Source organism: Chaetodon trifascialis, chromosome 5 (assembly GCF_039877785.1).
Source record: "Chaetodon trifascialis isolate fChaTrf1 chromosome 5, fChaTrf1.hap1, whole genome shotgun sequence".
Classification (NCBI taxonomy): domain Eukaryota; kingdom Metazoa; phylum Chordata; class Actinopteri; order Chaetodontiformes; family Chaetodontidae; genus Chaetodon; species Chaetodon trifascialis.
Genome location: NC_092060.1, coordinates 23,376,829 through 23,513,599, shown reverse-complemented (window position 1 = coordinate 23,513,599; position 136,771 = coordinate 23,376,829). Strand labels below are relative to the sequence as shown.

At 41.6% G+C, this 136,771-nt stretch overlaps 17 protein-coding genes, 1 non-coding gene and 1 pseudogene across 22 annotated transcripts in view; 16 read left to right on the top strand and 3 right to left on the bottom strand.

Moving 5' to 3' along the window:
• Positions 1-1,021, top strand: part of LOC139330966 (uncharacterized) — a 1,681-nt gene extending 660 nt beyond the window's left edge. Inside the window, exons 3-6 of the mRNA XM_070962199.1 lie at positions 17-376; positions 489-641; positions 784-809; positions 902-1,021. Of these exons, the coding sequence (XP_070818300.1) occupies positions 17-376; positions 489-641; positions 784-809; positions 902-1,021 (659 nt within the window). The remainder of the gene's footprint in view (positions 1-16; positions 377-488; positions 642-783; positions 810-901) is intronic.
• A 3,789-nt stretch (positions 1,022-4,810) lies between these two features.
• LOC139330965 (uncharacterized) lies at positions 4,811-6,549 on the top strand. The gene is made up of 6 exons (XM_070962198.1): positions 4,811-4,853; positions 4,996-5,325; positions 5,488-5,851; positions 6,014-6,129; positions 6,280-6,338; positions 6,415-6,549. The coding sequence occupies exons 1-6, from the start codon at positions 4,811-4,813 to the stop codon at positions 6,547-6,549; spliced, it is 1,047 nt and encodes a 348-aa protein (XP_070818299.1).
• Positions 6,550-9,908: 3,359 nt separating this feature from the next.
• On the top strand, positions 9,909-11,647 carry LOC139330964 (signal-regulatory protein beta-2-like). Its single transcript, XM_070962197.1, has 6 exons — positions 9,909-9,951; positions 10,094-10,423; positions 10,586-10,949; positions 11,112-11,227; positions 11,378-11,436; positions 11,513-11,647. The coding sequence occupies exons 1-6, from the start codon at positions 9,909-9,911 to the stop codon at positions 11,645-11,647; spliced, it is 1,047 nt and encodes a 348-aa protein (XP_070818298.1).
• A 3,373-nt stretch (positions 11,648-15,020) lies between these two features.
• LOC139330963 (signal-regulatory protein beta-2-like) lies at positions 15,021-16,779 on the top strand. Its single transcript, XM_070962196.1, has 6 exons — positions 15,021-15,063; positions 15,206-15,535; positions 15,710-16,073; positions 16,236-16,351; positions 16,500-16,558; positions 16,657-16,779. The coding sequence occupies exons 1-6, from the start codon at positions 15,021-15,023 to the stop codon at positions 16,777-16,779; spliced, it is 1,035 nt and encodes a 344-aa protein (XP_070818297.1).
• A 3,049-nt stretch (positions 16,780-19,828) lies between these two features.
• LOC139330962 (uncharacterized) lies at positions 19,829-23,269 on the top strand. The gene is made up of 5 exons (XM_070962195.1): positions 19,829-19,868; positions 22,157-22,498; positions 22,595-22,729; positions 22,820-22,872; positions 22,976-23,269. The coding sequence occupies exons 1-5, from the start codon at positions 19,829-19,831 to the stop codon at positions 23,108-23,110; spliced, it is 705 nt and encodes a 234-aa protein (XP_070818296.1). The 3' UTR covers positions 23,111-23,269.
• A 3,887-nt stretch (positions 23,270-27,156) lies between these two features.
• LOC139331540 (uncharacterized) lies at positions 27,157-28,981 on the top strand. Its single transcript, XM_070963044.1, has 6 exons — positions 27,157-27,199; positions 27,344-27,673; positions 27,947-28,288; positions 28,374-28,496; positions 28,700-28,761; positions 28,859-28,981. Exons 1-6 carry the CDS (start codon positions 27,157-27,159, stop codon positions 28,979-28,981), a joined length of 1,023 nt encoding a protein of 340 aa, XP_070819145.1.
• Positions 28,982-30,062: 1,081 nt separating this feature from the next.
• Positions 30,063-35,469, bottom strand: LOC139330961 (immunoglobulin kappa light chain-like). Its single transcript, XM_070962194.1, has 5 exons — positions 35,413-35,469; positions 34,863-35,201; positions 34,428-34,766; positions 32,843-32,953; positions 30,063-30,070 (listed from the first exon to the last, which is right to left on the bottom strand). Exons 1-5 carry the CDS (start codon positions 35,459-35,461, stop codon positions 30,063-30,065), a joined length of 846 nt encoding a protein of 281 aa, XP_070818295.1. The 5' UTR covers positions 35,462-35,469.
• A 1,700-nt stretch (positions 35,470-37,169) lies between these two features.
• On the top strand, positions 37,170-50,164 carry LOC139330960 (integrin alpha-6-like; annotated as a pseudogene).
• A 150-nt stretch (positions 50,165-50,314) lies between these two features.
• Positions 50,315-63,893, bottom strand: gpc2 (glypican 2). Of its 2 annotated transcripts, none has more exons than XM_070963296.1 (11): positions 63,326-63,893; positions 61,459-61,617; positions 60,186-60,320; positions 58,904-59,079; positions 58,692-58,772; positions 57,897-58,062; positions 57,116-57,246; positions 56,106-56,252; positions 54,978-55,114; positions 53,359-53,531; positions 50,315-53,216 (listed from the first exon to the last, which is right to left on the bottom strand). In XM_070963296.1, exons 1-11 carry the CDS (start codon positions 63,501-63,503, stop codon positions 52,939-52,941), a joined length of 1,761 nt encoding a protein of 586 aa, XP_070819397.1. In that variant the 5' UTR covers positions 63,504-63,893; the 3' UTR covers positions 50,315-52,938. The 2 variants fall into 2 exon arrangements, with proteins under 2 accessions (XP_070819397.1, XP_070819398.1); XM_070963297.1 differs by having other exon boundaries at positions 57,134-57,246; positions 63,326-63,530.
• A 2,353-nt stretch (positions 63,894-66,246) lies between these two features.
• On the top strand, positions 66,247-84,985 carry LOC139331482 (cohesin subunit SA-1-like). Its single transcript, XM_070962956.1, has 31 exons — positions 66,247-66,275; positions 66,865-66,961; positions 67,292-67,513; positions 68,403-68,499; positions 68,720-68,796; positions 69,193-69,397; positions 70,057-70,208; positions 71,019-71,216; positions 71,562-71,660; positions 72,371-72,450; positions 73,086-73,193; positions 73,307-73,403; positions 74,392-74,494; positions 74,677-74,780; positions 75,336-75,428; positions 75,552-75,644; positions 76,803-77,003; positions 77,472-77,539; positions 77,617-77,704; positions 77,967-78,047; positions 78,922-79,014; positions 79,336-79,504; positions 79,982-80,115; positions 80,549-80,650; positions 81,765-81,898; positions 82,201-82,323; positions 82,818-82,993; positions 83,196-83,391; positions 83,862-83,963; positions 84,078-84,171; positions 84,790-84,985. The coding sequence occupies exons 1-31, from the start codon at positions 66,247-66,249 to the stop codon at positions 84,838-84,840; spliced, it is 3,666 nt and encodes a 1,221-aa protein (XP_070819057.1). The 3' UTR covers positions 84,841-84,985.
• A 1,306-nt stretch (positions 84,986-86,291) lies between these two features.
• Positions 86,292-96,241, top strand: mcm7 (minichromosome maintenance complex component 7). 2 transcript variants are annotated; one of them, XM_070962549.1, is made up of 15 exons: positions 86,292-86,476; positions 88,782-88,861; positions 89,566-89,730; positions 89,929-90,053; positions 90,150-90,330; positions 91,205-91,342; positions 91,429-91,578; positions 91,734-91,848; positions 91,960-92,091; positions 92,246-92,329; positions 92,647-92,858; positions 92,970-93,235; positions 93,362-93,530; positions 94,705-94,814; positions 95,629-96,241. In XM_070962549.1, the coding sequence occupies exons 1-15, from the start codon at positions 86,446-86,448 to the stop codon at positions 95,852-95,854; spliced, it is 2,184 nt and encodes a 727-aa protein (XP_070818650.1). In that variant the 5' UTR covers positions 86,292-86,445; the 3' UTR covers positions 95,855-96,241. The 2 variants fall into 2 exon arrangements, with proteins under 2 accessions (XP_070818650.1, XP_070818651.1); XM_070962550.1 differs by lacking the exon at positions 86,292-86,476 and adding an exon at positions 88,072-88,185.
• A 1,494-nt stretch (positions 96,242-97,735) lies between these two features.
• LOC139330959 (uncharacterized) lies at positions 97,736-99,687 on the top strand. The gene is made up of 4 exons (XM_070962192.1): positions 97,736-97,790; positions 97,886-97,934; positions 98,023-98,167; positions 98,890-99,687. Exons 1-4 carry the CDS (start codon positions 97,736-97,738, stop codon positions 99,685-99,687), a joined length of 1,047 nt encoding a protein of 348 aa, XP_070818293.1.
• A 735-nt stretch (positions 99,688-100,422) lies between these two features.
• On the bottom strand, positions 100,423-106,528 carry cops6 (COP9 signalosome subunit 6). Its single transcript, XM_070962505.1, has 10 exons — positions 106,452-106,528; positions 105,352-105,477; positions 105,116-105,247; positions 104,539-104,627; positions 103,962-104,024; positions 103,817-103,864; positions 103,589-103,703; positions 103,034-103,126; positions 102,685-102,785; positions 100,423-100,874 (listed from the first exon to the last, which is right to left on the bottom strand). The coding sequence occupies exons 1-10, from the start codon at positions 106,492-106,494 to the stop codon at positions 100,734-100,736; spliced, it is 951 nt and encodes a 316-aa protein (XP_070818606.1). The 5' UTR covers positions 106,495-106,528; the 3' UTR covers positions 100,423-100,733.
• Positions 106,529-106,608: 80 nt separating this feature from the next.
• On the top strand, positions 106,609-110,360 carry LOC139331240 (F-box/LRR-repeat protein 7-like). The gene is made up of 3 exons (XM_070962636.1): positions 106,609-107,017; positions 107,155-107,230; positions 107,989-110,360. Exons 1-3 carry the CDS (start codon positions 106,917-106,919, stop codon positions 109,027-109,029), a joined length of 1,218 nt encoding a protein of 405 aa, XP_070818737.1. The 5' UTR covers positions 106,609-106,916; the 3' UTR covers positions 109,030-110,360.
• A 1,601-nt stretch (positions 110,361-111,961) lies between these two features.
• On the top strand, positions 111,962-114,330 carry LOC139331105 (aurora kinase B-like). Of its 3 annotated transcripts, none has more exons than XM_070962430.1 (5): positions 111,962-112,203; positions 112,558-112,696; positions 112,924-113,072; positions 113,222-113,396; positions 114,030-114,330. In XM_070962430.1, exons 1-5 carry the CDS (start codon positions 111,986-111,988, stop codon positions 114,201-114,203), a joined length of 855 nt encoding a protein of 284 aa, XP_070818531.1. In that variant the 5' UTR covers positions 111,962-111,985; the 3' UTR covers positions 114,204-114,330. The 3 variants fall into 3 exon arrangements, with proteins under 3 accessions (XP_070818531.1, XP_070818530.1, XP_070818529.1); XM_070962429.1 differs by having other exon boundaries at positions 112,558-112,702; positions 112,921-113,072; XM_070962428.1 differs by having other exon boundaries at positions 112,558-112,726.
• A 2,553-nt stretch (positions 114,331-116,883) lies between these two features.
• Positions 116,884-122,066, top strand: aurkb (aurora kinase B). The gene is made up of 9 exons (XM_070962427.1): positions 116,884-116,983; positions 118,335-118,373; positions 118,540-118,621; positions 118,695-118,734; positions 118,868-119,056; positions 119,455-119,593; positions 119,840-119,988; positions 121,093-121,267; positions 121,515-122,066. Exons 1-9 carry the CDS (start codon positions 116,978-116,980, stop codon positions 121,686-121,688), a joined length of 993 nt encoding a protein of 330 aa, XP_070818528.1. The 5' UTR covers positions 116,884-116,977; the 3' UTR covers positions 121,689-122,066.
• A 483-nt stretch (positions 122,067-122,549) lies between these two features.
• On the top strand, positions 122,550-122,631 carry trnal-aag (transfer RNA leucine (anticodon AAG)). Its single transcript has one exon. It is a non-coding gene; the product is annotated as a tRNA-Leu (tRNA).
• A 384-nt stretch (positions 122,632-123,015) lies between these two features.
• bod1l1 (biorientation of chromosomes in cell division 1-like 1) lies at positions 123,016-129,482 on the top strand. The gene is made up of 12 exons (XM_070962191.1): positions 123,016-123,274; positions 124,083-124,207; positions 124,358-124,548; positions 125,050-125,538; positions 125,686-125,835; positions 125,984-126,144; positions 126,292-126,388; positions 126,692-126,818; positions 127,027-127,084; positions 127,180-129,034; positions 129,125-129,195; positions 129,342-129,482. The coding sequence occupies exons 1-12, from the start codon at positions 123,158-123,160 to the stop codon at positions 129,480-129,482; spliced, it is 3,582 nt and encodes a 1,193-aa protein (XP_070818292.1). The 5' UTR covers positions 123,016-123,157.
• Positions 129,483-129,556: 74 nt separating this feature from the next.
• Positions 129,557-136,117, top strand: LOC139331415 (glutamic acid-rich protein-like). The gene is made up of 18 exons (XM_070962878.1): positions 129,557-129,666; positions 129,740-129,783; positions 129,870-129,921; positions 130,037-130,104; positions 130,209-130,290; positions 130,500-130,558; positions 130,650-130,716; positions 130,831-130,877; positions 131,090-131,270; positions 131,377-131,480; positions 131,643-131,769; positions 132,230-132,282; positions 132,385-132,469; positions 132,670-132,785; positions 132,977-133,070; positions 133,341-133,476; positions 133,844-133,915; positions 135,133-136,117. Exons 3-18 carry the CDS (start codon positions 129,906-129,908, stop codon positions 135,257-135,259), a joined length of 1,434 nt encoding a protein of 477 aa, XP_070818979.1. The 5' UTR covers positions 129,557-129,666; positions 129,740-129,783; positions 129,870-129,905; the 3' UTR covers positions 135,260-136,117.
• Positions 136,118-136,771: the final 654 nt, after the last annotated feature.

Genomic DNA, 136,771 nt, shown 5'->3' with positions numbered 1-136,771 from the left:
TGTTTGTATTTCACAGGACCAGAAACTGATATCATTGCCGTCGTTCAAGCCCCTCCATCTGATCCAGTCCGTCCAGGAGACTCAGTGTCTCTGCAGTGTTCAGTCCTCTCTGACTCTGAGAACAAAACATGTCCAGGAGGACTCGGTGTGTACTGGTTCAGAGCCGGATCACATGAATCTCATCCCAGTGTCATTTACGCTCATGGAAACAGTGGTGATGAGTGTGAGACGAGTCCTGAGGCTCGCTCTCCACAGAAATGTGTCTACAACTTCTTCAAGGAGAACATCAGCCCCTCTGATGCTGGGACTTATCACTGTGCTGTGGCCACATGTGGACAGATAATATTTGGAAATGGAATTAAAGTCGAGGTTAAAGGTAAGTGCTGAATATTTCTTTGTAATGGTTATAGTATCACAATTTTATCAAGTCAATTATCTATTACTTATATTGACTTAAGATAATTGTTTTTCTTTTCATAATGTTTCAGGTAATTCACAGAAAATTGACAAAGGTGTCTATCTGCTGTTTGCTGCTTTGGCTATAATTCCGATTCTTATAGCCTCCCTTCTTTATGTCATCAGGAAAAAATCCTGTGGTTGTTGTAAAGGTAAGAGACGTTACTCAGACAACCTATTAGACTGTTTCCCAACAGCCAAAATCACTTGATTCAGATTTTTGCCTTTTATAATTCTAACCTATAGAATTTTTCATCACACACACAGTAAAATCTTTTCCTCTTCTTTTTTTTTAATAATCCACTCTGCAACCAGATGCTGCAGCAGCCAGTGATGATCAGCAAAGTCAGCAGGTAAAGAATTCAAAGATGTCGCTAGAAAAAGTTATCAACTTGTGTTAAAATCAGCTTTCTCTCATTTTCAATTTTGCACTTTATTCCCTCAGAGAAATGAAGATTCTTTGGTTTATGCTGCACCAAACATGAGCAGGAGGAAAGCTGGCAAATCAGGGAGAAGAAGTCCAAGAAAGGAGGAGACGATCTACACTGATGTCAGGGCTTTGTGATGGATTAATAATCTAAACGCTGGATTTAAAAAGTGATCCTGTATGTATACACCACACTGGGAGGGAAATACACCACTTTGTCAGCACTTGTGCTTTCAGAAGACATAAAATATTATATAAATTGGATATTCTAAAGGACATTTTATGCATAATATTTAGAAATTTTGTCCAAACATTTTTTGAGTCCTGCTATTTCAGCATTTCACAAAAGGAAATGAATCATCATGATGCAAAAATAACACATTTAATAGTCAAATATTATTGTAACAGTCTGTAGTACTCACTTGTAGTATCACATCTTGTTAATTTTGTTTCATCCTGTGTGTAATTTATTATTAAAGTTTTCCGACATATCTGCGTATGATGCACCTACCCAAGTTGACTTTTTCGAGGCATCCAGTGTAAAAAAGTGTGAGTGACTGAATGTCTTGTTAAATGTTTGCAACGCAGTAGCAACAACTGCAGAAAACAATTCCTCAGAAGGTTGAAACAGCATAAGTTTTACATTGTTTATATTTGTTATTACTTATTGAATTTTACAAAACATGTGAACACAAAATCCAGTTTCCTGAAATCACTGTCAGTTAATCATTTTGACAGCACTTCTCTGCCACACCCCACTCCCCTGCACACCTGGGTCTCATCAGACTCATCAGCCAGGGCATTTAAGGAACAGTGTTTCACCAGCTCGGTGCCAGATTGTCTGAGCTTCATGCCTGACTCTCCAGAATTTATTTCTTGCCTGATTCCTGGTTTCGGACCCTGTTCCACCCTGATCCAATCTCCTTGCTTTTTTCCTTGGTTTGTTGCTCCTTCGGCGGGCAAGACCTTGGACCTGTAGGGCAAGAGAGATCTATTTCCTCATTCGAGGTCTGTTTCTCCTCCGCTGAAGTCTGTCAGTGATTTTAGCAGTCCAAACAGTGGACACAACACAATCATCTGTCATCTTCAGTGAGTGGCTGGTACGGCACTTGGGTCATTTGCTCGCCTGTCATACTTCTTAATGCAATCATTTTACTGAGATTTTGTCCACGTGCTACTATACAAATAAAATGAGTATGCACGAAAATCCACTCTCAACCAATGTAATACCAAAAACCAAAAAGCCTGCAAGTCATAAATACAATCTAACATGATGTCTGTGTTAGCCCAAACAACCCTGAGATTTAATACTATTTGCAGTCACTGATCATATTTGAATATATCGGTGCAATACCAAACATTCCACCACGCACAATTACAATCTGTTTGTGCTTTTGCAATATTGACTGGACACAATGATGAAGATTGGTAGACAGAATAAGGGTATAAAAAAAGGAACATTTATTTCACAAGTCTCTTAACTAAAGGCGAACTCTCGATGAGCTGGAAACACAGGAAAACACAACTGGAAGGTAGAGGCAGAGCGGGACACTGGAAATGGCTGGTAGGCAATAGAGAAAACAGAGAAAACGCTTGACACGAGAAGGATCACAACGAACTGGCAACCAGGGGTGAAGAAAGCCAGATTTCTCTACTGCTTGTCTGGAGAATGACAATGTTACCCTTGGTGGATGGTAAACTGGTGACAATGTCCAGGCCTATATGGGACCATAGTCTCCTGGGGACAGGCAGAGCGTGGAGGAGTCCAGCCAGGACTTGGTGAGAGGCTTTGCTCCGAGCACAGATGGTGCTGGCGACGACATATTCACGTGTGTCTGCCTCCAGAGAGGGCCACCAAAAGTTATGGCAAAGGAGAGAGATGATTCGGTTGGCTCCAGGGTGGTAAGCAAGGTGGGTAGCATGAGTCCATTGCAGCACCTAGGATCTGGTTGAGGCACAAAGAGTTTATTTAGAGGACCGTTACCTGTGTCTCAGGTGAATGCTGTGACGACCTGACCAGCAGTCAGAATGGTGTCATTGGGAGTTGCGTCAGGCTCAGATGGGGAGAACTGGCAGGAGAGGGCATCTGGCTCAGTGTTCTGGGATCCTGGTCTGTAAGTGAGAGTGAAATTAAATCTGCTGAAGAAAAGCGCCCACCTGGCTTGTCTAGAGTTGAGTAGACTTCGCTGACTTACAGTAATGTACGACAGGTTCTTACGATCAGTCCAGGCAAATGGCTGTTCAGCTTCCTCCAGCCAGTGTCTCCACTCCTCTAAAGCCAGTTTGACGGCCAACAGCTTCTGGTTTCTCACATCATAATTACAATCTGCAGGGGAGAGATGACAGGAGAGAAAAGCACGAGGCTGCAAGCGGTTCTCTGGACCCGTATTTTGAAACAGGACAGTCCCAACACACGTGTCTGAAGCATCCACCTCCACAATGAATTGCTTACCCAGTTCGATCAACACGAGCACCAGAGCCATGGTGAGGAGCTCCTTCAACTTACTGAAAGCCTTGCCCGCGTCAGCTGACCAGCTAAATTTCACCTTAGAAGAAGTTAGCTTCGTCAGAGGTGCAGCGATTTTACTGTAGTCCCGGATGAAGTTGTTGTGGGACAACAACTGTTGTTGTGGGACAACTGGTCAAATTTATAATCTACATCTTTCTGGTCCGACAGCACTTGTAAATGTCCTCTGCATGTCTTCAGTGAGAACAAGCAAAGCCACGAGCAACAAGCTACACTGACATATAAAGGCTGTGGTGAAAGGTGTGGTATTTAGTCAGAGCAGACCTGATGATGGGCTTTAACAGGATATATAGCAAGGGAGGAGCTACATGAGGTCTCAGCAGGCTAATTTTAGTCGAACAAGTTGAAATGTGTTCATTTTTCTTCCTGCTTAATGTGGATTCAAAAATGATGGTTTTAAAGATACGCTCTACAATCACATGCATCAGCGATGTTAAAATATCCAATCCTCATATCAGTTTGTTTTGTTTTCATTTTAATGTAGATGTATTGATTCATTCACCATTATTTTGGACACACTGCCAGTCCATCACTGCACAAGGTGATGCACAACCTCCCTCCTCGGACAGCAGCCACCAATCAAAAGGACCAAACTGCAGAAAAGTGCATTAAAAACAGTCATGACATAACATGACTGGGTAGGTGTGTCAGTGACATACTGGGAATCAAATCCAGCCTCATCCCGACTCTGGAAGTGTTTGGCCACAAAGAGACAGGATCTCAGGAAATACCAGTTTCAGGTGTAACAAAAGCAACATAAGAGTGAGGACATGTCAATCAAGTGCAGTTTGTAAACGCCCACAGAGTTCTGAAAAAATGGTCCACCATAGTTAATTTTCTATGGTTGCTGAGTGCTTTCAGGCCCTGTTTACGCCTGGCATGAACATGCATCCTGGGTGATCTGATCACAAGCGGACAACCAAGTCACACAGAGCTAGAACTGAAAGTTTGGCTGCACTTTCTCTCCCAGTCTTGTGTGACTAACACTGTAGCTTTAGCCACATGGTCTCACCTTGTGCAAGATGTCAGTCATCCATCATTTAGTAGGTCAATTGAGGATGTCATACGTGTTTCCTAAAGAGCTTCATCATATGAGTGAGTATCAGATGAAAAGTCAGATTAAGATCAAATGTCCTCTTTGGTGTTCACTTCAGCGTCAGTTATAGAAACCCACCATGAAACATGAAACAAAAGCTTGCTGTTGGTGTTGTTTCATGTGTTCACGTTGGAAAGATGGTTCACTTTATTTCCACTGTGGTGCACAGTGAAAAAACAACGTAACAAGAGGCCAATCAGATTGCTCTGAAATAGTTCCCTCCCTCTCGATACTGTTACATTAAAGTGAATCGTCTTCTAATAATATTTAATTTGACTGTAGACTCGAGCGGATGAACAAGAAAATGCTGATCGTGTTTTATTCACTGCTGATGCTCGGAGTGGGGCGTAAGTATCTGGAAACTTTTCAGATGTACTACAGATACATATTTGAAGTATTGTCATGGTGTTACAGTAATTCAGCTGAGGGCATTCATGATTCTTTCTCTGCTCACTGATCTGTGGTTCTTCATTTTGTTTTATTCTTCAGGATCCACAGATGATCAGATCTTTGAGACAAGGACTGTTGAGTCTGGACAAAATGTGACTCTGACCTGTGAACGCTCGACATCTTGGGCTTCAACGCAATTATTTTGGATCAGGCTTGTTTCTGGAAACTTGCCTGAAATCTTGGGAGGAACCTTGACTTTTGATCATGATAGTGTGATCAACACTGGTCACATCACAGCCAAACAAGAGCCTGGAAGATTTATTCTGCATATTAGTGAAACAAAGCTCAGCGATACTGGAGTTTACTACTGTTTAAAAGTAAAACAACTTCACATGGCTCTTCTGAAAGGAACATTTCTAAGGATCAAAGGTAAGCACTCTTTCTAACACCAGTTTGCATAGTTAAATGTTCCCACATGCATAAATTAATATAGTACATGTCCACAGTTTAAAGTAGTCTGTTCAGACTAACAGTTTTAACTCTTTGGTCATGAAAGTAACACATGCTTATTTTCATGTTTGTATTTCACAGGACCAGAAACTGATATCATTGCCGTCGTTCAAGCCCCTCCATCTGATCCGGTCCGTCCAGGAGACTCAGTGTCTCTGCAGTGTTCAGTCCTCTCTGACTCTGAGAACAAAACATGTCCAGGAGGACTCGGTGTGTACTGGTTCAGAGCCGGATCACATGAATCTCATCCCAGTGTCATTTACGCTCATGGAAACAGTGGTGATGAGTGTGAGACGAGTCCTGAGGCTCGCTCTCCACAGAAATGTGTCTACAACTTCTTCAAGGAGAACATCAGCCCCTCTGATGCTGGGACTTATCACTGTGCTGTGGCCACATGTGGACAGATAATATTTGGAAATGGAATTAAAGTCGAGGTTAAAGGTAAGTGCTGAACATTTCCATATAAATCTCAATCATAATAATCATTAATTTTGAATAATCTCTTAAGATGTTGCCGCAAAACACTTGTTCCTAATGCATGGTTATATCTTATCAGAGTATTTGTTAACTTTTGTCCTTTTCATGTTGTTTCAGTGCACAGCATGAGCGATTTGCAGAAGAATACAGTTCTGTTTCTGTTATGTGCAGCTTTGGCTATGAGTCTGACTGTTATCGTCTCCCTGATTTATACCATCAAGAGAAAATCTTGCGGTTGTTGCAATGGTAACAGAAGTTTCTACATCTACCAAACAGCATTTTGCAAAAATATACTTAATATTAAGTCAAGTCAGTTGCATTTATATAGCCAAATATTCTTAAATCTTAAAACAGCATTTTTAATCTTTCATTGTTGTTTTTGATTTGATAATGCAGCTGCTGTTGTTCTGGAAGCAAATGCTGCAACAGCCAGAGGTGATCAGGAAACTGAGCAGGTAAGGTTACTAAAGAAAATAATGCACTGGAAAAGTTACTGTTTTTTTAACTTTGTCATCTCATGTATTTTCTCAGAGAGATGGAGACATGTGGGTTTATTCCTCAGTCATCTTCACCATGATTACAGATGACAGTGGCACATTTAAGGATCCAAAAGCAGCAGAGAAAGCGAGGATTTACGCTGCTGTCAAGGCTTTTTGTTTGGATTAGTGAGCTAACAGGTCTGTTTGTCATCAGCTGGTGCTGTACGATCAATTTGATGTTAGTCTGCTTAGAGACAAACAGTTTTTGACACGGTGGCTATTAGGTAATGATTTACATATTATATTGTATATATTAAGATTTGACATTTGAAACACATTGAATTGAATTAGATGGATTCAGATGAATAAAATGTGTGGATGAAATTTTCCATCCATTGAATATATCTGCTTATCCTGCACTGGTCACTGCACAAATACAATCCTCTTCTATATTTGGATAAAATCCTCTTATATATCTCATAAATTAGGTGGATCAGATGTCAGAGAGGTTTACAGATGTTACATTTAGAGAGAAAGAACACTGATTTTGGATCAGAGGCCTGTATCAGAATCAGTGTCTGGTTTAGGTTTTTGTTGTTGTTTCCTGGTTGTTGTTGTTTTGTGACCACGCATACTGTTTGGGAGTATGATATGTGACTAAACGATGTCAAACTGTCAATGTCAATTAATAAAGCACACTGTGCACACTGTCCAAACAGCTGACACGATCTGTTATTGTGTCAAACAAATGTTGGTTTTACTCCAGATTTATTATCACTTGCCAGAATCACTTTAATCCCTCCAATATTTCAATATGACAATAAATATCAAGTGTTGAACCTCGTCAGTTTCACAGGGCTATCACAGACACACTGCATGTATTTCTTGTCGTATTTGTGATGACTGAAGATGAAGTTATATCTACTTTATAGTACACCTATCAGGAGATATCCCACAGTACACATACACATGATACAGAGATCCAAACAAACCAAAAACTACATCTGCATCCATTAGTGCCAAAACACTGTACATTTGATCCAGTTCATGACCCAACCGTCTGCAGTGCATTTAGCATGTGAGCAGTCTGAAGCATTTATCTGTCAAATGTTAAGTTTGTCCTCCAAACCATGCTCGTGCAAAAACATTATCAGAAAGGTCTTCAACTAAAGCCCCATTCTCAGTACCTGTGTTTAACAAGTCTAAACATCTGCTCTGACAAAGGTCTTATCATCTTTGGTTTCCTTCCACATTTTCACCATGTGTACGTCAGGACACAAAGTGTGTGTGTGTGTGTGTGTGTGTGTGTGTGTGTGTGTGTGTGTGTGTGTGTGTGTGTGTGTGTGTGTGTGTGTGTGTGTGTGTGCGAGCGAGCGAGCGAGCGAGAGAGAGAAACAAGCATACACTGCTGTGTCTCTGTCCACCACAACTTTCACACCTGCAGTCAGAGGCATGGCTAGCAAAAACACATGGGGAGCATTTTATTTTGTGGACATAATTAATCTGTCTTAAGGGAAATGTGCCGACGAGAAAATATACTCTGTGAAAAACGTTATGGGACAACTGGTCAAATTAATGAACTCCTCCATCTTTCTGGTCTCACAGCACTTTGTAAAAGTCCTTTGCATGTCTGCACTGAGACAGAGCAAAGCCACAAGCAACAAAATACACTGACTGACAAATGCTGTGGTGGGCCTTTTCTCCACCCCTTGACCAACCAAGGCTGTTTACTCAGAACAGACCTGATGATGGGCTTCAACAGGATGTGCAGGGAGGGAAGAGCTACACGAGGTCTCAGCAGCCTAATTTTAGTTGAACAAAATTAAATCTTTTTGTTCTTCTACCTGGTAAATGTACATTCAAAAATTATGTTTTTAAAGATGCAGTGATCTTAAAATATCCAATCCTCTTATCAGTTTGTTTTAGTTTTCATTTTGATGTAAATGTATTGATTCATTTACCATTATTTTGGACACATTGCCAGTCCATCACTGCACAGGGTGATGCACAAAGTGGAGCAGACTTTAGCAAGCATGTGAAACCTGTTAGCAGCTAATCGGGAAAGCTTAACATCAAAGCTCAAACTCCTGCTCTTCCTAAAAAGACCAATGAACAGTAGCACCCCCTCCTCTGACAGCAACCACCAATCAAAAGGACCAAACTGCAGAAAAGTGCCTTAAAAACAGCCATAACATGACTGGGTAGCTGTGTTTGTCAAACCAAGTTGTTGTGATATTAATAATATGAATAAAAATTATATACTGCAGTGTCCACTTGCTTTTTTAAATATGGCAAAACAGTGGTAAAACTCAGCTTCCTGAGGTTAAAACAGTGAGCAAGTTAGAAAAGCAGTGTTAAATTGACACTTTAGTTGGAAGCCAAACCACAGCAAGGCTTAAGTTTCCATGCATTATGTCTCTGAGTGTGGTGGCTGTGAATGCATGTCTGTGTCTGTTTGGGTGTGAAAGTACAAAGCAGGACAGAAGGTGCAAAGGGCTTCTGTTGTAAATGACGTCATTACTTTTCTAGTGTCTACACAAAGTGTCGCTCTGCTGCTGCCTTTCACCAGCCCTGTGAAAAGAAGTGAAGTGAGTACAGAGGATGAATAGTTTGACAGCTCCTCAGCTCTGCATGCTGTGCACTTCCTGCAATGTGATTGACAGGCAGAGTGGGCGGGTCACAAGGTCATTCTGTGATCTTGTGGAACATTTGATTATTTAAGATCTTTGTTTATCTCTGTGGTTAATGGCTGGATACATCGTTTTTATGTGCACACAAATCAAACAGATCAGTTAATTCATGTTTAACTCAAGTTCAGTTAAAAAGTTCATTGTTGTTCTTCTGTTCGTTGAGCAAATTGTATATGCTTTGATCAAATCCAATCTAACACAGAAAAATATTGAAATCCTCAATTATGTCCACAAATACAGGCAGTAAGTGGCATAAAGGACACAGGAGATGTAGAATCCAGTGTTCTGGAGCTGGACTCATACTAAGAACTTAAAATTAAGATATCTGAGACTCTGTTTCTTCAACTTTGACTATTCTTTGTAAAATCTGCCTCAGGTCTCAAGTCCTGCAACTTTTTGTTAGAGCAATGCTAAATTGCTGGTGTTCCCCTACAATCTTTACTTTTGACTTGATACCATATGTGTGTGTTCCTAAACAGCTTGATCTGAGCGAGGATCACTTGGAAAGTTGACTAAATATTGTTAAAATACAAAGGAAAATGTTTTTAATTGCATTGTTCTGGATCATGTAGTTCACATTAAGATCGAACAAATCGCCTCTTGTCTTTACTCTCAGTGTCAGTTATAAAAAACCCACCATGAAACAAAAGCTTGCTGTTGGTGTTGTTTCATGTTTTTAGGTTGAAAAGATGGTCGAGATAATTTCCACTGCGGTGCACAGTGAAAAAACAACGTAACAAGAGGCCAATCAGATTGCTCTGAAATAGTTCCCTCCCTCTCGATATGGTTACATTAAGGTGAATCGTCTTCTACTAATATTTAATTTGACTGTAGACTCGAGCGGATGAACAAGAAAATGCTGATCGTGTTTTATTCACTGCTGATGCTCGGAGTGGGGCGTAAGTATGAGTAAACGTTTCAGATGTACTACAGATACATATTTGAAGTATTGTCATGGTGTTACAGTAATTCAGCAGAGGGCATTCATGATTCTTTCTCTGCTCACTGATCTGTGGTTCTTCATTTTGTTTTATTCTTCAGGATCCACAGATGATCAGATCTTTGAGACAAGGACTGTTGATTTTGGACAAAATGTGACTCTGACCTGTGAACGCTCGACATCTTGGGTTTCAACGCAATTATTTTGGATCAGGCTTGTTTCTGGAAACTTGCCTGAAATCTTGGGAGGAACCTTTACTTTTGATCATGATAGTGTGATCAACACTGGTCACATCACAGCCAAACAAGAGCCTGGAAGATTTATTCTGCATATTAGTGAAACAAAGCTCAGCGATACTGGAGTTTACTACTGTTTAAAAGTAAAACACCTTCACATGGCTCTTCTGAAAGGAACATTTCTAAGGATCAAAGGTAAGCACTCTTTCTAACACCAGTTTGCATAGTTAAATGTTCCCACATGCATAAATTAATATAGTACATGTCCACAGTTTAAAGTAGTCTGTTCAGACTAACAGTTTTAACTCTTTGGTCATGAAAGTAACACATGCTTATTTTCATGTTTGTATTTCACAGGACCAGAACCTGATATCACTGCGGTCGTTCAAGTCCCTCCATCTGATCCGGTCCGTCCAGGAGACTCAGTGTCTCTGCAGTGTTCAGTCCTCTCTGACTCTGAGAAGAAAACATGTCCAGGAGGACTCGGTGTGTACTGGTTCAGAGCCGGATCACATGAATCTCATCCCAGTGTCATTTACGCTCATGGAAACAGTGGTGATGAGTGTGAGACGAGTCCTGAGGCTCGCTCTCCACAGAAATGTGTCTACAACTTCTTCAAGGAGAACATCAGCTCCTCTGATGCTGGGACTTATCACTGTGCTGTGGCCACATGTGGACAGATATTATTTAGAAATGGAACAAAACTCCAGGTTGAAGGTAAGTGCTGAACATTTCCATATAAATCTCAATCATAATAATCATTAATTTTGAATAATCTCTTAAGATGTTGCCGCAAAACACTTGTTCCTAATGCATGGTTATATCTTATCAGAGTATTTATTAACTTTTGTCCTTTTCATGTTGTTTCAGTGCACAGCATGAGCGATTTGCAGAAGAATACAGTTCTGTTTCTGTTATGTGCAGCTTTGGCTATGAGTCTGACTGTTATCGTCTCCCTGATTTATACCATCAAGAGAAAATCTTGCGGTTGTTGCAACGGTAACAGAAGTTTCTACATCTACCAAACAGCATTTTGCAAAAATATACTTAATATTAAGTCAAGTCAGTTGCATTTATATAGCCAAATATTCTTAAATCTTAAAACAGCATTTTTAATCTTTCATTGTTGTTTTTGATTTGATAATGCAGCTGCTGTTGTTCTGGAAGCAAATGCTGCAACAGCCAGAGGTGATCAGGAAACTGAGCAGGTAAGGTTAGTAAAGAAAATAATGCACTGGAAAAGTTACTGTTTTTTTAACTTTGTCATCTCATGTATTTTCTCAGAGAGATGGAGACATGTGGGTTTATTCCTCAGTCATCTTCACCATGATTACAGATGACAGTGGCACATTTAAGGATCCAAAAGCAGCAGAGAAAGCGAGGATTTACGCTGCTGTCAAGGCTTTTTGTTTGGATTAGTGAGCTAACAGGTCTGTTTGTCATCAGCTGGTGCTGTACGATCGATTTGATGTTAGTCTGCTTAGAGACAAACAGTTTTTGACACGGTGGCTATTAGGTAATGATTTACATATTATATTGTATATATTAAGATTTGACATTTGAAACACATTGAAGTGAAATAGATGAATTCAAATTAATAAAATGTGTGGATGAAATTTTCCATCCATTGAATATATCTGCTTATCCTGCACTGGTCACTGCACAAATACAATCCTCTTCTATATTTGGATAAAATCCTCTTATATATCTCATAAATTAGGTGGATCAGATGTCAGAGAGGTTTACAGATGTTACATTTAGAGAGAAAGAACACTGATTTTGGATCAGAGGCCTGTATCAGAATCAGTGTCTGGTTTAGGTTTTTGTTGTTGTTTCCTGGTTGTTGTTGTTTTGTGACCACGCATACTGTTTGGGAGTATGATATGTGACTAAACGATGTCAAACTGTCAATGTCAATTAATAAAGCACACTGTGCACACTGTCCAAACAGCTGACACGATCTGTTATTGTGTCAAACAAATGTTGGTTTTACTCCAGATTTATTATCACTCGCCAGAATCACTTTAATCCCTCCAATATTTCAATATGACAATAAATATCAAGTGTTGAACCTCGTCAGTTTCACAGGGCTATCACAGACACACTGCATGTATTTCTTGTCGTATTTGTGATGACTGAAGATGAAGTTATATCTACTTTGTAGTACACCTATCAGGAGATATCCCACAGTACACATACACATGATACAGAGATCCAAACAAACCAAAAACTACATCTGCATCCATTAGTGCCAAAACACTGTACATTTGATCCAGTTCATGACCCAACCGTCTGCAGTGCATTTAGCATGTGAGCAGTCTGAAGCATTTATCTGTCAAATGTTAAGTTTGTCCTCCAAACCATGCTCGTGCAAAAACATTATCAGAAAGGTCTTCAACTAAAGCCCCATTCTCAGTACCTGTGTTTAACAAGTCTAAACATCTGCTCTGACAAAGGTCTTATCATCTTTGGTTTCCTTCCACATTTTCACCATGTGTACGTCAAGACACAAAGTGTGTGTGTGTGTGTGTGTGTGTGTGTGTGTGTGTGTGTGTGTGTGTGTGTGTGTGTGTGTGTGTGTGTGTGTGTGTGTGTGTGTGTGTGTGTGCGAGCGAGCGAGCGAGCGAGCGAGAGAGAGAAACAAGCATACACTGCTGTGTCTCTGTCCACCACAACTTTCACACCTGCAGTCAGAGGCATGGCTAGCAAAAACACATGGGGAGCATTTTATTTTGTGGACATAATTAATCTGTCTTAAGGGAAATGTGCCGACGAGAAAATATACTCTGTGAAAAACGTTATGGGACAACTGGTCAAATTAATGAACTCCTCCATCTTTCTGGTCTCACAGCACTTTGTAAAAGTCCTTTGCATGTCTGCACTGAGACAGAGCAAAGCCACAAGCAACAAAATACACTGACTGACAAATGCTGTGGTGGGCCTTTTCTCCACCCCTTGACCAACCAAGGCTGTTTACTCAGAACAGACCTGATGATGGGCTTCAACAGGATATGCAGGGAGGGAAGAGCTACACGAGGTCTCAGCAGCCTAATTTTAGTTGAACAAAATTAAATCTTTTTGTTCTTCTACCTGGTAAATGTACATTCAAAAATTATGTTTTTAAAGATGCAGTGATCTTAAAATATCCAATCCTCTTATCGGTTTGTTTTAGTTTTCATTTTGATGTAAATGTATTGATTCATTTACCATTATTTTGGACACATTGCCAGTCCATCACTGCACAGGGTGATGCACAAAGTGGAGCAGACTTTAGCAAGCTTGTGAAACCTGTTAGCAGCTAATCGGGAAAGCTTAACATCAAAGCTCAAACTCCTGCTCTTCCTAAAAAGACCAATGAACAGTAGCACCCCCTCCTCTGACAGCAACCACCAATCAAAAGGACCAAACTGCAGAAAAGTGCCTTAAAAACAGCCATAACATGACTGGGTAGCTGTGTTTGTCAAACCAAGTTGTTGTGATATTAATAATATGAATAAAAATTATATACTGCAGTGTCCACTTGCTTTTTTAAATATGGCAAAACAGTGGTAAAACTCAGCTTCCTGAGGTTAAAACAGTGAGCAAGTTAGAAAAGCAGTGTTAAATTGACACTTTAGTTGGAAGCCAAACCACAGCAAGGCTTAAGTTTCCATGCATTATGTCTCTGAGTGTGGTGGCTGTGAATGCATGTCTGTGTCTGTTTGGGTGTGAAAGTACAAAGCAGGACAGAAGGTGCAAAGGGCTTCTGTTGTAAATGACGTCATTACTTTTCTAGTGTCTACACAAAGTGTCGCTCTGCTGCTGCCTTTCACCAGCCCTGTGAAAAGAAGTGAAGTGAGTACAGAGGATGAATAGTTTGACAGCTCCTCAGCTCTGCATGCTGTGCACTTCCTGCAATGTGATTGACAGGCAGAGTGGGCGGGTCACAAGGTCATTCTGTGATCTTGTGGAACATTTGATTATTTAAGATCTTTGTTTATCTCTGTGGTTAATGGCTGGATACATCGTTTTTATGTGCACACAAATCAAACAGATCAGTTAATTCATGTTTAACTCAAGTTCAGTTAAAAAGTTCATTGTTGTTCTTCTGTTCGTTGAGCAAATTGTATATGCTTTGATCAAATCCAATCTAACACAGAAAAATATTGAAATCCTCAATTATGTCCACAAATACAGGCAGTAAGTGGCATAAAGGACACAGGAGATGTAGAATCCAGTGTTCTGGAGCTGGACTCATACTAAGAACTTAAAATTAAGATATCTGAGCCTCTGTTTCTTCAACTTTGACTATTCTTTGTAAAATCTGCCTCAGGTCTCAAGTCCTGCAACTTTTTGTTAGAGCAATGCTAAATTGCTGGTGTTCCCCTACAATCTTTACTTTTGACTTGATACCATATGTGTGTGTTCCTAAACAGCTTGATCTGAGCGAGGATCACTTGAAAAGTTGACTAAATATTGTTAAAATACAAAGGAAAATGTTTTTAATTGCATTGTTCTGGATCATGTAGTTCACATTAAGATCGAACAAATCGCCTCTTGTCTTTACTCTCAGTGTCAGTTATAAAAAACCCACCATGAAACAAAAGCTTGCTGTTGGTGTTGTTTCATGTTTTTAGGTTGAAAAGATGGTCGAGATAATTTCCACTGTGGTGCACAGTGAAAAAACAACGTAACAAGAGGCCAATCAGATTGCTCTGAAATAGTTCCCTCCCTCTCGATATGGTTACATTAAGGTGAATCGTCTTCTACTAATATTTAATTTGACTGTAGACTCGAGCGGATGAACAAGAAAATGCTGATCATGTTTTATTCACTGCTGATGCTCGGAGTGGGGCGTAAGTATGTGTAAACGTTTCAGATGTACTACAGATACATATTTGAAGTATTATCATGGTGTTACAGTAATTCAGCAGAGGGCATTCATGATTCTTTCTCTGCTCACTGATCTGTGGTTCTTCATTTTGTTTTATTCTTCAGGATCCACAGATGATCACATCTTTGAGACAAGGACTGTTGATTTTGGACAAAATGTGACTCTGACCTGTGAACGCTCGACATCTTGGTCTTCAACACAATTATTTTGGATCAGGCTTGTTTCTAGAAACTTGCCTGAAATCTTGGGAGGAACTTTTACTTTTGATTATGATGGTGTGAACAAGACTGGTCACATCACAGCCAAACAAGAGCCTGGAACATTTATTTTGCATATTAGTGAAACAAAGCTCAGCGATACTGGAGTTTACTACTGTTTAAAAGTAAAACAACTTCACATGGCTCTTCTGAATGGAACATTTCTAAGGATCAAAGGTAAGCACTCTTTCTAACACCAGTTTGCATAGTTAAATGTTCCTACATGGATAAATCAATATAGAATTTGTCCACAGTTTATATTAATCTGTGTATGCATAATTAACAGTTTTGACTCTTTTATTGTCATGAAAGTGAGTAATGCATGCTTATTTTCATGTTTGTATTTCCCAGGACCAGAACCTGATATCACTGCCATCAATGGAGTCCTTCCATCTGATCCGGTCCGTCCAGGAGACTCAGTGCCTCTGCAGTGTTCAGTCCTCTCTGACTCTGAGAACAAAACATGTCCAGGAGGACTCGGTGTGTACTGGTTCAGAGCCGGATCACATGAATCTCATCCCAGTGTCATTTACGCTCATGGAAACAGTGGTGATGAGTGTGAGACGAGTCCTGAGGCTCGCTCTCCACAGAAATGTGTCTACAACTTCTTCAAGGAGAACATCAGCTCCTCTGATGCTGGGACTTATCACTGTGCTGTGGCCACATGTGGACAGATATTATTTGGAAATGGAACAAAACTGGACGTTGAAGGTAAGTGCTGAGCATTTCCATATAAATCTCAATCATAATAATCATTAATTTTGAATAATCTCTTAAGATGTTGCCGCAAAACACTTGTTCCTAATGCATCGTTATATCTTATCAGAGTATTTATTAACTTTTGTCCTTTTCATGTTGTTTCAGTGCACAGCATGAGCGATTTGCAGAAGAATACAGTTCTGTTTCTGTTATGTGCAGCTTTGGCTATGAGTCTGACTGTTATCGTCTCCCTGATTTATACCGTCAAGAGAAAATCTTGCGGTTGTTGCAACGGTAACAGAAGTTTCTACATCTACCAAACAGCATTTTGCAAAAATATACTTAATATTAAGTCAAGTCAGTTGCATTTATATAGCCAAATATTCTCAAATCTTAAAAGCATTTTTAATCTTTCATCGTTGTTTTTGATTTGATAATGCAGCTGCTGTTGTTCTGGAAGCAAATGCTGCAACAGCCAGAGGTGATCAGGAAACTGAGCAGGTAAGGTTACTAAAGAAAATAATGCACTGGAAAAGTTACTGCCATTCATAAATGTTAACATCTGCCATCTCATAACATTTTTCCATATATTCACTCAGCGAGAGAAGAACTCATTGGTTTATTCTGCACCAGCCTTCACCAAGAGGAACGCTCGCACAGCAGAGAGAAGGAATATAAAAACAGCAGATGAAGAGACAGTCTACGCTGATGTCAGGACGTGATGCGATAGGTTAACGATCGATTTGCCAGTTAAAGCTAATCTAAGTTTTTGTCTAGCACACACAGACGGAAAATTCAATTTCACATCTGATACCGATAAAAAATATGTGTTTTGTCCAATCTGTTTGCAATCATTGTACAATTTTTTTGTCCTGTGATTCTACAAAACTCAATTATACTGATGGAAAAACAGCACAGCTTTTGGTGATGTCCTTCAACATTGTTTGTCTCTTTTCTGTCTTAATTCATTTTTTTTGCATTTTGTTGCTCAAGTCTTTGTCATGTTTTGACTCAAACAGGCTTTTTGAAAGATTCGGCTCGAAAGCGATGGAAGGTTCAGGAAGTTTGCCGATTGGTCTCTTTTGTCTGATACGCAGTTTTAAAGCTCTTAACTTCCATATGTATCAATGCAATGAAAAACAATAGCGATAACAGTGTGGTATATTAATAGTATAATAATAACAGATGAAATTGTTTGTGTTGACCATCGTTTGTTTATTTTGAAAACAATAATTCAATCTTTGCTTGATGCAACCTCTATAAGAAATTGAGATTGAAGGAATATCTTTTTTTAATGTTTTAGACACAATTGACACAACTAAATGTTCAAATAGCATCATATTTTTTAAGTTGCTTTATTTTCTTATTTATTTGAATTTCTAAAACATGCTGACGTGTTACCACACTTACGTCTATCTGTCTTAATGTACTACAAATTCAATTTCTTTTTTTATTAAGACTTGAGAGTGAAGCCTTTTACTCACATTTGTCAAAACAGCAAACAAGCACTGTGAACAGAAACAGAATATACATGAATAAAAACTGACAATTCCAAAAACAAAAGGAAAATAAAAACCTCATAGGGGACCTAAATTAACTTGAGATCTGAATGTTAGATTGAAAAATAAATATCCCTGAAACCATAATTACTCTCCTCACTGTCAAGTAAGTAACAGTCTAAATTAAATTTGCAAATCAAGACAGTAATTAGTTATGGTAAAGGACAGAGATTTAATAGTGTTTTATTGTGGGTTAGTAACATTATTTACACGAAGTTGGTTTCTGTTTGGTTTGTGTTTGACTGTTAGATGCAGAGAAATACAAGAAAGTCGAGGCAGACGTGGACAGAAGAACAGACAGCCTGATAATCTCTCTACTAGAGGGATTACAATGAAATCTGGTGCAAGGTGACTTAAGAGATACATGGCAGAGGAGGCCCACGGCTTTGCTGTGGCAGTTGTTAAAGCTGAAGATTTCAGTCCTGGATGATTTGGCGACACCTGTGGTCACTGGTGGTAACAACAAGTGCAGTTTAACACTATAGGTCACAGGATTTTGGGGACCGCAAAGCAAACTGCATCACTGTCTGCCAGCTCCATACCTGCTGCCACTCTCTCCCTCATCTGCACACCTGCTCAGCCACGCCCACCTGAGCACACACCTGAGACTCATCTCCAATCAGTGCAGTACTTAAAAGGCTCTCCCACTCTTATTTGTTGCCAGATTGTTCTTCACCCTCATGCAAGAATCTCCAGCAATTGTGATGGAACTGCCTTCTCTCTATCGACCCTTCCTACTTTTGACTTCATCTGCTCCTCTGCTGTCCGGTAACTACCTCAGACTTCTGTACCTGACTGTGTTTACTGCCTTGCCCCAATTAATCTTTCTTTAGACACAAGAAATCCTTATACTATGTAAAAAAAAAATATTTACGGGCAACTATTGAAAAAAAATCAACCCCGCCATCTTCCTGGTCCCACACCACCTTGTAAAAGGCCTTCTGCATGTCTACACTGCAAACAACAAGCAAAGCCACAAGCCGCACTGACTGACAAAGGCTGCAGTGGTCCATTTCTCCACCCTTTGACAAACCATCAAGGCTGTTTACTCAGAAACAGAAACGACAGCGTGCTTTGACAGGATATGTAGAGAGGGGTTGCAAAGAGAGAAAAGATACAAGAGGTGTCAGCAGCTATTTTTAGTTGAACAAATTATTGATGTAGTTTTTCTTGCAGGTTAATGTTTTCACACAAAGTGTTTAGAAACTGTGTTTTTAAAGATCTACAAGCATATGCATTAGTGATCTTGAAATAGCACGCATGCATATCAGCATTTGAATGCAAATTTAAGGATTCATTCACCATGGATTTGCACAGGCTGCCATCACCAAGTCATGCACACTGGAACACACTTCACAAAGCGGTCAAATCTTTTGCTCATAATCTGGCAGATCTAACTTCAGATCACAGCTCAAAGTCTTGTTCTTGCCAAAAAAAGACCAGGGTGGGACCAGTGAATGATTAGCACCGCCTCCCTCTGACATCAACTACCAATCAAAAGAATCCAACTGCAGAAAAGTGTGATATAAAATCATCCAGACATAGAAAGACCTTTAATTACTCCAGCAAATTGTTGTGATATTAAGATTAATGAGAATAAATTATTTAACTTGCCTTCTAAAAAAGGCATAGCAGCAGTGAAGCCCAGTTTCCTGAGGCTAACATGCAGAGTGAGTGAGAAAAGTCCCTTTGTATTCACACTTGAGTTTGAAGCCCAACCACAGCAAGGCTTAAGTTTCCATTCATCACTTGTTTGTCAGTGGTGACTGTACATGTGTGTTTGTGTCTGTCACAAAGCAGGACAGAAAGAACATGAAAGTATTTACTGCAGGACTTTACACTGTATACTTCTTGCTTTTCTTCTGTCCGCCCTTCTCCATATTTAACTGTGTGTATTATGTGCAATGACTCATTTAAATATATTTTACGTTTTTTTTTAAACTGTCAAACCTCAAGCAGCACCTTATTTATTTCACGTCATTGACAAACCAACATGTTTTGCTTGTGGTCACCAATATGTTGGCCTGGCTGATGGCCACAAACCCCAGCATGTTGGTGAATGCCACTGCGGTTTTGATCCTTTCAGGTGCCTATTTTCTGCCCCTGTACACACTCCTTTATACTCCCTTCTTCACATCAACACAGCAGCAACAAAACAAAAACTTTAAGTTTTCCATAGGTGAATGGGCTTCTGTAATGGCCATGTGACAAAATGGCTTTCCTGTCTTTCACCCCAACTAGGAGTTTAGCAGGTATAGTGGTAGGATGGTGTACCAGCAATTCCCAACACAGTCCACCAATGGATGGGCTGACCTCCATTATACTGCAAGATTGCTCTTCCGTCTTTCTGATTTTACACCATCAGTTGATCTCATGAAAAACCTGTGTGCAAGAGAGGTCGCACGTAAAAACGAAACCTCAGAGAATCAACATCCTGCAGCTCCCCTCAGCTCTTTCTTCTCAGTGTTTTAGAGTTTGCAGCCAGCACCTTTCACCGATTTGGTCCCCCCTCCCTGCTCTCATCTGAGTCACTTCCACACAAAGCAGATCAATATTTTCAGCTGGAAGAGGAAACCACGAATCACTTTGGTGATTCAAATTATTCCTCTCAGTTCAGTTGAAAGACTATTAGTCACTGACTGTATAGCTTGTTCGCATTTTCCCTTATATTAAACAGTTGCGTCACTGTTCAAATGCATTTCAGCACATACGTCAGTAAGTGAATGCATCACCCTTCACGAGACACTTAAGTACATACAATAGTAAAGCACTGATCACACTTTAATATAAATGCTGACAGCTGTGGACTACATAGTGGAAACCTGTCCCGAGTCCATCTATGGGTTCAGACAAAATCTGGAGATAATGTTTGGGTTTGGTCACGTTGGCTGGACTGTCCTGCTTGACATGGTGATATCATCAATGGTAAGACTCCAATTTTATTCTGTTTATAACTGCTGATGACATGGTGTAGTGTGTGTGTGTGTGTGTGTGTGTGTGTGTGTGTGTGTGTGTGTGTGTGTGTGTGTGTGTTAAAACTATATACTTATTACCTATGTAAAACAATACCTTTTGACAGTCACGTACAAGGTGCCCACACATGTAATCAGGGTAAACTGACAAAGTTGTGACCATGCTACCTGTATGTGACATTAACTACGTCCGATTCGGTTAGCGTTCTCTCAGGCTTTGGTTTTGGACCGAAAAATGTCTGCCAACAAGTTCATGTTAACTTCATAAGGTGGTAACGTTTCATGTAGCATGTTATTGTTGTTTATTTGATCTTCCTCATAATCATTTCCAAACATAAACGGAGTAGTTTTAGTTGCTTAATCTTCATCATGCCTTAAGCATGTATAATCGTGGGTTTGCTGAATTGATTGACATCCAAGTCAGGACGATACCGCACCATGAATCACAAAAATTTTTAGTACCTGCCATCTATTTTAGGGTTTTTGAAGCCACAACTGCAATAAACATGGTGGAAGAGCAGTGAATGTTATTTTCTCCTAATACACAAACCTCGCAGGGTAAATGATTTCATTTAGGGTGATATCAGTTTGTGTCCTAAACAGCTGACCCTTATTAGTATCAGATGAAAAGCCACATTTAGTCAAATCAAATGCTGTCTTGTGTTTACTCTGTGTCAGTTATAGAAACCCACCATGAAACATGAAACAAAAGCTTGCTGTTCAAGCTGTTTCATGTGTTTAGGTTGGAAACATGGTTGAGATCATTTCCACTGTGGTAGTCTCGCGAAACGCCAACGTAACAAGAGGCCAATCAGATTGCTCTGAAATTGTTTCCTCCTACTTGATATGGTTATATTAAGGCGAATCGTCTTCTAATGCAGTTTCAATTACAGCAGTCGCAAGTGGAATAACCAGAAAATGCTGATTGTATTTTATTTGCTGCTGATGCTCAGAGTGGGGCGTAAGTATATGATAACGTTTCAGATTTACTCCTGATATATATTTAAAGTGTTGTCATTCTCTTAATTTAGAAGAGATTAAACATGATTCTCTCTCTGATTTTAATTTAAATTAATGTCTTTGCAGGATGCACAGGTCAGATGTTTGAGACAAAGACTGTTGGTGTTGGACATTATGTGAGAGTGACATGTAGGCACAAGACCTTTGGAGGTTTGGTTTGGATCAGACAAGTTTCTGGAAACCTTCCTGTGGTCTTACGAAGAGCATTTAGCTCTCACAGTGTTGATCCTGATGTTACAGCCACAGAGGAGCACGGAGGATTCGTTCTGCTTATAAAAAGCTTGAAGCTAAGTGATGCTGCAGTTTATTACTGTATGAAAATACAACAAATTCCAGTATTTTTGAAAGGAATAGACCTGAGAGTTGAAGGTAAATACAGCTGAAAAAGACTGATTTCTCAGATTGCTTCAAATGTTAATTCTGATTTCTTTCCTTGATTTATAAAGTTAGCACATGTTTATATAACTCATATAAATGTTAAAAAAAAAATGTAGAAATGTGTCTCTTACATGAAAATTAGTGCTTGAAATGTTTAATTTTTACAACAGGACCAGAACCTGATATCACTACTGTCCCTCCATCTGATCCAGTCACTCCAGGAGACTCGGTGGCTCCTCAGTGTCCGGCCCTCTCTGACTCTAAGAACGAAACCCGCCCAGGAGTACACACTGTGTGCTGTTTCACATCTGGATCACATCAGTCTCACACAAGTTTTACTTATGTTCAAGGAAATAGTGTTGAAGACAATGAAACGAACCCCGAAGGACTCTCAGCAAAGAAATGTACCTTCAGCTTCTTCAGGAACGTCAGCTCCTCTGATGCTGGGACTTATTTCTGTGCCGAGGCCACATGTGGAGAGATATCTTGTGGAAACACATCAAAAACAAACAGTGAAGGTACTCCATCATAGTTCTGTGTAATAAGGAAATTAGCATATTTGTGTGTTATTAACTTTAATTATTTGCTGACTTTTGTGTTGTTAGGAGTCAACCCACGGGATCCACAGGGCAATAAAATCGTCACTGTGTTATGCATCGCTTTGGCTATAAGTCTAATTGTTATAGCCTTTCTCCTTTATTCAATCAAGAAACTCAAGAAAAAATCTTGTGGTTGTTGTAGTGGTAAGCAAAATCTCTCCTACATTGATCTATCAAACAGTATTTGGCAAAACTGGATTCATATTAATGCTAAGGTTTTATTTTAAGATACAGCTGCTGTTGCTCTGGAGACAAATGCTGCAACGGTTGATCGCCAAAGTCAGAAGGTAATTTATATAAAGAAAAGATGAAGCTGGGAAAGTTATCAGTTTGTCTCTCGAATTGTGCAAATATTGTCATCTCAGAACATTTCTTTGCATATTTCCTCAGACAGATGAGGAGTCATTGGTTTATTCAACACCAACCTTCAGCAGTAGGAAATCTGGCAAAGCAGAGACGAGGGATGCAAAACCAGAGGAGGAAGAGAGTATCTACACGGAAGTCAAGGCCCTAGCTTTGGATTAACAGTTCTAACACTGGATTTTGCTGCTTGATGCTGATGTAATCTTCATGATACAAAAATAATATATTATTATTTAATAGTTAAGCTTTTGACAGCAGAAATATGCTATAGAGTTTCTAGAAATGTTTGTTTCATTGAGTTGTTATTAAAGGTGTGAAGATATTTTTGTTGTTTGTTGATCGACTTTCTCTATGACCCATGTCTACATATGTGTCAATGCTATGAAAACAGGTTTTCATGTTTGCGTCATTGTGTTATTAATGAATTATTGAACCTTACCTGCACTAACCTGGTGGCACTCCATAGGGAAAGGTCAAAAATAATAATTTTTTAAAGGTCAGCTGTTGACGTGTTCGGGCCTGCTCCTGAAATGTTATATATGGTAATGTGTGATGCAATCTGTCTGTCAGTTGGTCAGTCCACCACTTTGGTAATTAGCATATGGAAGTATGCCAACACGCGGAACGGTGCAGCAGCAGGTAGTGCGGGTGCCTCACAGGGAGAAGGTCGGTGGTTCGATCCCCGGGTCGGGCAGGGCCTTTCTGTGTGAAGTTATGCAAACTTCACACAGAAAGGCCCTGCCCGACCGTGCATGCATGGGTTCTCTCTGGGCACTCTGGCTTCCTCCCATTAGGTTAATTGGTGACTCTGAACTTGTCCTTAGGTTTGGTCCTTAGTGTGAATGGTTGTCTGTCTCTATATGTTGCCCTGCAATCGACTGACAGCTGGGATAGGCTCCAACCCCTTACCTGCACTATCTTGCAGTGTGACTGAATCTCTTCTTTGATAAATGAGTGCAAAACGGCAGAAACAATTAAAGTAACAACTCAGTAGACTCGAATGCTGAAATGTTGCACTTCTTTCTTAGTTTTAACTCATTTTGCAAATAAAAATCAATCAAATCAAATCAAACTTTATTTATATAGCACTTTTCATACATATTAAAATGCAACACAAAGTGCTTCACAGGATTTAAAAACAATATAAATCAAAATAAAGCAACAATAAAAACCCATCCCTCCCACCCTCCGTATGTACAAACACCCACCCTCAACTACATGCATACACACACGCACACACGCGCACATACACACATACACACACACACACACACACACACACACACACACACACACACATATACACATTCTTACTGCAGACGATGGCAGGGGTAACGAGACATGGCAGGGCACTAATGACTGAGGAAAAGGCCACCTTTGGGGTCATCCACACTGAGAGACATCAGGAACTGTGAGCACAGGGGGGACCCACACCCGGGCCCACCCGAGCCCGACAGACCGGTGGACCCCACACCAAGGTAGGGGGTCCCCCAACCAGCCGGGCCAAGAGGGCCCGAGGACAGCCCCCCCTGCAACAGATCAGACACATCTCTCAGTGTGGAGGACCTGCCGAGGAAACACTGGAATTAAAAAAATAAATAAGTAAAAAAATAAACATTTAAAAGAAGAAAGGTTCATAAGACAATAAGTAAAGTAGATAAAATAGAGTAAAATAATACAACATATAAAACATGAACACTGAATGAAATAAGATGAGTAAAGGAAATAAATAGTAAATAAACTATAAATGAAAGCTATAGATAAACTATAAATAAACTGAGTAAATGAAATAAATAGTAAATGTATCACCACAACAAATAAATACTGATAGAAGAGAAACTGAAACTAGCCTTGAAGTGGGGCCAGAAGTTAGGCTGACGATTTGCTGTATTTCAGTAATGTTTAGCTCAGGAAGGCATTCTGAATCAATTTGAACATGGATATTTTCACCGTTGTTTCAGTTTATGCCTCTAGACTTGTACATGATAACAAGTACAGATACTCCATAGCGGGTAATACCACAGTAGCACTGCAGCGTATGTTGGTTTTACTCATGAAGGTTGGGGCAACTCAGGACAAAGTTCAACAGATTTGAACTTTGGACACAGTGCTGCTCTGCACCATAGACAGCAGTGTAAGATTACTGCAACACAACATGTACACAGGAATGACACAGAAGCTGTTTTTTCATGGTATAGTACTCTCTAATGCCGAAAAGCGGTGAACCCAGAATCGAACCTTGTTGCACTCCATAGGGAAAGGTCAAAAAAAAATTTTTTAAAGGTCAGCTGTTGATGTGTTCGGGCCTGCTCCTAATATGTTATATATGGTAATGTATGATGCAATCTGTCTGTTAGTTAGTTGGTCAGTCCACCACTTTTGTAATTAGCATATGGAAGTATGCCAACACACCACATGGTACACCGCATTATGCTGCTTAACATCAGCATATTATAAGCTTTGTTGTCATTGTGATTGTTTTAGCATGCTGATGGTAGCATGTAGCTGAAAGCACCACCATTCCTTCAGCCTCGGAGAGCTGCTAGCATGGCTGTAGACAGAAAAGAACATCAACCAGCATCACTCCCTGTTTACTTTATAGTGTGCTACGTTTACTGTCCAGCATTTTAATTTGAGTGTCCAAATTGTATCCACTACACAGTGCCCTCAAAATCCCACAATGGAACAAAAAAAGTTGCTTTATAAAATATCAGTTCCTACATTAAGGGACTTGGATGTCTTTATGCTTGGTAGTTTTGTCTCTTTTTCCTCTGTGTGAAACACTAAAAACTGTGGCATATTTTACAAAAAGCAGCTGACCAATGTTGAAGCCTCCTCCCATTTGGTAAGATATTTGCAGAAACTTCTAGCCTTTTTGGAAGCTACTCCATCCCCCTCAAAGTCAGCCGCCGCCTTCTGTAACAAACACATCAAATAGGCAGTTATCCCCCCTGTCAACGTTACAGTGGGAGAAAAGGGCAACATACAGGAGAATGGGGGCGTTGACAGGTTTGGTCAGTGATGATGCAAAATGATGATCAGTTAGTGTCTGAAGTAGTGAACGAGTGAACGAGGGAGAGGTTTCGGACACGGCAATTGACGGGTCTGCCACCAGCAGTCAGTTTCAGGTGAACATTCTGTTGCTATAGCAACAACATAGCACTTAAACTGACATCGTTAGCTCAACCATTTTGTCAGATTTGTGGCCCGTAAATCATCTATCATCTCCTCTACCCTTGTTAGAACATATTGTAAGTACTCCTTGTAACAGCTGTTTTGTGACTGTTGATTTGGGATTTGTTAATGTAGTTTGTCTATGGTCAGTTTACTGCTGTCTAAGCTAGCCATTACACTAGCTGTCTCAGGCTAATGTGTTGCTAACACATCATCCTGCATAACTGTTGATTAACTGTTATGTCTTTAGCTCTTTCTTTCTTTCACTTTTGTGGACTCTACATGTAGGCCTGTGTGTCCTAGATTAATTACTGTGTTGTACACTTATTGATAATATTAATATTAATATTGATCTTTCTTTGTTTCCTGACATGAAGCAGAACTAATTTGACCTCTACTCTATGCTAATATAAATCCAGTTTCCGTCTAACTGTATAAACCCATTTATACAACCTCGAATGCAAAAAATGCTGAGTAAAACATATATAAAAACAGAATTTAGTAATCAACGTGTAGTAATCTCCTTTATACAGTCATGTGTTCACAAAATGATGAACCTCGCATTCCTACTATTATTCAATGGTTTTATTTGCTTATGGAATATCATTTAATGATTTGTAATCACTATCATTCAATTTCCTGACCAATAATGTCCCCACGGTTTCACAAAGGCAATCAACAATGTTTAACCTTTCTTGGACATGTGCTTACCTCGCTACATAGCTGTGCACCTCCATGCACAGTGACAGCAGATGATGGCCATTGCCTCACAAAGATGAAAAGCACTCCATAAACAAAGCAAATGCTCGTGTTGGACATCATCATTAAAATGACTGAAGGGTCTGGAGGGAATGGATAAGAATGAGGCTTCACAAAGACCAGTGTGAGGCCAGTGTGGCAGGAAATGACTTCTTGAACCTATGCTCTGTAACCAATCACATCTGTTTGACAGGGTGACATACAGTGGCCACGCCACATCACCACCTTTCCTCACTCAAACATCAGCATGTCCCTCAACAAGAGACAATGTCAAGATGATCCTGTTATGGGTTACACTGCTTGCTCTTCATCAAGGATGTAAGTACTGTGTAGTTCTGTGCAAGTATTCAGTTAGGAATGCCAACTAGATATGTGGAGATTCCTATACTGTCTTTTTGCATGGTAGATTTTCATTGTACACTAATTGTTATTTGCTCTCATATATTGCATGATTTCATTCAGATGCGCAGGTTCCAGTGTCCACAGTTCAACTTGGTGAACCTGCAACCTTCACATGCCATCTGCCTAATGCTCAGGTCAGCCGGAGAGAACTCCACTGGTACAAGCAGAGCGCAGGAGACACGCTAAAATTAATTGTGACACTGCAGAAATCTCTAACACCTTCGTACGCATCAGATTATTCTGGATCAAGATTGAAGGTGAACTTTGAAAACAATTTCAGCAACTTGACCATTCTGAAGACAATCCAAGAGGATGAGGGAACGTATCACTGTGCAGTGACGGAGTGGGCTGTGAAGACAGTATGGAGTGGGACATATTTGTTACTAAAAGGTAATGTGATGTATTTTTATTGAGTTTTAGACATGCTACACTAAAAGCGACACTTTAAGAACCCTTAACCAGGTCATCTACTGTGTTTATTTCAAAATCTATGCAACTATCTTGACCACTGACTGACTGTGTGGTCTTAATCAACTGAGAAAATAACCACATTCAACCACTTGTTGGTCACATTTGAGATATTCTTAAACTCTTTTAGACTTTTTAGACTTTCCTAATGTGCTTGGAAATCCCTTCCTTTTCACACAGTTTTGTATTATGCAGGAGACACTCAGAGGACATCAACTTTAACTGTTGTTCAGTGGACGACAGGAGCTGATCAAGTCCTTTCAAGAGACCCTGTGACTCTCCAGTGTTCAGTCTTCTCTCAGAACAAGACGTGTCCAGGAGATCACAATGTGTTCTGGTTCAGAGTGGGATCTAATAAATCTCATCCAAGCATCATCTACACTGATGAATGGAGACACGATGAATGTGACAAGGCTCAGAGAAGCTGTGTTTATCGCTTCTCTAAGCACGTCAGCTCCTCTGATGCTGGGACTTACTACTGTGCTGTGGCCACATGTGGGGAGATTTTATTTGGAGCTGGAACAAAACTGCCAATCGGTATGCTTCTGTGTTCAGTGCTGGAGGTGATATTCATTCATGTTAACGACATCATCATTGACATCATTTTCTCTTTGTTGTCTAGAGCAATCAGCAAGCTCTGTGTTTATTGCGCTGCTGATAGTGATCGTCTGCTTGGTCATTTCTTTGATTGGAAATATTGTTTTCATGTGTTACCGAACTCCAAGACCAAAAGGTGAGTTCAAAGGTAAGTGAATGAATCAATGGTCTTAATGCTCCTCTGCTTTTACTTGAAAAGGTCATCGAGAGTAGTGAGCGACAACCTCAGTCAGTAGAAGTCTGTTATTTTTCAGTCAGTATCAGTCAGTAATTAAGGATCATTTCTGATTATGGATCCTTATTGAAAAGTCAGATTAAATACTTAATATTCATGTTTTCATTTAATGTTAGGAACAAAAAGTGCCTTTTCAGGAGCAAGACATGACAGCTTAAGCCAACCAGTGCATGATATTGTAAGTATTGACACCGAATTACATTATTTGTTGTTATTTCATTAACATAATTCCCAACCACTGCGACGATGTAATGGCCCTTTTATTTGCTGCACAGACCGGAGGTGGAGATGATCTGAACTATGCTGCGTTGCATTTATCTGAAAGGAAAGCTGCAAGCGGGAGGAAAAAGAGAGAGCTGAAGGCTGACGAAAGCGTGTACGCTCAAGTTAAATGCTGAATGTGAATGTGTGGACACATATAGAGTGTGGTTTGCCCTCTACGGTGTGACATGTGATAACAGTTTACAACGGTTGTGGGTTCACTCCTGACTTTGATGAGAGAGAGGTGTTGCATCATAAAAGCCAGTATCACAGCACCCAGAGGTGCTCCTTTTGTTCCATGCTTTACCATTATGTCTATGTGTTCATTCTCTTATCTCAGAAATGTTAACCCAAGCTGGGGGTTTTTTTATAATAAAGATTAAAGCCTATAACTTTGTATTCTCTGCTTTTTCTTAGTTAAAAAATTCACTGTCTTAGAATCAAGAGATTCGGATTGTAAATGTCAGATGTTCCTGTGTGGCAGGCCTGATAGCAGGAGGTAATATGAGGGGGCATCCTCATGCAACATCATCTATACTAATACAAGTTGACATGACAAATGTGACTGTTTATTGTTTCAGTTCCTCTGATGCTCGGACTTATTACTGTGCTGTTGTCGCATGTTACAAAAACTAAAATTCTTCCATTACATTGAAAACATACTGTGTTGTCACATTTAAGATTTCAATTTATTTATGCATTTTATGTACAAGATTGGACACACTTTTTTCAATACAGGTTCCAGGGTAAATCATCCAGAGTCTGTCATTTAGCATTTTGTTAATGAACTTATGCAGCAGGAACCTACATTTAAGTCTCTTGTAGTGCTTGATGTTCCTTTGTGTATCTAATTGAACTAAAAAAAAAAAATCACACAAAACAAATTGTCATAAAATGTTGTATATCACATTATAAAGACAATATTTATTCTTCAACCAGCCACCATCACAAAACAAGTGCTTCCTGTGTCCTAATCTTTCTGATAATGCTATTAACAATAACATTATTAAAGAAATCTGTCATCTATTTTCAAAAACAGGAATCACAGCTGCATGAAAATTATCTGTACACATTAGGTGTTCATTCTTCATGGGGTCCGCACTCCATTGACAGTCTCTCCTTCCAGAGTACATGCACTCCTGTAGTGACTCCCTCTTATTCACTCATCTCTCTCTTTTTCGTGAGGGGAAAGCCAGCGCAACATAGTTCGATGCGGCTTCACCATCCTGGAAATGAATAATTGCGATTGTTAGATGTTAGAGATGTAACACTACACTTAATACTGGAATGTCGAAAGTGCCTTAAAGGATCCAAAGATTTCTGTTGAAGGAAGATAAAAACAGACAGAACGTGGCTGCCATGAATGGCCAACTCTTCCCACATCACAGTGCAAGAGCAGACGTTTGGTGTGCAGAGTGGGAATGAAAGAGTACCATCAAAATGCTCCTGAAGCTGCTATTTTAGGGTAAAACAGATGCATAATGTTGCTTTGCCTATATCTGACCAAATATTAAAGGGACAGTTCACCCCAAAATCAAAAAGACATATTTTTCCTCTTACTTGTAGTGTTATTTATCCATCTAGATTGTTTTGGTGTGAGTCTCAAATATAATAGACCTAAAAGATGCATTTGAAAAACTCAACAGCAATGTCTCTTTCCAGAGATCGTGACTTCCACAGGCCTCACTGTGAGACGTTTCATCGAGGACCTATTTTCTTTGTACCAGACTACACCTGCCAGCCGTGTCACTGCGCAGAAGGAAGCATCTACTCATGGATGAGAGGCTGAGAGAGGCTGCAGTCACACCAAAACGATGTAGATGGATAAATAGCACTACAGGTAAGAGGAAACACAATTTTACACCCCTTTCAGCTCAGAGGTCATTTAGTTATACTTCGCCCTCTGCACTAAATGCCTGTCTCTCACCAGAAGCCATCCCATCCTACTCCTTTTCAGCGGATTTCCTGCTTCTCATTAATGGGAGATGCCCAGTTTGCCTTGTTCTGTGTGTTTTCATCTTGAAAATCCACATTCATTTAGCCATCAATGGCATTTATCCAACGTGAAATAACCATGTATTATTATTCAGTTCTGGTCATTGATTAGATGACAGTCTGACTTTCTATTTACCAGGTTATTCTGTTGATCCTCCGCTGATCTGTCACGTTCACCGTGTTCTCCTTTTAATGACAGCAAGGCGTTAATGTTATTAAACATAGATAAAATATAAAATTAATGAATGATGAATAATAATAATAATACTAGACAAATTCCCCTCGGCGGGAAATTTGGAGAGTGATACAGTGCGCAAACGCCGGGCCGTGCGCATGCCTAGTGCCATCATATTAGCACAGCAACCCGATATCACAAGTCAAACCCGTTCATAGGACCCCATTTCAGCATCGGCGACAATGCTAAGCTGACATTAGCATGTCAAAAAACACATTGAAAAGGTCTGAAACACCCTTGGAATGCCTTTACCAATCATTTTAACATATGTTAGCATGTTAGCATTAGCATGCTAAATTAGCATGTCAAATAACACATTAAAAATCTCTGAACCATCATTAGAACGCCTTCAAGATTCATTTTAGCCTAAGTTAGCATATTAGCATTAGCATGCTAACATTAGCATGTTAGCACACCAACCCGACATCAACAGGTATACCTCCAGGCACCAACAAATTCATAGGACCTCATGTTAGCATTAGCATGTTAGCATTGTGGCTAATGCTAACAGGCCAACATCACTCATTACCTCACTAACATATACAACTCAGCAGTAGTAGGCTTGGCTGTGGCTGATTAGCATGTCACTACAGAGCTTAATGGAGAACTGATCATTTGACTAAGCTGCACAGCTGCAGCTAAAGCTACATATGTGTGTGTGTGTGGGAGAGGCACTCAGGCTCAGAGGTTGCCATGGCAACTTGAGATCAGGCCACCTGCGGGTCTGCGAGAGTCTGAGAAACGTCTGAATTTGGCCTCTGCGCACCCTCCGAACAAACGCTTCTCACGCCGACACCGTAACTCCTATTGCCGAAATTTCTTCACCGTGAGGGCCACAAGGCTTTGCTCTACAAGCTGATCACTTTCTTTTTTCGCTGGGCTCAAAGATACGGATTTTAGAGCGAGTTAAAAAACGGCTGGTTTCTGTCTCATCTGTTTTTCATTTGTATTGGACCTTATGGGCGAGGTCAGAGGTGCTCTCCTCGCTCAGAGGCTGAGAACTCAAGAACCGTAAGTCCTATCGCTTAGCCAGGCACATCGTGAGAATCAGCGCAAGCGGCACTACAACTCTGGAAATTTTCATACTCGTAGAGCGAAATTTGTGGTTTGGAGGAGCGTGGAAAGACGAAAGTTTCACACAATTTTCAGAGCTTCTCTCCACTCTGGCAGTTAATCCCCTCCACTCTAGCGCGAACATTCCGTGCAATACACACCCATTATAAACTCACAATTTCTCCCAAAACGCTCATGGTCATTGAACGGCGACTGCTCGAAAACTATACGACCTATCAAAACGAGACTTAATACACCCATACACGAGACTTGTGTCTACGTTTTAAAATTGGAACAGCGTCTCTACGTGAAAGTATGCCCGAGCAGTAGCCCCTTGAAAACGGGGAAGATTTTGTCACTTTTTTCGCCGTCTCCCATTTACTTTGAATGGGATTTTTTCGTGCGTTTTTCGCGTCTTACGACGCGAAAAACGCGTATTCTGTAGAGAAAAATAATAGCACACCATTCCCGATCGAGCCGCACGTTTTGATATATAATTCGCCTGGGTGCTTGCTATCGTTTATGACTAGTAGCGAACCGAAAAAAGTACGGAAGAAGAATAATAAGAAGAAGAAGAAGAAACACGCAGAAGAACAATAGTGGTTCAGTGCTTTGCACTGAACACAGAAGGGGCTTCGCCCCTTCTGTGTTCAGGGCAAAAGCACTGTATCACTAATAATAATGAATAAAACACAAACACACGCAATGAACCTACCTTTGCATTGCCCACAACCTGACTTTTGGTTTATAATCAGAGCAACAATCACAATCACACAGCAGGTCAGCAGTGTCCCAAGAACAATGGCAAGTGGACACAGTTCTTCTCCTGAAATGAGAAAAAAAAAATCCCAAAGAAACATTTAATTCATAACGAAAGTTTCATACAGACACGACTCATTAACTGTGCCTGTTTTATCTTCCACTTGTTTGCCTGACGAGACATGTTTTTAACAGGAAAAACTTGAGACTAAAGCATGTTGTTGAACCAACGCCCTGTAGATAGCAGTGTCAGTGTGTTGGTTTGTTGGTCTACCACTTTGGTCCACGCTGAAATATCTCAACAATAGTTGGATGGATTGCCGTGACGTGTTGTATCTGGGTACTATGAACGGGCTGGCTCATGAGGTACAGCAGGTCGTCCAGGAAAGGTCAAAGCTGTGTGCCTTGCATGGCTATAATTGTGTGCGTGTGTGTGAGAGAGAGATTGGTGAATTGTACAGTGCTTCATCTGCTAAGGTAGAAAAGCTAAATGAAATCCATTTATTAATTAACTTGATGACCTGACTTTTCCTCCAGATCCACCATGAGATTGACATTTTTGGCTTTGAGTGAAATGTGTACCTGCTAAACATCTGCATGCCAGTGATTGTGAGCATGTTAGCATGCTGCATTTAGCTCAAAGCATCACTGTGTGCGCAGCCTCACAGAGGTGCTAGTGTGGCTGGAGACTTATGGTCTTGTTTAGTTTCTGTTTCCAGTTACATTGTGGGGTTTTCTGTGCAGTTTGTTTTGTCCCCCACAGAGTTCAGGCACTAAAACTAAACTTACACATTTAACCTGTATGTACTCTTCATGATCACCACAGCGGTGGACTCAAAACAGCAATATTTGAAGAATTTAAAGCAATTTAATACAGAGGATCTTTGCAATGATTATCATGTTTCATGATGTGTCAGAAAGATTCAATGCTGTAGTTATTTTTAAGCTGTAATTTGTGGCATTTTTATATCGGATTGTACGCTTGTTGCATTGTAGGTGCTCCTGCTTTCAACACCTCACTGCCACAACAAAAATCATCAAATAAACTGCACAAGAGAACATGAACGGCAGAGAGTAAGGGGCCTCGATGGGGCAGAAAGCACCACAGGAAATGGTGAGAAACACACACACAGTGAAAGACTGAATAGAGGAGGCGGAGTGGAGGTAGCCAAACCCCAGTCATGAAAGGACTGCACTACAGATGCATTGTATTGGTTTACATTATGTCCACCTCATATAGCATCCAAACTGTTAAAACTAATTCAGTGGTTCCTACCCTTTGTGGCTTTTGAAACACAAAAAATAACTCACCGCCCCACATCAAAGCTTACATACAATATTTTGAACTTCAAACAGATCTAATCTGAATCCTTTTAAGAGGCCGGAAGATGTTAAACTATTGAGTATTTCACAAGAAAGAAGGCTAATTTTATAGAGCAGAAGAAAGTTTTTGCTCTCTTTCCTTTCATCAACACTCAGAAAACAACATAATAATAATCAATAAAGATGCATTTTGATTTAAATAAGACGTTAAAACGTACTTGTCTCCACTTGAGTTCCTTCACCGAACAGGATCTGTCCACATGTGACCACAGCACAGTAGTAAGTCCCAGTATCAGAGGAGTCTCGTACAGTTTGGGACAGACTGTAGACGCAGCTCCTTTCCTCTTCTTCATCACTGCTGCGAGTGTAAATGATGCTTGGATGAGATCCTCCTGATCCAGCTCTGAACCAGTACACGCTGTGTTCACCTGGACACTGGACTCTGTCTTTGTTTCTGGAGAGAAGCGAACACTGGAGAGTCATCGAGCCGCCCGGCGTGACTGACTCAGTCTCCGGACTTTGTTTCACGTAGACGGACTTCTGCTGATTTTTATGATCTGTGTGATTCATAGGAAGGCAGGAATTAGTGAGTGGATTGTTTGACTATTGATACAGACATGACAAAAACTGTCATTGAAAGGAACATACTTTACCATTCACAGCCAAAACTGTGGCGTTCATAAATTTCAGTATGTATACTGTCCCTCCTTGGCAGAAGTATGTAGCTTCATCTTCTTTGCTAACATTTTTGATGTTGAGAGCATACACAGTGTTCACGTTTGTCACTGAGAATCTTGTGTTGTTAAATTGTCCTTGAAGTGATATTTTGGAAAGAACTCCTCCTGCAACAGTTTGGACCATATATCCAAAGTTCAACTTATACCAGTAAAAGAACCCTCTGTCATCTCCAGAGATTTGACATGTCAGAGTCACGTTATCACCAAGTTCAGCCACAGTTAGAGGCATCTGGCGAGAAATGTCTGTTGTTTGAGCTGAAGAAAAGACAGAAACGATATCAGAGTTAGCAAACAACAGAAATAAGATCAATTCAAATGTGAACCACAAAGCCAGTTTGTGGTCTTTATAAATTATTTATCAAGAGCTGATATATGGCCTAATATATTTCTGCTATCTTTTTCACAAACTTTTTTTTTTTTTTTTTACAGCAGTCATCGTTTTAAAGTAGACAAAGAGTGCACTTACACAAACACAGTGTGCTGAGAAGAATCAAAGCAGCCTCGCTTCCGATCATCGTGGTACAACAACCTTCTCTTGCACAACTGATGCCTTCCCACTCAAATGGAAGATTTTGTCACAAGATGATCAACGTTTACCAAGTAGAAATCATACTGATTGGCTGAAACACAATGCACTTCCTGTTAAATTTCATAATCCGGTGACCCATTTCCAGTGAATCTGAGCTGTACAGTTCACTGCTAGCTACTGATGATTTTAAAGTAATGTTTTAACAACATTATCATGACTGAAAAACTGAATTGTATGTAGGATTTTATATATAGTGATACAGGTGCACAATAACGTATAAATACAGTTAGAACTGTACTTTAAAAGTATGTTTATGATGTCTGATTTGTGATGCTATAAGCACAGAGTGATGACTTTAATGCATTCAGACACCGGAGATGTCTGCATGAATTCATCTTTCACTATTTCACAAAGTAACAGAGGTGTGAAAGGCAGATTAAAAATCAGGATGTTTATAGTGTGGCGGATACTAGTGTTGAGGTTTTGTTTTGCGTGGGCTCAAACTGTTTTTCTCGGTCAAATGCAACGTGATGGAGCTTGGGTAGTTTGACAGACATTAACAGACATTAAGAGACTGCTCTGCTCTTCCTCAGACCTCCTCCACCTCTGAACCTTTAGCCTTAAGCTGCTCCACTCGAGTCAAAACAGGGTTATGTGGAGTATAAGTATGTCTTTGAGATGCTTAACTACTTTATGTCTGCACTCTGCAACATTTTATCTTCTCAGATTAATATTTTAGGAACAAGACGTTTGATCATTTTAAAATTATAGTGCAATGAGAAAGTACCAAAACGTATATGGAGCAGTCCAGATTAAATTGTGCTGTGTTAAGTACAACATTAAGGTATTGTACATGTTAATGCATCATCTATCATGATCCAATAATACAGCATAACACTGACAGGAGCATTTTACTTTTTATGCTGCAAGAACCTTTTCTTGCCAATTTTGTGCTTTTACCTGATTCTTACTCGAGACGTCACCCTCCTCCATGCACGTACTCAGACCAAGCTGAAGGAGCTGTATGTTTGGTGACATGATCCCTCACTGGCTTTCCACCCCCAACCAACTGTAATAATGCAATGCACGACCAGCAAGGAAGTAACACCACCAAAAACAAAAAAACACATAACTAAGGGGCGCTGGAAGTCAGCCACAGTTGAGGGTGCTGGGAGAAAGTCACACACAGTCAATAATAATACCTGGTGTTAGCGGGGTGCTGCAGCCCCCTCAGCATGCCTACTTCCCACGTCCATGCTGACAATCCATCTAGCCAGGCTTCAAGTAGTTATGCGTAATTTCAGACCAATCAGTGACTTGTGAGGGATGACTGACTGTGACAGGTGTGGTTTAGGTGTGACAGCAGTGAGACAAGCGACTGTTTGTTTGAAAAAAAACAATGGCGGCTCTTGAAGAGGTTCCTGTAGATACTGCTATGGCGTTAGTTATATCGAAACTGGAGGGCATTTCTTTACTATAGGTGGCACGGTGGGACGGTGGAAACACTGTCACCTCACAACTAGAAGGTCCCGGGTTCAATTCCCACCTGGAGCACTGAGGGCATGTCCTCCACTATGCCTTCGGTGCCTGCTGCCCCTTATCTCGAGGAAAGGGGCCTTTTTGTGTGGAGTTTGCATGTTCTCCCCGTGTTCACCTGGGGGATCCTCCATAAAATGAAACCCCCCTCTAAAAACATGCATGAAGATCACCACCTGACCAATGGTGACGACAAAGAAAACTGGGTCCCCGGGTGCTGGTCCGATGGCAGCCCACCACTCCTGGTCTGCCACAGAGGAAGGACTTACCGGGATGGGTCAAAAGCAGAGGAAAATTTTCACCAGTGCATGGCATGTGTGTGCATGTGCATGTAGTGTGTGACAAAATAAAGGGGAATGCCCCCTTCTAGAAGATTGTCTCCTAGAAGAAGAGCTGAGTCTGTCATATGGTTCATTGATCTGATTGGTTGAAGTTGGCCTGTGATAGACAGATGGTTCATCCAATCACCTGCAAAATACTTTTTTGTGCCTGCCCTTTTCCAGTTTCCACTTCTCAGATGGTTCTGTGCAAGCCTGAAATGGTCCATGTTTAACATGTTAATGACTTCTTAACTTTCATCTTTCATCTAAGCCATTGCCTTGGTGTGAATTTGGTGAAATTAAAGTAAAATGAAATGAATGAAAGTAAATGTCCTCATAATAACAGTTGCTAAAATCACTATTGTTCTGGGAACTATGTTACAGATTATCTTCCAGTATTAATCTAAGATATCTAAATAGAAGTTTGTCCCTGTAGGACTCGATCACGTTGCCCCACAGGACAGTAAAGAAAAAGATATTATAGACTAAATGTTTCTGTTGAGGCCTCAGTTCAAAGTGAGGGAGTGAAATGAACACACAGACCTCTGACACAAGTTGCACAGATTGCTAACATTGTGCTTTGATGATGAAAGCTCACTATAAACATGTCCGTTGGTGGGCTTTACCACTTCAGAGCACACATGTTGTCTTCTCATCTCAGAAACTAAGACAGAGGTGAGACATCCAAAATGATACATAAGTACAGCCGGGCTGAAGTAACACATTTCAGCATTATTTTCGGACAGAAACAAATGAGCCTTAGAAATAGTTTCTGTCGTGTAGCTACCAAAAAATAAGGCTGTTCACCTTTTCAGTTTTCGCAGCACTGTGGTGTTTGCATGTCAGTGCCTGCGAAACAACAAGCAAAACCGCATGCAGCAGCTGAGCTGTGATATAGGCTGTGGCTGTCCATTTCTCTGCTTTTGGCAGACCACCAAGAATGTTTACTCAGAATGTACATGATGACTTTGACCATCAACAGGATATGGAGCTATGGTACATTAAGCCACCGGAGGTTAAATTTAGCAAAGACAGTTAACCTGACAGTTTTGAGTTCTGCCTTCCTGGATGTGCACTAGCCTAGTTCTCAAGCCCACACAACCACACAACTGTTTTAAATAGCAGATTGTACATCATTTTATAACATTGGTGGGTATTGTTTTTGGGTTTTTTTTTAATTCTCACAAAGTTTTTCATGAGATGTTTTGAAACATTTAAAGTTTAAAATTGTCTGGCATCACTGTTTCACCAACATTTTACATGATGAGATACTGTAGCAACAACTAAACTTTATCTCACTCTGGGCTTAAACAATGCTTTTCATTGTCGAAGGCAGCATCAGGTTTAAAGACCACTAAATCTTTGTCATGTGCGGTATAGCAGATAAGGAAGGGGACAAGACCACTGATACTACTAACCAGGCTGAGTAATGGCTGGTTTCATGCCTGGTGGGTGTGGGGAGCTAAAAGAAAAACATCTTCAAATCAATCAAAGCAGACATTTGGTCAAAGTTAATATCTTTGGAAGTAAGTTTTATTGATATACAATATTTAATCCAGCCCAAGCAGGAAAATACCAAACCTGTCATGACATGACGTTCAGTACATAACCTCCCATAAAATCAAATTGTGTCATTTACACTTTACAATGTAAATATATATAACATGTTAGTTAGTGTAGTTTCAATACAAGCAATATTTGTAATAAGTGGTATAACTGCTGTTATTTTAGGTGACATTATATAATGACATATCTTACAAAATCAGTGAGGCTTGAAGGGGAATTTTTTTGTAGACAAAAAGCAGAGGTTTGAGTAAAGGTGTAGGTGAGAGCATCTGTCACAAAGGTGTAATTGACACCAGTGACTGAGTTGCACTTTCTCCGCTCTCAGCAGCTGAAGAAGAACCACAACCCCCAACTACTGCAGCAGAAACACTCATGCATACAGTAACTGTGGTGTACTGCCCAGGTGTGAACGTGTGTCTATTCCTGCAAGCTGCTGTTGTCAGAAAATTATGTTTTATTCCACTGGCCTTGTTAGAAAAGGCTTGTGTTGGCCTCCTGTACTGAAGCTAAAAAAAAAATAGCTGATGAGTACTGACGCCTCATTCTGACCGCACAACCGCACCGCTGCTGAACTTTCCATGAGTCATTGTTTGTTTGTCACTGTGCATGTGAGAGCATCAACCAGGGAATCTCATATAAATGCTTTTACCTACATTAGTTATATAAACAGTAAAACTCTGCATCAGTGACACTATGACACTCTGTTTTTGCACCTCATTCTGCCCGCTCTGCCTTTTAAACGTACATCACAGGGAGACAGGAAGTCGGACAGAGAGTGGATGCGATGCTGCTGAAAGTATGAGTCAAATTCATACCAACAACGTCTGTGTGCCTCATGAATCCACCAATTCCTCTGAACTCTCGCTGATGAAAACACTAATTCATTCGTCATTTAGTTCCATTATGAATCCCACCTGTTGTGCTGGTTGGTAATCTACAGGAATCCTTGTTCAAGTCACTTTTTAAGAGACAACACAGCCACAATACCACGACTACTACAGCTGTTACAAATACTCATACTTCAACTACAACTACAACTATGAAATAAATGAAGAATAGTAAGAATGATGTCATTGGCTGATCACCTTCAGTCTAATTAGATGGTTTCATTTTGTTCCTATTGCACTGCAGTTGTGCAGATGTGTAAGCCTGACATACAGTAGTTGAACACCGTATCATCTGGTAACATACTCTGGTGCCACCTGGTGAGACAGAACATGCTTTCAATTTACTGAAGCTTGCAGGAATGTGCCAGTGCCTTTCTGTAACAATACACAAATGATACATTAAATATAACATTTATGAAAGGTTATATTTAATACTCATATATTCAATTCAGAAATTCAAGTCATGTGTGAAAATGTTCATTTTTACTGTGTCCTCGTTTCCTTTCCTCGCTTCCTCTCCTTGTGCCTTAGTCCCTCCCACCTGAGATGTGAGCAGAGGAGGCAAAAGGCATTTAACAAAATGCAATAATGACACGTTTCCATCATTTTGGGGACATCACATAGACTTACTTACCATAACTATGACCACTGGGGCCTAACCTTTACCCTAACCTTAACCCAAGTCTTCACTTAATGATTTACGTTACAGAGAATTGTGTTTTGTCCCTATAAGGAGGACAAGTTCAGATTTATGTCCTCTCAACATGAGTAATACATGGACACACACACACACACACACACACACACACACACACACACACACACACACACACACACACACACACACACACACATTTTCTTATGGCTTAAAGTTATGAATGATTATGGGAATGGTTTCAGTAAGCAGGCTTCATTTGGCCCACCTCAGCTCCACCCACGCTCCACCTCTTTGCCCATTTTTGGATTAGCTGGAAGTTTGGTGGAGTCAGGCACTGCGAAGATGGTGATGGCCGAAGCCACTGTCACTGAGCTTCACAGTGGCTCTTTGGAAACCTCTGGGTGATGTCACAGAAACGACGTCCATTGTTTATCACCCTGTGCTTGCAATAGATCACAGTGTGCAGAATAATAAGGAAAGCTGAAGCCTTGACAGAAGAGGAAATGTAAACCTTTTAGCCTGTCGCTTAAAAGAAAATGGGGGAAACATGCTTTTACAAGGTAGCTGTCAGCTGTGAATGAGTAGCAGGGTGTTCCTGAAGAGGTCATGAGTTCCCATAAGTTTCATCCTGGTGCATGTTTGGCATTGCTTTTGTGAAAGTGACAGCACAACCTCATCTAATATTTTGAATGTTCATCGCACACTCGCAGGAGACTTTTGCTCAGAGGGTGTGTTTCACTTTTGACTCATCAAAGCAGAAATTGGTTAATATTAACCACAGTTATCAAATCATAAAGTTGAACACTGCAGTTTTATTACTATGAAGATACGTGCCACCACACCTTGTTTGTCTGTGTTGTCAGTGAGTCAGTTCGCACCTGCTAGGGCCAATCCCTTTTCTATGAGTGTTTACACATCCTCTGCAGTCTCAGAGAGCACAGGCACTGCATCAGAACGAGCAGATTACACATTTTGATCACAACAAAATCATGGCAAAGCATTGGCACGTTGCGTATCTGTGGAGCGTCTGGCATCTCCAGACTGTTTGGGTTGCAGCTTTCAATCTGGACAGCAAGAATGTCCTGCAGAGAAATGGAGCTCCAGGGAGCTTGTTTGGATTTTCTGTCGCCTTCCACCAGCAGCTGAAACCTGCCAGAAAGAACCTGTGAGTTAAAATCATAGTTGCTCAAGTTTTGCTAAGTCAAATCCAGCTCTGTGTCTTAAACTTGAGTTACTTGAGGTGTTTTTCCACAGATTGCTGGTGGGAGCTCCACGCTCAAAACGTCAGAACCAAGTGAATGTTACAGGTGTTGTCTACAAGTGTGATCTTACAACAGCATCTGATCACTGTCAACCAATTGAGTTTGATGATGAAGGTTTGTTTGCCTGCGTTATCTGAGTTTTGATGATTCATCTCTTCATGTTTAATTCAACGTTATCAGTGATAGAAGTAGATTTGTTTTCTGCTACTTCATGATTTTGCTCCACTATATTATTATGGATTATTTGGATTTACTGGTTACTTTTTCAGATTCAGATTAGATTAGTTAGAAACAGACTAAAATAAAATGCTGTGGTAAAGATTAAACCAGTGGTTCTCAGCCTTTCTGGTTGTCTGCTGTGTGTCTATTCACCAAAGAATCATTTCCTCTCTGCATTTCTGACAAGGCTTCATTTAAATAAATCTTTGAGGCCTGAAGAGTTCAAATTGTCCAACATTTCACAAAGTCAAACATTAGAAAAATGCCCAATAAATAAATGCATTTTAATTTCTATCACAGCGCTTTGTTTTATTCATCTGTACCCATCAATGATGACCCCTGAGATTTACTGTTTGACCCTTTGGATTAAACCCAACATACCAGATGGTTCGTTACACTGAACCATTTGGGAAGTCCTCCTTGCAAACTGTTTGGAAAAGGGCAGCCAAAAAATACATGGCAGGTGATTGGATGAACCATCTGTAACGTTTGGAGGGGTCCGACCCCTAGGTTGGGAACCAGTGGACTAAATTATGCAACTGTATATAAAGTAGGTGAAACAGTAAAATCCTGCTTGCATATTAATAACAATCTCACACTGTCGTGTAAGATAATACGTGTACTTTTTCTGCTAAATGTAATTACACTGACAGAGCAGTGGTCATGTTTTTTTAGAGTTCCTCGATAGTAAAGGCATAAACAACCAGTGGATGGGAGTTAGAGTGAAGAGCCAAGGTCCTGGTCAAAATGTGATGGTAAGAAAAACACTCCTCAATCAAAGAATAGGACATCAGATCAGTCAAAAATCAGTCAACAGTGACTTCATCATCCTTCCGTTGTAGACTTGTGCTCATCGATACCAGCAGTGGAGCCCGAGTCCGAGCCCTCGTATCCCTCACTTGGTGACAGGTCAGTGTTACCTCTTGGGAGATGACCTGCAGGTCGGGAAGGAAGAGAGGACGTGGAGGAGGGTAGTCTGTTAGTCTGTGACTCTGAACACCTGAACGAACGTCAAAAGGACCAGGAGTGGTTTGCATACTGCCAACAGGGTCATGGAGCATCTTTTGCAAAGGACAATAAATCTCTGTTATTTGGAGCACCAGGAGCATACCAGTGGAAAGGTACAGTTAAAGGGCAGGTGTCTCAATACTCTGACGTCTCCAGCCCTAAAGTCCACTGGTTCTTTCATTCTTAATCTTTCTAAAATTCATAAATATATACTTCCCTTTTTAAAAGGCTGAAGAAGAAAACTGTTAGTTTTCTAAAAAAAAAAAAAAAAAAAAAAAAAAAGCTACTCAAACAGGAGTAAACAGTTTCTCTATTCCTTTAATAATGTTTATTTTAACAGATAAAAACAGTGTAATTCAGATACCAAATGTATTATTTGCATTTTAAATAGTTTTGGCCCCAAAAGAATAAATGATCAAGACCCACAGTGTTGCATGACAGGGGAGAATACTGTTACTTACTCATCTGATATTCTGTGATCCCCCTGGACCAGCCTTCTGTTTCCATTCTGACGTTTTAAGAATAGCTTTGCTCAGCGACACACCTGTTAATTCCAGCTTGTTATGTGTATTATTGTGCACTTGTCAGTGAAACAGGAACCTGTTCTATTTATTCTGCACATATTCTCATGCCAAGCTTTAAAATTCTGTTTCTTATATTCTCACTCACTGTGGCTCAGGGATATCTTCTTCTCTTTCTGTGCTGTAATTTGTTTGTCTAGATGAACCATTGTACAGCTTTTTGTCCCCATGAACAAAACATTACTTTTTACAAATAGCATCTATGTGTAAAGAGGACTTTCTACAATCTAAATGCCTGACAGACCACTCAAAAACGTCAGCAGTCCTCTCAGACATCAAGCTTTTATAGCAGGTGACAAACCTTTGAACAGTTGTGTCCATTAAAATCCTGCATATTTCCGGAGATGATTCCAATGTTTAATCTTGTTTTCCACACGATGCAGCAGCATTTTTGATTCTGTTATTCTTTGTTTTCACGTGTCTTAAAGGAATCGTACGAATGGAGTTCTTGGACAACCTGCACGTCCACAGTGAATATCCTCGTGAGACTGGGAATATTGACCGGTTTAATCCGAAACTCATTCCTCTCCAGAGAAACAGCTACCTGGGTCAGTTTCCAGTCTGTTCTGAGTCAGTTGGGGCATTTCAAGTTGGGTTTCGTTTGATGTATCCAGTGATTAAGGAGGTACCTTTAGGAGGTACCCTAAAAGTCTGTCTTTATTCCTCTATAAGGAACAGCCTCCCCATAAACTGCTTCTTATTCTGTCCTGCAGGATTCTCCATTGACTCTGGTCTGGCCCTCATCAGGAAGGGAGAGCTGACCATCGTGTCAGGAGCACCCAGAGGAGGTTACAGTGGCCAGGTGGCATTTCTTAAGGCAGACCCCGTGGCAAAGAGGAATTTGTCCGTGGAGTTAGTCCTCTCTGGTCCAGGTCTGGCCTCCTCCTTTGGCTACGATGTGGCAGTGGTGGATCTCAATGGTGATGGGTACTTAAGAACTCATTGTCCTTTAAAACCTGAGCAAAGAAATCTACTCAAACACGTGATTTTATTTTTGCATCAACAGGTGGCCAGTCTTTATACTGGTCAGTCCATCAATCCTGCACTTTGGTTAAAGGTAAAATGACAGCAGTGACATTTTTATGGATGACTCCGAGGGCGTTTCCTCATGATCCATTAACTGTCTGGCCTTGTTTCAGCACCAGCATTAGGTCAAGAATTGCCCTTGACGGCTTCTTGGTTCAAAGACAAAAATTAAGGACCAGATTTCCATGAAATTTGCTGGAGATGTAATGTTCCTTAGTGGATGAATGGTAAGGTTTTGGTGACCCCATGACCTTCCATACAGCATAGCTATTTCCTGTCACTGGCCAACAAGAAATGTCCAGATCTAATGGGCAGCTCGTCATGAAATTTACTGACCGCTTTCATGTTCATCAGAGTATACACCCTTTTCCATTTTTGGATTAGCTGGTGGTTTGGTGGAGTCAGGCACTGCCAATATGGTGACAGCCGGACGGCGCTTTAGAAACCTGCGGGTGACATCACGGAGATAACGGCCGTGTTTAAACAGTCTGTGGGTATATTCATCATGATACTGCTGCCTTACTGTACTGTTTGTGTTTCTTGGTATGTGCAGGTGGGACGACCTTGCTGTCGGAGCACCAGAGTTCTTTGTTAAAGATGGTTTGGTTGGAGGAGCAGTCTACATCTACATCAACGACAAAGATAAAAACTGGGAGAAGATTGTGCCAACAGAACTTCTTGGACACAAAGACTCCATGTTTGGCCTCGCAGTGGAAAACATTGGCGACGTCAATCAAGATGGTTACGGAGGTTGTGACCTTTTAATATCAAATAGATCGTGCACTGACTGACAGAAAGTGAGACAATATACTTGGTGCAATTATGAACACTGTAAAAAATGTACTGTAGGCCTACATCTCAGCATTCCATTAATTTACGTGACAAAAACTAGATGAAGCTTTTACTTTTAACCTTTAGATTATTATTTGACATATAAGACGATCTGAACACCAGCTGTATTCACCTTTTTTATTTTACTTTTGCAAACAGATTTTAAGGACATTTGGGATAAACTGCCTTTGTCTCCGGTTGATGTTGTCACTTTGTCTTAACAGATATTGCTGTTGGGGCACCGTATGATGGTTCTGGTCGAGTGTACCTTTACTATGGCTCACCAGACGTTGTCAGCAAAAAGCCATCACAGGTGAGGTTGTGGGGCTCCTTATGAAAATCTGTGGATGGTTACTTAGTCAGCAAAAACAAGCCTTGAAATGATGGCCTCTTATTTTTACTTCTTCAGGTGCTCTCGCCAGCGTCCAAGAAAGTTACTCTGTTTGGATATTCTCTGTCTGGCAACTTGGATGTGGATAACAATCAGTACCCTGATTTGGCCGTGGGATCTCTGTCTGATTCGGTCTTTGTTTACAGGTAATTTTAAAACTATAGCACAGACACGTATGTGTTTCTATGATAATATATGTGTTTATGAAGCCTGCATGTATGTCGGTTTTGATTTTGTTTTTTGCTTGAGCATTTTCCCAATATTTACTTGCTTTTTATGTTTTTTAGATGCATGACTCTATTTTTAGAAGGGCTATATTAATTAGTGTTATTGACATTTCACACATGATATGGTGCATCAAAACCAAAACATAGTAAGTTCATTTTTTACTGTGTTTCATGTTTCTCACAAGCATCATGTCTTCTCACAACAAATCTCAAACTAGTGAATTTATTCAACCTGTCATTTTCTCTGTCACAGAGCACGGCCTGTGGTCACTGTCAGCAGCTCTCTGAAGGTAACACCACATGAAATAGACATCACAAAGGAACAATGTGATAAACGCTCATGGTAAGACGCACAAAAACACAAACGTCAACAGGAACCAGCTGCAAGCTTATTGGCTTTTGATCCAGTGTAACTTTGCACAAACTTCTGCACAGTTACTTTGCAGCTCAGGCATGCTTCACCTACACAGCCCATCCAGCATCATTCAACCCTAAACTGGGTAAGTTTGCTTACTATCAGTTCAGTACTCATCACACTAAATCTAGCCTTTTTCCCACTGTATTTAGTATTTGCTGTCGTAAGCAGTAGCACTAGACACAGTAGTAGTAATAGTAGGCACTCTAGAACAATAGCAGTAGTGGTTATCAATGGCAACAGTGGGTACAGGTATATCAGTTGATGTATTCTTATTCCTTCACAGTGCTCAACTACACCTTCCAGGCGGACGCTGAGAGGAGAAAAGCGAGGCTTCCTCCCAGAGTGAACATTCAGACTTCGTCTCAAGGAAAACTGGAGCTGCCTCGACAGAAGAGGGAAATCTGCACATACTCCAAACTCCGACTTCTGGTACTGTTTCATGGTGTCATGTCCCGAGAAGAGACCAGACTGTAAACATTAAACCAAAATAAAAACTTCCTCTTTTGCAGCGTCAAATCAAGGACAGGCTCCACAGCATCCCCGTCTCTGTCACCATGTCTCTGTGGACAAGTGCAGATCGGGCCGACATTACTCCCATCCTCAACCACTTCCAGCCAAAGAGTGCTGTCTCAGAGGTGTGAGTGTGTGTCTATATGTGTGTGTGTCTATGCATGTATATTTCTTTAAAGACGAGTCTATTTGTGTGAGAGGATATTGCAGTTTAAAAATGCAAAGAGACCATTTCTGCCCTGTTGTTTTCACAGATTATCTTTGTGAACGAGGGCTGTGGCAGTGACAACATTTGCCAAAGTAACTTGGAGTTGCAGTACAAGTTCTGTTCCAGAAAAACACAAAATAATCAGGATGTTTTCAAATCACTGGTCAGGTAAGGGACAAAAGGTCAACTACAACTACCGAGACTCAAAAACTACTGTATAGGTGACCGTCCTGTGTCCTGGGTCCAAAGCAATATTGATTGAACCCTCGCTCATGCTGTGGTCATGTCAGAGAGGATGGCGTTGCAGTCATCACTCCCTCTGATGAACACGTAGCTCTGGAGATCAGTGTGACAAACAGAGACGGGGATGACGCACACCAGAGTCACTCATTGATCAACCTCCCAGATGCTCTTCGTTACTCTTCTGTTGTCCACAGCACAGCAGCAGTGAGTATACAAGTACTGTACAGACTGTGTGTAAAAGCATTCATTCAGGACTTGTACTTGTAGTGGAGTATTTTTACAGTATTACCTTTACTTAAGTAAAGGCTCTGAATACGTTTTCCACTGCTGCAGGAAACACCAGTGAGCTGCACAGCCAACAACAAAGGAACACTAATAGACTGTGAGCTGGGAAACCCTCTCCAAAAAGATGCAGAGGTGAGTCACGCTGCTCAGCCTCCTCTACACATTTTTACCATCTGCACTGTTGCATCATGGCTTCTTTTGTTCACTACAGGTTACTTTTTATGTCATACTCACAACATCCGGCATCTCACTGAGCACAAAAGCCGTCAATGTCACTCTGCAGCTGAAGACGTAAGTGGACTGAAATGAGGGGAAGCTGGCATCACTTATTGATCAGTGTGCTGCACACAATAATGAATAAACACGTTCCTGTAATGTAGGACCAGTGTGCAGACCATACAACCAGTTGAGGCTGTAGCCAAAGTGGTTTTTGAACTGGAGCTGCAAGTATATGGGTAGGTGCTGATTATTGTTTTATTTTTAAAATATATTGTCATTTCAACACAGATATAAAGAACCTCATCTGTATTTATGCAAATTTTTCAGGCTTGAAATTTGTTTTAAATTACTTTTGAATAATGGATGAAAGACTATAACATCACGGGTTATTTTTGGTGGTCAGACTAGCCCGGCCTTCTCAAGTGTCACCTGAGGAAAACTGGAGGGGCGAGAGTGGCATACGATCAGTGGATGAGATTGGAACTCTGGTTCAGTATGAATTTAGGGTGAGCCGTCACTCCTCGCTGTAAAATGCATTTAATTGCTTGATTGCATTTTCACACCAACAGACATAATAGTTTCCTGTGATCTAACAGATAACAAATTTGGGCAGACCGCTGAAATCATTCACCAGTGTATCACTAAACATCTACTGGCCAAAGGAGAACTCTGTGGGAAAATGGCTTCTGTACTTGACTCAGATCAGCAGTAAAGGTGTTCAGTCTGTCACCTGCTCACCTGCAAACGAAGTCAACCCACCTAAAGATATAAAGGTAATAAGTACCTTTTGTTGTATTGTTCAGACTGTAAGATATGCTTGCAACAAACAGCTCTGACCTGACAGTGTTTGGTACCAAGGGTTGGCATGACCGCCCCAGGAAAAGACGTGAAGCTGAACTTGAAGCGCTCTCTACTGACGCATTCTCCTTTCTTCCAACAAGAAGAAAATACAAAACCTTGGTAAGAAATCTTCATTATTATCAACATTTTGAAGCTCATGTGAAATGTCATTGTTGGCTTCTTATCTCACGTGAGCCTTTGGCCTGTTATCCTCCCTGTCAGACCTGCTCAGATGGACTGAAGTGTGTGGAGATACGCTGCCCTCTGCTGGGCCTGGACAGTACTGCTGCGATGGTTCTGCATTCACACCTCTGGAACACCACTTTTACAGAGGTCAGAGGACAGATTTTTAAAAAACGCCTGTTTGTGTAACAACATTACCCAAAGATATAAAGTGCATCACCACCCACTCATTTATTTTGCATCTCCCACTTAGGATTACAGCTCTTTGAACTACCTCGACATTGTTGTGGATGCTGCTCTCAGTTTAACAAACGCTCCAGAGAATATTGGACTTAAACCGGAGAGGCCTGCGACAAAGGTAGAGCCATACGTGTTTAAAAATCAGATTATGTTAAATTATTTTTGACCAAATAATTTTCATTCTTTGCACACATATGTTGTGTTCGAGGAATGTGAATAATTTGAATAATCATTTAAGATGTAATTAATATGACAAATAGCTCACTGAAATCTATTGATATTAAAAAGATTTACATGTGAGTTTGTGCATTACTCACGTGCTGATGTGCTTCAATAATCTGACTCTTATTGTCTTATTGTCCACAGGTCAAACTGACAGTGTTCCTTGAGAGAAAGGTCATTTATTTCACCAAAGTCGCCTGGTGGATTATCCTCCTGACAGTCATCGCATTGCTCCTGTTGCTGGCGGTTTTTGGCTTCTTGCTGTGGAAGGTAACAAATAAAACAAATTTACTATAGTGTTTGTTTTGTTCTGTAGTGAACCTGCTCTGGATGAATGATTAAGATAATAATGTGTCCAAGTGGTAAAGATAATGAAATTTCTGGAAGTGATACATCAGTCTAATTCAAAGTACTTCATTTTCTTGAACTCATATTTAGTCTGTGTCTTCAGAGTTTGAGGTAACTGCAGTTTTCAGCTTTGCAGGATGATAAAACTGCCTTTCACTATAATGCAGTTAGTTGATGTTCTATATTATGAATAATCTACACACAAAATGAGATTTTATGAGATAATAGCCTACAGATAAAGATGCAGATTTCATATAAGTATCATAAATTGACTGCGTATTGAGCCATCTGTCGACATACACTTAATTTACTCACTTGTTGATGTGCTCCTCAGTAAATGTAGTCTGTGAGTGTTTTGTATTGATTCTGTTTCCTGTCCTTTCCAGCGTGGATGCATCAACTCCCTCACTCAGAACATGAAGCTCTCACCTAACACAAAAACTGCTCACGTTAAAGGCTAAAACACTAAACTGTGCAATGAAGCAGGTGACAAAGAATGCCTCAAATACCATCTACTGCTAGTGCAGTTAGTTAGGTTTGTTGGAACCTGTTGATGCATAACTTTTCTTTATTTATGTGGTCAAAAAAATAAAAAAAGAAAGAAAACACACTTTTCTTGAGTTTTTTTAATGAAGCAGAAAATATCACTCGTTCGATACCAAAAAACAGTTACAACAACAGGAGAAACGTTGTGCTATATTTTCACCGTAAGGAATGTGCCAGTGGTGGGAATGGATGAGAGGTTGTACTAAAGAAGTCAATGGAAATATTGCAGCCACCCCATCCCAGTCTGACTGCTGATCATCGAAAGCACACATGATTACAATACTGTTACCTTTAGAAATACTGTGAAACGCTGTTTTTTTTTTTTTTTAATTTGTGCTTGTGCAACGTAATCCTGTGTTTGTGGTGAAGTCTTGTACGTGGTCCCGACTAACTTCGAAGGGTTTCATTCCAAAATTAAATCTGACATAAAAAGCACAACAATCAGATTGTTGGCATGAATCAGTCACTAATATCAACACCAAACTTTGTGCCTCTGTTTCTGTACTCTTCAGAAAGCAGCACCGCTTCAGAGGATGAAATCATCTTTGTCACACGCCAAGGGGTTAATTCATTAAAACTAGAAAATATTTGCCAGCATTTTAGAACGAAACCCTTCTCTTGCCATTTTTTATTGTACAGGTGCAATAGCCCATCTGGCTACAAGTGTACTTCTGTTACAAGTGAATTTCACATTTCCTCATTCAACGGAAAAGTGTCCCTTCACAGCATCTATACATTCTTTTTATATCCTCCGTCTGTACCGCTGGTCTCTTTTGGGATCCTGTCAATCGACTTTCATCCTCCTCAACACAGAGTTCAACATGTTAAGAAATATGCCCTCTTGCCAAGAGTTAACAGCTGATTAGCTTAGCTTAGCATAAAAGCTGGAAACAGGGGGAAACAGCTAGCCTAGCTCTGTCCAAAGGTAACAAAATCTGACAACCAGCACCTTATATCTTGTTTAATTGTGCAAAAACCAAAGTGTTAAAGAGATATTTCACTATTTTAAGACCAGCAACTTCCTCAAGTCTCTGTTTATTATTTCACAACTGCCCCCAGTTAAAAAAATAATCCAGCACATAACCAAGTAAAACCACAACCACCTGTTTTTACACTGAAGACACAATGTCTACATTTGTAAGCTTTAAAAAGAATAGAGCCAGGCTAGCTGTTTCCCCTTATTTCCAGTCTTATTGCTAAGCTAAGCTAACCGGCTTCACAATTACCACACAGGTGTGACAGTGGTACGCTCGACAAGAAAGTGAAGAAGCAGATTTCCTAAAATGTCAAACTAATCCTTTAAGTTCACTCTCCTCCTCCTCCTCCTCCTCCTCCTCCTCCTCCTCTCTGCACGGATGACCACTCCTCACAAGTTTTGCTTTTCCTTCTTGAATATTCTTCAATTTTATCTTCACATTTAGCATCTGAAAGTTAAGAGCCATTTGTCTTTCCGACAACATTTCAACCCCATTCTACATGTTAGCATGAGCTACCTCACTGTTTCCACCATCTTTTGTTGCTTTTAGGAAAAATAATTAGAAAAGCGTGGTATTAAAAAACATCCCAACATCCTCTTAACGTGAACTGAGAGCCTTGAAACCAGAACATACAACAAACAATATAAAACCACCATACAAACACACGCACACACACACATTCACACACATACATTGCTCCTTAACAATCTCTGGTTCAGGCTAAAAAACACCAGACAACACTACAGCTGGTCTTGTGGCCCAGTGTTGTGTTGTGATTGGTTAAATAGCAATATTTTAAAATGATTTATTTAAGAAAAGCATCAATAGATACAACTTGATTCTTTTATACCAGAGAAAGTTAAAGACTCCCTTTAAAGGATAAAAACACTCACCCGCTGCCTTACAAATCACACGAATAAGAACAACAAAATGTTATATTAAAAAATAAATTAAAAACATCAATATATTACATAAATCAACCTCTTGTCATCACAAGTAGCTGCAAATTAATTCCGAGCTTTTAGGTACATTCAAAATAAGCCCCTTGTTTGGTTTCTAGAGTCATACTACTGACTTTTTCATCTCCAAGACAAAATACGGAGATTTATATAAGCGAGTAAATTAAATCTTACGACGAGCACAAGATGGGAAAAACGAAATCAACCATAACCAGACTGATACCAAGATCAATCGAATTAATTAACTTAATTTTGTGAGAAAGGCGGCAAACAAAGTCCCTCAACCCGAATCGGCTCACTGACACTACACAGTAATTAACTGGCACGACTAATCTCCATCTCACAGACCAGCAAACCATGAGACCATGAGCTTCATCAGCCAAACACGCTGCCAATTCATTTGCTGTCGTTTCTCTTTCACACACAGGACTTGTACGATCCAGCACTGCACACCACTCAGCATCGAGACTCCAATAGTTCAAACATCCCATGAATGGCACTAAAAAATGGCAGTACTTATTAAGTATTGTTTGTAATCATCAATGCCTGGTTAATGCCTCTTTTGGGCAGTAGGAAAAATATTCACTTTAACTTACTGATTTTGTGCTGTAAACAGGTTTTGGATTATTGCTAAAATTAGCCTGTTTTGTCTTTTTTTTCTGCTGGTGCAACCAAATGGAATGACCTTTTTTTTCTTCATAATGTGCTTGAGACTCCATGACAGAAAACCTACTTCCAGACTGTAATGACCAGCTATCTCCACATGGGGGCAACAGTGACCACAAAAGGCAAAGACAACAAAGGAACCAGGGAGAAAGGGAGCTGGCTGGCTGCAGATCGGACCAGGCCGTGGCCGTTCTTCCTGTTCCACTTGGACCCGTTTCGTTCTCGGACTCGAGGCGGCTTCGCAGGGCTGGCGGCGGGGTTACGAGGGGGTTTGTTGTAAGGGGGGGAGTAAGGCCCATAACCTGGCCAATCATCATTGTACCTTTCACCGTGATCTGCACCTCCTGAGCCACTGCCCTCCTCACCTGGAACAAAGAAAAACTGGCTGATGAATGGAAATAAAGAGCTGCCGATGGTGTTACAAGCCCAACAAATCACACATACAGTCATCACTCCCTCCTTTAAAGATATACACAAATATATAGACTGACTGTCAGGAACACTCACTGTCCATGAAATCCATGTCCTGCCCGCTCTGAGCATTTCGCAGCTTGTTGGTCACCACCCTCAGCTCCATGATCAGCTGTCTGGTCCTCACATCTGGCCTGGCAATGTCCACTTCCACCTCGGGGTTGTTGATCTGGCTGACCAGCCCGTCGCCTGTCACATCTGGGAGGTACCTGAGTGTGCACACACAGAGGACGCAGACATGGATGCACACAAGCGCAGATCTTTTCAAAAGGCAGAGCTAGCCAGCTTCACACAGTGTGGCTTCAAATGGCAGCAGGGAAGTTTAACTCAGAAACAAGATTAATGAGTCTCAGATCGCCACAGGTGGACGCAGTATATTTTTGCAATAACCATTTTCACTGCAATAATTGGCTGTGTTCACGACAGGAGAGCAACTCACTCTCTGCTGTTTAACTGCAGCAGTGAAGGCATCCATGACTTATTTAAAGGTCAACGGACAAACTAAACTCTGGCTCTAGAGAGTGCTTTTTGTGTTTTTTGCAAGTTTCAGGGCCATGGATAGGATCTCCTACAGGCCTGGAAAGGGAGGGGTGAAATGCAGGGTATTGAGTTGGTTGGTTGCAGTCTGCAACCACACCACTAGATGCCACTAAATCCTCCACAATGGACCTTTTAATAGCACAGATTATCATGTTATCTTTGGCTATGCTAACTGCATGGGCCTCAGGGATGGTAATGCCGGTCAGTCACCACACTGGACCACACTGAAATGTCTCAGTCCTTCAGACATTTACGGTCCACAGATGATGTATCCTGCAGACTTTGGTGATCCGCTGGGGTGACATTCGTGGCCCCCTCTGGATGAACTGTGGTTACATTGCTTATGCTTTAACTTTTCATCTACCGCCATCATCAGGTCAGAATACTTTGTTTTATAGCCAAATACCATAAAACTAAAGACATTCCGACCAGCCTCAGCTGTGCTTTATATTTAGTGCTAATTAGCATATGTTACCATGCTAACGCGCTAAGCTATACCCCAACGTCAGCATTTAGCTCAGAGCACTGCTGTGTACAGCATCATAAAACTGCTCGCATGGCTCTACACTCTTGAACAGGTTGTACCATATTTTCTTAAAACTACATATTGGAATTCCCCAAATACATTTTTACCAGTGTTTTATGATGCAAACCACTCAAACCATTTATTAATTCTCTATCCCACTTAATTGAAATGTATATGACATGCTATTTTGACCAATATAATTATGGTAGTATAAAATGTTATACTGGCGCTTGTCTGTTGGTGACTAAAGCTGTTGAGGTGAGCACCCTTTTGCATAAAACAGTTGCTTAATGCATATGGAACATCGTAGACACAAAATCATCCATTATGCAGACATGTTTTTCCTCTCTCACTCTCACACAGATTTGCACAGTGTCTCTAAATCAGCCCAGATACATGATGTTAGGCTGCATCTGTGCTCCTTAAAAGCAAGCAGACCCACACAGAGGTGGGTGAGTGGTGGTGGCAAAATTAAATAAACTCCCTTCCATCTGTTGCATCCACTTCCACCTCTGCACCATCACTCGCTCACTCCTCCTCCACCTCTCCCCAGCCCCTCCCTCCACCCCTCCACTCTGATCCCGCTCACCTCCCCCGGGTCTGCCCGTTCCAGCAGCGGTCTTCATTAGTGACGTCGGCAGCCATCTTCTCATCGTTGCAGATGGTGTGTGGGAGGGACACCCAGAAGCCACGCATGGGCCTCAGTCGCTCCTTCAGCTCAGTAACCTGCACGGAGGCGGAAAGGAATTGGTTATGACTCAGACCTGGTTTTAAAGTATCCATGTTTGGTATGGCTGGCTGGAGGAAGCATATTGAGGCTGCGGTGCCAGCGTTGGGCAAAGTCAGAAAGTGACATGACACGCTTTCTGGGTCAGTTCTTAAACCTCATGTCTTTCATGTTTTATAAATAGATGTGTATATCTACTATCCTCTGTTGGTCCCCTGTGCTCTTGGTTTCATTTATTTTCCAGCACTTCCATCTTGCAAGAGCACTCCGTGGTCACAGGAGTATTGTCGGGCTCTGACTGCTGCACTCTTTATTATGAGTTTCTTGTAATAAGCTTAGTCTTATTGTATTGTTGCTGTCTGAATCTTGACGCACATACAACGCAAACATTTCTAACATTCTTAATTACAGTTCCAACATATTGTATTTTTGAGCACTTGAAGCTGCACTTTTTATACAAGCGATGGGTCAAATAACCACGTCTAATGTGAAAAGAGTCTGATGAACTCACAGATAATGATCACCCGACTGCATTTTGCCTCAGCTTTACGGAGAGTTTCAGCATCTTTGAGCTCATCGTTTCGGTTTTCTGGCATGCAACTTAATGTCTCGGTTCACTCTCGCTGCTCTCATTAGTGTTGTTTTTCTGTCAAAAACTCCTAAAAACATACTGTGCCCTACATGCGCAGCACTAAATGGGAGACAGACAAAGTTAGCAGCTAGCTGGTGAATATAATGGAGCATTTAGCAGCTAAATATCTGTCTCGTTTTGATGGAGTCAAATAATGACCTAAAAAACTGACCAGACACACGATTTCAAATGAATGCTAATGTTGCTCTGTGTTTGCTGGATATGTAACAGCCACCGTTGCTGAAAGTTCACTATAGCAACTTTCAAACATGATAATATATCAGTGTTGTGTTTGGGTATTGTTGTGCTGTCACCTCAAAAACACCCATCAATGCAGATTTTAACTGTTTTTTGCTCACCAGTCGGTCCAGGTTGGTGCCAGCAGCAGTGGTGGGTTTCTCCTCAGGGCTGTAGGTGCGGAAGGGCCTCCTGTTGCCCCCTGACTCTTTGGGTGAGCGTTTGGACCGTCCTGGAGTTGGTCTGGGGCTTCCACAACCTTGGAACACCTGAGGTAAATAACAACAAAACCCAACGTAAACTGCTATGTGCAAGGCAGTTTTGTCATTTTAATGTTGCGTAATGTTTGTGACAGGTTTTCTGCTCATTTAAAGAACTTTGTGTATGCTTGCACAGATATTCTCTAGTCTCCAGGAGACAGTTTGTGATTATGTGTTGTAAATACAGTATAAAATAACCCCCCCCAAAAACATAAAATTTGAACATTTCTCTGAAGATCTCGAATACACACAGAGAACGGGTCTACAAAAAAGTCCAAATGAGAAATGTTTTAATCTTAATGTTAGTTAGTCATGCTCTCTATGGTACCAAAAAACAGCGAAAAGGGCCCACAAATTCAAAGCTGTTTTTTTAAGCTAACCTTGGTGTTAGTGCGGAAAATCAGAGCTGAGGAATGAACTCAGTGGGGTTTCTGAATCACAACCTCGCAAAGAAAACCGAAAATGTTGCAACCGAAATGAAAACTTGCAATATAACATTGTTGAAACGGTTCTCCATAACCTCCACAACCGCACTCTGTTGGTGAAAGGCAGCATAAAAAGCTGAGCTGTAAAGGAAAGAGCTTCCTGTTCCTTACAGCTATCACAAACCGAGAGCTTTTCTGCTTCTAACGAGACGTGGGTGTCTCTCTGGTGGATTAGCTGCTGGGATGCCTGCCATCTTTTAATCATACTGTGAGGCTGTCATGCTCTCTCTGTATAATTCCTGTCATTTTTGCTGCATGCTGTCTCATTAAGCAGATTAAAATTTAATTTAAACAATAATCAAGATTACAGAACAAGAGCTAGTCCAAAAGAAAATACAGCGGTGTCAATTTAACATTCCCGTCATGTGCTTGTTCCCTCGTCCTTGCCTTCGTGGAGATGCTGACGCTGTTTTCCTGCATGTGCATGATGGCTTCCGACACCTTCACGGAGATGGAGTCGGCTGCAAGCTCCATGTTGAACGGCCCCTCCAACTTCTCTGAAACCTGGTACAGAGCATCTGATAGAGGGCAGAAGGAGGTACAGAGCTTGAGATGTCAGGGTGATAAAGTTTGCTATGACTACATTCACCCAAGCTTTCATTGTGTGGTCCACAAAGCAGTGGCCTATTGAAGACCCTGATAAACATCAAGACAATGGCTGCCTGTGTCTGGAGTCTCTCACTGGCTGAGCAGCTAAAAAGATCTGATTTACATCTGCGTATGAGGTCACAGGTCAGTAAGATTAGGAAGCAAGCCAACATCATATAAAGAGCAGTGAAAAACAGGGAGGAGAGTGGTGGTTTGACAAAAGGAGTACATGAGGGTAAAATGGGTCTGGCTGCAGTTTGAGTGATGAAAGGTAAGAGGAAGCACATGAAAAGGAAAAAAAAGAGGAAGGAACCTATGGGTTTGATGAAAGGGGAAAGGAAACATAGGAAGACAGATCAATTGTGAAGGAGCGGAGAAGCATGAATGATTAATGGAGGAGGAATTCATTAGGGGAAATAAGTGAAGGTAAATGAGTGACGGAGGGGAAAAGACGGAGGCTACTTTGAGCTATGTTCAATCCAATAATGATCATAATCCAAAATACTGGGACAATGACACTATTTCCTCAGGATCACTGAATTCAAAGGCAGTGTGGCTTTTTCAGCCCACCCTCACCCACCAATAAAATTGTTCCACTCGGTGTCCAGGTCGGCCTGATTGGCTAAGCAGCCCTTCATCACGTTAAGGCACAGGGAGTGGCAGGGCCGCAGGGCGGGCATGCCCCGACACAGAGGGCAGTACCACTGACGCATCAGCCCACGCACACACTCTGAGTCTGCAGTCAGCTGGAAAACAAAGCAGCCGGCTGAAGGGTTAGGGCCACAAGAAGAAATACAGATTTAACATTATTTACTTTAACGCTGCGTAGAGAGTCACTCGCTGTCTGAGAGCTTTTCAGACTGAGATTTGATGCTTTTCTCTGTCATATATGATAAGAACAGAATATCTTCTGGGGGTTTGGTCTGGCGATCAGATACAACAAGCAATTTGAATATGTCACCTTGCCCTTGGGAAGATATAATGGCCATTTTGTAGATATATATAAAAAAATAATAATAATGAAAATAATCATTAACTGCAGTCCCAGATAATGATCTAATTTAACCGAGTCTAGCTTTGACTGAATGAAGCGCTCACTTGCTGCTGGTTATAGTCGTCTGATTTTGTACAATCTTCTAATAATAACTTCATAATTTGACTGAGCAAATAAGGTGAATTTGTTCTGAGAAGGTCAAAATAAATTAAGATAATAAAAATAAACTTTATTGTATAGCACCTTTCATGCAGCAACTGCAGCTCAGAGTGTTTTACAACAAAGAAATCTCATGCATCAAGTGAGTCCTTCAAGAAGAAAAGACAGAATGGGCACAAAACAGATAAAAACATGACAGACGACAGTACAAGAACAACTCACCTTTGTAGCTTTGTTAACAATATCCCGACCAGTAGCCAAGCCCTGAGACAGAGCTCGGGCGGCAATGAAAGCCCTCGACACCTGAATTTAAACAGAAAGAGAACACAATAAGTTAATTAATTAAAATCAGTCCGAACAATTGGTTGTAAGTTATTTGGTGTCACAGCCATTTGTTTTGTCCACGTTTCTGTATTTTATCACAAGATACACACTTGAACACGCAGTTTGCGCGGCACATCCCCAAACGGCTGCAGCTGCTCAGCGTGTTTGCTGACGCACTCCAGGTAGTCCTCACTGAACTGGTACTGGGGGTTAACCAGAGAGAAGACTCGCTCCACCAGTCTGGACCAGAAGTCTGAGAGAACCTCTGACAGACTTACGCTGCCCCCTGTGGACACAAGAACAACTGTAAGCACACAGCCAAACAGGATTTTTGGACATTTTTCAAGGCTTGTCAAGATAGAAAATACAGGTTTTGGGTATTCCATTAAAGGCCTTGTTGATGCAGTGAAAAGATAAGTTCTGTCCCACAGTCCCACACACTTTGATTAACATACCGAGGAGCCAATTACAGGTGAATTTTTGTTTTTGGCTGAACTCTTTCTTTATGCATGAGAATTCATTGTACCTTGTGCACAGTAGTAACCCTCTGCTAGGTGCCACGGGATAATGTGATCAGATAAAGGGAAAATATATTGAGGCATTTTACCATAACAAAAAGTGCTTTTTGCTCCTTTGACATCAACATTGTGTACTATATTGAGCACTATTTCTCCTCGTTTATTTCCTCCGGTGAACGCAGTTGCTTGTTAGTCTCTGTGCATTAGTCAACTGGCAGACAGATTCCCAAAATGCGACTCTCCAATCTGCAGTCTACTATTCAGCCTCAAATTAGCCATACATGCTGTTTGGCAGACAAAGACAGGTTGACTAAGCAGCAACAGCCTGCAGACAGACTCGCCAGCGAGCGGCTGTCATGCCAAAACGGAGCGCTGGGGAACAGAAATAGAAACAGTCATCCGTGGGATTCCAATTCTCTCTGTCTCTCTTCGGCCTTTCAGTTCTCCTCAAAAGACAATGCTGCCTCTTTTCTGCCGTCCAGAGCGGCTGTGGATTTACCACAACAGGGATGTGGACTAATAAACGTGCACTAGGCTGCCAGTGGAGCAGGGAATCATCACAGCTCTCTCTTCACCGTCTTTACCAACTTCAGCCAACTGTCTACTGAAATTCGCCTAGCATTTCATTGTTTCTAGCATGTTGTGCTATTTAAAAGTTGGGAGAAGAGAGAGACAGGAGACAGAGTGAGGCATGCAAAAAAGGTCAGCGGCCAAAATTGAGCTGCAACTACATGGCGGCCTCTTAGACCACCTAGCAGACCGATATGCCCCTGATTTCATTGTTTTATATGGCAAATTCAACCCAACTTCTAATGCTTTGCAAAGACCCTCTGAATAAAGATTGAGGCAAGGTGGATAAAGTGATTCAACTAACCAGAATAATATCTGCGCAGCTCCACAAACAGCTCCTGGAAGACGAGTGCATTCTGGGTGAAGAGCCGGCCGTAGGTCTTGGTAAACATCTGGTTCATAGACTTCTCTGATAAGTCTATAAGCTCTCTGAAGAACTCTGCAGAGAGACAGGAAAAGCAGAGACGAGATATTAATCTGTCACCCACCTTCTCTTCCTGTAATATCTGAGCCAGGTTTCTCCGCTCGTAGGCGCTCAGTCACCCCCTCTCCTCCAAGATTAACAGCTCATAGGGACAGTTACATCAGATCCTGCACACGGGTAAGTGAGTCTAACAACATGTACTCTATTTACGACTTTAGGACTCATATGCAGTCTCCCACTCCTCGGCATGTTTAAATGATTCACCACGTACATTATATAAAAGGATGAGGCGGGGAAAAAAAAAGGTGATAGCAGTCCACAGCAGGTAGGAGGAAAAAGTGTAAATTCAGCTCTGTGCAGTGTCTGCTACAAACCTGCAGCCATACATTCAGAAACCGAGACAGCGTGGGCTGAATTCTCTGACATACAGCCACTAAAGCCGTCTAGGAAGGTTTCCCACACTGACCGCTTGTTTAAAGGGAGATGCCAACTATTTTACATGTGAGGGTCACTTTGCTGGCCTGGTTAATCCTAATCAGCCAGTTTTTATAATGACCTCTGCATGAGGAGATGATGTCATAGTGATGTCATCAGGGTCACGTCATCTAGGTTTGGTGACAACAGAAAGTCTGTGTTACGAAGTGGAGGTGTGGAGTTCAGAGAACGTGGGCGTTGACCAGGCATGAAGCACCCAGTTAAGTATTCTAATGAGCTGCATTATGGGAAATGTAGCATTTAACCCGTACTAGGGACTAAATGACAGGACATCTCGACCTCTGCTGCTTCCTTAATAAGTCTCTCAACTTTATGAATGCAAACTAAAAACTGTTGCAGTGGCTCTTTAATTCAAGCAGCTCTTGATTAAACATAAATAAGAACCATGCTAAGTTCTCTGCAATATGCATGCATCGCTGTGCTTTTAGCTTGCAAAGTCAATTTTGTGGCTCAGATATCTGACCATCTGAGAGGAACTGTGCAGGCGAAGATCCTAAATAAGTTTTTAATCAGCTGTCACTCATCGCCACTCACTCGGCAGACGGGGGGGAGGCCGAGTGCAGTCTTTTCACCTCATATGAACCCACTGGGGCTTCAAGAAGAATGTTTTTTTAACCAATTTCTAACCAGAAAATGACTAGTAATTGCACAAGCTCACCATCAAACCTGCGGTGTCTCTGGGTAAACGTGGTCAGAAGGAACTGGCTGTTCTCTTCGACAGCTTTGAGGAAGTCCCTCTCGCTCTGGAGGGCCAGCGTCTCCTCCATCTGGCTGGAGCAGCAGGTGTAGTCCTGAGGGCAAAGCCGCAGGTGCTCACCTGGAAAACCAAAGAAAGGCTCCATCACAGGTGGAGAAACTTTCACGGAGAAATTATTGGTTTAATCATGACATAATGTGTAATTATTTGCTTCGAGTCTGCACAGCAATTTTGTGAGGGCTGCATTATTAAAGGTGTTGTACAAATAAACAAAACAGTTCTCAATAACATCAGGAGGTCCATTATCAAGGTCTATTATGAGAGCAGATGTTTTTAGTGAGAAAGTTAATTCCTGCACTCATTGGTCTGTTCATTACTGAGGAAATCTTATCAAAGATAAGGCTGTGATAGAAAATTATAATTTCCCTGTATGAATTATTCAGCTTCAATCTGTCTTTCTTTGTCAGCTCAGGTTGGGTCTTTGATATGTCAGAGGTAATGATATGCAAACGACAGGCAGGGGAGAGAGAGAGTGAAAAAAAACACAGCACGCTGAATGTGGAAAAGGTCTGAACTCTTTGTTTCTAGGATTTCACATCTAATATGAATATTACTGCTGCTAATACAGTCGAAAGTGTCATTCCCAACTCCACCCTCGCTGATGTTCCTCTGCCTCTTTTGTTCTCTCTCTCTCTGTCTCACTATTAGCCCTCTCATCCCTCTATTTCCATTTCTAAACTGCCTCTCTGCATCCTTCGCTCTCCCGGCCATCTGCTCCCCTGGCCCACGGGACGGTGAGCAAAGACTCAGGCAGTGATAGCCCAACGCACACGCACACACACAATCAATCAATATTGCAGTTGTCTCAGTGACTCACACACAGAGCTGAATTGCCACAAAATAAAGCCTCGCACACAAGAAATGTGCAAGGTCTGCGATTTCATTCGTGCATTTTTACTGTTTTTAGTGAATGCTTCAGGTCTGTCTGAGGGTAACACACACACACACACACACACACACACACACACACGCACCATTCTCTCACTGCAAAGCTGAACCTCCATGAAGTGGGCCACATTTTCAGACACTCAAGTTCTCCATCATTTGCTCCCTCACTTTGTCAGACATTCACATTTACGCAGATGTCCTCCCTCTCCATCCCACCCTCTCCCCAAAACTTCACATTGTCCAAAACTGCTGGTAATCCACATGATATGTTTTCATTCAGCAGATAAGACTATCTCCAGTGAACAGAGCCTGTGGGTATATGCGGGGATTTAACAGTGGGCCAGTAGGCAAAGACTAATTAGGGGCGAGGTTCTTTGTTGCGCCGGTGTTGGCAATTTGCTCATCCCCTTAATCATCCTATTTAAACAGCAGAGGGGAGGAGGGGGCGGCTGTAATTTGTTTTAAACCACCCTGCATTATTTCTCTAGAGGAAAACTCACCATGATAGTCCTACATTGTATCTCTTGTGCTTACTAGTGAGTTTTCAGCTACCTTGCACTTTTAGATAGCACTTTCCTGTAGAGACTTGTTATTTAAAGGGTTTTTTTTCTGCTGGAGTATTTCTACTGTTTCCATAATGGCTTCTGGTGTGCCTGTGGTGGTGACCAGTGAGTTTATGGTGACCTTAATGTGCAGAATGGTGTTTTTATCCCAGTTGAGATAAACTAGAGCAGACTGACGCACCTACAGATCTGCTGCGACATGCATCTTTAATTTTGCTCTAAGCTTGATTGAGGCACATGTGAATGTCCTGCGTGAGTCCTAAAAACTGTCTGATTGTGGAAATTTTCCCCACCGCAGGTTAATTGCAGAGTCTTACCGGAGATTTGAGTCAGCGGTGCGGTGCCTGTGCTGTACCCCTTCTCCGAGTACACCTGCCGGGTGTCAGCGCAGCTCCTCCCCGCAGCAGCCACGGGGCTCCGGGTCCCCGACAGTGCACAGACCGTGCAGAGCAGCACCAGCAGCGTGTACCTGGGGAAGGATAGCCGGGTATCCATCCTCACCACAGGACTCAGAAAACGACAGCAGGGAGAGGCAGCAGAGCTTTATATAAAACAAGACTAAGGATGCGGCACCTTTTTTTTTTTTTTTTTTTTTTTTTTTTTAACTAACTGAATGAATGACCGGTTCAGATGCACGCAAAAGTAAAAAGTGCAACAGTATCCCAAATCGTCAGTCGTTTAAAACGGTCATAATTTTCCCCGATAAATGCAATGAACAGCCGCATCCGGGCTGGTTTTTTGCATCACACATATGTCTCCATCGACCGCGTCCGGTTAATTTGTCCTTCCTGGGAGATCCGCTCTTGTACGTAAATGTGAGGGAGTGTGAATGGGGCACTCCCGTCCCTCAGCCTCATCCAACAGCCACACTGCGTCAAGCGGACTAGAGCCAGCAGGGGAATACCGGAAAAGTGACTGTTTTCAAAATAAAAACAAAGTTCTTTTTTTTTTTAATCTATTTTTTTTCCCAGTCAAAGCACTTTTTACAAGTCATAAAAGGAGTTCGAGGCGAGATGTGAAAGAAATGGGAAACAAGTCAATATCCGAAGACTCAAACTGATTAAACAAGTGAACACTAAGTACAGGTGGTGGTAAAATACTGCTTTAAACCTCTTAATTTGATTAAACAAATGTAAAGATTTTTATATTTTTTATAGGGTTTTTTTTATATTCAATTATCAACCATGAAAAATAATAGAATATCTTCCAAAATTATTTCAGGTTTCTTTTACATTTTTGCTGTTGCCACCACTGTGTACCACAGTTTAGATCAAATGCTGTAGCCCAGTATTTATAACAGCCTATGCTATTATTTTTGTACTTTACTGTGAGAAGTGTTAAATTAGACCAACTCAGACTGAGAGCAGATGTGACACAGGAGAGGCCTGAGGGTTAAGCTGTTTGTTGAGGGCCCAAACATGGTCGCACCACTAGTTGTGAACAAGGTCAGATTAGATTGATTGATAACCTGTGTTGACCTATTAAGAGCAATTGCAAACAAACGTTTTTCCTGGATGACTGGCTCAGAGTGAGAGGTTTAAGACTCACAGCACTTATTCAAGTACCTTAAGACTTTTTTTCATTAACTTTAAATGTGCTGCACCAGACTTTTTCAAAGTCAGAGAAACATCTCTTTTGTAAGCAAAAGCTGACAGGCTAACTGAAGTCATATAATGGGAGTGTTTTAGCAGTAATACTTGCAAGTGCAGTATAAGGCTTATAGAAATACTGACTTTGAATGAGATACTGATGCTGCTTGCTGACACTGCTGAGCATATGCAACTTGAGCACATTTTCATCTCTAATTTCATCTTACAGTTTGCAACATTATACTTAGACTTTGGGAAATTCTTTTGTTGCAGCAGTAGGTTAATCATACACATAAACATAAAATGTATTCAATAAAGAAGTATAAAGATGAAAATAAAACTAAGAGAAAAGAATGTTCCTAAAAAATATAACTAAGTATATAAACATAGAATAATAGCAATGAACATTTTTACTTGGGGGAGAGTGAAAATAATTTTTGGATTTTCAGGACTAACGTCCTAGTAAGATCTTAATATGGCATTACATAACATTTTTAATAACAAAAATTGTGAACTTTGAAATTTTATTTTGAAGGTTGGGACCAGAAGTTGTGTGTCTCACCCTTGGCAATTGACTGTGGTCATAGCCTATCAAACACAGAACAATGGACCGTGCCGTGGAAGACCGACAGGGGAGAGAAGGGTGAGGAGCCTGCGGTGGCGGGGCGGGGAACAGCTGAGCCAAACACCTCAGGGTCCTAAAAACTGGGCAGACACACTGCAGACAGACTGGAAGATTATGGATACAAGCCTATTAATGGCAGCAAATATAGAAACTTGTTGAAGAAATAGCCATAAAATATCCATAATCCGTGTATTTCTTACCTAAAACAAATTCACTGCAAATATTTCCCAGATTTATTTTCAAACACATATATTCAGCAGCAGTTAGTTTCAGAATTTGAAGTCCTTCTATCAGTTAAAAAAATTAACTGTAGTTGTATTGACATCTCCCTGGATACCAAGCAGAACTCCTAGATGACTGGGGTATTGGGAATACCAATGATGATCAAGAGACCTTTGGAAGGACCAATCATCTTCTGATTTGAGGAAGCGCTGGCCAATCGGCATCAAGAATCACTTTGCGTGCGCTTGCGTGCCCTGAATGTGTCATGAAGAGAAAGAAATCACGATAAACCAAGCCTCTCAAGGAAGGAGCTTACTGGTCAGTAATTACATCATCAGGTGGTTTATTAATTAATTGGTTAACTTATGATGATTATTAAATATTTTTTTGCTGTAATTGTTAGCTGGCTGCTTTCTTACGAGCTAAAGTTTCCTATATTCTGTGGATGAACCGCTAATGGGTCTTGTCCGTTAGCAAGCCGTAAGATCCCTAACGTCAATCGGAGTTAGTCCCCTTTGCTTATCTGTCAAATTTGTCTATCAGGCAGACTTTTAGGTTCGGTTTTTAATTAGCAGTTAGTCTGTTTGAATAACGGATATAAGTCCGACAATGGATGTTTGAAATACTGTAAATGAGGTTATGTAGTTAATGCTAAGGTTAACGAAGTAGCTAGCTAGCTTGATTTGGGCTTGTAGCTAATTTCGTCTCCTCTCCCACACAGCAGGTCTCTCTGCCGTGAAGTGTTAGTGAACACCGTCAAACCAGCAGGTTAAAACCATTCCTGGCGCCTCTGTGACTGAAAATGGCAAAGGGAGACACAGATATGGACAGGTAAGGTTAGCCAAGCGTAGCAGTCTGAATGTGTTTTAGCTAACGTCAATTCAAAAGCCTCATGTCACAAAGTCAAAGTCAGACTCAGGTTTGGATATGGAGTCTGACAGGCATTTATCAGGCACGTATTTAGCTAATTTAAAATATCACACGCACATTAGCAATAAAGAAAGGTGTTATCCTTCCATCCACATAACTCAGTTCAATTTAAAAATACAACTGTATTAGACCCAAGTGGCACATTAAGATTGTCCATAATGAGCATACAGATTTGTAGCATGTGTGCACCTAAAGCTAAAACTACCTAACAAAGAGAGTTGAAAAAATATTCAGTATGCAGTCAAATCTATGAAAAAGAGGGTTGAAGGGACAAGAACAAATGGAATAAATACAACAGCAGTAACAATTTGATACTAGGAGATCCTCACTATCTGACAACTTGAGGGGTACAAACTAGTAACTTGGTCCCTCAAATGATCGAAATTGTCATCACAACACATGCCCAGCTCTGTAGTCTTGTTAACCTTAGTAATTATTCTTTGTTGATGCTCAGATTTGTCTTGATTCATTTTTCTTTCAGGTCGATTAGTCTTGAGGAGTTTGAAGAGTTGTCAGATTCTGGCAGTGACTATGAGGCCACGATGAAAGCCACAAAGCGGAGAAAACAGGCAGTCGTTGAACCTCGGGTAAGTTATCTTATTCTCTCTCAAAATGGTTAACTCTCACTTAGATGTTATTCATTTATATTATTCTCAAGGGAGTAGATTTGGGTGAAGACCTTGTCTAAGATTGGTATTATGATATTGAATCAAGTCATAACTGCCGATTTTTTTATTTTTATTTTTTTTCAATTTTTCTTACAGGAGACCAAAAAAGCTTAACTTGAGTCATAATAACTGCAACACTGTGGTAGACGTTTGATTTAAGCCTACGCCTTATCTTGTCATGGCTATCACTAATTCAGTTGACTACGTCGATTCACTTTAAATCCGCCCCCATTTCTCTTTGATCTCAAGCCACCCAAGAGACCCAGGCGTAAAACTGCAGTGAGGGTGACGTCTAGCCCCGGTGGTAGCCCCATCCCCACTCCCCCAGACCCCTCCCTGCAGCAGCTGCACCCCCGGGAGATCCGCAGGCAGGCCTCCCCTAGACCTGTGACGGGAGTGAATGAGGGGAGCCAGGTCATCAGTGCAGGGGATATCTATGATGCTGTCTGCTCTGGAAAGACTGCCATGGTGGTGAGCAAACCCTGAGCTGCAGAACACAGGGGGAAGGGGGTGTAGAAATAACCACATGAGGGGAGGGAGGTGCTGAAGGAGGCATGGGTAATGAGAAGAGAAACAAGGCTCTAAGAGCCAACAATGAGAGCGATTATCATCTGCTGTCAGTGGCTGACTGATGTGACCCTACAGAATTGCCTTTGATAGGCAAAGAGGAAAAGGTGGTTTCACTCGGTTGTGTAGTCAATGATTGACGGCATGCGTCCATCCCAACCATTGTTGTACTGTGCCCAGTCTCTTCTGGTTAAAGACTAGAAAAGAAGGACCACATAACAATAGAAAGGCAAAAAAAAAAAAAAAATGTGGTGAGCAACAATAAAAAGAGTCTGTCGCTACAGTAAAGGGCAGCAGCACAATACAGATGGTGATTCTGGGTGAAGGCCCACTTTCATACAGCACATTCAGCAAATCTGGCAAACTGCAGTTCATAAGATTTTCCTCTGCTACACAAAGGTTTCTCAGTTCTAGGCTAAATTTTACATCCCGCCTCTACTACATTTCCAGTTTATTTCATCTAACAAACACTATGTATGCTGTTAATATCAACATAACAGATGTTTTGAAGTCGTCTCTTTTTAAGTGTAATGGTGCCATGGTTGCCAAATATGATTATGCAAAGGCGATAGTGAATGAAACTGGAATTTAAAATGAAAATATAAGGAAGGGACAAAGTTGGGCCATACGGACTCACATATGTTACTGCGAAAAAACACAAAAGGCTGCTGATAAGAAAGCTTAAAGCTGGGATCCATACTATTATTTAAATGACATACTGTTATTATATCCCTTTGCCCTTTCATCTGAGCTCAGGCTTCTCATTGGCTGCCGTCTCCCTGTCAATCTTTAGACGGTGGTGGATGAGTGGCTGGATGGCTACAAGCGAAGCCGAGAAGCAGGCCTGCTGATGCTCATCAACTTCATTGTTCAGTCCTGCGGATGCAAAGGTCAGTGGTTGAGAGGAAGCCCCGAGATGAGGGGTCAGGGTCAAAGTTCAAGAGATTATCTTTCCAATTTCAGCTCAGGCAATGATCAGCAGTCGACTATTGATCTCCCAGTATGGTAACGATGCAACATCTAGGTGCTGTGTTAATCCTTCGTCTGTTGGCAATACACCATTCATTCATAATGTGAGACGCGGCATGAACGTTTCATTCTTTGGTCCAGGTGTGGTCAGCAGAGAGATGTTTGACACCATGCAGAATGCTGAAATCATCAGCACATTAACCAAAGAGTTCAATGAGGTGAGAAAAGGAGAAAACTCGTTCAGAGACATAGGTGACATTTGTTTGAATAAATCCTAAAAGTAGATTATTCTTGCAGGTCTGCAAGTGTGAATCTAGTTCATAGTCTTTGAAATATCCTCTCACTTTTAATAATCCAGATGGCATTTGCAGAGAAAGTCAAACCGCCTCCATATCCCATGAGATTATTATTCAAAGGATGGGGTACAGCGTGATGGAGCGCACTGATTAAAATCTAATGCTGATAAATGGACATATTAATGAGTTAATTACTTTGTTTGGCTACTGATGTGATTGTCATTAGCAGGGCCAACCACTGGCTTCTGCCTCAAATAACTATACTAAGCACAGTGTGAGATGTTTCCTCCATTTTTTTTGTTTCCTTTCATCCTCCAGGATTCAGTGAACTACCCTCTGTGCACCCCAGGCCCCCAGCTGAAGCGTTTCAAAGCTGGCCTGTTCGAGTTTGCTCGGGTTCTGGTGCGCTCCTGTCAGAATAGCTTCATCTATGACGAGTACCTTTTCACCTCCCTCCTGGCCCTGCTCACTGGTCTGTCTGACTCCCAGGTCAGAGCCTTCAGACACACCAGTACCCTGCTTGGTAAGCACATTGGGACAATACAGGCCCATGAGAAGGAAAACAACACACACGCTCAAAACTGGTTTCGTAAGGAGAATTTTTTTCACTTGTTTAAGAGTCAGTAGGGTGCAAAGCTGCCCTCCATCCTCCGTGCCTGTGATACTGTAGGTTTTTCTCCTGCTTTTATGGGAGGCAGAACAAACTGCTCCATTCAGCTGGCATCTGTTTTAGTTGCTGGAGAAGCTCTTTTGTTTCTCAGAATGTGCTCCTCCTGTATAGCTTGCTTTTGTTGTTTCTCATTGTTTTATTTTTTTTCTTCAAGATCGGATCCATTTCTTCCCTCTGTTAAACCAAGCCACAAAATGAAATACATCTTATCTTTAATGTGATTAGGCTGTTAAGCACTGTGCATTAGTGGCAAGATTAGTGGTGAGGATTTGCCTTTGGACACATGCTGATAGTTTATCGTAAATAAGCCACTGTCTAAATATGGACAGTGACGGTACCTATTGTGTGCAACATTCTTCTGCATTATAATAATGAAATCTAATTAAAAGAATGGGTGTCATGTTTAGTGAAAGCAACAAATCACCCGCCTTTCCCCCTCAGATTGACCCTGTTTACATGTACTTCTGTCAGTCTTATCTAGCCTTGTCTATCTGCATGTTTTTCTCTGTTAGCCATGAAGTTGATGACTGGGCTGGTGGAAGTAGCTGTTACAGTGTCTGTTCAGCTGCGGACCACCCAGCGGCGTTACGACATGGAGAACAGCAAGAGGGCGCATGACAGAGCCTCTGACAGACTGGAGGAGCTGCAGGCCTCCATCAATGAGGTGACATGTTCACATAAACACTGGCATGAGTGCAGACACAGCCACTTTCACAGACTAAGAATGACAGGACATGAAGTGACATCGGCTTTGTAGAGAGAGTCTTAAAGGACACTCAGGACAGCGCTGAGAGCCAATGTCTTCGAAGTGACTTAGACTGTTCAGCATGTAAACCCTTTAAGCAGGTTTGCAGCAGGTCCTTGGTAACAATACACCAATGCTTTCCATGCACAACGCAGGTTGTTTATTTGAAATTGGGTTTGAAATGCTCGTTTTTTTTACCACCCAAATAGATTTTCCAAATTAAATAAGTCAAAAGATGATGATTTGCTAGCCAGTGCCTGGCTAATAGAGTAGAGGAGGTTGAGCCAGAATTCATAAAAAGTCCAAGATGTGAAGATAGGTACTTTAATCAAGGACAACAAGTAGTTCACGTGCTTAGTGTTACTGTTAATGTTGGTGAAGTAGCATCAGGAATGAAACAAGGGACGTCGATGTGACAATAACAATATCACTCCTACCCTCACTGATAGAATCGATCACTAGAATGTTAAAGACTAATGACATTGAATCGATCACTAGAATGTTAAAGACTAATGACATTGAATCCTCAGTCACTAAAAATCCTGGAAAAAGGTGGATATGAGGAACATTTTTAGCTGTGAGGAAAAAAGATTTCCCAGCCGACCCACAGACTATATCCAGAGGAGGTTAAACACAAATGGAACAGGAATCTGAGCCCGGGCCACTGATTTACTCACAGTCTTGGTCGTGTGCGTTTATATGCATGTGTTTCAAATGTGTGCGTTGTAGCTGTGTGAGAACAGACAGGAAATAGCCTCCATGATGAACAGCACATTCCGAGGTGTGTTTGTGCACCGCTACCGGGACCGGCTGCCTGAGATCCGGGCGGCTTGTATTGAGGAGTTGGGCATGTGGCTGAAAATTGACCCCGAAGACTTCCTCAATGACGGATGTCTGAAATACCTGGGATGGACGCTGCATGACAAGGTAAACACATACACAGGTCTAGACGGTGGACGATACATGTCAGGTTGAAGTATCTTTAATGTCATTTCACCACTCTTCTGCCCCCAGCAGGCCAGCACTGGAGATAGCAGCATATAGGGAATAGGGTTTTCCAAATGAAGCAGCTTTTTATTTTAAATTCATGCTTATAGGCTTTGGCAGCCTGTCACACCAGACACGACTGTACAATATGTGCAAACAGACACAGAAAGGCTCACATACACACACTCACACAAAGAGAAATGTCCACAGTGAGCAGACTTGGGCATCAGTCTGCATGCAGGTTGTGGAGGGTGTGTTACTGTACGCTCTTCTTCTTTCCCTCAGCAAAGTCCAGTGCGTCTGCAGTGTGTGCGTGCCCTGCAGGGTCTGTACCAGGAGAAGGAATTCATTGGACGCCTGGAGCTTTTCACCAGCAGATTTAAAGTGAGGCTTCCCTCTGGATTGGACTCACATCTCATTTAGTGCCTCTTTTCTCCCTCCTTGTTCCCTCCTGTCTGTCTGTCTGTCTGTCTGTCTGTCTGTCTGTCTGTCTGTCTGTCTGTCTGTCTGTCTGTCTGTCTGCCTGCCTGCCTGCCTGCCTGCCTGCCTGCCTGCCTGCCTGCCTGCCTGCCTGCCTCAACATCTCTCTTTAATCTTTTGTTTCAGCTTATTGTATTGTTTCTGTTTTGTTGCCTGCCTCTGCCTCTCCTCTGTCTCTCTTCGCTGACTTGTGTGCCCCATCCTCGTTTTTTTTTTCTATTTTTATTATTATTGTTATTATTATTATTCTACTTTTTATTTTTTTGCCTTTTTGGTTACACTCCCCCCAATTCCTGTTTTTTTTTTTAAGTCTCTTCCTTTGTCTGGGCATGTCTGGGTGCGTTAATTGCTGCCAATTACTGATTTTTAATAAGCTCTTCTCAAACACATTAAAACCCTCCTAAGCCACATGTGCTGCAGCAGATAAATGTTTTTGGCTCAGTCATTAGAGTGTGTGTATGTGTGTGCGTCTGTGTCTGTGCGAGTGGGTGCATTTTTGCATATCTGTGCGTGTCTCTTTTTATGTCTGTTGGTCTGCTGGCATGGTTGCGCTTTTGTCCGTGTGCATGCGTGTGCCTCTTCATATCTGAATGTCTGTGTGTATGTGCATTTAGGAGAGGATGCTCAGCATGGTGCTGGACAAGAACCCAGACGTGGCAGTGGAAGTGGTCAATCTGTTACTGCTGATCCAACAGTGAGGGGCTTCTCTGTCTCTGGTTGTTCTCTGTGCCACTATCTTCAACATACAGTACAGGAATTTCATTTTAGTCGATCAAAGCAGACCAAATATAGTAAATTTGACTCATCCAAGTGCCCGTTCTTCTGCCCATTTGAAGGTCAGAGGATTTTGCATCAAATCCCTGAATGATAAATGCTTCAAGACCCCTGAGTAAAACATTTTCTCTCTGAAAAGTGGTGCACACTCACACTCAGGCAGAATTCTCACCTGAAATGTCAGGTGAAAATAACCAAATACTGTAAATATATCCTGGGTCCACCAATGATTCCATGTCCAGTGTCTCAGCACTCGAAATGAAATGGTTACTCATGGCTGTGATAACACTCTTTGTCATTTATACTGATGATTCACAGGATGAGTCACGATGTCTCACGCTGGCCCACATCTCACACCACTGACTCAAGTCCGATATAAATTAGATGTTTTTAGGATTCATTAACAAGAGAGATGAAATGTGGTAGTGACATTTCATCACACATAAAATGCTGCACGAATCTTTCTCAGTAAGCACAGTGCTTGATGGCAAAGCTTGGAGTGTAAGCTGAGTTTGGGTTTTGACCTGTGTTTGTTATCATGGGTGACGTGTGAAGGAGCACAGAGGAAGGCCTCAGAGAAGAGGAGTGCAGCCACATCTATCCCCTGGTCTACGCTTCACACAGAGGCCTGGCGTCTGCAGCCGGCAGCTTCCTCTACAACAAGTACATTTTCATCCATCCTTTCCTCCTCCAAGCCTTTATTTATCTATTCATGTGTTTTCATTTCTTTATTTTTGGTTCCTATAATATGAAAATTGTTTTTGTGCGTGTGTCAGACTGAAAGGTGTGATTGCCAGTGACAGCCTGGAAAGTAATAAAAGTGACAACGCAGGCTTCTTTCAAATCCTCATCTCCTTCTACATACAGAGCGAGGTAGTGTTTCTTTCCATCTCCCCTCCACTCTAATCTGTCTCTCTCCCCCTCAGTTTGAAAGTAGAAAAATCTAACAATATCATAGAACGTATATGTATAATTTTCTTTTTTCCCACTGTTTTTTTTTTTATAATATTCTTCACCTGCTTTGGGATTTGAAGAAGCGCTGACTCTTTCACTGACTGAGCTGGAATATTTGTAAATTTATCATACATTTTGCTTGTAGAAAATTGATTAGTTGTCATTTTGTTGTAATTAAATTTTAAACAACCTTGCCAGTAATTTTAAATTCCTCATGAAGTGCTTCACTAGCCACAAGGCTTAGCAGAAAATGTTATTTGTACACCAGACACCACAAACATCCAGCTTATTGTGAACATCACAATGGCCAAATTCTCTCCAAATCCTTCTTTTTTAATGGAAACAGGCCATTTAATATCCTGTTGCAAGTGATTCAAGCATCTGTATGCGTCAAATAGTTCAGACAATAGACAACGATGGCGCACATGTACAAAAAAAGTCCCATAATGACTTTGTTTCTATACTTAACTGATCTGGTTTTGATCTGAACATTGGTCACGTTAAAGTGGTTCCACGTTGAAGTAAATTTCAAGGCAGTGGTCACTGTGGTCACAGTGGTGCTGTCTTGTGGGTCACCAAGTCAAGTCTCAAGTCAAGCCTCTTTAGCTTTTTCCCTTCAAGTCAAATAGAGTTCCAGACGAGTCTCAGCAGATGAGTCCAAGTCAAGTCCTCAAGACTCCAGTTTCCTCTTTCACATCTTAAATTCTGTATACTGAAACTCTGAATGGTGGAGAACATGATTTGGAAGTTTTGTGTCTAATATTAGTATCGAGTTTCAGCCGTAGACCACGCAGTACGTCACGAGTAACGTCAGTGATGGTGATAGCTGTTCAGAAACCTCCTGGTGCTTGACAGCTGTGCAGTGAAGGAGTAAAGTTAATCTCTAAGTCATTCACTCTCTTGACAGTTCCATGAGCATGGGGCATACCTGGTGGATAGTCTGTGGGGTGTAGCAGGATCTGAGCTGAGGGACTGGGAGACTATGACAGCACTCCTGCTGCAGGAGGATGGTAAGGAACAAGACGTGACTGTGAACACACCACCTCAGCTGCATCAGTGCATAGAGCTCAGTTAAGCACCAGCGTACCATAATAATTCATAGACCTCTCATGTTGCTCCCTCGCTGTCTCATTGTGTAGTCCCAACCACCGCCCACTCAGTTCTGCACCTGTTTGTCCCTTTGTGTTGTCAGGTCTGATGTATGAGGAGGAGGGTGCTCTGATAGAGCTGATGATGTGTGCTATCAGACAGGCAGCAGAGGCAACCCCACCTGTTGGGAGAACTCAGGGCAAGAAGGTGGTGACAGACAAATAGATGATAATTCTGACTCATTTGTGTTATGGAACCGCGGAGCTTGTGGGCGAGAGAAATGTCATTTGTTTTTACTTCAAATGGTACCAATCATACAAACCTCAAGAGTGTTAAAGCCACAATATATGACTTTGTTGCATGAAACAGGAATAGATTAAATACACCACATCAGTCTGAACCAGGAAATACTGTTTCCTGATATTTTCACTGCAGTTTTCACACATTTGTTTTTGGTTACCTCAGCCTCGAGCTTCATGCCATTTCATATTAAGATAGCTTATCACGCCGAGTGACAAATGCTGCTCATGAACCTTTTTTTAAGATGAAAAACTGCATATTTTAACTCTAGATGTTCACAGTGTTTTGAAAAAATGGATTCTTTTGTTGTTTGTAATTTACTCACCTGTAGTCACATTACGTTGAACACATAGGAAACACACTCTGCCATGATATCTGAATGCCTTTAATCCTCACACATGCAAGTCTACGTGGCTGAACTGCTGTCCTATGACTCCTCCCTGAACGTACATGTGGGATTAGATCCTGAATATGAAGGATAAGAAGGTCCAGGAACAAGACAAGAGACGTATCACTGCGCACTTCGTCCCTCTACTGCCACAGCTGCTCGCCAAGGTACATTCTGCACCAAATAGTCACGCAGTATTACTTTCATGATATAGTTCTACCTCATATTACAGTGAGAATGAAGGTGAAGTATACATCGACAGTATTTTTTTTCTCCTCACTGACCTGCAGTACTCAGCAGATGCAGGGAAGGTGAGCCTCCTTTTCAAAGCTCCCCTCTACTTTGACCTGGAGATGTACCGCAGCGCTCCGCGGCTGGAGAAGGTAAGAGCGTGACCAACGTAATTCATTAACCTGAATAGATGATTAAAATCTAATTGGAAATTATATCTTGTTCCCTCTGAATAGTTACCCTGCTCCAGAATTTTCCCCCCATTCCTGCCTCAACAGGATTTTATTCTAAAGATGTCTGTATGAGAAATGAAAGAAGGACTTCAGCTGCTGGTGCTCAGAGAGAGATATTTTAATGACTTCAGTTCTATTTAGGCTTCACAGTTAAGGACCTGGCATGTTCAAGTTATTAATACAAGCACAATAAATGAAAAATGGTTATTAAGCTAAATATTAGGGGAAAAATAAACAGAGCAGAAAGTCTGTCACGTCAAAAGGAACAAATGTCAACAATGACTAACCTGCTTGTCAGGCACACCATGAGGCTTGATTTAATGAGCTCACCTGTGGCAGATTGCCTCAGACAGCAGACGCTGAAGCAGTGGTGGCAGGGAGGGCACATAATGGACAACCAGCAGGGATGTGAGGCTACGCTTACATGTAGCAGGGTGTTTTGGAAAACAGATATTTTGGCCCCTCCGTTTTCAAAAATAACATCTCGCATACAACATCATTTTCAAAAATGTTGTTGTTTACATGAACCTGGATGAATACGCTGTCAAGCGCCATCATAACTATACCAAACCTATGGTCGCGAGTGTAAAGATAGGTCTCTCACATGACGTTAAGTGTTTTCAGTCGCATTTTGTGACGTTTCGGAACCCTGTTTACACGCCAACACATAACCAACGTTTTCAGAAATCTCCATTTTGGCCGGAGTTTTTAAAAATGATCGTTTTCCGTGAAAAAAACTCAAATTTATCACCACAAGAGACATTTATACAAGATGTAAGTGATTTAGTGGCATTCAGGTGGTCATTGGGTGTGTATTATGGAAGGAATGCAGTGAAAATATAGCACAAGAAGTGTACTCCGTAAAGATTTACCCACTAACTTGCCTCCATTTATAAAAAATGAGGAGCCCATCCCTGTCCTGGGCATTTAAGTTTCCCTAATAATCATTAATACTTTCTGATTAACGTCAGTGTTTTTGAGTGAGGGGAGAAAAACTGTCCAAAGCAGTACATACAGTTCATGTTCTACTTTACCTTTTCTTCTTCCATGTGGGCCTTTTCCTCCTCTCTCTGTCAGCATCTGGACCTGCTGCTGTGTGAGATATGTGGTATTGTGGCAAAGCACACAGAGGTCACAGTGTTGGAAGCTTGCGCCCACCTGGCCAGCACCTTTTGTTCCGACCGCTACACCTTCTCCAGCCGCGCACACCTGGCGTTCAGCCAGCTGCTGGACGACCTGACCGAGCGCTTCAACACCTACTTAAGTGACATACTGCAGGTGGGAGAGCATGTCAGTGAGGCTTGCATGCATGCAAATATGGCATGTTAAGAAGTGCGTGATAAAATACTTTTTGTCCTCCCTATTTGTATCAATTCAGCAGCATTAACTACGGCCTCCAAAAAGGTAGGATTTACAGGAGGACTGCTGTATTAGACTGCATTACTTTTAGCCAAGTGTACCTAATAAACTGGCAGCTGAGTGTATGCTTACATATTGCTGTCGAGGTCCCAGTTCATGTATCTATCCTTCATTGGCAATAGAAACTACTCAGTCTGGGATGTTGTTAAGGTAAAATAGCATCTTTTTTAACACATATCAGTCTCCAGTGTACAATATGTACCATTTTATTGATTTCAGTCATCCATAAAAGCATAACTGTATGTAATTAAATTCTGAAAACACAGGACGTTGCGATGCACCTGTTCTCTCAAGAGTGTATCTGTATGTGTGGGTTTGTGTACTTAGGGTAATGCAGATGATGATGACGTATACAGTGCAGCCACTGCCTTGAAAAGGATTGCAGCCTTGAGCAGGTAAATGTGTATTCTTACAGTACACACAGCAGTACTACAGAGTATTTCTGACACCGAGGTGTGTGTCTGTTTCCCAGCGCAATGGACCTGACAGGCTGGAAGCTGTTCGACTCCTGCCTGGAGCTTCTTAAGCACAGGATGGAGTCCAGAGAGCTCGACGAGGAGGTCTGTGATACAGTCACACGTTCTGATATTTGAGGGGGAGTGTTGCGTTGTGATACGCGTTTATACAACCTCTGAATTTGCTGATCTGAAGTAAGAGCAATTTTATTTGGGCTAAATTAAGTGTTGTTTTGTGAAGGCTCAGAAGTTTTCACCTCGTCCGTTTAGTTTCATGTAGATCTGGATCTGTGTGGAAAAGTGAGGTGGAAAATATTGTATGAAGCTGATTTTTTTTTTTTTTTTTTTTCCTTTCGGATGATTTCAGCTCATGGTGTCAGCTCTGAAGTGTGCGGCCTTCCACCTGATGTGGGCTAAAGTGAATGCAGTCAACTCGACACCAGCTGAGGTGCTCATCTGACATCATTTATTGGATGTTTAGAAATAGTTTAACCTTCTCTCAGTCTGACACATACCAAGAGACCTCACGCACAAACTCAGCTCCTGCCACGCTGCACGAGATGACACGACCTGTGTGATAAGTACTACTTGTCAAATCACAGGAAACCCATGGTGGCCGTGTTTGCGGTCTGCCTGTGTACTTGTAGAGCTCTTCTCATTCATGTTGTTCAACAATTCACCAACTGCGCAGGCAGCAGATAATTAACACAACAATCTGTTAGTGTATATCCAAGCCCACAAAGACTCTCAGATAGCAAGTTTCCCACTGGTTCACAATTTATCACAATGTTTCTGATAGTTATTCTTTCTCTTTACATATTTCTCTCATTCTATCTTCACGCTCTTGTTCTCTCTTGAGCTCATTTTCACTTTTTTCTTTCTTTCACACACACCAGCGTTCCAGAGAAGCAGCATAAAGTTCCCTTCCTTGTGTTCAGGCATTTGCAAATTTTAAGTTTTAACATAGTTAAAAAAAAAAATTCACCCCCCAACAGCTGTCATGAGCAAATTAACTATTGAGACCAAAGCTATTCTTTGTACTGGGCTGTAAACAAGTTTATTTCTGCTGTAGGGTCGGGCATTTAATATGGGGGTCTCTGAGGAACGACTCTTGAGCCAACTTAGCATTGGTTTCATCTTTTTTAGCCCTGGAGGCCGCCACTTACCTGATGCTCAAAGGCCTGTTTTGAAACAGCCAACATTGCGTGTGTCATTGGCTGTGCACCCCTGGTCATAATGTCCTGATGACAGCGGCCGTCCTTGCACCTTGTTCCTGATCTCCCCACCTCTGCTTTTTGTCCTTTCGTTGCCATCTCCCCCAGGTGGAACTGAAGCATCTGAAGAAGAAGGTGCATTCGTTTTGCAGGGTTTGTCAGAACTGCCTGTCTCTGAACCAGACTGAGATCAGAAATCAGGTAAGAACTGTGTTACAGTTACCATCATCCCACTGGGAAATATCATTTTGAACACTAAGGTTTTATGTTAGTGACTTATTACAGGAAGAAAGGCTGTTTTTCCTTTTATATGCTAACATTTCTGACCACACTCGTTAAAGAGGAGGAAGACGTTCTGGTGCATGAGACTAGTTATCTCTTTTACCCTCTGACACAAAAAGAAAAAACATTTGTTGGCAAATGACTTGCTGACAAACTCAATATTACGTCCTTGTACACATCTGAGTTTTAATTTACAGAGCTGGCGAATTCTGCTGAAGTTTGTGCTCCCCCCCCCCACAGGCGTTTGAGCTGCTCTGTGACTTGCTGCTCTTGTTCAGTGCGAGTTCAGCGCGTTCTGAAACTGCCCTCCAGACGCTGGTCCACCTACCATCTGATTCCCTGCGTTCTGAGATGGCTGCTTTCATCCTGGACTACGTCTTCTCTGAGACTGAAGATGCTGAGCTCAATGGTATGGTCAACACTAACCCTTAACACATGTTTGCATAAACTGGGGCACTTTGTTTGATCCTTGTCGACAAAGTGAGCGCTGTTAAAGATGTCATCCTTTCCATTTTATAGACCACTGAATGATGGTGCTCACAAAAGGATTTTGTTTGCCTCGTGGATGCGTAGTGTTTTGGAAACTAACTGCTCAATTTCAACACTGCCAAAGTTCTCCCTGTGGACCCTACCATCATTTATGCCTGCAGACACAGTTTTTGATGTCTTGTTTTGAGAATCTGCTGCTATAACAAATCTTTTTTTTCCTGAATTTCACAATGTGCTGCCAATTCGCAAGCCAGATACCAGTCTTTCATCGTACGCTCTGTTTAGCTTGTGTCTTATCAGCACCTAAAAGCTTTCTCCATGCCTCTCCTGTCTTTCATGTTAACTATTGGTCTATTACTGCCTCATCTCGTGTCTTTATCCTGGCTTTCCTCTGTAGCTGACGGTGAGGAGGAGATGAAGATAACTCTTCTCCAGAGGAAGCGCAACCAGCTAGCCGGCTACTGTAAGCTGGTCATCTATGGGGTGCTAGACCTCAGCGCCGCCACTGATGTCCTGAAGTACTACGATAAGGTTAGGAGGGAGAGAAAGACTTTCAGGAATAATTAAGTTGTATTATCTTAGCATATGAGACAGTACTTACATCATACGCTCACATATTCATATTAAACGACTGGTTGTGTCGGTTGCACATGTTAGCAAAAATTGAAATAGGGAGTTTAGAAATTGATAATTAATAGACCACCTTTTCTTGGAGAAATTAATTGGGATAGAAATACAGGAAACATGTTCATGAAAAATTAATAATTGGGAGGATGTGTAAGAGAGTGGAGGAGGGAGAGAAAATCCATTTTAGAAGCAGCGAGGTGCCAAGAATGAGTCAGAGGGAGCAGTGGTTAAAAGAAGCACAGATGACTAGAAAAGACCGGATTATTTTTACAGGTTTAGACAGTGTCATTAATTAAACAGACTATTAATCATAACTGACGATTTTTTTTTCCTCCAGTACTTTAAAGACTTTGGCGACATCATTAAAGAGACTATAAGCAAGAGCAAGCTCATCAGTCCAGTTCAGAGCGCAAAGACTGTCTGTCTGAGTCTGCAGCAGGTTCGTATTCTCACGGCAGTAATCAGCCTCCAATTATTTCCCACTGAAATTCTTAATGTGTAGCATGATGACAATGAACTTTTAATGAATACATGAAATACCTTGAATTTGTAGTCTGTGTGGTGGAAAAGCGGTGGGAAGAAACTCCATCCAAGGTTGAATGATATGAAGGCACACAAGGCGGTGGCCTCCTGGTTAGATTAAACAGGACTGAATGCACAACAGATGGCACACAAGGTTCAACAGTCATTTCAGGTCACACACACCATAAAATACAGATATATGATAAATCGACATTACAGCTTATTATGATTAGAATACTAATGCTGCATTTTGTGAAAATTGTTAGTAGGTCAGTCAAGCTTTTGGCCAACTAGAGCTTGTTTTGCTTTATTTCTACATGCTGAATATGTCCACAGGAAAGCATCCTATCATTACATGGTGACCCAGATAGAGTTTAATATTTTTTCCTGTTAATGAGGCATTTTCTGTCCTGGGAACAGAAGCACACTATTTGGAGCGCTGTGCCCGTGTTTAAGGTGTAACTTCAGCTTCAGTCAAAATGCATCAGTCATATTTCAAGCATCTCTAAATGCAACAAAGAGAAATATGACTAAACCTATGGGTTGCCAACCTGATCGCTTTAGTGTAATATTTGGTGGTATTGATACTATTTCGGCAAAAGAACACCTGTTTTTCCTGCTATTATATTTCTCGGGAAACAGGAAATGGTGGGTATTCCTAGGAATCCTGTTTCCCGGGAGTTCCAGAGGTACATACATGTGCATCCTTTGTTTGTAAGTGGAAATCTACGCGTTTGCAATCGCTTTATTAGAACTCCATTTGGAGTGTGCCTGACAAATGTCCAGTCACAGAAAATAATAGAAAACATATAAATCCCAGAAACTTGCATTCAATTCTGTAATTGTTTAGTCAATTTAGTGCTTCATGTAGCAAATGTCTCTTATTTGGTTCAAGTCAGTTAAAACCAGCGCTTGTCACTGAAGCCCATCAGAGAACATGTGGAATTGGTATTCATCATCCATGTCTATACAACTGTCTGAATGGCATTCCTGTGGATAACATGTTTATAGTCATGTTTGTGTGTGTTCAGCTGTTCTCAGAGATGCTGATGGAGGACCACAGCAGGCAGGATCTCGCTGAGATTAGAGACTTGGCCAAGAGGCTTGCGATGAGCTTTGGCATCGATCTTCATCGTGTCCGCAAACCATTGGTGGCCCTGCACATGCAAGTAACACACGTGTCTCTGAAAAACACTGACACACACCAGCCCTATCAGGTTATCACTCGGTTTATCCAATTTTGATATTACTGTCTGACTTTCGTGCAACTGTGAGTACAGTTTGTCAGCTCTTAGAGGCAGCCACAGCTCAGTGAATGTAAAAGAAACAAACACCTCACATCTTACATGACTTCAAGTCAGAACTAGTGACAAACTGTCACACTTGAAAGTATTTTTTACATTACAGCTGTTCATTCTGTGCTGGTCTTTATGTTAGAATGGTTGTGTGTGTTGTGTTTCCTTTTAGGGACGGTATACGTTTTGCATTTCGGGAGCCACAGGAGGGAGAAGAGCCTCGCCCAAATCTGGCCTTCTTTGAGATCCTCAGCGAGTTCAGTTTCAAGCTGCTGCAGCAGGACCGCGCCCAGCTGTGAGACGCTAAGACGCACAAACTCGTCCACATCCACACAACCATGTTCACTCAAATATGACCATGTGCTTGTTGCCGGGCTTTCAGTGAGTCTCAGTAATGTAACGCAATCTAGAGCATTATATGTTTGTAACAATGGTCACACCATCCCACTGTCCTGAATCCAGTGTTTCAGAGGTTTCATGGCTGCATGTTACATTTCAGTACATTCGTTGGCATCATTACAGGGTCACAGCAAAGAAAAACAATTTTCTCCTCAAAGAGGAAAAAAAACCACCAGTTTTGACTTTATTTGATATCTGAACAATATTACAGTGAAACTTATTCATTATTAGTGGTGTGAATGGGACTTTGGTTAATGTATTAGTTTATATTGAATTTGATTGGATTCAACATAAATTTACAGAAACCTGAAGAAGCTGAATCAATAAATATTAACAAAGGTTTCTGAGTCTTTGTCCTCATCTCCCTGCCTCTCTGTCATCCCCTCCCAGTACTGCATTTCTGAAAGCACAGTGTCCCAATGCTGCCCTCTCCTGGCCGTCAGTCAGAATGTATCAGCGTTCCCTGGAGGGCCGCTCCTCTTCCAAACTCAGAGAGCCGGAGGAGGGAGGTGCTGGCCCCTCACATGACACCCCTGTAGCTAAACGCAAGAGGACCACGGCTCAGGGTGAGATGGACACATGTGTGTATGGATACACAGCACATGTTATCAGTAATGCTTAAAAAGGTGCTACATGAATGATCTCACATTTGAAAGCCTGAAACCAGAGTGTTTGTATTCTCACTTGACAAAATGATACTCCAATTGTCAGTCTCTCTTGGCTGACTAACTGATTGGCTCTTGGGAAATGAGTTTTTGCCTCGTCCAGGTCCAGCGTCCAGCACAATCAGAGATTCCTGGTCGGACAGCAGCAGTATGTTCAGCCACCTGCACACCCCAGTCCTCACTTCCACTGTCCAGAGAGAGCAAGCCAAGCAGCCGGCCTCCAGGAAACCCAGAGCCGCAAAGTCTGATATTGGCAGCGGCTTAACTGAGCCAGAGTCTGAGGATGAATTCTCCTCGGGGTAAGTTGAGTTTTATCATCAACACATTTGCAGTGTCTACTATCTCGATTTCAGAGGTTCGGATATTACTGCCAGGCACCTGCCAAATGCTGAAAATTGCCAAAGGGCAATCACTTTGTCTGTCCACCAGCCAAAAATCAGCCACTGTCTGTTCAGAACAGAACAGACAGTGAACAGTTTGTGCAGTGTAACTGAGCAAAAGGCTGCTCAGTATTTGACCCCACCAGTCACTGTGGTCAGCAGAAGAAAAGCCTTATTTCTCTGGGCTCATGTTGCAGCTGCAGACACATTTGTGACTGAAGACCCTGCTAACAATATTTTTTGTTATCAGAATAGATTTGTACAGTTAATTACTAGATAAATACTGTGTATAGATGGGAAGAAGGACCATTTCAGCACCCAGGCAGAAATTGTAGTAGCATCAGACAAAGACTTCACAGCTGCCAAATTTACCTGCTGCTGTTCTGCAGGACCCAGATGCGAAAGGTGAAGCCCATCAAACGACGCCAGCCCTTGTCAAGCAAGACCAGCTCCAGTTTGGATCAGCAAGACCTGAACTCCCACCTCACCTTGTTAAGACTGATCTCAGAAGAGAATCCAAACTGTTTCACAGCAGAGTTTTTTAATATTTAGAGAATGTGAATATTTGTCTCATGTCCTGATAGCTGTTGTGTTTTTCTCTCCAGACTGTCTCTGATTGAGGACAACAATGAAGAAAGAGAAGAGCCTGAGATTGAGGATTACGACAGTGACTCTGATCGTGAATCTATTTATACGCTGGTAAAAAAATGTTGGTCATGCCATTTTAGAATAAATTCCACACTAATTTACATCAGGTTTACTGTACTTACGTTAATGAGTCAGTTTTAAATTCTACATTTTAAAGTTTTTTTTTTTTAACTATTCACCACTTAACCTTGTGTCAGACAGCCCTTTCTGATGGGAAACTATTCACACACACACACACACACACACACACACACACACACACACACACACACACACACACACACACACACACACACACACACACACACACACACACACACACACACACCATGTCATCAGCAGTTATAAACAGAATAAAATTGGAGTCTTACCATTGATGATATCACCATGTCAAGCAGGACAGTCCAGCCAACGTGACCAAACCCAAACATTATCTCCAGATTTTGTCTGAACCCATAGATGGACTCGGTTTCCACTATGTAGTCCACAGCTGTCAGCATTTATATTAAAGTGTGATCAGTGCTTTACTATTGTGCGTACTTAAGTGTCTTTGAAGGGTGATGCATTCACTTACTGACGTATGTGCTGAAATGCATTTGAAGTACTTTAAGTTTAAGGGCTACATTCCTGACAAGCTCAAACTTTTTTCATTGTGTTTGTGCTTTGCAGCCCTCCACACGTCACACCTCGGCCAGTGTCCTGGACGAGCTCTTTGAGTGAGGGCAGAGACCCGTACCGTCCTGGGAACAGCAGTTCTTTTTGATTAATACATTTCTTCAACACCTCTGCGCTTTCAGTGATTTAAGTACAGTTTAGTGTACTAAGTGTTCGGACCACCTGTTCTTCTAAATGACCCCTCACTGAGTTCACCTATCAGATCTATTTGTTGGAGGTTAAAGACAAAAGCAAAATGGTGATTATGAAAGTTATCAAAGTTGTTATCATTCGCTGTATTAGGAATGTTTATGTTTTGAACACGAAATACACCAAATGTGTGAGGCTGGCAGCAAGACAAAAGTCTCTTTCTGAGTTCCACGTTTTGAATTCATTTTCTTTACATTTTGCACTGTTGTTGACAGAACTTTTTTTGAACACATTAAGTTTGTATTTATTAAAAGATGCTTAATTGAACAAAGTAACTGTGAAATCTGTCTTTGAAAAAGTCAGCAAAGATGTGTTAAGCATAACAGAATGATGCATAGAAGTAATTTAAACACTATAGAAAGGCAGGCTCAGTACCATTTAGAGAATGCACACAATGTACGATATGAGTAAATGAATATGAGCAGAAAAAGCTGCTTACCAATACAGTTTATACTCCCTGTCTACTATTCAATAATTGCCTTACATTTTTAGTCCACAATGAGAACAATTTACCACAGGGTAGTAAATTGCAGAGTACAGTACAAAGGGAAATTTTAATGAATATGGATATGAATACAAAATTTACTATATAAAGTAGTAATAAAATACCAATAATAAAAAGAAGATAATGAATGACATTAAATGCAATGCACTCATTTTATACATTGTTTTTTATTGCAAGGGTATTCAAATACTGCTCACATTTGGTGGTGGCTGTACATATACGAAACTGACAACGTCTGCTCGTTTTAATCTTTTGTTTTCAGTGGACTATATTCATAAAATAAAGCGAAGTCAGCCATTACAGTTTCGGAAATGAACTTAGAAATACTGAGGCTTGCCACAGTGTTGCACAGTAACAATGGTGAAAAAGATAAGGCAGTTTTGTTTAGTGTCTCACAGGATAAAAGTTATGTACACCTTTGAGGACAGCACCTTTGACTTATTTGTCATGAGGTGTTTGTGAGAAAACTACCAACGTGAACTTAGTTCCTACCATGCCGCCAATTAGTGTCACTATAATGATGAAATAGAATGGTAATCGGTCAGTTTTTGACATGATTTCGTGTTTATGTTAGTTGTACTACGGCTTACAGTGTGCAAGTTCACGCTGGGGTCACTCAGTTATATGAAATCCAATGATCGCCTTTCGCGCCATTCCAGACTCACAGGGCGGAAGTTTGTTGAGTCATGTGACATACAATCGCCCACAACTTTCGCGCCACCACGAAAGCCCGCCTCTCCCTACTGAAAGAAGCGACACAATTGGCTGCTGCAGACGTCAGACTCGCGCCACTTCTTGCATCGCGACTGGGGAGAACCGCAAGCTGCAAGTGAATGAATACTGGTCTCCGGTGATTGCGAAGTAACTAAACCGTGTATTTAAACTGTTTTTTGGTCCGCTGGTGTCTTAGGATTTTGGAATCAAGTTATCTCACCTGAGGGTAGACGTGTGCAGCCATGGCTCGTAAGGATTATGCAGCAGAGAAAGGTAATGGGTCAACATTCACAATAACGGCATGGCAGCAACAGGTTGGCCTAAATGACTAAACTTTTAACTGAATGTGCTCTCTGAAATGCCCTTTGGGAACATAAATTGGTGAATGCATATCATGGAGTACGCTGGGTATGAAGTCAGCTAGTTTAACGTTAAGCAATCTTATTTCATTGTGTTAGTGCAGCCCGATATAGGTATTCAGTCACTCTTCTGATAAAGTTGACGTTACATTGTCGTTTTCCCCTTAGCATTAATGTTACTTCATTTATACAACACTGGAAATAGTGTATGTTAGTATAGTCTATAGTATTTACTGTACAATAGACCATATTATACTTTGAAGTTGCACTAACTTTTCTGAACGCTAGCTAACTTCTTCGGAAGTAATGAAGCATTGTCTGTGAGCCTGTGACTACGGTGACCCGGATGGATCCGCTTAAACAAAGGAGCAGGCGCCACAAGCACATGTTCAACAACAACTGCAACGTAGTAACACAAATTAATGATGGCTGAACGGAATTTCCTAGTAACAATATATTAGATAGTTGGCATGACATACTCCTTTTACTCTTTAACACGTATCGTTGCCATTTCAACTGGCAACGCACCGCACAATAAAGCATTTTGAGGATAGTACAACGTCAGGTAGTGGGTGATGCGTTCACAAACACATGTTTGTAAAGTTACTAAGCCCACGTTATTTAGACTCAACTTCGTGTTAGCTAACAATGACGTTCTCAAATAAAAGGAAGCGTTACGCGATTACTTGTTGTATTGTGTGAAAATACACGTAAGTTAATTTTTTTTTAGACCAAAACGTAAATGAGTGAAGCTGTGGTTTTTATGTTGTATCTTATCCACAGTTATTTAGACAGTTTAAGCGTCTTGGAGGTAGTCTCCCGCTTACGTTACATATCCACAAACCTTTGCTAGCTGCTCCAGCCTATGTTAACGTTATGCTAGCATATTGTTAGCTAAGTAGCTCTCTTTAGTGACTGTCAGTTACACAAGTGAACGCACCATTTTGTACCGTTTTAACGTAATACCGACTGGTTAGGTAGACTATTGGCCCCGTGCCTTGCTGAAAGGCCCCATTACCAGGCAGGTTTATGTCGGGGTTTGACTCCACGCAAATGGGGCGCAAATACTGTTTCAATGTTGTGCAGACCATAATGTCCATAATGTGTAGTCTTGCCTGTAACGCGAATTGTTAATTTAACATAATAAAGTATGAACTACTTTCGCTTTGAATTTCAGTCGCTTAACCAGTATGGCTCCGTGACAAATAATTTGGCTATTATTTTTTCCCTCTGCTTAAAACCGAAACTTTACTATGACCTAATCCCTTTTCCAATCTGGGAATTGTTTAGTTAGAAGTTTTGGGGATTGGGATCAATCGTCGGAAACCTTCATCGCTTCATTTATTAGGGACCTCTCATCGCTTTGTGATGACATTTAGAGCAGTAGCGTAGTTGATAATGATGGAGCTATGTTATGTTCCACACAGTTTAGCTAAGCTAGCGTTAGAAGATGGCTGGCCACGGTTTGAAAACAACAGCCAGGACTATTTTTAAGAGCGGATGGGACGCGGATGGATATGCCAGTGACAAGGCACAAAAGCCATGTGCTGCTTTGTTTACAATAACATCCTCGAACAGAGAAATAATAAACCACAGCTGCAGTTTTTCTGCTACACCGTTAAAGTAAGTGGAGTATTTTAATCGCCGCGCTTGCACTAGTTTCGTTTCTAGTAACGTGGAATTGTATATTCTTAGTAGTTGTGGCTCTTTCGAGAAGTGAGGGATATTTTCTCTACCAAAAAAAATGGACACTGAACTGAGCGCGACTGTTGTTGTATTTACATTCTTACCCTGAAGCTATCTGCTGCGTAGCCTCACTTATTTCTCTCTGAAACTGTAATACTATGTACACTCGAGCGGAATTTGGTTCGTGTAGCACATCGGTGGCAGTTTGTGCTCTACTGTAGGCAATAGTGACTCATCGAGATTACAGGATGCCATGTTACTCAACAAAGGGGGTCGTCGCAGGACAACAAATTAGCTCCCAGTCTCTAGGCCCACTGGTGGTGGTGCTAATCAACATTTTCAGCTTTTAAACTTACAAACTATCCTTAATATTCAAACACATGAAACCGTAGCATCAGTAAACAATAAGTCCTTTGTCTGTGTGTGTGTATATATATGGCTAACAAAAAACCACCACCCAGTGTCTGCTGCATGTGGCCTGTGTTTTTCTGCTTAGAAACAGTCCTGAAGGTGTTTTTGTTTGTGTTTTGCAGACAAATGCAAAAGGTTCCTGCAGGAGTTTTACTCGGAGGATGACAATGGGAAGAAGGTGTTCAAATATGGAGCTCAACTTGTAAGTGTAGTAAACAAATGGTAAATGGGCTTAGCTTTCTGAGCTGGCTCTTGTGGCCTTGATTTTAATATTTAATATTGCTGACTGATAGATGACATTGACATTATTACAGAAACCTGAATAAATCAGTTGGGAAAAATAAGTATTGATTGGCCGGATGTTGATGCCAATTTAAAAACTTATCTTTTGTCCCATTTGATAAGATTTTTAGCCACTTTTTGTCTTTTTGGACAGTAGCAACACTTGATGCACCCCTGTGGCTTAAGGGTTACGAAGCTACCTTTTGACAGCCACATCAGGATTACTAGAGCCTGGATGTTTTTAATGCACTTCTCTCAATCTTTTCACTATCACTGTCTAATAAAGGAATAGAACGTCGGGAAAGATATTTTTTTTCAAAAACAACCTTTTCAAATGATTGAATGATGAATAAATGAATGAATTGCTTTGTCCCCCCGAATGATTGCTGATTTACAACTGGCATATGACTTTCAGAGTTATTTAGTCTAACGTAATGGCAAAGCTAGTTATTGCCTCAGTGTTCTTCAAATAACTGTACTACAGGACCACATAATAACCTTGTATCTTGTTGCAGCCAAGTTTGTGGATGTGTTGCTGTGTCTTTGTCTGCACACATACGGCTCAATAACAAAACAAAGTGGTGTAATGAACTAGCTTGTGTAATTACTTGTCTGTGTATACAGGTGGCACTGGCCCACAGAGAGCAGGTGTCTCTCTTTGTGGAATTGGACGATGTGGCTGAAGAAGACCCCGAGCTGGTTGAGAGCATCTGTGAGAATGCAAAGCGCTACACGGGCCTGTTTGCTGACGCTGTGCACGAGCTGCTGCCAGAGTACAAAGAAAGAGATGTATGTTTGTACAGTTTATCCTGTATAGTTTTATAGTATAGTACAAATATCAGCTGTAATAATAAACTATAATCAATGTCTAAAAGCTTCCTGCAGGAGTTTAACTCAGTTTTATAAGTAAATATAGTGTGTGGCTCATCTCTAGCTCTGGTACTTCCATTATATATAAGAATGCAAAAACACTTTGGTTATATCCAGGTTGTGGCCAAAGATTCTTTGGACGTGTACATTGAGCACAGGCTGATGATGGAACAGAGGGGTCGCGACCCTGCAGACACCCGAGACCCTCGTAACCAGTACCCACCTGAACTCATGAGGAGATTGTAAGTTGAATCTGAGTCATGGTTCAGTTTTATTAGCACATTTCCGTTATTTGATAACAGCACAAATGTCTCACAGACTTCATCTTCCGTCCACAGCGAGATGTACTTCAAGCCTCCGACCACCACTAAACCCAAAGTGGTGCGTGATGTACGAGCGGACAGCATTGGGAATCTGGTGACGGTTCGAGGAATAGTGACCCGCGCCACTGAGGTCAAACCAATGATGGCTGTCGCTACGTACACATGTGACCTGTGTGGTGCAGAGACATATCAACCAGTAAGATTGGTTTTAGTCCTGTAATCATTTAGATCCTGTGACAGTTGGGGCTGTACCGAATGGTTCGAGCTTCTGTCATTATGTTGATGTGAATTCCAGGTCAGCATTTGATAGATGAGAGTTCTCACCACTCAGTGGTTCACATCTGATTTTTATTCCAGGTCAGAGGTCCAGAGTGATTGATGATAACAAAATATTATTAGAACAATTAATGTCACATTTCTTGTAATTTGGTCAGCACATAACTGAGAAGGGCGGGGCTGTTAGTCCATATTTATGTCTGACTTATTATATTCTTACAACTATATTTACATTAGTTTGTAGAAATTGTGTCCTAGAGAAAACAGGACATTATTTATCTGTGATTTAGTAAAAACACTCGGTTAATGTTGCCATGTCAACCGTAGACATTGTGATGAACTTCAGTGATATCTGCTGCTTTACCTTTGAAGCACAGCTCCACTCGCTCAGCAGAGCAGCTCTTGTTGGTGCATATGATCTGTGGCACAGTAACCTTCAGTGTTGATAGGCTGTTGCTCATGATTCTAACCAATCGGATAGCTCAGGAAGACTACAGAGAGGCAGCTGTATCAGAGCACTACATACGAGTATATTAAGATGGGTTTATTTAGGTAAAGCTGACCAGTTTTATTCATTAAGGAAATTTGATTTAATAAGAAAAGACCGACTCATCCCTGAATCAAGGATTTTTATTATTTATTTGGGTGGTGATGTCTAAAATATTAAGACAGGCATTCAGGCGTCATTCCAAACCTCAAAGGAAGCTTTGAATGTCACTGCAGTACAGCCCCAGTGACAATACATACATTTATCATACATACAGTCCCTCATGGTGTTTTTTTTTGTCCTTCAGATCCAGTCTCCGTCCTTCATGCCCCTCATCATGTGTCCCAGCCAAGAGTGTGTCACCAACAAATCTGGAGGTCGACTCTACCTGCAGACCAGAGGCTCCAAATTTATCAAGTTCCAGGAGCTGCGTATTCAGGAACATGTAAGGAACCGTATCCAAGAAAGGTTGGCTCGCTGTTGCCATAGATCGTGTTGATTTTCTGACAAGTTTCTTCCGTTATCCTGCAGAGTGACCAAGTGCCAGTCGGTAATATTCCAAGGAGCATGTCTGTGTTCGCCCGTGGAGAAAACACACGTCTCGCCCAGCCAGGAGACCATGTAGCCATCACCGGAGTCTTCCTCCCGCTTCTGCGCACAGGCTTCAAGCAGGCTGTTCAGGTACGTGACTTTTGACCTGAATTTAGGGTTTGTGTGTTTTAACCCACACAGAGCTCAAACCTATCTGAAGACATCCAATCTGTGGCAGGAACTTTGTTCAGCGTTGGTATGTGAGATGCGTGGATCTCTAACCTATACTGATTTGGTCATTTCAGGGTCTGCTGTCAGAAACGTACCTGGAGGCCCACAGCATCACACTCATGAACAAGACAGAGGACGATGAGCTCGGCAACGACGAGCTGACCGATGAGGAGCTGCGTGGCATCACAGGTTGGTGCCTGGATTTGAATAACACCCAACTTTATTAACCGGTGCGAAAACCTGATGCTGCTGATAATTTGTTTCTTTTAGCAGCTGAAGTGGTTCTATTTTGTGTTTCAGATGAAGGGTTTTATGAAAAACTAGCTGGCTCAATAGCACCAGAGATCTATGGACATGAAGATGTCAAAAAGGCTCTGCTCCTGCTGCTGGTTGGAGGAGTGGAACAAGCACCTAAAGGCATGAAAATCAGAGGTGAGCACTAAATGTTAAATGTTGACATCACATGCATATCACCATCGCCTGTCTTCTATCTGTGGAGCATTTCTCAAAAACAAAGCATCTGCCTTTATGAAATCTTGTAAAAACTGCAACACTCTTCCTGTTTTGGCTTTTTTTCCCCCTTAAGGCAACATAAACATCTGCCTGATGGGAGACCCAGGAGTTGCCAAGTCCCAGCTGCTGTCCTACATTGACCGTCTGGCTCCTCGAAGTGAGTGCAGTCCTGTCTGTGGGAGTAAAAGTCCTGCGTCTGGTTTAATATTTTATCCAGTCAGGCATTCTCTTTCCATTAAGGCTTAGATGGTCAAATATTAACTTTTGATGTGCTTTTCTGAGTAGAGTGTAAAGGCTGTTTTTTGATGCCAGGTTATAGACACTCGACTCATAAAACAACAAAGCAAGCACAGCTAGTTTCCGCTTTGATTGACAGCCTGTTAACAGTGTCTGAATGTCGTATTAGGCATTGTCTTCCATCTTAAAAGCAAAATGCATGCTTTGACCTCTTTCTTCTGTCCCCTCTCTTTTCAGGCCAGTACACAACAGGTCGTGGTTCGTCTGGTGTTGGGCTGACTGCAGCAGTGATGCGTGACCCCCTGACTGGAGAAATGACCCTGGAAGGTGGAGCCTTGGTGCTGGCCGATCAGGGCATCTGCTGCATCGATGAGTTTGACAAGATGGCCGACGCTGACCGCACAGCCATCCATGAGGTGATGGAGCAGCAGACCATCTCCATCGCTAAGGTAAAGCCAACCTCACTTTCATTACTCCAACTGGTGGCTTAATTAGGCTAATTAGTTATGTTCAAATCTAATGCCTGTGTCGCATCAGTAATGTTCCTCCCTCCTCTCCAGGCCGGCATCATGACCTCCCTCAACGCTCGTTGCTCCATTCTAGCAGCAGCCAACCCCGCCTATGGCCGTTACAATCCCCGGAAGAGCATTGAGCAGAACATTCAGCTGCCGGCCGCTCTGCTCTCCCGTTTCGACCTGCTCTGGCTGATCCAGGACAAGCCGGACGCCGACGCCGACCTGCGTCTGGCCCAGCACATCACCTATGTCCACCAGCACAGCCGCCAGCCGCCCACGCACTTCACACCCATCGACATGAAGCTGATGAGGTACAAATTTGTTCCAGATTTGCTCAATATTAATATCTTTTAACATGTTAGAGCAGGCCATTTTCCCACATACCAGCTATACACTAGGAAACATTGTCTTAACAAATATCTGAAATGTCCCCTCAGGCGTTACATCACTGTTTGTAAGAAGCGGCAGCCTGTGGTGCCCGAGTCACTGGCTGACTACATCACTGCTGCCTATGTAGAGATGAGGAAAGAGGCCCGTGTCAGCAAAGACACCACCTTCACCTCTGCCCGTACCCTCCTCTCCATCCTCCGTCTGTCCACGGCCCTGGTGAGAACTACACCTCAACTCTAGTGAGCCGTGGGTTTGCTGGGACCTCACACGAATCACTAATAATACAAACCTCAACAGGGCTATATTTCTTTTGTCAGATGTAAGAGCTTGATTACACAGATTCTTTTTACTCATATTACAATAATATGCCATTATTACAATATTTCTCTGTTTATATATTTGCTGTTGTTAATCGAGTTTAAGTATGATGATCATCCTTGTGTCTTCATCAATAGTCCTGTGTGTGATAAAGTGCTTACAGTGCAGGTAGTGATGATAACCTGGCCTACTGCAGTGTGAGCACTTCTCTCCCACGCTGGACGAAAGATCACCTGAACACTGGACACACATTCATCATTCCTCAGCATGACTCTGCAGCATCTCAGATGGACATGTGTATCTGTGATATATTGTGTTCTTGGCTTTCTAAAAGAGGCTCATATATCCTGAACTGTGTGTTTTATGGTCTGGTGTCATCTCGGCCTCTGGCTGTTAAAAGTGCTGTTTGTGCAGGTAGCAGTCATCCACCTACTGCAAAACCAGCACTTCAGGCAGACAGAAGGCAAAACCAGCACTTCAGGCAGACAGTACGACAGCGTGTTGCACGCAAATGTCCACACCACAAGGGGGCAAACTGCAAAATCCCTGTGTGAAAGAAACGGCTCTACTTGCAGTGCTGATGATTTAAAAGCTGTATCATTTGCACCACACCTGCACATCAGCTGGACTCTGCATTGTTTCAGATGCTACAATTTTTTTTTATCTGTGTAACCACCCGAGTGGGCTGCAGAAAATATTTGTCTGATCGCGGCCAGCTTTGCAGGGTGGGCAGTCAGCCTGCGTGCGTTTGGAGCCGCTGTGCAAACCCATGCAAAGCTGATTGTGGTCAGAACGGTCATCAGAAGGTCTACATGAATGTCTAATTCAGGTCCTCTGACAGCATTTGTCTTTGTTTTCATGTCAACCTGTAGAGAGACTAGCTGGTGTTGAGAGGCGGAGACTTGGGCAATTGCCGGCCTTCCCAGAGGGCATTGCACTTGTCTCGGTCTGACAGTGCCGGCACAGCGCAGCCTTCATGATTAAGACAAAACAAAATTTCCACTATGCTGCACATTCACTTCACCTTATTCCATCTCAAACCACAAACTCCACTTCTGTTGCCTTTCTGCAGGCTCGCCTCCGCATGATGGAGACTGTGGAGAAGGAAGACGTCAATGAGGCAATGAGACTGATGGAGATGTCCAAGGATTCACTACAAGCCGACAAGTCCAGCACCACAAGGTTAGTGTTAACACTGGGTGGTGTTCTTCAGCTCCACCTGCACAAAACTGGAGTGACCGGATGTGGCCCGACGCAGAACCCCCCTTTATGAGTTCCTCATATGCCTGTAAGAGTAGCTGCGTATCCTGGAGGAAGCTGTAAAACCTCTGTGTGTGTGGTGTTGTTTTTTTTTTTTATGGAGCTCTGTTAACACGGCAGCGTGTTCAGAGGCAGCCTGGTGACGTGTTCACACCCCTAAACCTGTATACTGTTCTCCAGGCAGTGCTTTAAAATTCCCAGAAGGCATTTTGTAACAATGGCAGGGAAAGAAATGCCATGTCTCTGCATTTAAAACATCAGACCGAAATGTTTTTAACATCCAAAGGGAATAAAATCTTACCTTATCACAGAAAGTTGGATAATAAGGTTAATATCACACTCATGTCTTTATGTTGAGAATGAAGTCTTAGGCAGAAGAGGGTTAGCTTAGCATAAAGACTGAAGTCAGGGAAATGGCTAGCCTCACTATCCAAAAGGTGACAAAATCCACCTACAAACACATCAAAGTTCACTAATTAACACGTTAAGTCTGGCTAATCATACAAAAACTAAACTGTAAAAATGACAAATTGTAGTTTTGGGGTGTTGTGTTCCAGACAGACACGAGTGGTAGCTGTCCTCAACTGAAACTGAATAACTGAATATTCCTTTAAAAGAATACTCCCTTTCTACAGCTTCCATTTTAAAAAACTGACCCTCACCTTTGAATCAATGCAATGAAAGTCAAACATTCTTCCTTGAAGTCTCAAAACAACTCTTACTACTTTGTGTTCAGGGCTCAGCGCCCGGCCGACGTCATCTTCTCTCTGGTGCGCGAGCTCTCTACGGAGGGCGTGGCGGGCCGCGGTGGAGCTGGTGGGGTGGTTCGCATGGCTGAGGCGGAGCAGCGTTGCGTGTCTCGTGGCTTCACCCCCGCCCAGTTCCAGGAGGCCTTGGAGGAGTACGAGGAGCTGAACGTGTGGCAGGTCAACCAGGCCCGCACCCGCATCACCTTTGTCTGAAGAACGCGCGGCACATATTCATGAGGGGAAGACTCTTTATTGTTGGCTTTCTACAGACTCGTCCTGGGCTCTTCGTTTTTCCTCCTTCTGTATTTGGTGACACAAGTCGAGCAGAATGTGGACATTTTTTAAGCATGAGCGTTTGCAAGAATTCTGCTGTTGGAGGCCCGTAGCTTTTTATGTTAAGAAGTAAAGTCGCTTGTAAATATGTATGTCAGATCTTGGGGTTGAGTAGCATCTGCAGTTTAGAGCTTAAAGCTTCCAGTCTCTTTGACACAAAGCATTTCTGTACATTTTATACGCTGAATTACATATAACTATGGCAAGATACGATTAACATTGAGTCTTGTTTTGTCACAGTAAAAATAAATTGATGGTTCAATACTGTGCTGTATGTGGTTCATTTAGACTCCAGTGTGCACACGAAGTGGAACAAAGAAGCTTAAGTGTGCCACAGTCACCTCTGAACACCTGGTTTGTTGCTGGAGCCGCCTTGTTGACATAATTGCTGCGTTCAGGGACACGTCTTGCTTGTAAAACACACAAACATACAGGCTTGCAACATGTGATTATTTTCATTTGGTCTATAAAACATCTGTAATTTCCTGAAAGCCCAAGGCTATGTCTTCAAATATGAATTATTAGTGTATGGCTTAAATAGTTTTCAGTATTGTTTAATGTAGAGCTTGTTTCCTGATTAGTCATTTACTCTAAAAATGTCAGATTTAAGCTCCAAGGGCACAAGATTCAAATGGTTTCACATAAGAAAAAAGTTAAAAATCTTCTCAAGATGTTTAAACTTTGTCATGTTGCTTCTCAAATGTGTAATTGATCAGCAGATGATTAATTTATCTACCAACCAAAAGTGGTTTACTGCAATTGTTTCTTGTATTTGTCACAGTGTATAATGTGAACATCACCTCAACACTGCTGTTTTTCGTGGGTGATAGTTGAATGTTGGAAAACATGCATTAAGTATATGGTATGTAGCTCATGTTAGCATGATGGCATCCAATAAGAATGCAGCCTCAGTCTAATATTAAGAGTTTCACGTGTGTTGGTGAACATGCCAAGACACAGAAGAAGCCCCTTTGTTGCTCAGTGAGTCGATAACCTAGAAAAGCAGATGTTTCTCTGTGTGAAAACAACCACCTTTTGGAGCTGACAGTTTCAGAAATCTCATTCTAGATGTACATCTAAGGCTGTGCGGGTTGTCATCTGTAATTTTTACTGTAATTCTGGCTGAGATATTGTGTTAGTCGGCAGCATTTTCCCCTCCGTTGCAGTTGTCCCAGCAGGTGATGCTTTCCTCCCAAACTTAATGGGGAGTTTCCATTTGAAGTCTGTCCTCTTTACGGCCTCGCTGCTTAAAGTGCAGGGGCTTTTATTCCTAATTGGCGCCAAAGGCCCCATATTAAACGGTATTAAAAGAGAGGTGGAGACAGGATTTTGGTCTCAAAGTTAGTGGAGTCCCATTGGACAGAAGATAATGTTTCAGGAGGTCCGACAGAGAGGCGAGTATTTAACCCACTCGGCCCTGTTTGTGCAGTGAAGACAGCTTCCTGAGCCAGGTGAGTGAAACATTCTCAGATGATTTTGGTCATTCTGTGTTGACGGTGCTGCTTAAGTGCATTTAATTCAGATCAATGTTTCCACTTCTTCTCCTGTTGCTGCTTTGTGTTACATTTAGAGGAAAGTTTGCTTTACTTTTTCCATTATCTCTTATATATTTAAATGTGTGAAATGTGAAAAGTCCCCATTGTGCCCTTTAAAACGTGTCTTCTTTGTGAGCAGTGCTTTATGAATGTTCTGAAAAGATTAGAAATCATACTTCTTCAAACTTGCCATGACGCACTTCTCTGTTGGCTACAGGGGTTCGAGATGATTTCCTCGTTACGGATGGCGGGGACACTCTGCTGTCTGATGTTGCTCCCAGGTCAGTTCTGATTCTTTAAATGTACGACTGCAAAACAAAAAAAGTGTCCGAAACGTAATAATAACATCCATCACATGACTTGTCTTCTCTTCCAGGCCTGCTGGAGGCCAAATCTTTGCTGAGTGCCCTCACGCAGGAAGGTAAGTTCAGATGTGAAATAACTTCAGCATCAACTTCATCATATAAAGCGCTGAGCTTCATCTCCTCTTTTAACAGAGATGGTCCCCGTCAGTCATGTTAGTCTGGACTCAGAGAGAGCAAACGGCTTTCTGACGTACCCCAGACCGAAGCGCAGTGCAGACCCCAGGTGGTACAGAGGAAACCCAGACTTCCAGGCTTACTACCGCTACTACAGCAGCATCGGACACACTGAGGGGGTAACACACTATACTCTGCATCTATATTACCTCTGAGGATAAGGGACGCGTTCGTATTCTTATTCTGGGAGACTCCAGTGAGAATTCAACACCTCATTCTGGTCGAATGACTTCCATAAGAATCATAAAAGCAGAAATTTGTCCTAAACTGAATTCATCCAGTGATTCTGGACAGTAAAGTTTGTTTTGTTTTTAAATATTACATTCAAACAAAAATTGGATTCCTGCTGTAAGGCAAAAAACATTTCCATATCACAGCAAATCACTCATTTAACATATTTTATGTCAAGTTTTATCCAAAATCCAAGAGTAAAAGAAAATTGTGAGGAATGTAACGCTTGACCGGGCTGATGCTCATTTGGAGGTGAGATTTTCCACCTTCTTTAGTGCTTCTGGGGTGCAGGGTGGAGACCGTCTTTCCTTGATTGGAGGGTGGATAGTAAAAAGCTTGCAGGAGATGAGGGGAGAGAGTTTGTGGGGAAGCTAGCGGACTCAAGTCAAGGATGTTCTGCTTCCACAACATCGGTCGGAGGTTTTAACCCGAAACTGTTGTGCTGTCCTGACTTTGATCTTCATTTTGCATTGAACAGTGCAGACAGCGTGTATGTTTGCACAATGAATTATAAGCTGTAAAATGTAGAAATAATATGTATCTTCCACGTTGATTAATTAAAGGCCTTCAAATGCGCCTTGCCTTTAATTTTTCTCTGTTTCCCTCTCAGCTCTATGAGATCGACAAGCTGCGGATGCTCTACCAGCAGATGAGGTACCTGGAGCACACCTATGGCCCCAACGCCTCCTATTTCCAGAGCAAACTGGGAGTGCCAGTGATCGCATGTGACCCAGCTACAGACAAGAAGTGCAAAGTCCCTCCTCCTCCTCCTCCACCTCCGATGAAAGGGGTCCCAAAGGCCACAGAGCCACCTCCTCCTCCTCCTCCTCCAGCCATCTCCCAGGCTGACGTCCTCTACCTGTGCAACAAGAAGGACCCCCTCTGCAAGCCCCACATTGTCTACCTGCCCTCTGGCGCCGTGCCTGTGCTCTGCGACCCCCGCAAACACCCCCACTGCACCCCCAAGAAAGCCGTTGAAGAACCAATCGCAGTACCCCAGCTTCCTCCCCCTCCACCAAAAAAGTCCGCCCCACCCCCTCCTCCACCTCCACCAGTCTTCGTCAAGAAGTCTCCCCCGGCCCCCATCCGCACCTTCAAGGGCATGGAGTACGACTGTGACCCCTACTGGGACCCCGACTGCCTGATCGACAACCCGCCCAGGCCCATTAAGGGGAAGGTTGTAGTGCCCCCACCGCCGCCACCCCCTCCTGTGGAGGAGGAAAAGAAAGAGGAGCCAGTGGAGGAGCCGGCTCCACCTGCTCCCATCGAGAAGAAAGTGCCCCTCTACCCTTACCCTTACTACTATCCAATGCCCTACAACCCCAGGGATGACCTGTACGACCCAGTCCGCTTCCAGTACCCACAGCCTGCAGCCTCTGCTGATGAGCCTGCAGAGGACAGTCAGTAAAACATCCAGGATGAGCAGGAGGAAAGGTATTTTTACTTTAATGAAACAGACTTTGATTGGAGACATCTTATATGAACATTTTCATATTTTGGGGGATTTTAACATCTTGCACATGTACAGTCATTGAGTACAAACTGTACTAAAGCATTGAGAAGTGGCTCTGTAAACTTTATTGACAACAGTTCATGTATTTACCATCACTGTCAGCAAGTTAAAAAAAAAAAGCAGTTCTCAGTCAACACATGCATGTGATGCAAATGATTAACAAGATAATAAAAGGTCTCAAAACAGTTTCTCATCAGTGAGTGAGTGAGTCATATTTTCTAATTTTACTTTTAAAAATGTGCAAGAAGAAAGAAAAGAAAGACGTTCGCTCCTCCCAGTGCCACATGGCCGGTAGCAGCAGACCAGGAAAGCAGACGTGCCAACTTGCAGGCTGGGGGTCATTATGCTCAGTTCCGCTGTGCATTTAATACCCATAAAAATGCTGACTCCTGTTAAAGCCCCCCACCACCACCTTTCCTGCCTGTCTGTTAAAACCCCGAACAGCAGGAGCACGACTTCAAAAGACGAGCTAACTGCAAACACTCCTGACAATAAACCTGCAGCTCCACGTAGCTGAATTTCACGAGCTCATTTCCAAGTGCAGGTCTGACTTTTTTACGAGCTGTGTTGCATATTTGCTATAATGTCTAGCTTGTTATAATCATGCAAGCTTAGAAAGAAGAGTCAAAGTCCCATGAAAAAAAATCATTTATTACACACAGAAACATGAAACAATAAAACAAACGGGGTAAAATAATATAACGATGCACAGGTCTGCGCATACCCAGGAACTAGTTGAGTGCTTCTGTACACATCTCTTGCTGATTGGTGTAATTAAGAGCTTTTAGACACACTTGTGGTTGACAATGGTAAACTGGTTTGAAAAGCTACTGAATTTGGTTTAGCTGACCGAAATATAAACAGACCAAAAAAAAAGAACAAAACAGAGAAAAATAGGAAACTGCAGTGCTCGTTTGTCTCTGCTTCGGCTAACCGCCAGCTCAAAAGAAGAGTCCTCTCATCCTCCGGCCGATGCCCTGTCTGTCGTACAGCACGTTGAACTTGTTGATGAACTGGTTCATACTGTTGCAGGTCTTGGTGATGGTGCCTAAGTAGGCCATGAGGCCCACGTCATTGCATTGCTGCAGGGAGAGGGGGAAAAAAAGGCACAGAAGAAAGCAAGAAGAAAGAAAGTCTTAGAAAGCAGTCGCTTGGCAAAACAGCACAGAGGGAGACTGAGCTAAAAGCTGTGATCATAACATCTAAGTTTCTGTCTGAGGTGCAAACAAATCTTTCGCATCATCAGAACTTAAGAGTTAATCTTCTGGATAACAGTGAGAACATCTAACCCGAGTCACTAAATTGAACACTGAATGTGATTTTCTGTGTTTTGTGTCTGTGTCAATAAATTCCATGAAAAGACCAAAACCAACAATGACTTCATCCTACTAACAAATACTGTCTGTGTATCCAAAGCCTGATATGCTGTATCTTAGTCATCTGTGCCACAGGCCTCAACTATTCTTCAAACACTATCAAAGACGACCAATGACAATCTACATTACAACAAAAAAAACAAAACACGGGCATCATTTTGAGTCAGTCCCACGAACATCCATCATACTCACCATCACACAAAAATGATGTAATAATCTGAGGCTGAAAATGGTCCTCAACAAGTTCTGTTTGAGTAATGTTTGCCAAAAACGACAGTGCCCAGATGTTTACGAAAACAGAGTCTTTTGTAAAATATATATATATAGAAGCTCAGGTTTGTGCTTTGACAGAAACACTAGGGGCTAACACTAGGGTCAGCATAATTAAACTCACTGAAAGGATCATCGTTATCAATAATCACTGTACTTCCCTCCTCATGCCTGAGTATTGTTGGGATTCTGTCCAGTATTACTATGTGTAAAAACAACAATGAGTGTTAACAAAAGGATTTGCAATATTTTGAGGCAGGTTGAGTAAGTCAAAGTACTGACAGGTTGTCATAAGAGGCTGAGATCCCTCTTCCCCGCACACACATAAGAACTGTGAGTAGGACTTTTTTCACCCAGTCATAGTTCGCTAATATAATACACATGAGCTTTTGTCACATTATAAGTTCTAACAATGATTGAATTTAAGCCACCGTTACTGTTACCAAATAATGAAATCACAGGAGTAAGAGCGACAGTATCAACTACAAGGTTTTGTAAACTGAGCTCAGTTATGAAAGACAAGTTATGATTCTGGGTGTGGAGTCTAGCGAGTTACAATTAATAAATTATTACAGCCTTTTATTAATTGTACGTTTTATACGTTCCAATTGTTGATTTTTCTACAAATTGCTTTATTTACTGACTGATTTTCAAGAGATTTAAATCAGATTATGCATATATATATATATATATCTATATACATACATATACACACACACACACACACACACACACACACACACACACACACACACACACACATATATATATATATATACACACACACACACACACACAAATTGCAAATAAATAATCAAAGTAGAAATTAAGATATAGGTGTTGGACAATCCTTTACTTTTACAGTTCTCTCATGGTAGTAAAATGTGGGCTGTGTGACGAACATCCTAAAGGTTCTTAAAGATCACTCTAGCCTAAAGAAATGAACAGACCCTTGGGGATTATCCCGAGTCACTAAATTTCATCCTTGCACGAGGAGAACCAGATGTAGGTACTTAGAAGCTAGACGTGTCTCCTCACCACCAGCTTAAGTAGTTCTCAGTTATAACCTAAAAGGGAAAAACTCTGTAGGACTGAGAATCAGAGCCTTTAGATGGAGAACGGGTCCTGTACGTCCTGTGCAGAGGTGACTCAGGAGCTTAACAAGGTGGACTAACAATTTGTAGATTTTAGCCTTTTCATGGAAAATAAAACATGTTGTCTGTGAAGGTATGTAAAGCTTGCTTACATCATAGAAGTCAGTTTTGAATTTTGTGGTGCTGAGGACCGGCAGTCTGTGGCACAGGGCGTTCGCTTCTCGGAGGATCTCGTGGTTAAACGGCACCTCTCCTGCGGGACACGAAGACAGACAGGAGAGGGAGGAAAAAAACAGTTAAAGCTCCAAAACAGTGAGGTGAGTTAATGCTGTCAAGACGGTATCAAACAGGGGCTTGTAATTATGGAGCTGCTGTTCAGGGGTCTGCCTTAATGTAAAAGTGAGGACAGGAAGCATCTCACTGAAGAACAGCTGTTTTCCGGACTTATCTTCACATTCTTTGCTCTTGCGGCCTCATTAAAAAGCCCAATTATCCTCTCACCTGCTTCCACCGCTTTGACGTACTCTAGAATGATCTTCACCCGGCTGTGGAGCATCTTTATCGCACTGTGCTGGGCTATAAGGTGTTCGGCGACTGACAAGACACAGACAGAGGAGTGAAACATTTTCAGACAGAATTCATTTTTAATGAGAGTGTCTAGTGTTAGGCAGCTCACAGGACAGCCACAAAGTTCATTCAGTGAGGGAGAATTCAGCCTGAAGTCTGCACCTTCACCATCTTTTAAAGACTTTGGGCATTTGATTGTTTATTCCTCCTCATTATATGTGTGTGTATGCATGCTGTTTGTAACTAGGTGTTTATTTTACTGTTTTATTACTCTCTTATTCGCAAATAATTGCTTTTAAACAAGACATCTCTATAAATGATCTTGAAGGCAGCTATCACAACACATCTGTAATTCATTAATGACTAATGTGCAATGGATAAGAGAGCCTGTTACCTGCTTCAACAGCATGAGCCGGCATAGGAGTCATGCCTTCATCAGTTAGACATTAATTCCAGAGATATCTTTTCATTAACTTTAGCCTCTCTTACCTGTTGAGTTTTCTCCAGTGCCTGTGGCTGTCATTCGAGCAACGTGGTCAACGCCAATTCTCTCTGCCTCCTCTGTGGCCAGAGTGTACGTCAGCTCAGCAAACAACATGGTAGCCTAGATAGGAAAAAATAAAAAACACATCAGGTTGAACTGAAAGAATTCTCTCTGGCAAACTGGCTCACTGCTGCAGGAAATGATGTGTAGGTAACATGAAAAATAAAGAGTACCTCGCCGTTGATGATGTCAATCACAGATTCATAAACAGTAACAGGAAGCTGGAGGGGAAAGTGACACGTTGTTTAAAGCAGCTGTATCTAAATGCACCATTATGGTGTGTTCTCATTGTTGAAGTGACCATGCAGAGGGACTCACATCAGTGTGTTTGGTCATTGGGTTGAGTTTGAGGAAGAGGGGGCTCTCTATGATCTCACACACCTGGCAGAGAAGAGGGACAAAAACAGTAGGAAAATGTTTTAGAAGTAACTCAGGTGTTCACTTTTACTACCAACAACAAAATAAAACTGAGTATCACCTGCTTGTAATATTCAATTCAATTCAATTCAATTTTATTTGTATAGCGCCAAATCACAACAGAAGTTGTCTCAGGACACTTTCCATATAGAGCTGGTGCAGACCAAGCTCTTTTATCTACAAGGAAACCAACAATTCCCCCATGAGCAAGCAATATAATGATGGCACTGTGTGAACAGTTTTTTTTTAAGTCAACAGTATGTTCGAATTCAGTGAACACAATTTCCTTATTGGCTGAACATTGAATCATTAACAAAACGTGCCTGAATCCCTGCAACATTAACACCACTGCTCCATTATTTGCTTTTCAAAGAAAAAAGTTCTCGGTCAGGAACTTTTAAACTAGCCGTGCATGGATGCCAAAGAAATTAAGGGTGTTCATCTTACAGTACACATTGCATCTTTAACTTTTTCCTACCTGCTTGTGAATATGGATATCTGATTGGTCAGGAGGGCCGCCTGTGGTGTACCAGCCTAAGAACTCCATGTCTTTGAAGACCTGTTTGACTGAGAGACAAAAGGAAATATTACCAAGAAACTACAGCAAGCACCTGACTTTGCCGATGAACCACCTCTGATCATTTATCAATGACTGGATCTAATGTTGCTCTTCCCCGGTGGAGCGATGTGACACTGATGTTTCTTTAAAAGGATTTAGTGGGTGAGGACACATGTCATCCAAATCCTGAGTTGGACAACTACCATCACATGTTTTATTCATTACAGCAACCAGAGACACATTCGAGAACAGCTAATCTGTAAGAATATATTTCAGAAATTGATCTCTTAGATGTTGGTTTAGCCAGCAGCATTAATTAAGTCACTTCCTGAGACATAGGCAGGGCGCTGAAGGCAATTAACTTTTCTGTATTCTTACACCAACACAGCCCTCAGAGGGAATCACTGCTGCACTGCATTTCATGAAAAATTAGTCATAAAAGGAGAAGCATGAAAAGAACTGTAGTCTCTATCTGGCACACATACAAAACACTTACATTGCTCCTCCTTAGCGTAGTAGTACTCCTTGTCAATATGAACTCGGTCGTCTATGGTGTGAGACAGCAGCTCAAAGGAGTTCATCACTTCGATGTTTCTCCCCTCCTGCTTCCCGATCAGGGCTCCAATCACTGAGCAGGAGAGAAAAATACAATTACAACCTGTTTTGTTACATCCAGTTACAACTGTACATTACGTTACTGCTGTTGTGTTGTGCACAGTGTTGTCATCATACCCTGCATCGGTCGTCCTTCTTGTGAGCGAATGCGTATCCAGTGGTCAGATATGTTGAGGATAACCAGAGGGTGTAAGGCCACAGAGACGCTGCCGGTGACCCCTGAGGCCATAACACTGGGGCTGGCTGCAGTCACATGGAGAAACAAAAAACAGGGACGACTACAATAGTGCTGAGACACACAGTGGATTAACTGATCAGATGCATGAACCTTAATCAGCCTTTCTGTTTTAGATCATTCTACACGGAATAACTTTGGGTTTTGGTCTTTTGGTGGAACAAAATCTTTTAAACTTTTAAACACCAGTAGCATTTGCCAATATAGCAAGTGAGGATTCAGTGATGTGTGTTTGAAGCCAGTCCAATATAACAACAGGGCAAAAAACAAAAAATATGAAAACAAAATTATACCATACTACTATAAATAACATACAAATGTTGTGATCAAAGGTTTTTAACTCTCAAACATGCACACTGGACTGAAAAACCTAGTCTCACAACCACAAACATCTGATAACATGCCATGTTGGGTGGCCATTTCTTATTTCTTATTTCATTTCTTATAATACTAATGACACGATACCCTTCATCTGTAATATGTTGCTATATTTGACAGCTTGTCACTGACATACTACTGGGAAAATGTATCCCTAGAACAATTATCAGCATAATATTAGATGACGATATGAATTTCATTTCTTCATATTGAACGATAGACATGGGCCGATATGTCGGTACATCTCAGGGACAGCAGACGTCCACGACCATTCCTACTTGGAGACTGTGTTGTTATTACGGGTAGTTAGTGGGTTTTTTCTCAAACCTGCTTGTGCTCACCGGCTTGAGTCTACATGCCTGGTACAAACTCCAGTAACAGAGAAGAGGGTAAGACTGTCTCAACATTAACTGGTTGACAGCTTAACAGCAGAGCCATGTACGTTAACCCGCCTGTGTCAGCAAGCACGCTGCCGACCACTTTTAACACCACAAATTCGCCACTTCCGTCCACCATAACGCGAACGTACAACACATGCTACAATCTGCACACAGGCTCAGATTGATATCAGGCAGAAATAGTAAGATAAGAGAGAAATACTCACCTGCCCCATCCACTTCCATTCCTCCACCATTGCTGGTCGCCATCTTGTCCGGTAAATCGCGCAGGCGCACTGCTCTGTTAGCCTAGCGACCGTTGGGTGGCAGCAGAGCCGTCGAATAGAAAACTGGACCACGTGATCACGTGGTCACGAAACGCTCATTCTGAGTGACGTCACGCAGGCTACGTCCATGTCTTACACAGTGTATGGTTTTTACAGCGTATTTTCAGATCAGCTCCACCGCATATTAATGTCTTATATATGTCAGTTGCTTACAGAAGGCAAGACTGCTTTTAACCGAGACACGTCTTGTTGAGTATAATGCAGCATATTTGATTTAATCGGCTAATTGCCGCTAGGTACGACAGTCGATGGTCAGCTGTTTCTTGGGGATTGCTGGTGAGAGCGCAACCTGTGTGCGCCGGAATACTAGTCCGTGTCCGAGGTTTAAAGAGTTTTGTTTACGAAATGGATGAATTTAAAGGCTGTAATCTGGACTACTTTCCCGAAAACATTTTAATTGATGTTTTGTCGTATTTGAGCGTGCGGGAACTCGTCCGAGCCGGAAGGTAAGAGAAACGTAACTTTACTGACAGTATTTTACCAGTTATTCGTCTTGTGAAACAAAAGTCAGTGCCAGCTCTGCCTTTGTTATGACTCATGACATGTTATTAAGTGATCTGTTGTGTGTCATGATGTTTTTTAGGGTGTGTAAGAGATGGAAACGCCTTGTTAAAGACCAAAGACTGTGGAGACTTGTCGATCTGACTGCATGGAAAGGGGTAAGAATATTACTGGCAATATGGCTTTATCCTTTTATTCATTTGTCTTTTCATGCAGTGTAGTGTTCTGCCATCCACAATAAAAAAAAAAATCTATATAAACTCATGAAATGGCCGTACAACACATACAACTGCTAACACATGCAAAGCATACATGCCACAAATACTTGCTCCAATAGCAATAAGTTTACCACTTTCAGTCAGCGCTCAGCTCTCAACTCTGTCTTTGAAAACCAATTCAGTAATCCTGATGTAATCAGGAACTCAGTGTTAAACTTTGTCAGTCACATTAAATCAGTGATAAAGTTTACATGTTATCATCTTTCAAAAAAAAAAAAAACTTCCAGCAGGTCTCATTTCAGATCACCACACACACAAACACCATTCTCCAGGATTTTGAGACAAAGTAAGCAAGTGCATTAAAACTGAATCGATCTCGAATTGATCACCCATACACTGAAATAAGCAAAAAAAAAAAGAAAGAAAGAAAAGTAGCATTTAATTCACAGAGCTACAACAAACTTTTGTCCTGATTCTGACTGCTTATTAACCCAAATGAAAATCTGTTCTTTACCACCTTTGTGAAGCGCTTTGAATTGCCTATGTGCTCTAGAAATACACTTGCCATAAGCCTCTGTTGAAGTAAAAGCTATTACATTTGGGTTGATTGTGTACAGTTATTGACAGGAACTATCTCTCTTTTGCCTCCCATCCCCCATCCTCATCACATACGTCATGGCCTGTCTATTGCGTGTTAGGTGACATCCCGTATACTTTGGCTCCTGCTGCGTCAGTACCTGGGTTGTGGACTAAGGTGCCTTCGGTTGCGTGGTCTGCTGCTTTCTGCCCGAGGGGGCACCTTCCTCTCCGAGTCTTGGCTCAGAGCTTTGTCCACAAAGTGCCCTCGCCTGAGTAAGCTCTATCTCTTGCATGCTGACCTGAGAGGTCTGCCCAGTTGCCAGATCCTACCGCCATCTTTGCAGGTGCTGGAGCTGCGTGGCTGTGAGCTGCCTCGCGAATTTTTTAACCAGACTCCTACTTCACCTGCTTGTTCCCAGGAAAGAGCAGAAGCCACCTCCAGTGTTGGTGCTCAACAGCAAAGAAAGGATCAGAAAGGAAAGGGGCTTATACCATCAGGGACTGGTATTGAGAGGTTAGTCCTTAACAACGTGCCCTCTTTCACAGACCAGCATCTGCTCAGTCTGACATCATGGGAGAGGCTCAGTCGATTGGAGCTGCGCGACACCTTTCGTGTGACAGCTAATGGCCTCCGAAGCTGTGCGGCCAAGGATGGCATCTGTGGTGTGGAAGGGCTTTCCAGACTGAAGTTTCTGGAAATAGGCATTACTGGGCGGCAAGGTTACCAGTTGCAGATGGCCTCCCTCGGTCTTGGGGCAGGATGGCTCGGACTGGAGGAGCTTAGTCTGGGTGGTAAGGAGGTGGGGCCAGGTTTGCTCTGTGCCAGCCGTCTGAAGGACCTGAAGTGTTTGCGCCTGTGGGCCTGCACACTCAGCGAGATGCAGATAGTGCGGAGCTGCAGGATGCTCCGTGGACTCCGCCGGCTGGAGTTTTTGGACGTGATCTTCCAGCCTCGGCAGTGTCCACCAGTGGTGGAGGGGGAGGATGGTGGAGGAGAGCAGGACAACGAGGAAGCCGAAGGTGGCGATAACAGCAATGATGAAAACAAGACGATAGATATAAACGATCCCATTCCAAGTTTGCGTCGCTCACTGGCTGTCCTGCTGCCATCCTGCGCACTAGTTTTCACCAACTGCTCTGTTCAGATCAATACAGACTAAACGAGCTCTCTTCTGCTGCTGTGCTCAAGCGGCCGATCTGGGTAAAACTCTCTTTCACACAGGCATAAGTAATTTCATATAGCATTATAGATATAGTGAATGACGTGCTTTTTTGTCATTGTGTCATTCATAGAATTGTGCCCAGTCCACATGGGCTTACAAGATATCACATATTCAAAGTCAACTCCACAATGCCACATAAACATTTTCAAACACTACAAAGAGTAAAAAAATAAAGAAGAAAACAGGCAATACATTTTCATAACAGGTTATTGTGACCTTCGTATCAACAAAATGTAAAAATTGCTGACCGAACATCAACTGTATAATACTGGGGAAATCAGAAATTTAATTAAATAGTCCGTCTTATCCTTCTTCTAATTTTTCAAGCTTTTGAGACTGTTTTCCTCCTCAAATATTTTGAAATCTGCTAATGTCAATTGCCAGAGGAGGAAAACCAGTTCTCTACTGCACAACTAAAAATCTTCGGCTTCTAGATAAGTGAAATGTTCCATATGGTTTAGGGCCATTTTTTGTTTAATATGCATATATGTCTTTAATTTTGGTTTTGACAGGATATGTTCAAACCATTTTTCTTCAGTCTTGAAAAAAAAAAAAAAAAAGTAGTGTACTTTTAATTGAGCTATGTATTGTGACATCATACATTTATATGGAAAATCAAATCACACTGATGATGTCATTTTGTCAAAGGGCGATCTTGGTCTGTTTGGGAAAAATTATGATGGTAGACACATTATTACATCTCACAGTATGCATCACCATATTGGCCAACTCTACTGGTTTACCCTGTATCATGAAAGCAAACCAGTGGGCAGTCTGACTTGCAGACTGAAGGGAAAAGGCCCGGCACATGCAGACAAACAAGCTTTTAGCAGCCTTTTTAAACTCAGTGACAGTATATATAAAAACAACAACATGGACCTATCACTGCCAGACTGTAACATAAGCAGGTGCCAATACAGAGAACTGAAGCATACTGCTGGCACTGAGCCACCTGTTTCCTGTTCCTTCAACAATTTATACATTCAGAAAATATATCTGTCACAAGCAGGTGTTTGGGTGTCTTGTTGCAGAAGAACAGCATAACATATATTTAAACAAATCTTCATCATATCCCAATTGTCTGTTACTTTCCTGTTTTTTTCCTTTGTTTTTTAGAACTTATGAAATAAGAAATGGTAATTGTAAATGTCTGTTTATTGTATTATTGAGGAAAAAAGAAATAGGACCATGTCATTGACATGATATTGCATTTAAACCAACCATTATAATTTTAACAAAATGAATAGTTGTTTTGAATAAACCTATTTTGAACAAAAAAAAACTTTATCATTTCTCTGTGTTTTGTTAGTTAATTGCATTGTTCTCTACATAACATAAAGACCTTTATTTTGACTGAGAAGCTGACTTCCCATGAAACTCAGTGATGATCAGCAACCCTGCACATATTTTATTAAACCAGGTAACTCCCATTTACATCTCAAAATCTCTTTTTTGAGGAAGCCCTAGATAGCAGCATTACAGTGTTTCAAATAACATACATGTCAATATTGAAAGACACAAAACAAAACATACTCTATCAAACATCAGCTTGACTCATCCAAAATAAAAACACAGCATGTGACGCAGCATTTTTGACTTTAAGTTGAAAAAAACAGACAATTTGAAGATGTTACCTTGAGAAATAGTTCTGAGCATTTTTGTTTTCACTAGTTTTGACATTTCATTGAATAGACAATTAATTAATCGTGAACATAACTGACAGATATTTCATGATGATAACTGGTAGTTGAAGCCATAGACGTCACTAATTTAAACATAATTTCACATAAAGAAACATAAGGTTTTTGTGATTATAGTATTTAGTATAGTATATAGTAAATAGCCAGTCTTTAAAGACAGTTACTAACGTCACAGCTCTAAACATGTTTATTCAGTTTTGTTAAGGAAATGTACGTGACAATGGGCTTCAGTTAATGTCGCGAGGCTCGCAAAACAGTTAGGAGCCATGACAACAAACACCAAGGAGAGAGGATGGGAGGGCGGGTCGATGTGTGACTAGCATTGCTGTACACCAATCACACGCTTTGGCCTGCAACAATTCTGGCCAATGGGAGCTAGAGGTGTTGATAGAAGCCTTCTGTATCAGCCAATCGGGTTCATGAAAGGTATTTTAAACCGTTGGCAGCCGAGGAAGTTCAAAATAGTAAGACTGGACTCGTTAAAAAACATATTACAATTCCTCCCAACAATGCAGGTAAGTTTTGTTTTATAATGTTTGATAGAGAAATAAGACTGAGCGATAAATGAGTACAGCGAACGAATCATGAAAGCGCATATTATTTTGCCTAAATTGACAGATTTGGCAAACTAACGTTAGCTAACTTACCTTCGAGAGGGAACGTAGTATAACTCCACATTATCCCGTGTTGTATGATTTAGGGTTAGGGGTTAAACAGTTTAAAGGACAACGTTTTATGGTTACTAACGAAAAGTCAACTTGTACAGACCAGTGCAATCCAGTACAACAGAGCAGATCATAGACATTTTTTGAGATTTGGGGGTATTGAGTTAACGTTACCTCTATGTGTCATTAATTCAGTAGTCTTTTTGGAAGCTGTGAGTTAGTTTATGCCATTGTTGTAGACTGTATTAAAGAAAGGTGTTTCTTCCTCTATGTCGTCCACAGTGGGCAAAACCAGAAAAATAAATAGTAGTTACCTTGATGTTCTAGTAGTATGTGCGTAAACCACTAACAGTGCTTCATTATTGGCTTATTGACTCAACTTTCAGGTCATCCTCTCAAGCACAACGCAATTCAAAGCTAAAAATGAGTCTGGTAGACAAGAAAATACACAGCTCAAATGCACTTGAAGTTAATTTTAGCTGCACATTTGTTTCTTCACAGAATAAGGAAAATTTTGAGCTCCGCAGCATGGTGGCAGGCCACTCTCTCTCTCTCAGGAAAGCCTCCCTGGCAGACTTTGACATCGGCCGACCACTCGGAAAGGGCAAATTTGGTAATGTTTACCTTGCGAGGGTGAAGAAGCTGCAAGCCATTGTGGCGCTGAAGGTGTTGTTCAAGTCACAGATGGAAAAGGAGGGCGTGGAGCATCAGCTCAGGAGGGAGATTGAGATTCAGGCACATCTCAAGTGAGTGTCCTGAAAAACATTTCCATCATGTCAATATATTTGCCTTCCTGCACTCTGCAATATCCTGGTGGGAGTGCATGAACTGCAGCTTGTGTCATTTATGACAACTTCACATTGACTGCAATGGAGATGTTTTTTAGTTGCTCATTGTTTTTTTCCTGGCTTTATGTTTTTATGTTACATCTTATCAGGTGGATACAAGATTAATTCTTTAACTGTACTTCTATACACTTAACTTGCTCAAATAGGAATTTTGATCCAATGCTATGAACACACTGTCTTTAAATTTATTTGGCTTGATTTTGGAAATACAGTCTGAGGCTGTCTCAAAATATAATCTTTTTTTCTTGTCAGGCACCCCAACATCTTGCGCTTCTACCATTATTTTCATGATCAGAAAAGGGTATTCTTGGTGCTTGAGTACGCCCCACGTGGTGAAATGTACAAGGAGCTACAGAGATGTGGAAGATTTGATGACCAGCGCACTGCTACTGTAAGACTTGATCTTTTCTGTTATGCTATTGTACTTTTTTGTCGTTGAAACTAGTTTGTAAATCATTGAAGATGAATTTGCTAATCCTCACTATATTGTGTGTTTGAGCAGCAGTTCGACCACTGAAGATGGTTACATCTATGTTTGTTTTCAATTTTCTTGCATAGTTTGTATATTTTAAGGTTAAAATCCTGTTGTGATCTGATGCAACCTCTGAACATTTCCAGTACATGGAGGAGATCGCTGATGCACTGATGTATTGCCATGAGAAGAAAGTGATTCATCGTGACATCAAGCCAGAGAATCTGCTTCTTGGCTATCGCGGGGAGCTGAAAATTGCCGATTTTGGTTGGTCTGTCCATGCGCCTTCTCTTAGGTGAGGAACCACAGCACTGCTCAGGTTTCATAATGTCGACCACTGTATTCTGTCAGAGAGTGCTCGACGCTTCTGTATCATGACCATGAATCTGCTTTTTACTGCTTCTCTGCTTCCCGTGCTCACCTCTTTGTTTTCAACCTATCCAGACGTCGTACAATGTGCGGGACACTGGACTACCTCCCTCCAGAGATGATCGAGGGCCACACCCACAGCGAGAGGGTGGACCTGTGGTGCATCGGGGTCCTCTGTTACGAATGCTTGGTCGGCAACCCACCTTTTGAAACCGCCAGTCATACAGAAACCTACAAAAGAATTACAAAGGTTGGTGTTGGTGTCTCATATACCTGAATGAACAAATGTAAATATGCTATGTTTGAGAAAAAACATCAGGCAGAAACTAGTGTGTCTCTCTTTAATCTAATCTAATCCTTCTACACCATGTTTTTGCATCCGGGCTGCTCTACAAGTTTTAATCATGACGTATTTTTTTCAGCAATCAATTATTAAGGAATTGAAAGGTATTAAAATCTAAATGGCTCAAGCCAGACATCCAATCTATAGATGAATGGTATGATATTATTTACGATGTGTATGTTATGGAAAGAATCACTTTCTCAATGAGGCTCCAGCAATCTAAATTCAATGACATATGGAAGCAATGGAGAATGTACATTTCCTTAAATGGCCTTCTTTTGTTTAAGTTTCTTTTCTATATCAAAATGCATTTGATTGGTAATTAATTTGCTGTAATATTGTGCGAGAAAACACCCCATGTTCATATTGTGTTACTTTATAAAATGCTTTGTAAAAGGAAAAACAATAACTTAAAAAAAAAGAAAGGTATTAAAATCCAGAGAGATTTTGTTGTGCATCCCTAATGACTCGATGTCATAGTTTCTACTGTACTGGGCATTCTTCAGGTTTAATGAATAAGTACTATCTTCTTGTTTGCAGGTGGATTTGAAGTTCCCCAAAATTGTCTCAGATGGTGCACGGGACCTGATCTCCAAGCTGCTCCGTCACAACCCCATCGATCGTCTCTCACTACAGAATGTCATTGACCACCCATGGGTGCGGTCCAACTCCCGCCGAATCCTACCCCCCATCTGCCCGTCCAAGAAATCCTGAGCCCATCTGGCCTGTCTGCTGGTAGCTTCCACTGAGGGGTGCTTTATCTGTCCTTCACAACAGACTATGGACCAGCATGTTTTGGTTTCACTGCCTGGGGCTTCAAACTGCCATTATTCTGGCATATTTTCATGACTTTCTGTGGCTCTACTTCATACTGTCCTCACAGCATTTATAGCCTTGGCTATGCTGCCACCTGGTGGAGATCACAATACACCATCAAAAGCAGTCAAAGTGACCTGTATCACTAGACCAGCTACTATACCAAAACAAAGAACATTAGACAATCGGCATCAGCTGCAAAAGAAAAAAACATGATCAGGGTTACTCAAAGTGTTTTGTGTTTATATTGTCTTTTTGTCTGAGACTTTTTAAAATGTTTGCAACTCTATATCTTACGGTTTTGACATCAAAATATCATTGTCGAATAGCTCATGACACTGGTTGAGGGCTTGGGTGGAATGTGTTTTATTTTCCCCAAGACAAATTTCTAATAAATGTTAGTGTTAGTGGACATTTAAAAAAAATTAAAAGTTGAACTTTAACATACACTTTAGCCAAATGCATTTAAACTCAGTTTTTCATCATATTTGATATTTAATCCCTGTAAACATTCTTTGTCTTCAGTCAGTTAGGATCACTAATTTATTTTAAGAATATGAAGTGTAAGAATATTAGAATGAATTACTTCAGCATTTATTCCTTTGATCGCATTCCCAGTGGGTAAGAATACACACACTTAGCATTTGGTAGCATTGCCTTTAAATTGTTTAACTTAGGCCAAATGTGTGTGTTCTTCCTTGCCGAGTGGCTTTTCATGTTATGTTGATATAGGACTTGTTTTACTGTGGTTATACATACTTTTGTATCTGTTTCCTCTAGCATCTTCACAAGGTCCTTTGCTGTTGTTCTGAGATTGATTTGCACTTTTCCAGCCACACTGTCAACTAACTTTCCTAAACTGTAGTTTGTTAACATTAAATCTGTGGAGTGGTTAAAAAATGAGTTTCAATGACTTAAACCTAAGTGTATGTAAACTTAGGGCTTCAGCTGTAATTAATGATTGTAAAGGTTGTGGCCTTCTTGCAAACCTGAACAGTGTATCACGAGATTAGGTCCTAATAACTTTGGAAAGTGTTATCAAATACACTCGGCAGTTTATTAGGAATAAACAAACTAATACAACAGCACCCTGCATTAAATCCTACTGAACATTTTTCTAAAAGATATATTGTTCAGGGCTGCTACATTAGATTTAACCAGGTGTAACCAACAAAACAGGAAACTGGGTGCACACACTGAAGTAAAGCATATTTCATTTGTATAGGTGAACAGGATCCACAGTGAATTACTGGCTGTGAGCAATCTGAGTTTGTGCTTTAGTTGTAGCAAATGTAACGTGAAGGTGCATCTAGAAGTCAAAATTCTCAGTCTCACTTCTCACTAATGGCAATGAGCCACCTGTTTCCTGTTCCTTCAACAATGTATACACTCAGAAAATATATCTGTCACTAGCAGGTGTTTGGGTTTGTTGTTACTGAAAAATAACATATATTTAAAGGAATTTTTATCGAGTCCCAATTGCCTACCACATTCTTTTTTTTTAGAACTCATAAGAAATGGCAAATGTCTGTTGTATTATTGAGGAAAAGCATTAAGGGTCTGCGTCAGACACAGCTTTATTTAAAATTACGAATGAGCAGTTGTTTTAAATAAAGCTATTTGGAACAAATAAATCTTCATCATTTGTCTTTGTATGTTGTTACAAACACAACATACTCTATCAACATCAGCTTGACTCGTCAAAAATTAAACACGTGATACTTCTGAATGGGGAAAAGTGGTATATTATACAATGTAAAGCTATTATTCAGCTTCAGTTTATTTTATTCACACAAATCTGATCTGCAACAAAACGATGTAGACTGCACTGAAACAATGAATCGATGGATCAAATATTGGATCAATAAAAAATTAATCGCCAATATTGGAAAAACAAATGTTGAAATAAGTTAATTGTTTCAGTCATTTTTCAAGGAAACACACTGTACTTTTTGGGTTTCAGCTTCTCTATAGTGAGGATTTCCACTTTACTTTATACATTAATATTCCTGAGAATGTTTGGATTTTTTTTTTTTTACTTTTAATTGAACAAAACAATCAATCTGAAGATGGCACCTTGGGCTCTGAGAAATTCATTTGAGCATTTTTTTTTTTTCCCACCATTTTTTTGATATTTCATTGAACAGATGATTAATTAATCGTGAGCATGATCGGCAGATGTTTCACAATAATAGACAGTTGCAGTCTCAGACGTCACGAAATTAAACATCATTTCACACTAAGAAGTATTAGGTTTTTGTGATCATAGTAGTAACGAAAAGGCCTGAGGAGAACATCAATTAGCTTCGAAACTGGCTTTAAAGATAGTAAATAATATCAGAGGTAGCAACATATTATTCAGTTTTATTGAGGAAACGTACATAGAAATGGGATTCAATTTGTCAGGGCTCACAAAGAAAACAACAACGAGCTACCTTTACCGGAAACACGAAAGAGCCGGGAGAAGAGGGCGGGCCCAAGCGCTGTAGTCGACATTTGACAAGCATTGGTGCACACCAATCACACGCTTTTTCTTTCAACAGTTCTGGCCAATGGGAGTCTTCGGTGTCAGCCAATCAGTTTCGTGGACTGTAGCTTAAAACGTTGGCGGCCGCGGAAGAAAATATTAAGACTGGACTCAGTAAAACTTGATACTACAGTTGTCCTTTACGATGCAGGTAACTTTTGTTTTTTCATGTTTGACTGTGGAATAAGATTGAACAACAAATGAGTGTAACGAACTATTAATTGAAGGACATACTGCTTAAGTTGACACATATTTGAGCTAACTAGCTAACGTTAACATTAGGTTTAGTTTTGCTAGCCGAGTTACCTTCCTGAGCGAACTTAGCATAACGCTACTTTATCTCGTATTAATATAATAAGCGGTACTTGACATACATACACAACAAACGATATGCATGAACAGGTATTATTTTTAAACTAATTTCACTTGTGGAGTAGTAGGCAGTCCCTGTATTAACGTTTGCTACATCCAACATGAGGCAAGGATACCTTACCAGCGTTAGCCTACCCAAACAATGGCCGACTGAGCCTTTATCATTTTAAACAGGAAGCCCCTGCAGCTAATTTGCCAATACAAGTCCGTAACTGAAAATATGACAATCGTGTGGTGTATGCGTTATTTAGATAAGACAAGTTATTTCGTTGCCTTAGGTTGTAAAATAGTTTAGAAAACAACATTTTAAGGTTACAAACCCCATGATTTCCTTTAATACCATGCATAGAGGATCTATTCGCAATATGGTGCTGAGTGTGTACAAACCAGAGGGAAGACTCATACAGTCCAACGTAATCCATTACAACAGTGCAGATCACACACTTTATTTTTCAGGATTCAGAGGTGTTGATTTATTTAATGTTTTTCATTCATTAGTCTTTTTGGAAGCTAGTTTGTGACATTGTTGTAGACTGTATTGTATTGAAAGCTGTGTCTTCTACCATTTCATCCAAGGTGAGCAAGGTATCAGAAAATAAATGAGATACCACAAAGACACCTAAAAATGTCTTCTGTGGTAAATAACTGTAAATACAAGCAACTACTGGTACATTCAGGTGAAAGTCACAATAAATGTAGTGTTGTCTCCCCAGATGTAGACTGTGGTTATAAACCTGTCATTAGCCGCTTATCGCCAGAATAGTAATGGGTGCAGCCAGGCCTTTCTGCAGTGCCAGCACAGTGCTGTGGAGATAGGTCTGACTATGTGAGACTACAGTAAATAGGGAGGCAAGCCCTAACACAGCTGACTCAACTTTCTGGTTTAATTAAGGTGGCTTGAGCAAAGCAACTCCTGCTAAAATACTGTAAACCTTTAAACAAACAAACTGTCAGCTAGTGTGTGCTCCCTGGAGTCTTTTCAGGATTAATTGGTATGAACATCCTCCTCGCTGTGCATTCTAGAATACAAACACAACTCAAAGCTGAAAATAAGACTGACTGACGGGAAAATACACAGAAGCTCAAATGTCCTGCAAGTTAATCTTAGTTGTGTATTTATTTCTTCACAGAATAAGGAGAATTATGAGCCGAGAAATTTCCAACGGCTGGTAAGATATATTTATAAAAAGATGTTGCAATATTCGATTACCAGTAACTGTAAGTAGAATGCCATTATTGACTGATTAAGGTGTGGGAATATTGGACACTAGTATTGGCATAAAGAAAAACATTCAAATGCATTACTTATTCTTTGTTTTTGCTTTTGAATGTCAGTTCACAACACCTAGCATGGTGGCAGGTCCACAGCGTGTTCAGGTGAAACCACGGGCAGAGATGGACAGAAATGCCATCACAGGTAACTTTACCCTCCTCACATACACCAAACAGCTCGGGAAAAAGCACCTGTATTGATTGCATTTTCATTATAGGCCCTGGGAGAGAGTGTGTTGCCTCTAGTTCAGCCTTAAAGTAAGTTTATTCCAGTACTCCTTGAGTTGTGTATTGTTTGCTGGTTCTGTTTTCATGTAATGCAAATCTAAGTGATGGCCTCGACCATCTGAATGGTTAAAATGGGAATATACATCTTTACACTCTCTCTCAGGAAAGTCTCCCTCGAAGACTTTGACATCGGCCGACCACTCGGAAAGGGCAAATTTGGTAATGTATACCTTGCGAGGGTGAAGAAGCTGCAAGCCATTGTGGCGCTGAAGGTGTTGTTCAAGTCACAGATGGAAAAGGAGGGCGTGGAGCATCAGCTCAGGAGGGAGATTGAGATTCAGGCACATCTCAAGTGAGTGTCCTGAAAAACATTTCCTTAATGTCAGTATATTGGCCTTCCTGCACTCTGCAATATCCTGGTGGGAGAGCATGAGTTCAGTAACCTGAAATGTAGCTTGTGTCTTTTGTGACATCTTCACATTGACTCCAATGAAGATGTTTTTTAGGTAGAGATACTCAACTGTTGTCATTGGTGTCATTGTTTTGTTTTGTTTTTTGTTTTTTTAAGTAATGATGAATGGCCTCTTAAAGGCTGACCAGTATTTTAATGGTGCTGAATTTTCCGCAAACACAAGAGGAATTTTGATCCAATGCTATGAACACGCTGCCTTATTTTGCTTGATTTTGGAAATACAGACTTAGGCTGTCTCAAAATATAATAATCTATATATAATCTTTTTTTCTTGTCAGGCACCCCAACATCTTGCGCTTCTACAATTATTTCCATGATCGGAAAAGAGTGTTCTTGGTGCTTGAGTACGCCCCACGTGGTGAAATGTACAAGGAGCTACAGAGATGTGGAAGATTTGATGACCAGCGCACTGCCACTGTAAGACTTGTTGCTGCTTTTAAAAGGCAGATCTTTTCTGTTATGCTATTATAGTTTTTGTCAGTGAACCCAGTTTGTAAATCATTGGAGAGGAATTTGCTAATCCTCACTATATTGTGTGTTTGAGCAGCAGTTCGACCACTGAAGATGGTTACATCTATGTTTGTTTTCAGTTATCTTGCATAGTTGGTGTATTTTAAGGTTAAAATCTTGTTGCGATCTGATGCAACCTCTGAACATTTCCAGTACATGGAGGAGATCGCTGATGCACTGATGTATTGCCATGAGAAGAAAGTGATTCATCGTGACATCAAGCCAGAGAATCTGCTTCTCGGCTATCGCGGGGAGCTGAAAATTGCCGATTTTGGTTGGTCCGTCCATGCGCCTTCTCTAAGGTGAGGAACCACAGCTGTTCAGGTTTCATAATGTCGACGGACCACTGTGTTCTGTCAGAAAGTGCTCGACGCTTCTGTATTAGTGTTGTGTCGTTCGCGAACAATTCGTTCAAAAGAACGAATTTTTTAAGTGAACGTACTGAACCGAATCATTTCCTCAAGTAAGTAGTTCGTTTCTCAGTTCAGTTGAACTGTCAGCAGCACTGAGGGAGGGAGGGAGGGACCAGGCGCGCTGACTGCGCCGCGTCACCGACGCCTGAATCACTCAGTGAACTACACTCTCCTGAATCATTTTTCTCTGAGGGATACACTTTCATGGCGACTGTTCTTCCCTGTTGTTTTAACAGATTTAATTTCCTGATAAACAAACTCAAAACGTTAGGCTGGCAGTAATGAGAAGAGAGTGAGACTAACCAGCTGTAGCAGGCACTAGGCAGGAGCGACGGAGGGAGATAGGGGTGTGTTGTGTTCAAGTGTACCTCGGAGAAAACTAACTTTTTTTTAAACTCGGCTAAATTTGCCACAGCAACAACTCACGGACAGTAGGACACAGCATGTAACAAGTAGTGTATAAAACCCGCAGTTTGAGAAAATGCGTGACTGTCTGATCATCTCATTGTGACAATTTGCGAAGGAACGGTTCATATTCAGTGTGAATCCTTCACTGAATGTACTGTGGGGTATACGTTCAGTGAACGGATCACTCACTGAGCTCAATTTGCCGAGTAGACCAGTTAAATAGCATACCATAGGACAGGACACTTAAAACATCATGATTTATAAATGAGTTTTATATTTACAAATGTGTTTGTCAAAGCAACACAGTCACAACTCTTGTCTCCCGGCCCTGGAAGCTGTGAACTGAACTGAAACCTGATTCGTTCAGCCGTATATCAATTCAGGAGTCGCAGGCTCCTCCTGCCAAGCACTGAATGATTCGGTGAACGAATCTTTTGAACAAATCTTTCTAGTAAACTGATTCTAGTGATTCAGTACATCTAAAAGAACTGGCGTGCCCATCACTATTCTGTATCATGACCATGAATCTGCTTTTTACTGCCTCTCTGCTTCCCGTGCTCACCTCTTTGTTTTCGACCTATCCAGACGTCGTACAATGTGCGGGACACTGGACTACCTCCCTCCAGAGATGATCGAGGGCCACACCCACAGCGAGAGGGTGGACCTGTGGTGCATCGGGGTCCTCTGTTATGAATGCTTGGTCGGCAACCCACCTTTTGAAACCGCCAGTCATACAGAAACCTACAAAAGAATTACAAAGGTTGGTGTTGGTGTCTCTCTTCTAATCTAATCTAATCCTTCCATACCATGTTTTTGCATCTGGGCTGCTCTACAAGTTTTAATCATGACTCGTTTTTTTTTTTTTTGTTTTGTTTTTTTAGCAATCAATTATTAATGAATTGAAAGGTCTTAAAGTCCAAAGAGACTTGACTAGATGTACATGACTAGATGTCATGTACTGGGCATTCTTCAGGTTTAATTAATAAATGTTATCTTCTTGTTTGCAGGTGGATTTGAAGTTCCCAAAAATCGTCACAGATGGTGCACGGGACCTGATCTCCAAGCTGCTCCGCCACAACCCCACTGATCGTCTCTCACTACAGAATGTCATTGACCACCCATGGGTGCGGTCCAACTCCCGTCGAGTCCTACCCCCCATCTGCCCGTCCAAGAAATCCTGAGGCCACCTGGCCTGCCTGCTTGTCGCTTCCACTGAGTGGTGCTTTATCTGTCCTTCACAACAGACTCTGGACCAGCATGTTTTGGTTTCACTGCTTGGGGCTTCAAACTGCCATTATTCTGGCACATTTTTATAATGGGTATAAGTGCATACCTGCTTTTTTTATATGTTTAGTACGTTGCCTATAGGTGTTTTGTATTTTTCTTGTCATTTCTTCTCTGACACTTTTCTTTTTAAATGTCCACAGCTCTGTATCTGTTGGTGCTGACACCAAAGTCTCAATCTCCAATAGTTTTAGACACTGTTTGAGGATTGGGGTCGAAAGTGTTTTATTTTCCCCCAAGCTGTATTTTACATTTCTAATAAATGTTATGAAATGATTTATGTACATTTAATGACTGATTATAAAGGTTGTGGCCAGCTTGCAAACCTGAACAATGTATCATAAGATTAGGACCTAATAACTTTGGAAAAGTGTCATCAAATACATTTGCTAGTTCATTAGGTGTGCCTAACTAAAACTAATGCAGCAGCACCCTGCAACTTCACGGTCATTTTGGAGGCTATAATTTGTGAAGTTTCTTATTTGTGCATAGGAATTTTAATATGCAACCAAATTTATCAGTGAGGGTAGAGTGTAAAAAAAAACCAAACAAAAAAAACCTCACCTAAACTTAAAATTGTGCCCTAGTGAAGGTAGAATTTATATTAGGGCAGCTGCATTAGTTTTAGCGAGGTGTGCTCTGAAGTATCAGGATACTGGATCTAAATCAGGATCTACAACAAATCTGTAAACCTGCCCAGTCATTGCGGGAAAGGTGTTTTAGCCTTCATAATACTATCTGACTATCATTGGAACAGAGGTAGCGTGGCCGAGCGGTCTAAGGCGCTGGATTAAGGCTCCAGTCTCTTCGGGGGCGTGGGTTCGAATCCCACCGCTGCCAATACTTTTTATTCCCCACTATTTGTTTGGGGTCGAGGTGCTAGTTTCCACTGAAAAATTGTATTTCGGTTAAATGCTGACGAGTTTATACGATGCGCGAGTTAACATGCTGTAATTGACCGTGGCGTTTGCTAAAGCTAATTGTTAGCGTCTAACACAATATAAAGAAGCTCATTAATGAGGTGTTTTCTGTAGCTACTCATTAATCGAGGACACAAGTTGGATCTTTTTATAAGCTAAGTAAAACCTTAATGACTGACTCGCGTTATAGCCACTTACACACAGCGGACATTTAATAGATTACTATGCTTTTATTTTGTTACCGAGACTCTCGCGTTCAAAGCTTTTCCGGTTTAGAGTGCTAGTTATCGTTCGTAGGATGAGATGTCCTTCCGGGTGAAACCCGCTTCGAACTTAACAAACCATAACAGAAGCGCGGTGCGTCTGTGTCGGATATCCTCTAATGTGTTGTCAGTATTAACTATTGCAATTATTCCGATCGAAGCTAACGCTACCAGCATTCAGACATGGCTGGTTTACCACCCGGGGACCCTCAGCTGGTCTCAATGATCGTCAGTCATCTAAAAACACAGGGTCTCTTCGACCAGTTCAGGAGGGACTGCCTGGCAGACGTTGACACAAAGGTAACGGTTGAAAACGTCTTCTTAACTTGTTTAACACTGTTATGTGTAGCCAACCGATAATGTACCATTTAGTGTATTTTAGGGACACTGAAAGCCGGGGTATGTGTTGGGCTCTCAAAGCTACATTTCACTGTAAACACAACACATCACGTCAACTCAGTACTAACTCAGAAATTAAGCTAGCTGTCGTCCAGCTTAGGATCAGTTTTTTAAGATTTAAGAGTCCCCTTTTCCGCTTTAGTGACAGCCATTGATTTTCATTCATTTTCTTTCATTTACGTACAACATAAAATCCAACTTACTTAGAGCTAAGCATGGACAGATGATGTTACCCCATCACATTTAAGCACTCTATCTATCACTTTTTTTTCAGGGCCAGTATACTATAGTTAGTTGTATTATTGGTTTGTGACAATATAAGAACTGCAAAATCAACCAGTTTACTTCAGTCTCGTGTATTTTCTTATTAAAAGGTAGAAAAGTATTGAGATGGTAACCCTTCTCTCCTTCAGCTTTCATATAAACTGGGATTGATGAAGGTGACAAATTACCATCATTGTTATTACGCCAAATGAGAAAATTATGTTATATGGGGGTGTGCACTGACAAATAATTGATTCGATTGCCCAAACAGTCATTCACGAAGAATTTTAATCCTCCATCGTGATGTTACCTGTGTTTGATTTAATTGATTCGATGACGACTTTTTACCACTTAATCAGTGATTACTTTTATCGAGTATGAATGTCTGACAATTCTTAGTACGAGCTTCTCGACTGTGATCATTTTCTTGTTTGTCCTCTTGCAGCCAGCTTACCTGAACCTGAAACAAAGAGTGGACAACTTTGTCTCCAATCACCTCTCGAACCACACATGGAGTCCTCATTTGAACAAGAACCAGCTGAGAAACAACATCAGACAACTGGTTCTCCAGTAAGTGAGAATGGAGCAATGTCCCTTTTCCACCCTCTGTTCTTCATCTCTGCTCGAGCTCATAGTCATAGTCATAGCATCAGAAAGTGTTTGTGATTTTTGTATAACTAGTTTAGAGTGCCAGGAGTTAAACTGAACTGTTCCTCTTAGATCTGGGATGCTGGAGCAGGGAGTGGACAGGATCGTGGCCCAGGTGGTGGATCCCAAAATCAACCACATCTTCAGGCCGCAGGTGGAAAGGGTGGTCCGTGAATTTCTGTCACCTGGCAGCTGCACTGAGGAGCCGCCGGTCCCACCACCTTTAACAGAGACCAAACCAGACAGCAGTATTGTTGAGCAAGGTGCATAGCATTTCATCCCTTCATCAACCATGACTGCCATTTTTGATGTTAGGGTGTTTGTGATAATAATTCTGACCACGTCCTCCCCTGTGGTGGTGAGTAAATAATGCATTTTCCATCATTTGAACCTTTCAGGTTAACGTGAGGGTTGACATTTAGAGATGATTAGATTTGGTGTTCTTGTCTTTCTTTAATGGGCTGAGATATGTGCCACAGCCGTCATCCATCTGGATTGTGGGCTTCAGCTTGCCAAGCTTGTTTTAAGCATCTTAAATAAACATATTCAGTTTTAGTTAATTAAATTCATCAAACTCCCTTTGATGAGTTTTCATGGGACAACAAGAAACATTCATAGGCAATCAATCACACAAAACAAGCCAAACAACCAATAATCATGTGAAAATAAATAACAATATAATATATAATATAATAATAATAATAATCATACCTTAAGTTCTGGCTTCCACTGACAGTTAATGCTGACATTACATTTTTTTACAGCCTCGTCGTCTGCTCCAGCTACCACTTCAGCCAGCGACGCCATGTCCATCCTGGACACCATAACCTCCCTCAACCAGGAGGCCAGCGTCAGGGCCAGCTCAGGCACAGAAAAAGGACGCAAAGGCCAAGCTTCAGATGAGTCCATGCAGGTGGTGGAGGAGGGAGAGCAGGACATGAGCATTGTTGAGGAGGGAGGCGACCATCATGACGGCAAGATACTGGAAGAGGCAGAGGAGCTGGCATCAGAGGTCCAGGCCCTAGAAGTGAAGACAGAGGACGCTCAGGAACAGATGGGTCTCGGAAAAGAGGGCCTAATAGAGGAGGTGAAGATGGAAGAGGAGGAGCCAGGAGCTCAGGAGCTGACAGAGGAGGACAAAGATAAAGCTGTTGGCAAGACAACTGGGAAAGCCACAGAGGAGAGGCAGGATGATGATCTGCTGAAATCTACAAGTCAGGCCAAGCAGAAAGCCAGAGAGAGGATAAAGGAAGGTGAGCTGTTGTACCGTCTGTATGTAATTAAGGAAGTAAGCAAAATGCACAGTTACAAAGTGTGTCACACATGAATAGATGAAAATGTGGTAGAAATACAATACAATAAAAAACAAGTTTAAATACTGATGTGTCTTTGCCTTGCAGAATACTTTTTGGAGGACTCAGACCTGGACGGCCTGAGCGACATCACCGTGAGCTCTGTCCACACCAGCGACCTGTCATCATTCGAGGAAGAAAGTGAAGATGAGGAGCCTCCGTCTGATTCCTCTGAAGAGGGGGAGCTTCCAGCAGATGGTCTCAACCCTTTTTTCCTGCCTGTCAAACAAAATTTGAGCAGTCACTGTATCATAAAGTGTTAAATACGGTCGCCACTACCACAGATTCTCAGTTTTGAGCTCTTCTCTCTGTGTTGGATTGTCAAGTCTTCCTGTGTGTTTTCCAGATCACGGTGAGAGAACAGAAAAGAAGCAAGGCATCGGAGAGGGAGGAGAAGAAGAACGCAAACCCCGCCGCAAGGCCTACGTTCACAAGCCCTTCCTCTACTCCCGTTACTACAGCGACTCGGACGATGAGATCACTGTGGAGGAGCGTCGGAGATCTGCAGTGAGTTCTGTTGATGTTAGCATTGAAGGCGCAGCATTACACTCGATCGTGAGCTTTAAAACCACAAAGATTTTTATGGTCGTTTATTTTAACTGTTGGTTTTTGCTTTCTTGCTGTCTCTCTCTGGACTTAACTGTGTTCTCACAGGCAAAAGACAAAGAGGAAAGGCTGCTGAAGAGACAACAGAACAGAGAGCGAATGGAAGAGAAGCGTAAACAGAAAGCAGTGCAGGCCGAAGAACAAGGTATTTCTACCCAGTTCCTTAAATTCCCTCACTGTGGTCAGTTATTTCAAACCTGTTGATTTTTAGTGTAATAGCCGGAGTTTCAAGGTTTTTGGGTTACATGGTATAAAAGCTAGAGCAATGTGGGCTTATGCTCCTCACTTAACTGTGCTTAAATGTTCTCATCGAATGTTTTCCTGCTTTATGTCACAACATCTGTAAATTTTAGTGTGTGATGTCAAGTTTGTTGAGTCTAACGTGTTCTCAAAATAACTGAGAACTCTGAACTGCCCCATTGTTTACCAAGCGTTATATCCTACACAGATCACAAAAAACAAAAGGGTGGAGACTCTGCTGGACTGGAGGGCCCCAGAGCCAAAGAGGCTCGCAAAGAGAAGAAAGTTCTGGAGAAAAAGATGGCTCTCAGCCGGAAGAGGAAGCTGGACTCAAGGTAGGTGCTACCTGAACCCCTGCTGCTAAACAAAACAACAATAAGACAATATGACAGAAATATCTCTGTAAAATTTAACAGCACAGAGAGGAAGTGCTGGAGGACTGTAGTATTAGACTGCATTTGTTTTTAGCTTGGTGTACCTAATAAACTGGCAACTGAGTGTGCTTGCATTGTACACTGTAAAAGTATCACTTTCCTCCTTCAGGAAAGACGGAGATGTTTCAAGCAAAAAGAGAGGAGATGCAGAAGGATCCAAGAAAGCGGTATGTGAAAGGACTTCATCATAGGTAACAGGTTTGATTGGATTGGATTAGTGAGTTGTAAAAAGCATTTTTGTGGTTTGTTTTTTCAAAACCAGGAGGTGAAATCGACAACCTCCAAGACTCCACAGCCAAAATTGATAAGAAATCTGTCAGAATCGGCATCGTCTGACGAGAGGCACAGGAGGACGAGCGGCAGCGTCTCAGAAGATTCCAGTGAAGCCAAAAAGCTGTCTGACAAAGGCCGGACACACTCCTTCATCCTGGAGTTGGAGCAAGGTTCCCAAGAGGCTCTCAAACAACGTTCAATTGGGAAATTTGACAGGTTGTCCCGTAAAGAATTTCACTTTAAAGAACGCAAAGAGAAAGAGCGCAGCTTGTCAGACGAACGCGCCAAGCTCAAACAGCGGCAGGAGAAGAAATCCGAACATCAGACAGATGAATCTCAGCAGAAGGACGGTGTTGCTCTTAAAGCGTCCTCTGAAGACAAAAGTGAAAAGAAGCCTAAGATCAAAAGTGAGAAGAAAATGGCAGGAACCACAAGAGATGGAAAGCCGTCTTTGTCAGAGGGAGTGGCAGACGAGGGTCCTAAAGATGCTGCTGTCAAGAAGGCGAAAGCTCCATCGACGGAGACCGTCAAAGCAGAGAAGGACAAGGACAAAATTAAGGAAAAGGAGAAAGATAAGGATAAGATCAAAGAAAAGGAAAAGGTCAAAGGAGAGAAAACTTCAGCGAAAAGCGATTTCAAGCTGCTCCTCCGCCCCGATTCTGCCGGATCTTCTGAGGATCGGTCTGACATGGAACCCGGGTCCGACAGCAGCAAGAAGAAAGATAAACACTCCAAGGAAGGCCTGAAAAGGTCGAGGAGCCACACCGAGGACAGGCCAGGAGACAAACCCAAATCTAAAACAGACAGTAAAGACAGCGAGAAGGAAAAGACTAAAGCAGATCAAGACAGCCAGAAATCAAACAAGCCCAGCTCTGAAACTGACAAAGATCCAAAGAGGGTCAAGCCAACAGAAAAGGGAAGAATCGTGGAAAAGTCTAAATCAAAATCCAAAGAGGAGACAAAGACTTTATTGTTACCAAAGATCGATAATAAAGTTCAGAGTTCGGAGGTGAAAAGTACAGGAGGTGCACCCGTTAGCAAACCTGAGGCAACAAAGGAGAAGAAGAAAGAGGGGAGTGCAAAGGAGCAGCGGAAAGTCTCAGAGGAACCTCTCCAAGAGAAATCAGAAATCAAGAGTGCAAAGAAAAAACTGGAGAAGAAGGAGAAAGTCCCAGAAAAGAGAGAAGACAGCCAAGAAGAGAAGAAAGCACCCAGAGAGGACAAACTGGAAAAGTCTGATAAATCCTCTAAATCTTCAGTTTCCTCACTGAGTCTGGACGCAGAGGAGCCGCCGAAGACACGCTGTCTTCTCCAAGACACGAGCACCGACTCCGAACCCGTCACCACCACTGTCACCACCTCCTTCTCCGACGACACCTGCGACGCTTTGAGCGACATCACCCCAGAGCCGCCCGAGGGCGAGACGGAGTCACAGCTGAGCGAGGTGCCAGCCGTGCCGGCCGAGGCCGATGCTCTGCTGACTCTCATGGACGTCTGTACCTCGGCCGAGGCGAGACTCCCGCCTGAGAGCAGACGAGAGGATGTGACGCCCGACATGACTCTGCAAGACGCTGATATGAAGATGAAAGAGGCAGCTCTCACTCTGCTGTCCATGGATCCTGACAGTACAGTGTCCTCCAGCTTAATTTGCCAAGATGCGAGGGAAGAAGCGGAGGTGAACCAGACTGCAGCACAACCGATGGAAACCGCTGCAGCTGAGGAGGAAGAGCAGCATCCTCCCATGGACGTGCAAACAGCCCCTGAAACTGAGCTCGCAGCCACCGAGCCGTCACCAGGTGCATCTCTGCAAACTGATGAAGATGTTGCTGAAAAACCAAACACAGGTAAGTGAAAGACGGTGATGGCGAAATGAATAACTTGCTACATAAACATGTCAGAATGTCTCTCTAAATAGAAATATGTCTCTCTTACAGACGTGTCTGAAAATTCAGAGAGTGAAATGGATGTGGCAACGGTTGAAACGTCTGAATCCGTTGCTCCACAGGTAAAGAATACACATTTGTGAATTTGAATGGCCTTTGGCTTTCATTTAGCCTGTTTCACAACTCCCTTTAAGCTTCTATTGGATCAAAAATATCCATTAAACAAATGGAAATGGTCTTACTCTGCTGTGGGCTCTGTCTACTACAGGAGGATGACACCACCTCAGATGAACATCAGGCTCCTTTAAATGAAGATGAAGTCAAAGGTGCAGAAGTTGCTCCTGAAACACAGCCAGATGAAAAAGTGGCACCACCAGCAGCTGGCAAAGAAGGCAAAAAAATCATTTGACCTATGCTACTATTATATCTTATGATTTTCAGTGTGAAGTTAATTTTTTTTTCTTTCTACAATATTTCAGCTGCCGATGCTGTTGTGTGTGAGCAAGAAGAGGTCACAGAAGCCCCAGAGGGAAGCACAGTCGCAGTTATTTTTGCTGCCGCTGAACAAGCCACAGAGACGTCCAGTAAACAAGGTGAGTGCTCCAAAACACAATAAAAAAGTGTTTTTTCTTAGGCTGATTTTTAACCATCTTATTCTTACTTTAGAGCAAACCGAGCCAGACGTGGCACTCACAAACACGAGCCCCAAGGTGAGGAGCCATTCATGGTTTACGATTTTCTGTCTTAAAAATGTCACGCGAGACTAAAATTCAAAGTCCTGTCTCTTAACCGATAGGCAGAGGAGGTGGTAGCTGAGGACAGTGAGGCCAAGATGGACGTAGATGACAGTGAGTCTTTTCTCTCATCTATCGTACACATCAAAATGTCTAAGAATACTGTTGTTTTATCTGGTGGAAGCTGCAAAATGAGTAAATTTCTAACCTTACTTCTTTTCACCACTAGGTGAAGCCGAGAGTAAGATGGTGGAGGAGGAAAATGTTGCAGCAGCAGAGGAGAGTGATCCACAAACGGTGAGAGTTCAGCCTGAGTTAGGCTCTCTTCCTCTTTGTTTGACCTTTAACATTTGCACCCTCTGTTTTTGTTGATCCGTGTGTCTTTAACAAATTCTGTTCAGGTTGAACACGATGTCCTGGAGAAGACTGAGGAGATCAGAGGAAGTGAAGCTGAGAGTCAGTTCAAACTGGTCAAACAAATCAGTGAGTCATGTGACTTTTAAAAAAATCCTCCTAGTGTTATGATTTCACTCAATGGTGGGTGTGTAGATTCATCGTTTTTAGTTATTTTTGGTGCTGTATGTGTTATTAGGAGCTCACTGCACCTTCAGGAAGCTTAAGCTGGAAATGTTCATCTTCATGTCTTCATGTTTTTTTTTCTTTCGTCTTTGCTGTTTGTTTATATTCTTCAGGTAATGTCTCCAGCACAGACAGCCAGGGCGAGGAGAAGGGATCCGACCTGTCAGAGAAGGTAACACCAAACGGTCTGTTTGAAGTTCAGCTCTTACAAATGCAATAAATGATCGCTGATGACCCAGCAAACACTTTTTTTTGTCATGCAGGAAGAAAAGACGGAGGGAAGAGGAAGACGTAAACGAAAGCTGTCCAATCAGAAGGCCAAAGAATCTGGTATAGTATCTAAAACTATTGCTGCTGCAAGTTTGTGGTTTAGAAGATGTCACAATGGTATTTTTCTTCATTATATCAAACAATGTGTTTGCTTATGTTTTTGTAATTGATCAGGTGATGAGAGGGATGAAAAGGAAAGTAAAGAGCAACAATCTGCTGAGGTAAATATTCACCTGTATCAGAGTACAATCATGTCAGTCAGTGAAAAGTCTGTATTTTGTGTTCTCTTTTGGCTTTAAAACCTTTTAAAATCCATAAGCACTGATGTGGAAGCAACAATTCTTGCACAAGAAACAGTTTTTGCAGGTGCATGTTTGTATTTGATATCTGTGCTCGTGATTGATTTGCTCATTTACTACTTCTGCCTCTTCAGGAAACCGATCAGGAGAAGGTTGTGGAAGTCAAAACACCACGTCCATCCAGAACCAGTGAGGACGAAGAGAAGGCCCAACCTCAAGAGCCGGAGAAGCCGGAGGAGGAGGAGGAGGAGGAGGAGGAGGCTCCAAGCCGCGGGCGAAGACGCTCCGGAGCTGAAACCAAAGAAGCTGCTACCGGTAGGATTGTCACTTTATAATGAACAAGTTGTCTTTTTCTAAGCGAGTAGTTGATGAGTGATGAGTCTTGAGCCCGTCTGTGATGTTGCTGCTATTTTAACGTCAGATGATCAGAAGAATGAGAATAAAGACGAGGAGAGCGCTGAAAAAACGTCATTAAGAACACCAGCCGAGAGCGAAGAGGTACACCAACAAACATCCATCATGAAGGTTAGATGCTCCACATTACTTAACATTAGCAGGTTTATACTGTACGTGTGTCACTACACATCAGAAACCATGAATCAGATTTTGTAGAGGACATCAGCTTTGAGGCACGTCACTGTAACTTATCTTTCACAATGTTCTCATCTGTATTTTTCCAATCTGTAGAGAACTGAGGAGGAAAGTGAGCCAGAGAAAATTGAACAGGAAGGAATCCAAGTGAATCCACCGTTCCCTGTTCCAGAAGACACTGCAGCTGCAGGAAGCTGCGACTCCAAAGAGACCACTGACCCACGTACGTTTGTTTTTAATTCAAGTCAAATGAATTCGCTTTCCGTCCTGATTTCTTCTTGTTTGAATGACAGAACTGAGCAAGGTTTCCAGTGCCTCTGTACTGTGTACAAGCACACTATGAATGGTGACTAACATTAGTTGAACTGTACGGAGAGGTGCGGCTCCATGTCTGCCAGAGCATTACCAACTCTGAGAATAAGTGAGCCAAACCTCAGCAGCTAATTTGTGCGTTTCATAGCACGATGTTGTGAGTTAAACAAGTTTTATTTCGCTGTCATCGCTGTTAACAAGCTGTAAAATAGTATGAATGAGTAATTTGGCAATGATAGTTGACATGAGGGAAGGCTGGCAGCTTGACTTCAAGTTAAACTTTACAGAATATTTTCTTCCTGGTCCCTGTATGTAAAAGAGATGATGAGATCAATTTCTGTCAGCTCTGACCTGTCGAATGTCCAATACAGGTAAACCAGCTGTGAAGAGGAAGTGGTCAGAGGAAATGGAGGAATCTGTGGAGGTGAGTTTTGTCATTTGTGATTAAAACATTGTCTGTATCCTGGTCCTACTTCTGTATCCACCTCTCCGGTTATGTGTCTTGATGTGTATTCAAATTCTAAAGCCACAGGAACCCCAGGCTGGAGAGGAGGTTAAGGAGGACGACAGTCAACAAGAAGAGAGCGAGCAACAACCAGAAAAAGACAGTGGTGAGAAAGCGCGCGCACACACACACACACACACACACACACACACACACACACACACACACACACACACACACACACTTTAAACACTTTTAAAACACCCCAATTTATATTCTGGATGCTTATTGTAGAGAAAGAACATCACAGGGTCGTCTGAGTTACCTTGATTACAGTCTCTGTGTTGTACATTTACCCTTTTGCAGGTGGCTCCCCTTCAGTGAGTCAGGTGGAGGGTCAAGAGGAGGTCAGAGAGGAGGTCAGAGTGGAGGTCAAAGAGGAGGTCAAAGAGGAGATCTGCAGCGAGAAGAACCCAGGGGATGTATGTCGGCAGTAAAATTAAGAAACCGGTTGTTCTGTATGTTGTAAACACTGTATGTGCATCCATCATGTTCGCTGTACTGCCTCTGTAAGGCCTTCAAACACATCTTTGTTCTGTACATCATTCACTCACTACCTTATTTAAACTCTCATTAGACTCAAGGACTTAAATATTTGTTCTTATATCTCCAGGCTGAGGAGGAGGAGCCTCAAGTGGACCAAGAAGTGACTCCAAAGAGGCGGAGGGGTCGGCCGTCGAAGGCAGCGGCAGCCACAGAGGATCCAGGTGAGGAAATTCAAAACCACAAACATGCTGCTTCGAAGAAGTGACCTTATAAACTTGAGCAAAGTTCTCTGACAAGTTAGTGCAAAATGAATGAAACTGTTGATTGCCGATTGAAGAAAAAATTATTTTGAAGCAGCATGCTGCTAAATGCATGGATAATATGGTGGTGTCAGTGCTGTGGAGGAGTGCGTAAGAGTGACAGGTTTTTAAAATGAACAAATGTCTTTGGGAAACAGATCTGATATCAAACCCATCATCATCTCTCCACAGATAAAAAGGACAAAAAGGCAGAAGAAAAAGAGAGCGAGCAGAATGATGAAGAGGAGGAGGAGGAGGACGATGGCGAGGAAAAAGGAACTGCGACCAGGGCGACCACACGCTCTGCCTCTCGGCTGGAGGCTGAAAGGTATTTGAACAACAAAGACAGCGACTTAAATGACCCCCAGTTCAAACTTCAGTGGAGCTTTCTGATTTGTTCAGATGATTTACGGTAAAAACCTGCAGTAAAAGTGAGTAATTAGAATTTAATAAGATCAATTAAATCTTAAAAGTCAGACGATGATTCACGTCACAGCCGAGTCGTCAGTTGGGTCACAGCTCTGAGACGCTGTCAGTGTTGACGAATGAGCCTGGGATTGTCTCCGCGCTGAATGTTTGCACTCTGAAGCGCCCAGCGGGCATCGTCGCTGTCACATCCTATTAAATTAAAGCAGGGGAAGATTTAGCACTAAAGCAACAACTGTTGTTTCATATTTGTTTTTACTGCTCCTCAGGAACAAGCCAAGTAAACCATCCACCCGGGCAAGCCGACAGAACGGTAAAGAGGAGACCGCAGCTGGCACGCGGTGAGTTTGTCTCATTGAGGTTCAGCAGAATGAACGAGCTTAAAGGGGAATCCGACCAAAACTGGCTGCTGGGCCGCCGCTCTGTGAAAGGGAACATTTTGCCAAACGTTTTCCCGGAATTTCTAAATGTTTTTGAGGTATTAACCCCAAAAAATAAAAATAAGGAATCATTTTGCATATACTAAGCTGTTTTTAAGGAAGATATATTAACACATCTGGAGTTATACGGCAGGTATGAGATCGCTGTCTGTAAAAAAACAATACGAAAAACAAACAAAAAAGATGTGTGTGCGTGTGTGTGTGTGTGTGTGTGTGTGTGTGCGTGTGTGTGATGAACAATTTGAACTGATAATATAACGTTTTTTATATTTATGTTTTTTTTATTTTGAGAGTATTATAGATCCTCAGTCTGCTTTTTGTATCTGCCTTCATCACAAATCCAGGGTATCCATGAGTCCTTAAATAGTCTTTGAATTTAAATAATGATAAACTATCAAAATCTACTACGTTTAACAAGTAGTGTCACTTTTTACATCACGTTGTTTGTGCACTTGAACAAAATACAGTATTTACTTTCAGGGGATCCAGACAGTTACAAGCGAAATTTAAATTACCTTAAATACAAAACAGAAAATGTCAAAACAGCTTTTCAAAATATGTTTTAAGCAAATGCAATTCTTGACAAAAATACTGTTATATTATTAATTATTTAATACAGAAAAACGTTTTTTTAACCCATCACTGGTTAAAAAGGCTGAATATTATTTTTCGTGTCAATAAATATGCCTAATCAGTTCCTCTATGATTAAGGGAACAGACTAGATGATTCCTTTCCATCAGGACAGCATGCAAACGTTTTTTTCTTAATCATATAAATGTATTTGGAGTATCTGTCTTGTTTTTTGGGGGTTTTTGTTCCTTTTAATTCAGCCTATTTGTAGTTTCCGAGCAGATTTGCACCTTTATTTTGTTTTGGAACTCAAATTAAATTCCAGCGTTAACATCATGAAGGTCTTAACGGAGTCTCTTCTCTCCTCTCTCGACGGGGGGATGTGCACACGCCGAGCTCCACTCTGTGCTCTTGCGTCTCATAAAGGAGTGCCGGTCACTGCAACACCTCTCATGAATAACTCTTAACAAAGAGACATTTTCACAGCACCTGAACATGACACTTTAGACAAACGGACTGACACTTGCTCCTTGTTCCCCTCCTGCAGCGGGACGAGGGGCCAGGCTGCAGCGGCGGCGAAGGGGGGCCGTAAACGGGAGGCCAGCCCCCCTGTGGTGCGAACGCGGGGAGGACAGAAATTGGAGGAGCCCCCTTCCAAGAGAGCCAAACGCTGAAATCTCTGGTGGCGGTGGACTGGTTTGCCCCTGCAGCGTTTTCTCTGCACTCCAAGTCAGTTTTGTTGTCGGGGGCTCTGCAGTCAGTCAGCACGTGAAGCTGCCTCTGCTTCTTTGATTGTGGATATTAAAAAGCTCTGGATAGTATTATACACTCTCCTCTGATAGCTGAGTGTAAACCTGAAGATCTGTGCAGGAATCCCCCCAGAATACCTTCTGCTGCTCTGCGCCCATATGGTTTGGATCAGACTTCATCATTCCGCCCTTTATTCAGTAATGCCCAGTGAACCGGGGTGTTTCAGGCCAATCAGACGCCTAATGTGCAGCAGAGTCGTGCTTTGAGATAAAGAGGGTGAATTGAAATAAGGCCAGAGTGCGTCTCAGCTCCTGTTTCACCTCTACAGACAAAACCGTGACGCGTTCAAATGTTATCTGGTGATTTGTAAATCCACACACTTGTACACAGAAATCACTGTGTGTCGTGCATTATGAATTTTATTATTTAATATTCATTCTGTGAATGACAGGAGGACTTTTCCACTTTTTTTTTAAGTTTTTGTTTTTATACTTGATATTCAGAAGGTTAGGGAAGTTTTTTTGTATGTTTTGATCGCAGTAACAGCAGTATTAGTCTCAGACAGGAAAATGAACAGTTACTCTCTGAACTGAATCTTCTCTAGAACAACAGCCGCTGCAGACAAACCACTGTTTCTTACCGTCTAAATGGAGGAACTCCAGTCATTTGTAATGTTTTAAAGTAAACTGTATGTCAACAGAACGCCTTTGGATATCTTGCCTCGCTGTAAATGTAAAGTTTTTTTTCATAAATGTGAAAATACACAATATTGCTTCCTTTTTTCATTGTGTAAATCACTTCAGGTTCTTTTTCAACAGATTTAGTCGCACCACTAGAAGCAAATTATATTTATCGACTTCCGATTTTCAAGTTGTAAAAACAGCTTTGCAGCTTGTGATAAAAGCCTAAATTTCGCTGCTTCTGTTCTTCAAAACTTGATGAAATCGTGCACCGAGCAGAATATACAGATCTTTAATAATCGACCCGTATTTTGTCTCAAACGTTATCTCCTCTGTGTTTCCTAAATGGATGTGCTGTCTGTAACGTGTAAATAGCCGGAGACATTAACCAATCACCGGGGAGCGGAGAAGACGAGAGGACATTCCTGCCTGCTAATGGGGGATAAAACTGACAAACTCAGAATGAAATATTCCACCATCATTAACACGTTAGGAGGCTTTAATCGCTGCACCTGAACTTACGGGATCCAAAAAAGCGCAGAGGGAGGTTACGGAAAGCTCGAGTTCTCTGGTGTAAGTTTTCCAACCATTCCTGCGGATTGCTAAATTTGATTCCTTAAAGGTGTACCTCTCAGGTATTTCCTGGTGCTACAATCCAAGCCTTAAAATATTAGCCCGGCGGCTCTCATTTAAGGGTTTGGATCAGCTTTCGTTTAGCCACCAGCTCTGGCAGACAAACAGCGCTCCTTTCACTCG

What these genes read in the sequence shown, in the direction of transcription:
- LOC139330965 (XM_070962198.1), top strand. Translation starts at nt 4,811, where the DNA reads ATGCTGATCGTGTTTTATTCACTGCTGATGCTCGGAGTGGGGC. An exon ending in GCTGATGCTCGGAGTGGGGC is followed by an intron (nt 4,854 to 4,995) that starts GTAAGTATCTGG and finishes TTTATTCTTCAG; the next exon opens with GATCCACAGATGATCAGATC. An exon ending in AACATTTCTAAGGATCAAAG is followed by an intron (nt 5,326 to 5,487) that starts GTAAGCACTCTT and finishes TGTATTTCACAG; the next exon opens with GACCAGAAACTGATATCATT.
- LOC139330964 (XM_070962197.1), top strand. Translation starts at nt 9,909, where the DNA reads ATGCTGATCGTGTTTTATTCACTGCTGATGCTCGGAGTGGGGC. An exon ending in AAACTCCAGGTTGAAGGTAA is followed by an intron (nt 10,950 to 11,111) that starts GTGCTGAACATT and finishes GCACAGCATGAG; the next exon opens with CGATTTGCAGAAGAATACAG. An exon ending in ATCTTGCGGTTGTTGCAACG is followed by an intron (nt 11,228 to 11,377) that starts GTAACAGAAGTT and finishes TTGATAATGCAG; the next exon opens with CTGCTGTTGTTCTGGAAGCA.
- LOC139330963 (XM_070962196.1), top strand. Translation starts at nt 15,021, where the DNA reads ATGCTGATCATGTTTTATTCACTGCTGATGCTCGGAGTGGGGC. An exon ending in AACATTTCTAAGGATCAAAG is followed by an intron (nt 15,536 to 15,709) that starts GTAAGCACTCTT and finishes TGTATTTCCCAG; the next exon opens with GACCAGAACCTGATATCACT. An exon ending in GTGATCAGGAAACTGAGCAG is followed by an intron (nt 16,559 to 16,656) that starts GTAAGGTTACTA and finishes ATATTCACTCAG; the next exon opens with CGAGAGAAGAACTCATTGGT.
- LOC139330962 (XM_070962195.1), top strand. Translation starts at nt 19,829, where the DNA reads ATGGCTTTCCTGTCTTTCACCCCAACTAGGAGTTTAGCAG. An exon ending in AAACACATCAAAAACAAACA is followed by an intron (nt 22,499 to 22,594) that starts GTGAAGGTACTC and finishes TGTTGTTAGGAG; the next exon opens with TCAACCCACGGGATCCACAG. An exon ending in ATCTTGTGGTTGTTGTAGTG is followed by an intron (nt 22,730 to 22,819) that starts GTAAGCAAAATC and finishes TTTAAGATACAG; the next exon opens with CTGCTGTTGCTCTGGAGACA.
- LOC139331540 (XM_070963044.1), top strand. Translation starts at nt 27,157, where the DNA reads ATGATCCTGTTATGGGTTACACTGCTTGCTCTTCATCAAGGAT. An exon ending in GACATATTTGTTACTAAAAG is followed by an intron (nt 27,674 to 27,946) that starts GTAATGTGATGT and finishes TGTATTATGCAG; the next exon opens with GAGACACTCAGAGGACATCA. An exon ending in GCCAACCAGTGCATGATATT is followed by an intron (nt 28,762 to 28,858) that starts GTAAGTATTGAC and finishes TTTGCTGCACAG; the next exon opens with ACCGGAGGTGGAGATGATCT.
- LOC139330961 (XM_070962194.1), bottom strand. Translation starts at nt 35,461, where the DNA reads ATGATCGGAAGCGAGGCTGCTTTGATTCTTCTCAGCACACTGTGTTTG. An exon ending in TCTCAGCACACTGTGTTTGT is followed by an intron (nt 35,202 to 35,412) that starts GTAAGTGCACTC and finishes TCTTTTCTTCAG; the next exon opens with CTCAAACAACAGACATTTCT. An exon ending in CACAGTTTTGGCTGTGAATG is followed by an intron (nt 34,767 to 34,862) that starts GTAAAGTATGTT and finishes TGAATCACACAG; the next exon opens with ATCATAAAAATCAGCAGAAG.
- gpc2 (XM_070963296.1), bottom strand. Translation starts at nt 63,503, where the DNA reads ATGGATACCCGGCTATCCTTCCCCAGGTACACGCTGCTGGTGCTGCTC. An exon ending in GCACCAACCTGGACCGACTG is followed by an intron (nt 55,115 to 56,105) that starts GTGAGCAAAAAA and finishes GCCTCCGTGCAG; the next exon opens with GTTACTGAGCTGAAGGAGCG. An exon ending in GGACATGGATTTCATGGACA is followed by an intron (nt 53,217 to 53,358) that starts GTGAGTGTTCCT and finishes TCTTTGTTCCAG; the next exon opens with GTGAGGAGGGCAGTGGCTCA.
- LOC139331482 (XM_070962956.1), top strand. Translation starts at nt 66,247, where the DNA reads ATGGCAAAGGGAGACACAGATATGGACAG. An exon ending in TGCAGGCCTCCATCAATGAG is followed by an intron (nt 70,209 to 71,018) that starts GTGACATGTTCA and finishes TGTGCGTTGTAG; the next exon opens with CTGTGTGAGAACAGACAGGA. An exon ending in ACTTAAGTGACATACTGCAG is followed by an intron (nt 77,004 to 77,471) that starts GTGGGAGAGCAT and finishes TTGTGTACTTAG; the next exon opens with GGTAATGCAGATGATGATGA.
- mcm7 (XM_070962549.1), top strand. Translation starts at nt 86,446, where the DNA reads ATGGCTCGTAAGGATTATGCAGCAGAGAAAG. An exon ending in GTGCAGAGACATATCAACCA is followed by an intron (nt 90,331 to 91,204) that starts GTAAGATTGGTT and finishes TTTGTCCTTCAG; the next exon opens with ATCCAGTCTCCGTCCTTCAT. An exon ending in AGCTGCGTATTCAGGAACAT is followed by an intron (nt 91,343 to 91,428) that starts GTAAGGAACCGT and finishes GTTATCCTGCAG; the next exon opens with AGTGACCAAGTGCCAGTCGG.
- LOC139330959 (XM_070962192.1), top strand. Translation starts at nt 97,736, where the DNA reads ATGATTTCCTCGTTACGGATGGCGGGGACACTCTGCTGTCTGATGTTG. An exon ending in CTGTCTGATGTTGCTCCCAG is followed by an intron (nt 97,791 to 97,885) that starts GTCAGTTCTGAT and finishes CTTCTCTTCCAG; the next exon opens with GCCTGCTGGAGGCCAAATCT. An exon ending in GCCCTCACGCAGGAAGGTAA is followed by an intron (nt 97,935 to 98,022) that starts GTTCAGATGTGA and finishes GGTCCCCGTCAG; the next exon opens with TCATGTTAGTCTGGACTCAG.
- cops6 (XM_070962505.1), bottom strand. Translation starts at nt 106,494, where the DNA reads ATGGCGACCAGCAATGGTGGAGGAATGGAAGTGGATGGGGCAG. An exon ending in TTGACATCATCAACGGCGAG is followed by an intron (nt 103,704 to 103,816) that starts GTACTCTTTATT and finishes TTTCCTATCTAG; the next exon opens with GCTACCATGTTGTTTGCTGA. An exon ending in CACTGGAGAAAACTCAACAG is followed by an intron (nt 103,127 to 103,588) that starts GTAAGAGAGGCT and finishes GTGTCTTGTCAG; the next exon opens with TCGCCGAACACCTTATAGCC.
- LOC139331240 (XM_070962636.1), top strand. Translation starts at nt 106,917, where the DNA reads ATGGATGAATTTAAAGGCTGTAATCTGGACTACTTTCCCGAAAACATT. An exon ending in GAACTCGTCCGAGCCGGAAG is followed by an intron (nt 107,018 to 107,154) that starts GTAAGAGAAACG and finishes GATGTTTTTTAG; the next exon opens with GGTGTGTAAGAGATGGAAAC. An exon ending in ATCTGACTGCATGGAAAGGG is followed by an intron (nt 107,231 to 107,988) that starts GTAAGAATATTA and finishes ATTGCGTGTTAG; the next exon opens with GTGACATCCCGTATACTTTG.
- LOC139331105 (XM_070962428.1), top strand. Translation starts at nt 111,986, where the DNA reads ATGGTGGCAGGCCACTCTCTCTCTCTCAGGAAAGCCTCCCTGGCAGAC. An exon ending in GAGATTCAGGCACATCTCAA is followed by an intron (nt 112,204 to 112,557) that starts GTGAGTGTCCTG and finishes TTTTCTTGTCAG; the next exon opens with GCACCCCAACATCTTGCGCT. An exon ending in CCTACAAAAGAATTACAAAG is followed by an intron (nt 113,397 to 114,029) that starts GTTGGTGTTGGT and finishes TCTTGTTTGCAG; the next exon opens with GTGGATTTGAAGTTCCCCAA.
- aurkb (XM_070962427.1), top strand. An exon ending in GTCCATGCGCCTTCTCTAAG is followed by an intron (nt 119,989 to 121,092) that starts GTGAGGAACCAC and finishes CGACCTATCCAG; the next exon opens with ACGTCGTACAATGTGCGGGA. An exon ending in CCTACAAAAGAATTACAAAG is followed by an intron (nt 121,268 to 121,514) that starts GTTGGTGTTGGT and finishes TCTTGTTTGCAG; the next exon opens with GTGGATTTGAAGTTCCCAAA.
- bod1l1 (XM_070962191.1), top strand. Translation starts at nt 123,158, where the DNA reads ATGGCTGGTTTACCACCCGGGGACCCTCAGCTGGTCTCAATGATCGTC. An exon ending in TGGCAGACGTTGACACAAAG is followed by an intron (nt 123,275 to 124,082) that starts GTAACGGTTGAA and finishes GTCCTCTTGCAG; the next exon opens with CCAGCTTACCTGAACCTGAA. An exon ending in ATCAGACAACTGGTTCTCCA is followed by an intron (nt 124,208 to 124,357) that starts GTAAGTGAGAAT and finishes TGTTCCTCTTAG; the next exon opens with ATCTGGGATGCTGGAGCAGG.
- LOC139331415 (XM_070962878.1), top strand. An exon ending in TCAGAAGGCCAAAGAATCTG is followed by an intron (nt 130,717 to 130,830) that starts GTATAGTATCTA and finishes GTAATTGATCAG; the next exon opens with GTGATGAGAGGGATGAAAAG. An exon ending in GAGACCGCAGCTGGCACGCG is followed by an intron (nt 133,916 to 135,132) that starts GTGAGTTTGTCT and finishes CCCCTCCTGCAG; the next exon opens with CGGGACGAGGGGCCAGGCTG.